Source organism: Theropithecus gelada, chromosome 1, assembly GCF_003255815.1.
Source record: "Theropithecus gelada isolate Dixy chromosome 1, Tgel_1.0, whole genome shotgun sequence".
NCBI lineage: Eukaryota > Metazoa > Chordata > Mammalia > Primates > Cercopithecidae > Theropithecus > Theropithecus gelada.
The window spans coordinates 126,162,639-126,306,817 of record NC_037668.1 but is presented as its reverse complement, the minus strand read 5'-3'; the positions used below and the strand labels follow the sequence as shown (position 1 = coordinate 126,306,817).

Here is a 144,179-nt window from a genome sequence, read left to right as displayed (position 1 = left end):
AAGGGCACATTTTACATTTGAGTTTAATTTATATTAAAAGCTGTTTCTTTTTTGATGTGTGTTGTATCCGTGTCTGTGTGCTTGTGTTTGCCAAAAATAATATTTAAGTGTAAAGGGGAAAAAACCATGGAATATCAGGGGTATGTTAGTTGACACCTGTGGTTATGAGATTGTTAATTTTTTTAAAATTCCATTTCACTTGAAACAATACAAACATACTACTTTTCTAAATTTTTATAATAAAAATGAAAGTCAAATGTGATTTCTCATTAGGTTTTCATTTAAAATTCTTCTTTAGTTGTAACCATTATGTTTTATCATATCTAAACAATAACATTTCTCTGCGTGGTCAATTTGGGGAGACTATGTTTTGGTTAACACTTTGTTAAAATAAATTTTTACTTATTCGTCATCTTAGCAGCACCACTTTCAGACATGTCACCTGGGCATTATCTGTAACCTTTGAAAACCTGACTTTCCTTCACTGTAAACTGGAGATTGTAATAATACCATTATTAAAATATTTTTGGGAATATAAAATCAGAAAATGCCAGTTTGATAAAAACTTTCATAATCTTTTAAAAATTACAATTCTACATTCAGATGTGTTTTGCTAAAAATATCAAATCTAACCCTGAAATGAAAAGTTACAAATAATACAGGTCCTACACATATCTGATTTCTGTATCTTCTCAAAAAGCTGCAGAGGTAAAATGTGTGTCTAGGAATTGGGATGATGAGCTTGGAAAAAAGGATTTTGTAAAAACAACTTTTTTCAGTTAAAAAAAAAACAAGTCTGGCCTGGGTTTAAGTCCTTGAATCAATCTCTCACTGAGCCTCATTTTCCTCAACTCCATATGGAAATAATACTACCTACTTCTTTGTATTTTTCCATGAGTAAATATAAAGTAGTCAACATATCCTATGATACAGAAGATTTGCCAATAAAAGTAGTTTACTTAATTCCCATCCTTCATTTTAAAACTTTATTGACTTGAGAGGGCTAAAGAGAAAGTGAGATGTTCAGATGAAATTGGTCTTTTAGCTGTATGCTCCGAACCAAAGATAGGCTGGAAGGAAATTTCTCTGGACAGACCATAGGAGACGGTGTTTGAGTCAAGACTCAGTGGGCTTTGAGAAGAATGGCTTCAATCTGAGCTTAAAGGGTAAAGCTGTATGCCAGATGGAAAGGACATGCTCATCCTGAGACAGAGGAAGGGACTCTAATCAAACCAGATGGTAAACAGTAAAAGCAAACCCAGTGATACCAAATTTTGGAGCTGGCAAGGTAAAGGAGAACCCAAAAAAGATGGAGAGAGTCTGTGATCCCAAAAAAGATGGAGAGAGTCTGTGAATCTTTAATTGTCCTCCTCTACCAATAGATTTAATATTATCTTGACCATTCAATGATAAGATTTCAGCCCCATTCAAGACACATCTATTTCCCCTTACTTTGTTTTATTCACAGCACTTATTACATTGAAATTTGATACATAATTCACTTACGTTATTTTGTGTCTGCCTCTACCTGCTAAGCTGTAAATTCCAAAGACCTGCATTTCTATCTTCACTGCTTTTTCCTCAGCAGCTACTTTTTATGTTGAAACAATAAAGATTCTGCGTGATGTTCGGCTTCTAGTAAGTACACAGTGAAGAATATTTGTTATTAATATTCTTTTTACTTTTTTCTCAGAGAATTTAAAATTAAAGTCTTCCTGAAGCTGCTGATAATGGAAATAATGATCTGCCTCATTGTCTTTGGGGAAAAGAAACTAATTTTGCCTAGATCGACCACTAGAAAGAGATCTAAACATCTAATCTTCCAAGTGACTATAATCTGTGGCCAACTGAATACAAATTAATCCAATAGATTATTTGGTGAACCAGTTTAGTTGCTAAATCAAACAAATAATTATCAATTAAGTGATAATTTGCTAAGATGAATCTAATTTTGCCATGTGATCCATATACATCTTTATCTCTGTAAGATCTATTCTTTATTCATAAAAATAAATAATTTGAAAAGTCTATCCCTTTGACAGTATAATAGCCCCAAGACTGAGTTGCTTACTTTAGAGTAGGTACATATTTTAACTGATTTGTTATCATTTAAAATTTTAAGAAGAAAAATAACAATGATGGTGTGATTAGGTCTAATTTATCTCAACCAATGCAGTAGATATAAATTCTCTCTAGTCAAAGTCAACATTTGTTAAGCTGACGTACCTTGTCTTATTTTGTGTGTGCATTTCAGAAGCATAGAAATAGGAGCCATTTTCTGAGCAATAACGTTGTTAGTGATACACTAAACAGGACTTACGAGCTTTCTAATGATAGGAGATACAAACAGTAAAAACAACAGGGAAGGAGTGTTGCCTTTGTCTTAGGAAGAACTGGAAAAGTAATGGGTTGGTCAGGTGTGCTACTAGCAGTCGGTGAGGCAATCTGGATCAGATTGCAAGATAAGTGAAATGAGAGGACCATAAACCAGTCAGCTGCATTTTAGGGGACTCCTTATAGGAAATTTAGAAAGAATATTTTTACTCTAGTTCTATATATCAAACAGAACAGGGACTATCTGGACGCTCACATAACTAGTCTTATTTCAGCCGTCTCAACAAAATTGTGCGTCAGTTAAAAAGCACATATCATGATGGCCAAAAAGGATCTTATTTAGTTAAACTGTATGATCAGCTGCGCTAATGAAAATATTTCAAATACATCATGTCCCCACTTGATGTTTATTCATTCATTCTAGAAAAAAAAAGTTGTTAAAGTTAAATTTAAAAATAATAGTATACATTGTAAATAATTAGAAGGTTCAAAAATAATATTAACCTATGAAAATCCAATTGCAAATGGCGTTAAAGACAAGGAGAAAAACTGATTTTTATTCCTTCTCATGCTGTGGTGAAGACTGTTCTACAAAATTTGCATCCCAGAAACAGAATTGTAACAAGGCCCAGCAACACTCCATTTTGTAACCTCCCTTTCCTTGCCTTTCAATGTGGCTTCATGATTTTCTCTCCAACAGAATGAGAGCAGAAGCTATTGTTATGCATAAGCTCTGTTACTTCCAAGGTTGGCCCATAAAGCTCCCTAAGCATTCCTTCAGGTTCTTCCCTCCTTAATATGAGTAACAATGATGTGTTTAAGATGGTATAGTTCTTGTCAACCCAGGTCCTCAAATTATATTCATTCATTCAACAAATATATATTGAGTGCATCACACATTGCTAGGCACTAGGTACCATATGGTTCTAATAATTTACAAAACTGGACTTATTTTATCAAAATCATTTAAATGTTATTTCAATAAATTCAATCATGCCATTCAAATACGTGATTTCATAACATATTTAACGATGTGAGAAATGAGTGTGATATTTAAACTGAAAAATGCCAAACATAACACTATCTATATAGTATAATTCTAACTTTGTTTGACGTTGTAAGAGTTGCATAGGCTTTTTCACACCCCATTCCACTCCCCTGCAGCGTCAGAGGCTCAGAAACTAAAAATGGCTTATTGTATATCCCCTTGTAGCTAGGGCTCCAGATGTGATTTGGATTCCCCTTTGATTTGGGTGGGAGTTATGCGGGGAAACAGGGAGAGAAGCAGGATGCAAGGCACCTATCCAGGTTGTTTGTGTGGATCAAGGCAGTAACAGTGAGGTGCTAGAGCCAGCAGTCATAAGGAGAGGCTTCTTAATTTTGCTGATTCCTGTGAGTGGCAGACACAGTAGTCCTCTTGCTTCTGCTGTGCTTTGGAGTCATTTCTGAAAGCTGAGAATAGATGCTGATTTTTCAGCCCTGCAAACAATTCTGTGATCTATCCATATTCTCTAGTAAAGTATTCTGTGCTTAAACTAGCTGAAACGGGGTGTGTGTGTGTGTGTGTGTGTGGGTACATTGTTATATCTGAATTATTGGATTAAAGATTTCTTAAATTAACTGAATCTAACCCATAAATCATTGGCAATTATTATTATTTTAATTGCATATAAAAGGCTTATTCTCCGTAAGTACTTTAACTCCAAATTTAATGTTCTAGTTGCTTCTGAAATTACTCTTTAACCATATTCTTTTCTTATGTCTCTATTGTGATAATATGGAATCATAGAAACTGTAACTTCTCTAAAAGTGATGTTACATAAGGCATTTATAGTCATAGCATTAACTATACTCCAAAACCATGTGACTAAAAGCATTTATGGTCCTTAACAAAAAACAATAGTGCAAATTGTAAGCTCTGAAGATTGGGACTGGCATTAGCCCCAATGGAGTCAAATCAGTTGAACATTCTAAACAATTTTATAGACACTTTTTGTAAAAGCAAAATAATCCAGAAACTTTTCAAACCATATATTTAGATATTATAAATGCATAGAGCTTTTGTAATAATATTTATTATTATTAAACAGACATTTGTTTTGCCCAGATGTATGGTGTCACTCTGAATTGAAAATGTACTGGCATTTCTAGCATAATCATATGCAGACCTCTTAATGAATTTTGCGTAATTATAATAGTACGCTCCATCGGTATTATAAAACGGAAAATACATGACCACATCTTGTTGGAAATTGATAGGCCCTCAATAAAGTAAAATAATAATAATAATTGGTATCAATGCCTTTTGGATTAAAAAACAAAACCTCTGCACTACCCCTATTTCCGTACTTTCAACCACAACTTCCAAGACCAGCAAATAAAGGTTGATATCACTTGGATTATGTTGCCTTTTTCATTTGTTTTCAATGCACTTCCATTGTGCTCTTGCCAGAAAACAATGTTATAATGCTTGTGACACAGATGTAGTAATTGATTATCCAAATATTTTAAACATCGCGTTGCACCAGTGTTTCACAATATATCACTATCTACCTTCAGCCCAGTTTTCATTTTCTTCCTTCCCAATTCCATGTCTTTACCTTGATCAGAACTACTGAAGAAAAGAAAAAGGCTGCAGATTACTTAGGAATGTTTGAGTACACCCATTATTGCTGAATCGGGACCTGGTCATACCCAGACCTGGTGACCATATTCTGCTAGGGAGTGCTGTCCCACAGGCTGTTCCCAGGCCAGCTACTCCTAGCTGGGGACTCACCCTCTGTGCCTCCTACCACTGCTTTTTGTCTCCCTCCTCAAGTGTGATGTGACTAATTTTTTACACAAATATTCCTGAATGTGTACATAAAGGTATGTGTATGTATGCATGAAGAGTTCATTTAATTATAATTATATTTCACTTAATTAACATATTCTAAATTCATTTAGAACATAATGCAGCATCTAGTGTGCTTTCTGTTATGGTAGAAATGTAAAACCTCTGTTGGATTTAACTGAATTGTGACAACTATTTTTTAATATTCTAAAGTAGAAATGTTTTTCTCTGTTTTTTGTGATTAAGTAATCTAAGGTTTATCATACAAAAGATTAAAAAATCACATATAATCCCCCATCCAGTTATAACTAGGGTGAATAAATTAATGTACTCAGGTTTCTCGACAATTTTTGATGTAAATATACACATTTTTAATAAAAAAGACTGTTTCTATTTATACCATTCTGTTGCTTTCTTTTACAACTTAAAAATATTGGCCTGGCAGGGTGGTTAATGCCTGTAATCTCAGCACTTTGGGAGGCAGAGGCGGGTGTATCACGAGGTCAGGAGTTCTAGACCAGCCTGGCCAAGATGGTGAAACCCCGTCTCTACTAAAAATACAAAAATTAGCCAGGCACGGTGGTGGGGAACCTGTTATCCCAGCTACTCAGGAAGCTGAGGCAGGAGAATCGCTTGAACCTGGGAGGTGGAGCTTGCAGTGAATCGAGATCACACCACTGCACTCCTGCCTGGGCCACAGAGCAAGACTCCGTCTAAAAAACAAAACAAAACAAAACAAAACAAAAAACACACGTTATTCAGGTGAGAGAGATGAGTCATGAGGATCTGTGTCAAGTTTTGCTCTATGTATCCAATATTATCTCTTCATCTCCTTTTCAAGAAAATTTCCAATAACAACCACTGATAGATTCCAAAACAAACAAACAAAAAAGAACAAATGTGTCACAAGAGGCATTCTCAGTTCCTGTAGTATAAAGTAGTTAAATCTTCGTTTCTCCACAGTATTTCCATATAGTATAACAGAGTAAGTAAAACCATTCATCTCCCTGCCTGCAGAATAACTAGGACAGAAGGACCACTACAAGTTTCCAATTCTGTGTAAACATGAAAATAAATACCCAAATCTAGCAGAGGAAGCTCCTGAGCCCACATCAAGCAGAGATTCTACACATGAAGACACAGAAGGAGCATTAGCTGACCAGTGTGGAACACAGTTAAAATGCCCATACCCCCATCCCCTGACCCAGAAAAAGAAAGTCCAACCTTGAGATGAGAAAATACAAAAACAAGTCTGAGATTGGATAGATCAAAGCACCATCGACTGGGAAATTAACAGGAAAGGGATAAAGTGCGTGAAACCAGGAGTAGGTCCCTGGGAAAGCACCACTTCTGGAAGGAAAATACCAACTTGCAGAAGGTGCTCTTGGAAGCTTGAGAATGCAGGAAAATATGGAAGCAAGAGATGAAACTTAAGGAACCTGCACAAACAAAAAAAGAGTCACAAAATCAAAACACGCAGGCCCCCACTATCCCCTTACCCAAGAGAAAAATAAACGCAATCAAAGAAAATCAATTTAACCATATTACAAGAAAGACTCTTGACCTAAGACACTTAATGAGCCATGCAAACATGTCTCCTTTGTCTATATAAAACATATTTCTAGTCTAAGAAAATTAAACATGTTTAAAACTTTTTAGAAAGATAACATCAACATTCATACAAAATTATTTTACAAGAAAAATGGAAAATGCAAATCAAAATAGTTCAGCATATATTCTCCTTAATAAAACTACAATAAAGCATAAGGAAACTGAATTAAATATCCTTAAACAATAACTTACAGAATTTCTTTAAGAAAAACTTAAATCGTAAGTTTATAAACTTCAAAACAGAAACAGACAAAAAAGCATGAAGATATGAAATAAGAATTGACAGTCAGAAACAAAAGGCTTTCTTAAAAAGACAAAAATCATCTTGGAAATAAAAACTAACTTACAAAACGCTCAAGTAAGAATAAATTCAACAGCAACAAAAATAGATTATAAGAAATACTGAGAAAATGCAAGTGTAGCATTATGCCAATATAAACAAAGAGAAAAAATCATAGAAATGTAGTTGACATAGAAAGTAAATATAGAACAGCTACTATAGAAATAATATAATCCCCTGAAAAATAAAAAAGCAAAACAATGAAATAGAATTAATATATACAATTACAATCAGAGAAGAACATCCTGGGAATAGAAAAAGACATGACTCCCATATTTTAAAAGGCCCATATGTACCGGAGAAATCACCTAGACAAACTCTAACAAAACTAGTATTTTTTTTTTTAGCCATTAGACTGTAAAGGTGAAGAAAAATCCTGTTGGTTTACTCAGAACACACACACACACACACACACACACACACACACACACACAGACCCCAGTTCTATCAATCTAAACAGAAAGAGAAACAGACAAGCAGATAAAGAAAATGTCTATAAAATGTAACATTGATAAATTAAGGTGAATGGTATCTGAGTGTCCACTGAATTGTTCTTTCAACTTCTTTGTAGGCTTAATTTTTAAAATAAAAACAGAAAAATTATCACAAGCAACACACACAAAAAAGATAACGAGCAATGTTTGTGTAAATTATTTCCTAATTTCCTATCATAATGTCATAATATTTTTGGCTGCATAATGTTCTTTGTAAAAATTTTATGCCATTTTTTAAACCAATAAACACTTCTTTGGCATTTAGGATTTGCTTTAATTATTAGAAACCTTCAAATTTTCAACATGGGTTAATTTTTTTTTTAATGAACCAAAATCAGAAGAAAAAGCAAACTGGCAACAAAATAATGAGACTGACTTTTGAAATGATTCCAGAAGACAATCTTAAAAAAAGTCTTAGCAATGTCAACATGAACAGAATAAATATAATCATTTTGAAAGGTGAAATGACATTTGCTGTGTAAATTTCATAGTTTGTTTCAAAAAAGAACCTTGAAGATAAGTAAAATTAAAAAGTAGACGAAAAAAGAGAAAATATATTACTTTATAGTCACACTAAAAAAAATAAGAAAAAAATGGTAGGGCTATGGATATACCTCAAAAGATAGCACCACTTTCCCTTGATCTTTCTTTCTCTTTCTTTTCTTTCTTTTCTTTCTTTCTTTCTTTCTTTCTTTCTTTCTTTCTTTCTTTCTTTCTTTCTTTCTTTCTTTCTTTCTTTCTCTTTCTTTCTTTCCTTTCTTTTCCTTTCCCTTCTTTTCTTTTCCTTTTTTTTTTTTCTTCTTTTCTTACCCAAGCAGTCTAGTGTGATTAATTGGTTGACTGATCCAACATTCATTGAAAATGTACCATGGAAAGCATAAATATGTGATCCTTTTTCTCGTACCGCTCACATGTTTTTAGGGTACAGATATGTACCTAAGTGCTATAATATGGTAACACAAGCATACACCTAGTACACATAATATAGGTAATACAGGCATACAAATAACAGTTATAAAACAGGTAAAGAGTAATTTGATATGTGCCATAGCAGAGGCAGAGAAAGTGCAGGGCACTATGATAGAAAGGAGATGGTGCTTGGTTCGCATTTTTCACAGGATGCCCAAGAATAGTAACAGAAAGTTTCACAGATGCATAGGCCATGACTCAAGTGAGAAAAGGCTTTCCCAGAGAATTATGGGAGAACTCGTATAGTCAGAAAAAAAATAACAAGATTTAGAGATCTTTCAGAATTCTTCGGTAAATGCAGGACACAATGTATGACAGCAAATATCCATGAGCTCATTCAAAAGATACTTATTGAGGCCACGCAGAGTGGCTCACACCTGTCATCCCAGCACTTTGGGAGGCCGAGTCCGGTGGATCACTCGAGGTTAGGAATTCAAGACCAGCCTGGTCAACATAGAGAAACCCCATCTCTAATAAAAATATATATATACAAAAATTAGCTGGGCACGGTGGCACGTGCACGTAATCCCAGCTTCTCAGGAGGCTGAGGCAGGAGAATCGCTTGAACCTGGGAGGCAGAAGTTGTAGTGAGTTGAGATCATGCCACTGCACTCTAGCCTGGGCAGCAGAGCGAGACTCTGTCTCAATAATAATAATAATAATAATAATAATAATAATAATACTTACTGAGCACTACCATGAGGAGACCTGACTGACATGCTCAGGATTTTGAAATTGGTCCTCAGAAAATACAAAGTTTTGAAGGCTTTGAAGCAGTGTAGAATGTGGTGATCATGCAAATGGTTAGTGGCATATGAGGGCCTGTCATGGTCCAACACTAGACATCATAGTCTGCCTTGACTTTGTGCAACTGACGTGCCCAATAAGTTTATCTATCACTCCTGTGGCAACACGGTTTCTGCCTTAAAAACACTTTATTTCCTGATCAAAATTACCAACTTTTCTATTACTTCACACAATTATCCTAATGAGCAACCCACGGTTCTCTAGAGAAGTCATATGGCTGACACACTATAAAAATAACAGAAGAATCATTCCTAAGCTATATCATACTATATATACACATGAATGCTGAATAAAGAAATAATTTTTCTTCTAAATAGCCAGATATGGGTATAGCATGAATTATTCATAGAGAAAGCTAAATGGCCCAATTATTCACTTTTTTCTTCTGAATATTTGGACATAAAATAGGTTCAGTCTAAAGGTTTCTACAAACTCCAGAAACATTCTCCATATGCCTGGCAGAGATATCTACTTTGTCTGATGCTTCTTTGTCCCTTTCAATCACAGGGATGAAGATAATGTACTACATCAAGAATTATGACTTGATTGGAAGTAAGTGTGATTTTCTAGGTCTTCTTGGTTGTTGTGTTTACATGGTTTCAGTTTGAAGTCAACCTTTGAATAAATCTCCTTTGGCTCAACTGCTGTTAGTTTCGGCCTCATTTGATTTAGGCAAAAAGAGTACAATCATGTGCTGAAAGATAGAGCCAAATTTCCTGCACGAGAAAGTAGAGATGTTGCCCCACTCCTCCTGAGGATTAGGTAACAAGATACAACAAACGCTGGATTGGGATAGAGGACACTTGGATGCTAGGACTCAATCTGTCACATTCATTCATTCATTCATTCATTCATTCATTCATTCATGCATTCATTCAACAACTAATTATTGAGCTTCTCATGCACCAAGCACTGAACTAGGCATTGAAAAGAAAAAGCTGGCATTGACTTAGTGAAATAATCTTATTCAGAATCAACTTTTTCAAAAACTTTCAATATTGGGCTATCTCCAACATAGTCATGAACTCAGGATGATTTTAATAACCAAGCGGAGAGTGTGTGAAACGAGGATGAGAATTGGTAAGGGTGGTGAGGGATCATGCTGTACTGGGTAATGTATGCCCCAGCTAAAGGCATTCAAATTCAAGTTTTTGAAATATAATATATTGATGGTGGGGAACCACATATGTGAGCTCAATTTGGATGGATTCCAATTTCCCATCCTTGAACTATGTAATTTATAGGACATTCTCTGTTCCTCACATCACTTTCATACTTTAAAATGAAGGAATGAGGCCGGGTCCAGTGGCTCACGCCTGTAACCCCAGCACTTTGGGAGGCTGAGGCGGGTGGATCACAAGGTCAAGAGATGGAGACCATTCTGGTCAACATAATGAAACCCCGTCTCCACTAAAAATAAAAAAATTAGCTGGGCATGGTGGTGCACACCTGTAGTCCCAGTTACTCGGGAGGCTGAGGCAGGAGAATTGCTTGAACCCAGGAAGCGAAGGTTGCAGTGAGCCAAGATCATGCCACTGCACTCCAGCCTGGTGACAGAGCAAGTCTCCATCTCAAAAAAATAAAATAAAATAAAATAAAATAAAATAATGAAAGAATGCACAAATGAATCTTGTTCTTTAGAGCTTGACTTCTGTTTAGTTTTTCAGAAATGTCTAGTCAAATACAAATTTGGTCAGGAATCACTTCTTCCATGAGTTAGTTCTATAGAAATGAGAAGCAAACTTGGGGAAAAGCATAGAAGTAGATAGGAAAAGAAGCTGATGGCACATTGGCCCACTTTGTTGTTTCATTTTAGGTTGAACCTACCTATACACCCTTCCACTTCTACACTTAGCTTAAGCTCAGAAGTGCCTTTTAGTCAAAGTCTTTGTTTCAGATCTATGATTTAGATTTGGTGCTAAACAAGATAGATTTTCAACCTGTGAAGTATTAAGTACAGTATCTGACACATGGTAAGCGTTCCATAAATGAGAATTGTGAAAAAGACACACCGCATTGTATATGAGAGCCTTGTCTCATAAATCAGAACTTGATTTGAAACCAGGCTCTACTTTTTACTAGACGGGAGACTTTGAACAAGGGATTTCAGTCTCCATAGACTTAGTTCCCTCAGAGTAATTTCAGGCGGCAAGATGCAATGGGATAAGATGTGTCCCATATTCAGCACAGTGACTGGCACTTAGCAAGAACTAAAGAGGCATCGGCCATTTTGTCAGCAATGATGAAAGTTCTGCTTATTTTTTAAAATATTCTCATTTATCTTTTGGAAATTGATATATAAAATATCTTAGGAGCACATTATTAAATGTATCATAAAAATTACTCTAAAAGAAGTCTTACATATCAGTTGTAAAAATTATACACATTGGATGGTTCTACAAAGAGTTTAATCATTGCTTTATCTTGTTTAAGCCTAGAGAAAACCAAGTGGCACAAGGATCAATATCAAACTTCAAATTTTTTTTTCAGAAGGAAAATCTTACATCTAGAGTTCAGGCACATCTTACACATCAGTGAAAATTCCAATCAATATTTCTGAAACTTGTTGGCTGGCATAGATTTTCTATATGGTTGGGAAATTGTATCCAGTTAAATTGTGAAATGTTTAAACAAGGCAACAGAAGTTATGCTGGTATAAATGCAAATAATATTTTAAAATTTAGTGACTAACCAAAGTCCCTAATCTTTGGTCTTATCTAAATCTAGGGAAACTAGTTTGATGATGCTAAGTCCTATTTGTGTATTCATCATCCACATTCTGTTCACTTCTTTGAAATCAAAAAGGGACATCCTATTTTTTTGCACAAAGCCTTATTTTAATCAACAAACAACCATCATCCCACCGAAAATAATTAAACACTTATTTAAAACATAAAACTCAGTATTTTCGAACAGTGTACTTTTATCATTTACTTCCATTTTTTAAAGCTTGGTTAGGATGAGGTTTTTTATTTTTATTTATTTATTTTTTTTTGTTGAGCAAAAGCTTTTTTCAGATGACACTGAAGGGCTGCCCTCCCTCTCGTCCACGCATGTCGATACCAATCATTTCTGCGCCTCAAAGCAATTTCTGACATGAGTAGCATCTCTTCAACATGCTAGCTGCCTGAACCTTAAAAGTAAACACTAACAGTGAAAATAATCCCTCAACTTTTAAAAGGAAAATCTCAGAGGTACCATAATGCTAAGGGAAGACTTCATTTCACCCTGGATTTTATTTAACTATTATTCTGAGTTGTCTCTTTTCAAAGCAGGAAACATTTCTCCTTTGGCAATGTTCTAAGCAAATGACTTTATTTCAATTATATAAACCATAAATAAACAGAAATAAAAGAGATTAATGAGCACCGGTGCAACTGAATGACAATCGTTAACGACAATTTTGCTTTATTGAAAAACCTCTCTCTGACTTTCGTTCCATTAAGACCATATCCTAATTATCTCAGTTTCATTCTGCCATTAATAACCTTATTTTCTTAGAATTAGTACTGATAGATGGGTTTTAAACTGTACTTTCATAAGTAAGACAGAGTACAATCAAGAAAGGGGTTCCCATGTATAGTTTGTGGGAATACGTTTGAAATGATCACACTTCCTAAATGGTCTTGCAAATCAGACTTGAGCTAAATGTAGTACTCCATTATAAGGGACAGGGGAAAAAATTGAATGTTGGAGTTCAAATTCATATAATAATTAGAAGGGACATTTATTTCAAAATGTGGAGGACTTGACAGTAAGAAAATGACAGAAATTCAGCTCCACCGTGAATTATAAATGTCAAATTACTGGTATGCATGTAAAAAAGTATGTAGCTATTAGAAACCATACTCCACATTCACGTGCAGTGCTTCTGCCTTTATCAGCTTCTTATATTCCTCTAAGGTGTTCTGTCATTCACTGTCAAATTTTCAGTGTAAGATTATAAGACGTATGTCAGATCAGTGTCCAAAGCTTTCCAGGTGCTGGACACACCAAGGCAGTCCCGTATTTTACACAATATTAAGTATATTAAATGGGAAAAGCTGCTCGGTTATTAGAAGTCAGTTACAGAGGGTACTCTAGCATGTGATATCATCTACTCTGAGGAATGCAAAGTGCAAGGGAGGGGGGAGCAGCATGACTCTATATTGTGTGTGGACTCATGATGCTGTCAGAGTGTCAGCAGGATGAACAATGAAAAGGATGTTAACTAAATTTTGATGTGCAAGAACATGTGTTTAATTTGCAAGATGCTTTGTTTAATTAAAAGGTAAATACCATTTACAATTCCTCTTGCAGACAAATTTAGAGCAGCAACAACACCTACAGAGTGTTCAAATTGCCAGCAGAATTTCTTGGATGCATTTGATCAATTAAAAGGGTACACATTTGGGGAAAAATAATTATTTTTTCCATTTGTTTTCAAATAGAAATGGCTTTATTTTCTATAAACAGATTATTCCTAGAATTTAATGCCTAGCTAAGTATGGATTTAAAGATCCAAAAACTATATTATTATGTACCTGGTACACAGCAAATATATCTGAAGGCTAAAAGCTTCTCTTGTCACTCAATCTCCATCTCAAATAGGATTTGTTTTCCCCTTTCTGTCTTTCTGCTTTTCTTTTTTTGGTAGGTTAGCTCCAAAAGGAATGTGGGTCACGAAGACCCTTTCACCCCTCCAGAAAGATAACCTCAATCACATTATTTGGGAGCTTCAACATAATTATTCCATAAACTCTGTCCAATCTTAAGGCAGATAAAAAAGATCTCAGATCTCAAGTTTTCCTTGACTTAAGATTTGCTACTTGTGACCACGGTGGGAGAGCATGCTATTACTTCTTCTGGCTTCGGGGCACAAAAAGTTGAAAAAGACCCAGACTTCCTTACTTACAACTTCTAATCTCCGTAATACAGGTAGTAGAGATAACAATTCGACCACATTTCTGCAATTCAACACTTCGTGTAGTTGTAGCTTGGTTTCGGATATGCTTGGAGGCAGGAAATATACCAGTGACTCTCCGGAGAATCCAACTTAATCATTTCCCTGGTTGACACCACCACATGACATCTGACAACATGAAAGTGAAATTCTGCAAAATTTCTTCAACAGTTCACATGCAGTGAATTGGACTTGGGTGGCCCCCACTATGGAACAAACATCTAATAGTTTCTTTCAACCAGTCCTGCTTACATGTTTTGTGTTACGTGACTAACATGTAAAAGACTAAAATATGAAATAGTCAAACTATTATATTATTAACATATTATATTATAAATTATATCTGTTATAGTACTATATCATCAGAACTCCGAAGAAAATAAAAACTAAACTGGCAGAAAACAGTACAAAAGAAACTTCAATGGAGTAAATGCACTTTTTCCCCTTGTAATATCAGACAAAACCCTCCTCTCCCCTGTCCCAAATTAACTAAAAGTTTCATTCTGTATATTTGCCAAGAGGGAGCTTCCTTTCATTGCCAAGTCAAATACAGTAAAACGCTAGGGGGAAAAAAGTGCTCCCCTCAAGTGGTAAATATGGATATAAGACAATTGGCCATTGGTCCAAACCTTGACAGGCAAAAATTCTTGTAAGGGAAGTAGCAGGGAAGGGATTTAAGGAAGTTACTGTATCCTAGTCATTTGATAATTTTTCATTTCAATGTCCAGTATATGTTCCCTTTGTAATGACCAGTTGTTTTCTTAAAAAACACCATTTTTAATGAATCTCACAATCACAAAACCCAAGATTTTACAAGATTGAATTATTAATACCTTTCCCTCCCCAATTATTCCATTGATGAGGGAAGACTACCATACACCATATTCTAAAAGGGAAAAGTTGAGTTAATCACAAAAACCAATTACAATAATCCCTGAAGCTTCTGCCTTAAACTCAAGATAGTGCTCTCTTGCCCTTTGGTTCATCTGCTAGGACAGTCTAATATACATTTGAAAATGTGTCAAACATCTTGTTGAATAATTTCCTCTTTGATCTCTTTTTTATTTCTTTATCCCAGCACCTGTACAAGTCTATGTTTTCTCACAGGCATTTAATTCCCCAATCACAGAAAGACCCTGTGATGACTCTGGGAAACAGTCCTCCTTGGTCCATGGATGGATCATCTGAGAGGGCCCTACTTACCCAGTTAGGGCTTGCTATGACCATTTACTACTAATTTCCAGTTGGTGATTTCATTATTTGGTGATTTCATTATTTAGTTGTTCATTACTTGGTCTCATCATAAGTTCCTCAAATTTCTTTAACAGGAAAAGCAGAAGAATATCAGCATATTTTTGTCTGCCTTGAATTTTATAATCTATTAGAGGTAATTTTTAAGAAAAATGTCTTTATGAAATGTCTTTATAGCCATTGTTAAGACTGCCATTTGATTCTGTCCCACTCCACCACCAGAATATGTTTCAACAAATGAAGGCCTTTTTTCAGGACTGTTTTATTTTTCCCTCTGTTGAATTCCTAATGCCTAGAACAGTTGCCAAGTTCATGACAATAACTAGTTGTTGAAAGAGTGACTGAATCTCTGACAATGAAAGAAGTAGGGACGTGATGCTGTGAGAATGCACGGGTCTTGGAGCTTGAATACAGAAAATCTGGGTTCCAGTTCCCATTCTCCCTCTGACTAGATGGGTGACCTTGAGAATTCTGTGTTACCTCTCAGGACATCAATTTATTCATCAGTAAAATAAAAGGGTTAAACTAGATCATTCCAAAAAGCCCTTCAGGTCTAAAAATCTGTGAACAATTTATGGTATAAATTCACACAGACAAGCAAGCTTCATTATATAACATAATAGTTCAAAACTGATATTGATACTAAGGGTTTTAACGAGAGGTGAGAGGGAAAAAAATCCCAACTTGACAATGACAATCATATTAAACTAAATTAAACCTTTGGAAAAATCACAGATCCCCAACATGACAGGAGGCCATGTGGCCAAATAATCTGCACAAAAATGCCTGAGAAACCTAAGACATGGGCTGCAGCCCAATCAGTGACTTAAGGCAGTTCATCTGGTTTTCTCTGATACTTTGAGCCTTACTGAAAATGGAGGAACCCTAAGATCGTTTTTTGAAACATATTCTGGACCTGAACTACCTTTAACGTAAAGGGTAAATCAGTTTCCACAATTTACTTCAGTACATCATAAGTGTGTCTTAAAATGTGGATGCCAGTCAAAAATCTTTGGCCAATTAATATAGTGTATATATTTTTTCTGTTAAAGTGTTCATTCCAGAGGTTTGTTTTGACATTTTTACTCTAACCATTCACAGTTGCAAAGAAGAAATATATGAATGGAGACGAAAGGCACCAAAATCTTGTTAGTGTTAAACTCCTTTGTGAACAAAAGCTAGCAGAAATAAATGTAATGTGGAATGGCTTTCCTGGAGTAGGGTAGGATGGGTCTTGGGGGTTGGAGAAGACTAAATTGGTACTGAGACCAGCCTTTCAGATATCTTTTTAACTGCTTTAACTGCTTTTCAAGCTAAGCTGATGTAGTTATTTTAGTCTTTTGCCATTTTTGTCATTTAATTCACCACTGAGAATAGCCCTATTTCCACATTTGCATCTTTTCAGTATAAAAAGGTATTCACAATTAAGGTGAAAGAAAGCTTCCTCACTGAGAAATATGGGATTTGGGTTGTTAATGATCTACTGCTTAGCATTTTCAGAAAAACCAAGGATCTTTTTGTGTTTCAGCAGTATGGTGAACTGAAATGGATATAGAACCTGGACCTGCAACTCTGGTTTTAAGGCCTGGCTATACACTTTGCTATGGTAGCTAAATGGATTCATTCTCTCAGTTTTCTCATCTGTGAAATGGGGATAGAGAGTTCATAACAAACATTTTAAAGAGCAAATATCTCCCTTTGATCAAATGCTTTCATTCCAGGAAAAGAAAATATTTTCTTCTTTTCTTTACGAAAAACAAGACAGACCTGAAATATTAGCTTAGTAACTACCAGTCTGAATTCAATACAATAAACCTGAGTTCTCAAGATATCTCTTTTACTGCCTGCTTTCAGATCCTTGCTCTTCTGCTTACCAACTGTTATAACCTTGGTCAAGTAAATAAATCTTCCCAATCCTTACTTTTCTTCTCTGTAAAATGTGAAACTATCATAGTAGCTAATCCATAGGATTGCAGTGGAAATTAAATGAGAAAATGACGGTAAAGGTTGCAACGCAGCACCTGGCAACGAGTAAGCACTCAACACATGTTAGTTTTTATTGTTATAATTGCGATTTTATCCTCAGGGGGAGCTGCAACTCTTTACGGCCTGTTCAGATCTCCTGGACTGATGAATATAGAGGAAAGATACCAGATCCCTCTTTACTTCAGCCCCATCCCCTTCCTTATTAGCAGGTCAAAGATTCTGTCATCCACCTGAAAATACCAAATAAGAAAACAGACGCCATTTTAATAGATTGTCTCGTGGATCTTTCCTAGATAGAACAAACTAATTCCAGGGACAGTAAAAAAACAAACAAACAAACAAACAAAAAAAGTCATTTGGTTTATTTCCCCAGAAGAATGTGTGAAGAAAGTAGAAGCCAATATTAATAGTGCTGATCCCTTACTGGACCTATCTATACTTATTTTTTGCCTAAGCTTATGATGTTTTTAAACTATCTTTCTCCAAAGACAGTAAACATCCAGAGGCAACAGACTTTACTAAAAGTCACAATAATCATAGCCTACTATGCCCATCTCTAACTCAAGGCTGCCTGAATAGAAAGAAACATTGTGATTTCTAACAACCTTTTCCTGAGAACAGAAAAGCATACAGCCTATTTCACCGTACCACTCAAAGCATATAGCCTATTTCAAGGTTAAACTAATTTCAAAACGCCATACAAAACTAAGTCATGAATTGTCTAGATAAACAAAACAATCACTTCCCCAGTTCCACAGTGAGGGGTGGGAGCACAGGAAACCTCCCAGAAATGGATGTCTCTCTCTCTCTCCCTCTCAGTATAAGAATGAAAACTTTTCGGCCCATGCTAGGACTTAGGACTGAAAGTAGGATTCACACTCAGATACGGGAGGAAGTGTTAAATTAAGAGGAATCTGTCTTCCTTTACCCTCCCCCTCCCCAATTCACAGAATAATTATTGGTGTCTACGACCTGAAATATTAGTAAACATTTCCTCCAATAGCTGAGGAAATGCTTCCAGAAACATGCACATCGGTATACTCTTCCAGACTGGCAAGTGTGGGTTTGAAGAGAGAGAGAGAGTGTGTGTGTATGAGAGAGAGAGAGAGAGAGAGAGAGAGAGAGAGAGAGAGAGAGAGAGAGAGATTTTGATGCTTGGAAAACATGTTTTACAAAGCGGCCATAATTTCTTTTTCGGGGGGCCCCTTTTGGCTCCTTCAGACCTCAGCCCAGAGAACCAGAAAAGGGTCAGAGACGCACGAGGGAGAGGCTGAACTCACACTTACCTTTGACCAGTAGACGGAGGTGAGAGTGGGTTTTGGCGCTTTGTTTGTTTTTGTTTTGTTTTCTGTTGCTTTTAGCACGCCCCCAGCGCCAGGGCGCTGGAGGGTGGAGGCGGGTCCGGGATGGGCAGCGCCCGCGGGGCGGAGGGGACCGAGCGGGCCGCCGCGCCTGCCGCGTCCGGCCAGCAGGGGGCTCCGGCGCTCTTCTCCGGGCGCGTGGGGCTCAGCCGGCGCGGCCCGAGACTCGGGCAGGGCAGGGGAGCTGGAGAAGGGAGGACCAGGGGAGGAAGACGAGAACTTGAGAGAGACAGACGGGTTGAGCCGCACAGCGGGGTTTCCCAAGAGCCAGCGGAGCCTTCTCGGAGCTGCTTAAGACATGACAAATCCTGGAGGCGCCAGGCGTTTTCGTGAACGGGGTCCGAGCCTCCCCCTTACCACGGCTCCAGAGTCCCGCGGGGCCGTCTCGCTCCGGCCTCTAGCCCAGGGCGCCCTTGGCCCGACGGGCAGCCGTCCTCGCGAGGGCGTTAGGGGGCGAGCCGTTATCCCTGGCCCAAACTCGGGAGGACGGCAGAGAGTGCGGCCAGGGCTGAGGGGAGAGCGGTGACTCCCACGCCCCCGCGCCCGCACCAACCTCGCCTCGCGCTTCTGGAGCCGCAAAGCGCAGGCCCACTTAGGAGAGACAACGGTTTGTCTATGGACGTCCTGTGTAAACCACACGTTTGCTTTGGCTTCCTTTCCTCGATCTGAAATCCAAGGTGGTGGTTGATTTTTTTCGCTCTCCCACTCTCCCAGAGGAGGCCCCCGTCCGAGCCAGCGTTGGCGGGCTGCGGCTGCTGAAACTAGAGTTCCTGTGGCCAGCATGGTGCCCCTTGCCCGCTCCAGGGCTTCAGAGGAGAGCGAGCCCGGCCCGGGGCCAGAGTGGCCGGTCTGCCCCGCGAAGGCGCTGTGGGCCTGGAGACTTTGCGCTCTTCACTTCGCCAGACAAGTTTAGCCCGGGGCCCGCCCGCGGCACCTGGCCTCCGGCGGTTTTCGAGACCCTCTCTCAAAACTGCGCGACTGAGATCGCTCTGGTATTAGCTTGCCTCCCTTTAGATGAGGAAGACATTGTATCTTTCTAAGGGGGTCTCTCAGACCTAAGTTATGTTGGTCTGCAGTGGTAGTGATGGCCTTGAATTTGTTTAAACTTACTGCCCACGACACCTTCTCCCCAAATTCCCCATACCCACACAGTACACTCCATCACGGCCACCACCACTCCCACTCCATTTGCATTTGAAAACCTCTGGAAACATAAGCGCTTTCAGGATGAACTCTCTCTCTCTCTCAGTTTCTCTCTCTCTCTCTCTCAGTTTCTCTCTCTTTCTCTCTCTCTCTCTCTCACACACACACACACACACACACACACAGCCCGCCAAGTGGAAACTGAGTTGAGTCATAGGATGCATAAGAATAGGATTGGATGGTCCTTTGCTTCTGCTGATAATCCTGTTTAATAACCCAGGATTCCAGCAATAACAGCATTACAGGGTTTCTAGAACTCTGTTCTGATCCTTTAGAAACTATTAGAACAATAGTAATGATAGTAGGAGGAGAAGTAGGATTATGTTTTTCAAGACACTTGCAAGCAATCTGCTACATCTTTTATGGGAGAACTTAAAAATATTCCCCTTGATTAAGACTCACAGGTCAAATATCATATCTCTTTTCTGGAGGCTAATTAAAAGCAACTCTGTTCTTAGGTATTTGACAGTCATTTGAATCAAGATACCTGAAAATTTCTGACTCAATAGCAATGTGCTTCAGTACACACAATCAGGTATAATCATATATATGTGAGATATGACTTTGAAGGGGAGATTACTTTAAAAAAAAAAAAAAAACACCTACTCGAAGACAACTAGAAATGGCTGCTGCAGGCAACCAGTCACTGTTCTGGCTACAACATATTTGTGCAATTAATAGTCTCACAGCCTAGTCCAAATGCCCTCTTTACACGGAGCAGGAGTGTTAATGAACTGTAGATGCAAAGCTCTTAATGTACAGATGTAGTGTCCTCTTGAAATTTAACAAGCTTTGAAAATGTAATAAAACAGAGATAAGTATTCAGGTTATTTTTGTTTTGTGTTGACTTGTGTTTTTAATATTGTTTAAAATATGACACAGTTATCCCCAGTTCCTATCCCATATGTCCATTCTGGAGGACCCAGAAAACGTATCAGTGGTTAGGGTAACAAAAAATCCTCCAAAAATGACTCAAGTTTTGCCACTAAACTTAAAGTCTTTTTTGAGCGTTTCATAACAGCTTTAAAATAGCAAAGTGCAGTTCATGTTTCTAGCTACTTTAATACAATGTTGAAATAATACTTCTATAATTTGACTAAGTAAGATTCTTATTGATGGCTAATTTGGTGTTAGAATTGATTATATTTCACATAATGATATCCCACTGCTCAATGAGATGAATATTTATATAATAGGGAAATACCATTGCTGGTTTCTTTACAACTCAGTGTGAATAGCCACATCATTGACTTCCAAAGAATAAAAGGATCTTTCCATAAACCTTCTGAAGTCATTTCTATAAACTTGCTCCACTTTGTAATATTGTGAAAGAGTTGATGTAATTTAATTTCTATTCTGTCAATTATAAATTTATTTCATCTGGGCAAGGTGTCCTATTTGGAAAAGTTGATTGTGGGAAAGGATGATGGTATAGCAGGAGTATGGAGGCTGAAATAATGTTTCATTTTATAACCAAGAGAAACGGTGTAATTGACCTCATCATATCAGGAGCAGGGAGAATCTGAAACGGTTTGATTTGCACGCACTTCATTGAGTCTACCAAGAGCATACCGACATCAAATTGCCCAGGGCTATATATTTATTACTGAGAATTCATAATTCCAGTTCTGTTATGTTTGGTTTTTTTTTTAATTTTGCTGGCTCTTGTGGAATAAGGATAAGGGAAGATGAAGAAAACCATACTAAGTGCATCAAAATGCTCCTTGTATCACAACAAAGTGGATGGTTTACTCCATGCAGCTAAATTCTCAGAAGAAAAACTGAAATCACGTCTTTAAAGAGCATTTTTTCTTAATGCACTACCTATCTGTAAATAAAAAGTTTAAACCATAATGAAAGCAAACTTAAAAAGTTGACTCTAGTTAAATATTGGAAGAGACTAAGTAACTCGACTACCATCAATTTCCTGAGGACTTGGCCAAATTCTGCCTGCACTTTCAGCCTAACCTGCAGGGGGCAATAGCTTGACACGAATGACAACAAAGGCTGCTGAACTATTAGACTTGAATATCTGACTATGACCCTGGAATGTTGTGTAGGTTGGAAAGAGTGCTTAATTAATGTATATTGAAACAAAAGATAGGAAAATTGTTTGATTTGTCTTCAAGCTATATTTTTAGACTAATTCATAACTGTTAGTTTTTTTTTCTTTCTTAAAGAGATTATCAAAGTTTTAGGAGACACATTCATCTTTAGAATTTTCCTGAACGAACACTAATTGTTTACTATGGAATTTGTGTAATGTATTTTACCAAAGAAAAGGCAGCAAAATCAAAATGACCATAGTTTTCAGTGTTCAAATGAATGACAAAATCAGAGGAAACATGGAATTTTCAGATATAGTTAATAAAAGATTGTCACATATCTAGATAATAAACTCTGTTTCAATATTTTTTAAAACCTATAACTATAAATGGGTGGGGGAAGTCATCTCATTGTTTGCAATAGGTCTTCTTTCCATATATCAAACCTTAATTTTTAAAACTGGTTTAAACTTAAAATCATGATCAATAATTAGTGAGTTATCTCTTTTATTGCTATATATTTTTCTATTACAAGTGGAATAGAATTTATTGGCTATTGATAATCCACACTCTCTTTCCCTCCCTCTTGGTATTTCCACTCCCTCCCCCATCCCTATATTTCCCCATCAACTGATCTGCGAAGACTGGAAACAAACCAAAAGGGGTTTTGGCTAGAGAGAGTAATTACAGAATTAGAAGGGAAAACTCTTCTCATCTCCTCACTGCAATCATATTTAATGTTCATTATGTCAATTTTAAATGATACAAAATGCCTTCCCCAAAAGGCATCCTGATTTCAAGAAGTCAAAAGTGTACCTGGCATTAAACAGCCTTGAGTCAATCCTGGTGGGATTAACTGGACTGAGTTTCTGTATACTGCACATGCTATGGATCTACTTTGATCACAGTAAGGAAAAAAATGATAATAGATTTTTTTTAAAAGAATTGCTGCACAGGAGTGTTCCGTTTCTTTTATATGTCAGAGTTTGATCTTGATAAAAACCTTTTAAAACATCCTTTTCCCCCCACTATGGTAAAGAGATCATATCTATTTTTGCTTTTCTTTAAGAAAAGAAAATGGGGATTGCTTACACGGGGAAAGAAAATTTTATTCTCCAACACCCCCTCCCATTCTACTAAACCATTTTAGTCGACATATGTTTGTTATCAGAGAGAGGTGCTGTGAACACACAGCCATTTTCTTAGCAGCTTTTTGACTGTATGTTACCATAGTCCCACAAGGCATTGGTCCTTTCCCATTGGGAAGTCATGAATAAGAGACTATGAAGCTTGCACGTCAGATCTTCCTCAATTAATCCACCATTAGCATGTTTGGGATCCACTACTGGATGGTTAACAGCAGCTTTTGTAACTGTACGCCGACCATATCCAATTATGCTCTGCTAAAAATGAACTCTTTGCAGACCAACCCTCTCGGCTGTCAGTGTTTTCCGTTTTCCTATTTTAACGTTTGTGTATAGTGGCAGGCGACAGATGGTGTAGATCAGATCGATTTGATTGCATTAGATGATTTTTTCCCTTCCCCACTCCTTTCTGGAAGCTCGCATCAGCTGAAGGCTATCGCCTGGGACTCCTCGGAAGCATGAGCAAGCCGCCACCACGCGAAGGCACTGGGGCACAGCCAGCGCTAGGCGCCGAGGTCCCTTCCTAGGGCTTGTTAACACTGTAACCCGGCACTCGGAGAGAAGAAGCAGCTCCCACTGCCCAGAGCCTACCTCACCGCACATCAGATGACTCCCTGGCTTCTACACACAGTTGGAGTTCCGCTTGAAACCTGGATTTAGAGGGTAAGCACTTCAATCGAGATGGATTTGTGACAGTTACTTTGCCATACAGCAAGACAAATCTCAGCAAACGTAAAGGATGTAGGATGTATGGGAGAGGGAGACTATGTTTACATCGAAAAATGTGTTTCTTTTTGTCTGAGAACGAGAGTATTATTCAGTAAAGATGTGTATACTCTTTTTCCATTGATTGTAAGAGTCGACTACCACCCTCCTCCCGATTTTTTCTCTCTCCTTGGTGTTTCCCCCTTTCTACTTGAGAGGGAAGGAGAGAGGGAGAGGGAGGGAGTCAAGGGGGAAGAGAGAGAGAGAGGGAGAGGAGGGGGAGAGGGGGGAGAGACAGAGAGAGGCATTTCAGCTTTAGCTTAATTGGCTTATTTCCTCAAACCGATTGCTTTGTCGCGTTTCTTTATGTATTTTTGGTTGCAAATTGCGAAGCGATTAACTGGAATGGGTGTTGGAGTGTGGGGGATAGCATACGAAAGTACTGGGAACCGTCAGTGAGTCGCGGTGGCCTTGAGAGATCAAAAGGTGCTGAAAGCCCCCTGCCCGCAAAACACACCTCTAGTTATTGGGGCGCGAGAGAAATGTAGATTCTAATAAACATGGCTTGCAGGAGTCGATGAACAAAGGTACTTAATGCGGACCTAAGCCTCCGCTGATATTGTTCCGCTAGCAGTATCTAAATATTCAAAAGCGAAGTGTAAGTTGATCAACAAACGCCCTAATGGTATTGGGCTTTTTCCCTTTTCTGTTTTTGTGTGGAGGGTGGAGAAGAGGGGGAGGGTGGATGGGTGGGGGAAATCCGACAGCTTAAGGAGGCTTGAATTGAATATGCACCCAGCGGCAGTGGTCTCGTAGGAAATGGTGTTCTCGTAAGTCAGGCTGCCCCGCTCAAGCACGAGAGAGCTTTGGTTAGAGCTCAGAGCGTCAGTTCTGCTGCGAGTGCTGCCGGCAGTCGGCCCGGGTTGAGCTGTCCACTCGTCCAGGTGCTGAAGCTGGTGGAACATTGGGTAGGTAGGGAAAAGGCTGGCACTGCTACTTGGGTAGAAAGAAAGCATATCAACTGCGTTGTTCTAGTTTCTTAAAGCTTGTGAGTCTGTGGGTCACTGTGTGTATATATTTCATTTTAATTGTGAGGAAGCAAAACTGAAGGAGACTACTTGGAAAGCATTGAAAAGCTGTGTGGGTATTTATGCTGTGATTCTGATGCCCTGTGTATTGGTGTGTGTCTGTGTGTGTGTGTGTCTGTGTGTGTGTGTGCCTCCCTTGACCATCCTTTTGAATTTAAAACGTTCCATTTAGTAAATCCAAGCCTATCTGTATAATGTGTTTCTTGTTTTCCTTTTAATATTAGTTGAGATTTAAATAGAAGAGTGCAGAAGCAAATGTACACTTTGCTCATAGACTATTGCATTACTTTCCCTAAGGGCTTTTGTTTCTAGGAGTTCAAGCTGAAGAGAACCTGTCAGCTTTCTGAATTTTTTTTTTCTTTTGGTTCTAGCCCCAGAGAAAAGCTCCACTTTATACCTATGTTAGGTAACAGCATAAAACAGTGCTTATTTATTTGTTTTATTGATATCTGTCTTTTTGTAAGTGGTGTACTTAAGAGTTATCTGAAAATAATGTAAAACAGGCTGGTAGTTGGGCTATACTGGTTTTCTTTCTAGTTATTTTAGGTTCAGACATTATATATTAAACATCTATTCATAAAACCTAGAATTCAAGTTGATTTTTCCATCTGTAAGTAACATGTCAAGAAAATGATGAGTTGGTGTGCCTGGATAAATATTATATTTTTTTAAAAAAAAATAAGAGCGAGCACAACCTAAGTGCCTTAAATTGCAACCAGGTCAGTTAAAGATGAGTTGTGGTAGTGGGAGAGATTCTGTTATATAATTACTCCTTGATGAAGAGCTATTTGCACTTACATAATTTGGGAAATCATAATGTCTATTGCCATGCTTCCATATTCCCCCCCATTCCCCTTACATGGATGTACTTTCATGTATTTGAGAGTAAAGGGGAAAGCAAATTGAGAACTTTCTAATGAAGCTACACCATGTCTTGGGTAGTGACGTTGCACTTGTCCATTTTATTTAGTGAACAATAAACCCCCATTATCAGAATATCCACTGCAGGATCTTAAGACAAAGCTTTTCCAGTAAGAGCCATATTGATCATCAAAGAATCACAGAGATTCTCTCTCTAAATGCCAAAATTACACTCACTTTGCAAATGAGTTTTTATTGGCTTTCTCTTCTTAAAATAATTTTTATGAACACAGAGCTTCAAAGGTTTTTCTGTAGAGGTGTCCACAACAGCTGTACAGCAATGCATTTATAGTATATATTTTAAAGGTGTGCTATGAAATTAAATATTGTGGTGATATAAAATGATGCTTAAATCATAGAAGCTCTACCAGCTTCTCAACTCAGTTAGTTTTGATACTATGGAAAATGGATTTAATTATTGTAAGCCTTGGAGCTTTTTTTTTTCTTTAAAAATCATTATGTTGTATAGCTCTAAGGCCTTCAAAGGAAAGATGCCTATTTTTGTAAATCTATAAGTATTTGATTTCAAGTAGGAAATTGAATGACTGTTTATTTTCTATGATCTTGGACTTGAGAAAAATGCATTTCCAAAACATACTATTGAAAATTTCACCCATGCATGACCCTATCTTTATTTAAGCCTCACTTCTTCCCAAAGCCGTCTAGGCAAATATATTTGTAATGTTTGTGTGGGTAACTATTCATGTCTCTTATAGGGTTCTCTGGCTGCCATGGCACTCAATCAAACCACCTGGAGTGGACTGGCCGAGACCAGACTGGGTACCAAGCAGAGAAGTGCAGAGGAAGGCACTGGGAGAGCACCAGGTAAACTGAAGGTTACTTGTCACTCCCACTTGTGCCCAAAGATCCTTGCCACATCTTTCCTCCTCACTGGAAAGACAGCACTCTTCTGTGTTAAGTATTTGGTTTTGTGATTTGTCTTTCAGAATTGGAAATAGAGCGGCCATTTGGATTTGGGCAGGAAGCAGCCGAGCACAGCTTTGGATCCTTCTTTAGGGAAATCGAGTTATGGATTTATGGTCCCGGTCAAGCTCAGCCCATCCCCAGCCAGGGGCGGGCTCAGCGAGCAGCAAGAGTTCTGGTGGCGGCAGCGGCGGCAGTAGCAGCGGCAGCGGTAGCAGCGGCAGCGGCAGCTTGGTCCTCTGACTCTCTTCGGTGACGGGTATTCTTGGGTGGATAATACGGATTACGTTGTTATTGCTTAAGAATACGCGTAGTCGAGGAGAGTACCAGCGGCAGGGGGGCAGCGGCCGCCCTCCCCAGCCCACCAGCTGGCCACTAAACGCCCGTGGTTGCCAAGGTAGCACTTTCTTGTTCTTTTCATTTCCTCGGGTGTTTTCGCACTGGTTCCACCGGAAAGGCTGTGCGCTGCGCCTCTGGTGACCAGGACTGGAAAATGGGTTCGCGCTGGGGGCGGGGGGCGAGGTGAAGGGGATGGGCGGGGAGAGGAAGGGGGTCCGTTCCCCCGAGCCTGTGGGGCGGTTCTGCGTCCCCTGCCCGCTCCTCTCCTCTCCACGGTAGGGTGCGGCTCGGGGGAGAGACGCGTTCTGGGCAATTTTCTAAAGTTGGGAACGACTGAAAGGCCTTGAGCAGTTTGGGAGCGTCGCGAGTGAGGTGCTGAAGCTGGGCAGAGGGTCGCTGGGGGCTGCCTCCGCAGAAAGGGCGTGTCCGTGGGCGAAGGTGCCCCCGCAAGCCTGCGGAAGTGCGTGACTTCGCGAATCCCGGGCCCGGGGCGGTGCCGGAGCCCCACCCCCGGCCGGCCGCGCCGCTCCGCAACCAGACTAGGCGGTCGAGCTGGGAAGGGGGCGGGGGTCCGGGGGCTGGGTCCCCGCGGAACTTCCAGATCGGAAGTGTGGCGGGTCTCTCAGGAACGCGTATTTTCTTTTCGGATTCTCCGAGAAGGGGTGGAGAAACAGGATGGGAACCGGATTGGTTGCAGTGTGGCACAGACCTGGAACCTTCCTGAAAGAGGTTGGGGCAGGCAGTGACTGTTCAGACGTCCAATCTCTTTGGGACACCTCTTCAGCGCTGTCTTCCCTGCCTCTGCCTTTAGGACGAGTCTCAAACACCAACAAACTCAAGGCACGTCCCCTCTCTCAGGTCAGCTGCGAAGGGACGGGAGCAAGAGAGAGCCTCTCCCTCCTTCTACTTCGAGTTTTTGTTTGTTTGTTTCAAAATATTAATGGACGATAAAACAACACGGATTTGTCACCTACTAGCGAAGAGGAAGCTACCGCCACCAACCCCCTCAAGCATGCCCGGGCACTTCTGGGGACAATCGGACGTGGCAGGAGTTGGCATGCCCAAGATGGAGCTGGGAAGGATGACCCAGAGTGGAAGGCGTGGGCCGGTGCTCCAGGTCTCAGCTTTCACCGGCGTCGAACCACACAACTTTGCCAGCTTTGCACTTTGCCTTTCCTTATTGTGAGGCATCTGGGACCGTCCTATCAAGGCGCTTCAAAAGTGTAAGGACAGAGTGCTGGGGACAAGAACGTACCAGGGGCCCAGAAGAATTCACTAGCGCGGCCAAACACTAAGACCAGGTTTCCTCCCTGCGTAGTGGTCGTTGGTTGTGCACGGGCTGCGCACGAAGACTGAATTTCTGAGAAATGGAAACTGCAGGAGAAAAATCAAATAAACTTAGAGGCCTGCGAAGCTCTCCCTCTCGTCGCTCTGGGATCCCTCTAAGCTGACCTGCAACTCATACACCTTCTCCCCCTGGAGGATGGGCCTTTCCCAGGCACGAAGTGCGTGTGCCCCACTGGGCTTTTGCTCACAAGAGTGGTCTGAATCCTGGAGAGGCTGACACCGAGGTGTCTTGAAGGAGGCAGGCACACTCTCATGCTTCCCCACCTAGGGTTTCGCCTTTCTTCTAATATGTAGGATTCCCAGTGAAGGGTACTCCACACACACCCTCTCCCTACCCCTAATCCCACCCCATTGTGTCTGATCCCACAATTACTCCCAGGGTATCTATACTCACAGTTTTTGCGCTCAAAAAACATTGCTGTCTGCAGGGAACGGGTGGAGCCCTTCTCAGAAGCTCCCGGGGGCGAGTCCATTTTAAGAATGAGTTGAAGTAGGAAAGAAAACACAGATGCTGTCTTTGCATTCGACATTCTATCACCAGCAAGAGAATATGTAACTCCTGTTCTTTCCTTCATTATTCCATGAATTACCTTCTTTCTCTAGGGATCCACCAGTTGGTGATTTAGGGCTTTTAAATAATGTGCTTGTTATGTATTTAACAAAATGCAATATGTCTACTGGTGGCATTGTTTCATTGGGAAATTAGAAAAGTAGAAGCTACATACTTTAGCTCCTAGGTGGTCTCTAGAAAGTTGGCCTCATGCTGGTTGGCTAAATAATAAGTGTTTAGGATTTGAAAGAAAGAAAGAGAGTTGAAGGCCTGGTGACAGAGTTTGTGAGAAACCAAAGATGTAACACTCTGGCATTTGTTGAGGGGATGTGGAAGAACTTTTGAAAAATAAGCTATTCTATTCAGTTTCGTGCAGATTTATTGCAGTTGCTTCATCGAAGAAGAGTAATGTTTAGAGTGGAATAATTGCAGATGCTAGTGATGAAATCTAAAGGAAACCTCTACTCATAGTTAACAAAGTATTTTGTTGTTGTTGTTTAAATACTTATCTCATTGCTTTCTTTCCTTTGCAGAATCATTTTCCTATAAAAGCTTCCATTAGGTGTCAGTCTGACTGAACTGGTTCTTATTTAAGTTTGGGGTGAAAATGTTCCATCATCAGACCTTTTAAGATAAGAAAGTGGGAAAAATTAAAACTTTATTAAGTTGAAATTACTGGAGGTAATTTTTATTGTTACAAGGCAGCTTTTTTCTTTCCAGAAAAATAATGTAAAAGTCTATCACCACGAGTCAATTACTGATTTTGCCCTGTCACTGTCCATAGCCAAGATTAAGGAAGTACAAAATGCTTGTTTGTGCTTTTCATGCTAGATGCAAGTAGTATTAAGTAGTCATAATTTTTGAATGGCCTTTCAATTGATGTCCTAATACTAGAAGGGTAAGCAGCCTTTTCTAATATTTGTTTTGCTTTACAAAGGTGATAGAAATTTTTCCTGAAAAAAGGAACATAGATTCAGCTTAAGCTGTTCATTTGACAATACTGAGGGCACAGTAAAGGAGAAGGGAGACAAATTGTGAAAATTACTTTTGTCCACTAGTTTTACTTTAATAAAGCCTGCCTAAATACTCAGAATTTATGAACACAATTTGTGATGTATAGGTGGGAGATTTTAGGTTGCCCAGTTAAATTTATATAATGTCTATAAATGATCAATTTTATACTATAATATTCATTAATAAGTGTAAGAAGAAGCATCAGCTTGATTGGTCGTTTGCTACTGGGTCCCAAGTAAGCAGATTGATAGAAACTGCGTTTTTCAGAAAATTTGCTTATTTTATTCTTTGTATTTGTGAATCCTGTTCTGATGTTGTTGCTTGAATAGAATTGTGGGGAGTGGTGATGGTATTCATGGTTAAAGATCCATAGAGCATCATGACAACCCCGTGAACTTTCCCCGAGGCCATTGTGAGCCCTAGAATGATGTGGCTGTTGGTGTCAGAGCAATGGCAATCTAGAACCAGAACAGAGGTCCCAGTGAAAGTCCAAGCAAAGGCAAGAAACGATGAAGTAGCATTTTGATGGAAGGAATATTCCATAAACCCTATTATCAATTTTTGCCTTATATTCCACATTAGTCATGAGAAATACTCAAATATAAAAATATACAACAAAGGTAGAGATGATGGGTATATTGGGAAACATTTTTGTGTTTTATGTAGGGCAGAGGAGAAGTACTAAGGACATAGAAGGAAAGACAGTATAAGGCCATCACAGTTGTTCACCATCTTGTCAATATATACAGGTGCAGCTACCATTGTATTACAGAAATGACAGAATGATGTTCTTACAGTGTTGGAAAGTAGTGTATTCTGCATAGGAGACTTACTATTTAAAAGTAAATTTCTTTTGGATGTATTTTCAGTAAGAAGAAAAAATGTAATAATGACATCAGAATATTTAAGGACTTTTAAATCATTTAGCTATTGAATTTAGTTATAGATAGCTGTACAACTATAAACACAAATGCTAAATAGATTTTAAGCAAATAGCTTTGTAGTACAATTTGTTTTTTAAATGTTTTCAGATTTTTATCTTAGTGCTTATACTTTAAATCATGACTTACAAGTCTTATGTTTAAGTCTAGAAAACATTTTGCATGAGTGTATAAAATAAACATTTTAGTTGAGGAAACAATGCAGTTCATCCAAAAAAAACATAAGCCAGAAAAGATATATTATAAAATTTAAAATTTCTTGAAATGTGTTTATTACCCAGTAATTAGTCGAGTTTGTGGAGTGCAGCCTAACAATAAAATCAGTATATCTGTATATTTGTATCATTGACCAGCTCAAAAATGTATTGCCAGCTATATCTTGTGAGTTCTGAGTTCTGTTATCCTGGCTAATAATAATGTGAGCTAAGCAAGGCAGTCTGATCTTCAACACAATTAAAATATTATAATGCATATGCAAAGGTAAAGACAACACTTCATTTGCTTTGTTTGTGGAAAAGGCCTTTGAGACTCCTAGTATTTGAAAATATATACATATATAGTAGATCAAGCTAGAACCAAATGTTAAAAACCTGAGTCCTAAAGCATGCAGTTCAAAGATATTAAATAAGGGTTATTGCCTTTATTAATTTTAAACCAATACTGAATCTCGTTCAGTTAAATTACAAACTAAAGAAGACATATTGCTGGAATCTGTTAATATTATGTTTTCAGTTCAAATGCAATTTATATCATAATATGCTTTTTAAAAAGTTGACAAACTATATTACAATAGTGACATAATTGCATAATTTGAAAGTAGTGTCTATTTGTAAACTTGAATGAAATGTGTGCTTTTTGGAAACACTTTTTCTGAAAAGATTATTTTTATAAAAATGATACATTTTAATTGGAAAATTGATATTTCTTGCAATTTTGTTTTTAAAATTTGTATTCAATACATGAGTGAGTATTAATTGTTTGAAGCCTATTTTTGTCTCTCTAAGCTAGTGTAGTCAATTTCAAGAACTGGTTCAAACAAGTCTCAAGATAAACTAAAAATTACTCATTTAAAATAGTTTTTTATATATCTGCCAAACAGTCCACTAGCTTTTGTACTCCAAGAAGAATGAATGAATGAATGAATGAATGAATGAATGTCATGCCTGCTATTCTGTCAGAAGCAGATATGAGAAAAAGATCTTTTCCTTTGTAATAGAAATATATCATGATAAGACTTCCAAATATCCTGGATTGTTTTACAGATAACTACACAGGAATTAAAGTTGTAGAATGATTACTTTATGGATCCAGTTTCATGTAGTTTTTTTTCATAACTGTTATTTATATAGGATTTGGTGTTTACTGAAACAAAGCAAATTAGAGAATTGAGGCCGTTACACCGAGAAATCTCAAATTTCATTTTGTCCCTCAATGACATGATACTTAAGGAGAGAGAATCTCTCCTGTGGTAGAAAGAACTTTGGAATAAGACTAGAAAATCTGATTTCGAGTACAGATTCTGTTGTGAACTATGACAATGGACCTGTCACACAGCTTGCCTTGTCTTCAGTTGTCTCATCCATAAGAAGGGCTAGATTTAGATTTGCTTAAAGCCTTTTTACCTCTTTAGGGTTCCATTTCAAAGAAAGTCTTTTTTTTTTTTTTTTTTTTTTTTTGTGGTCTGAATCTATTCTTCATTTCATGTAAAGATGGTGTGCCAATTGATATCACAACTAAGAAGCTTTTAAAAAGTATTCACCAACATTTCATCTTCGTATTAAATAATAAAATGGTCTTTAAGATTTTTACTTAAATTCTTAAAGCATGAAACACATGGAAATATTTGTTGCTTTTTCATACTTCATTTTTTATTTGAAGTTTTAGTAGGGAAAAAAAGCCCCCAAAGAATGCTTTACAGATTCATTCTAATGTGTTAGCATGGGAGTACATGCATATGTATATCTGTATAATAAATTTGAAGCTACTCAAACCGTAGATCTATCTTCATAAGCATTTTAGCCTAATGAGGCCAAATCACAAACAACTCTATTCAAAGTTGATTTATATGATTGTAGCGGATAAAGAATGAACATGAAGAGTTGGCCTCTAAAAATGTTTACTCCTTGTGTAAATGTTTATACTATTAAATTCAATTACAATATTTGGAAGAGCGTGAAAATTACTGTGTTTGTTTCCATTCTGTTAAAAGGACCAATAATTGTCTAGGATATTTAATTCTTCTAAAATGGTTAATCTTTTAAAATACCTAGTCCAGTGTTTGGCACATAGTAGGTGCTCAAAATATTTATGAATTTTGTGAAAGCAATGATATCCTTTTGGGGCATATGTTAATATAAATTTTACATTTTTTCATAATTATTTAAAGTCACTATTATATAAAATGATTGTTGTACTGCATATATTTAAGTTTAATTTAATGTTAGACATAAATTTTAATTCTCAGATTTGTGTACTAATAGTGCAGTTCTTCTTTGCCAGGAAGGAAAATACATTGTCTCTAGTTATTTGATATAACTTTTAAATAATGGAAAAATCCATGAGAACATTGCTTTCAAGCTGGTATTCTTTTTGAAACTCCAAGTAGCTGTTTAATCTACTACTGAAATAGAAAATTTTAGTCCATGTGAATGTTACCTAATGTATTTTATTTAATATTAAATGTATACATATTTGTAAGAATTTATAAAGTTTTAAGAAGTAATCAATAGAAACGTACTTTATGCAATATAATAATTACTGTGATAGGTATGTTTTCAAAGCTAAAGATCTGTATAACTTTTTTCTTAATTTTAAAAAATTATTTACTAGGAAAACAGACTAAGTTACAATTTTATTTGAAAGGTGTGACTCTCTGGGATGGTCAATGTATAGTAAATATAAGTTGACTTTTTAATCACAAAATAATACACTCATTGTCTAAAAATTAAAATAATATGCTTTATCAGCTATTGCTTTAATCAGATAGTTTACATGCTATCCATTCTCAGTTTAATTATGGGTATAAAATATTATGTCCATTGAAAACTTTGACTGATTTGTGTGCTACATGGAATCAAACACAAAAAGAATAGAGATTTAAAGAGAAAAAATTAATTAAAAAATACAAACTGAGAATAAGTTCAATAAAAATTCTATAAAGTTTTCAAAAGTAATTGCCTTCAAATATGTATCTGGGGGTAGGAGTATGCGGTTTGGAAGTCATTTATTCACACTTTTATTAAAATATCTCATGTTCCTTTTTGTTGTTGGATGTGGTTGTCCATAAAACAGCTTTGAGATTGTTTTAATATTATATATTAGAACAGAGTCAAAATAAGGAGATTCTTTACCACAAACAAGCAGGTTTCTGTTAGTTGTGAATGCTATGTTTATTAAAAATAGTGAGTGATGTTAAACTTTTGAGGCGGTTTCACATTTACATTTGGTGATTTGTGTAGTTAACAATTGGATTTGACAAGAGAAAAGGGACAATTATAGCAAGTAACAGTATTAATGATGTGGACTGGAGTGAAGAATGTACAGATTTTGGTGATGTATTAAGTAATAATAATGAAATTCCTGGTGTCTGGGACCAGTACACCTTGAAAAAATATCAATTTTAGAAAACGTTAGAAGAGGTCTTGTTTGTTATATGGTACCCTTTGCCCTGTTGTGATGCGTAGTGTTCAATATTGATTTTATATAGTTTATCTGTGTAGAAGGATTCTTTCATCGTAGAAGGATTCTTTCATAGTATGAGTGACAAGTGTATCCAAAAGTTCTTGCTTTCAAAGTCATGCTCTGATATAGAACTTTGAATCAATTAAAATAGAAATAATCTCTGAATAAAATAAGCCTAGCTTATCTGTAGAAAATTGAGAAAGGCAAGAAATCTGGATGTTTCTCAAGTAAAAGAAAGAATATCAGTCTGAAAAGACAAAGACTTCTGAAAATTGAGCCTGGGGGACATGGCTTAAAAGAGACAGCCTTTTTAACAGTTTTTCTATTAGAAAATACATGTATGATACTTGAATTTGTGCTCTAGAAGTAAAATAACCTGGGAGGATTTGTTAAGACAGTATTTCCTGATATAAAATATTGATACCAAGAGTTTAGTTTTTCCCATTCACTTAATTGATTTAGATTTTAGAGAGGAAATCTATTTGTTAGTTAACCATGATAAAGACAGAGAAGATTGATATGTTTGTCTTTGTCTAACTTGGCCCTTATTTCCAAATACATAACATTTCCCCCTGATCATTTGTTTGCTTTTAATATGATTATTTTCCATTCCTATATCCACATGGAATACAAAATTTCAATAGTCTTTGATAAGCTCAGAGTAAATTCATATGATATTTAGTTGTCATTATAAATTTCTATCTCAGATCTAGTTCTTTGGTATGTAATACAATTCCCATGTTTCCCACATGAAGTCCTCACAACACAGAGAATCCAAATAACTTCTCCATGGACACTCAGATAATATTAGTAACCCATTTTCTAAGTCCTTGTTTGGTGTTTTCTTTCTAATACACCACACTAAAACTTCACTAAATGTTGAAGTTTTTCTCACAACATTGCTCTTCCTATTGTCTGAGAATAATTCTTATATTTTTCATACTATTCAGTGATATTTTACCCAATTAATCTAAACTTTTCAAAAATTCTTATATTGTATAAGTAGATGTGAATGTATCAACATATTCCAAAGGTCTCTAGTGTGCTTATACTAATGATTTTTTAAATCTTGGAAAATTGTATAGGCTATCTTAATGTAGAAACAGAAAATGAATCATAATTAAAGGAATAACTTGATCTTTTACCCTAGTTGGAAATATTGCGGTAAAACAAGGGAAATGTTAATCACAAGTATATCAACTCAGTTTAATAAGCTTCCAAATGCAAATGTCAACTAAAAGATTGGATACAAAAATATTTGTCATGCAGTGTATTCAATGAAAAATTTAAAGTAACATTGTTAAATAACAGTGACCCCACGATGTTCTCATATCAAATAACAGAAATAAAATCACATTTTAATATACAATTTAAAATTATATTTACTTTTACTTCACTTTTTAAATGTTCAAAGCTATCTTGTTGAATAAAGAAGAACAGATCGGCTATTGGATTAGGGCAGAATCAAAGTAAAATTCTCAGTTTTGCAAAACCCTGTTCACTTCTTTTGTGCTATTTATGAAAATTGCATGGTGGTCTGCCACTGCCACATCTGGGTGACTTGTAATGCTAATCATTTAGGGGTGTGAGAAGGTGATTTTTTCACTGTGGGTTCAACCAACTTATCAATCATGAAGCATGCTCCTTATACATATGTTGCTTAATGACAAGGATACATTCTGAGAAACACATCCTTAGGCAATTTTGTCATTGTAGGAACAACATAGAATGTACTTACAGAAACTTACATGGTATAGCCTACTATACACCTAGGCTGTATGGCAGCCTACTGCTTCTAGACTAGAAACCTGTACAGCCACATGTTACTATACTGAATAATGTAGCCCATTGTAACACAATGGTAAGTATTTGTGTATCTAAACACAACTAAATATAGAAAAGGCATAGTAGGAATACAGTATTACAAGTTTATGGGACCACCATTGTATATCCAACCTGTCGCTGATAGATACATCATTATGTGCCATATGACTACCAAATCATTCCTCTATCATAGCAGTGAGGGTTCACTAGAAAAAGTGGTGTAACTATCTTTGTTTCAAATTCATCAAGATAGAAAGTGGATATTTCATCAAGATAGAAAGTGGATATCCGTTTGACCATTTAATCCCGTTTAATAGGTTTTCCTATTTTATTAATTATAAACAGTAACTGTAAATGACTATGTTCATTCTTTTTCTCAAGCTTTTTAAAAAGGTTGTAGATATAATCCAGAGATATGAAGGTAGATAAACAGACAGACAGACAGATTGGCTCTTTAAAATCTATTTTGGTGCTCAAATGAAAATAATCCAGTGGAAAAATTGGCACTGAGAAGTCGCACCTAAAATAATCAATATTTTGTCCAAAAAAAAATGTTTTATGGATTCACATAATTTGGCCAAGAACAAAATGTTTTAAATTGTGTAAAGGATAGATTTTAATCCTCATACCAGCTAATTAAGCTTCTTCTGTACAACATACAGTTTTAAGTTAACAGTAATTAATATAGCCAGCTTGGAACCTCAGGAAGCTAAAGCCAGCAAGTGCTTTTTGGTTCACTCGAGAGGATGCGGTTTGATTGCTGGCGCCAGTAAACAGGTTGAGAATTGTCAACATTGTAATTAGCAGCAAGTTTCTGGATTCTCTGCCTGCCAGACTAGTGGGTTGATGCTTGGAGCAGTTGCCCCAGTGGGGAGAGTGAAAAACAAAGGAAGGGAATTTGAGCAACCTTGGTAGGCTCTGCCAGCATATGCCACTGGACCAATGTTTTTCTTGGCAAAGGTCTATTTTAAGACATCTAGCTGTGGTTTCCATAAAATATGAAACTCACCATAGCAACCAAAATGGCAAGCGTCTCTAGGAACCTTTCCTTGATTGGGTATCAGGTCAAACTGTGTTCAGAGTGATATTGCCTTATGTGCAGTATGCTGTGTACCGTGTACAATGTGGTTATTAACAGTATGATTAAAAGGGTTAAAATCTGTTTTGGCAGCAATCCTTCAAAAGTCTGCCTCTGCCAAAAAGCCTTCAAAGAATAAGGTTATGCAAACCTTATTAACCCTTCGTGTAGTGCAAATAGAAAGGAAATGTCAACCTGAATACCACCCAGCATCCAATCTTCACTACTTACTTAAATGATGGTTTCAATCTAGTTTTCTTAATTCCAAACCATGTGATTGTTATGAACAAAGGTTGTCATAGATTTTAAATCCAAACCTTATTGCAGTGACTATAAGATGAGGACTACATTCGTACAGTTTATAGGTAATTTATAGCCCAACTGACAAAAATTAGACTATCTTTTGAAACCTACTTAATAAAAGTTCATGTTATATATGTATAGACACACACATATGTAAAATTTCACTCTCTTAGAATATTTTATCTTATCTAAAATAAACAACATGTATACTCTGAGTAGTCACAGGATAAATACTAACCCACCTACCTTGTGGCAAAAGCACGATAACAAATCCTTTGGCCTTTTCTTTCTTTTTTTTTTAAAAAAAAAAAAAAAAGCAGCTCTGTAGTACATTATTTTTTCTTTCCAGTCAAAAAAAGGTCAAGGTTGCTGGGCATTGCTAAAATACACATATTAATTTCTCCCAAATAAGTGGTTGGAGTCATATCACAGATATTCTTACTGTCACTCTCTATCTTTGCCAAAATGTGAGGAGGAGTTTCAAAAAGACAAACAGTATACAGAGAGACAAACCAAATAGCTTTCTTTACTCTTTAAGAAGTCCTCAAATGGATCAACGTGCTATATTAAGCAATTGCCACGTGGTAATTTCTGCAGGTGGATTATCAGAAGTGCACAAAAATGGCTGTGTAGATCTGGCACCCAGGTGTCTGGTGTAGCATTTAGCGGACTCTTTTGTGGGGAGAAGGATTACTCATTTGTTGGAGAGAGTTCAGTTCTCTAATCCTCCTCCACAACAGAATCCATGTTGGAGTGAACAAGCAACACGATTCTTATCCACTCTCTCTAGACTCTGAGGAATGCTCCACAATTATTTATTATTTTCACTGGAATTAGATGCCTACAGGTGGTCCCATAATGTGCCTCCAGGCATACAACCTGCTGTAAATTTTTAAGTTACATTAACTCAGCAGTATGTTGTCTTATAACGACAGTTCATTCAGTTTATGGGGAAAGGGAAGGAAGCAGAAAGGCAGTCTTTCGTGTTAAGCATCATTACAGCTCTTTCCCCGTTCTTTCTTTGAAGTTAGTAAAGGATATTTGGCAGAAGCAACACTCCTGGTGTTTTGGTGTGGGCTGTGTCTCCTGATAGATTCAGAAAGGAGGTCACAGGCTCCAGGCCTCTGTATCATATCCTAGGGACAGATTTGTTTATGGGGTGTCAGTATTTAAAACAGAGACAGGGCAGTAGGACTTTTTCTTTTCTCATTATTTTTTTTCTCTTACTATTTCCCCGTTTTTTGTCTCCCTTTCTCCCTTCGTCTCTCTCTTCTCTCTTTCTCTTTCTCTCTCTCTCTCTCTTTCTTTCTTTCTTTCTTTCTTTCTTTTTCTTTCTTTCTTTCTTTCTTTCTTTCTTTCTCTTTCTATCTTTCTTTCTTTTGTCTCTAAGTGACTTCTATTACTCAAGTGTTTTGTCATTAGTGGTCTTTCATATTATATTGAAAATAATTAGTTTTATCAAGACATTTGGGCTTATGATGCTATTGCAATTTCACCCCGTCACATATCCTATATTCTGCAATTGTTTTTTCCTGGGTGTTTGGGTTACCGATCAGTGAGAGAAGGAGGGAACTTCTTCGTAAGTTTTTGGTCACTGAGTTTTATGCCCATCCTTTCCTTGTAATGGTGCAGTCGTCACTGAATGGATGCAGTTAATTCCCTTGTATATTTTGGGGTACAATTCTCAGAGCTGATGAAAAACAACGATAATATCTAAATTAATATACTTCAGGAGTAGAAATTAGTAAAAACATTTTTAGGGGAAATACACAAGTCGATTTAAGCCTCGGAAGTCCTAGTACTGGGTTATAAAGCTCCTTCCTGCGGCCATAACAGAGTAAAATTTGTCTCCCACCATCCTATTCTCACTAAACCTATAGCTTATATTACAAGTATCAATGATGATGTGCATATTTTAAACATATATTTTATGTGAACAAAGTCATATTTAAATTATTAAAAAGTACACAATAAAACTTGCTTTAGTATTAAAACCTTTTTACTAAAATTCCTGTATCATAGACGTGGGTAAACTTAGTAGCCTAAGGCCAATTGGACACTTGCCGAGTTATCTGCCTTAATATACAAACACCTATACTAGGCCCATCTTTTATTTTACAGCAAGGGATGAACTTGCTGAGAAAAAGCAACTTGTATATTCAAAAGAACTAGGATGTCTTTCAGAATAAATCATTAAATATCCATTAGGCATGTACTATTCATGAGGTTTGTGTCCAGGTCTGTCAACATTTCTTAAGTACCTACTATGCAACTGGTATTCTTCTAACTGTTGAGGCTACTGAGGAATAATGAACAGACCTTGCCCTTGAAGCATCCATGATGTATGGGACCTCTTACAATTCAGGCTGTTGGAGATTTGGTGGGGAAGTCAAAGGAATGTAAAGCAACAGCATCCTTTCAAGGAGCGGACTAGGATGTGGTTAATATTAAATATTAAACTGTATGAAAGTGGTTATTTCTACAAGCCCTTGCTGTTGTCTCTTCACCAGAAAATACTTACATGTCACAGATGTAGTAGTAAGTTCTTTCTAGAAGTGGATTTACCTTCTCTTTTTTCCTTTAAAGTATGGAAAGTCTTTCAGAACTGAGTAGACTAAGGAAGCACCAGTTAGGAAAAGGAAAACATACATACTTTTTCACATCAAAGCAATAGTTACTGTATAACCAATTATAAGTTATATAACACCATTTATAATGACACATAATTATATTATCCCAGGACAAGTTATTTGTGTATCCATAGTTATCAGACAATATGTTTTAGTGATTATAAAATGATAGTGCTTATATATAATTCCCAAATTCATTAATATTTGATTCCAGAGTCAATAAATGTCTTTTGAGACTGTGATGACAGGCTTTATAAAAGAAAATGCTGAACACGCCATGCTGTACTTCAGAAAGTGGTTCTCAAAATGGGGCCTTCTTAGCAGTAGCCTGAGTGTCACCTGGGAACTTGTTAAAAATGCCTGTTCTCAGAACACATAACAGGCCCATTGTATAAAAACTCTGAACCCTAATCTGAGTTTTAACAAGCCCAATTCTGATGCTTGCTAGAATTTGAGAACCACTGCTTTCTGTTGATTTTTTTTAAATCACAATTAAAGTCAGGTTCTATGCAACACTGACCCAATGCTGACCCAACTTAGGCTCTCTTTTAGATTTAAAGTTACAAGTTGTTATTATTAATTAAACCAGATATTTTGAATTAAAAATTATCACTTTACTTTCCTGGTAAATTCTACATTTGGGGAATATTTTAAGCCCCCATTTTGAGTTCTATTTATGTAAAACTTACATAGTACTCTTATTAGTGTTATATAATGCTCACATTGCTATCTTTATAATTGTAACATTAGATTGAATTTTTCCAGGACTTACTTAAACCATGCTTTTATTTAATTTATTATTATTTTTGTAATTCCAGTAGCTGCTCAGATTTTTCACTCTGGCATTTAATTATATCCCAATTTACAATCTAGGAGAATCAGCCTAATTTTATAAAAGGCGTGCAATGTTGAATAAGACCTTTAGATCTCGTGTGTGTCTGTGTGTGTTATTGTCTCATGGATTATTATTAAAATTTTCTCATTCATTTATGACACAAATAATTTTTAAATTCCCATGGAAGGGAATTGCCCTGACAAAATTATTTGAGCACTTACAAAATGTTCTAGCATTACAGTAGTATAAAGTAAGTTTCCTAATATCTTTATTGGAACTGTATTTAATAAAAATTTACTTAGAACATAGGTGATTATATAATAGTAAAAGTGAATGTTATTGGTTAAGCAATTAGATTATATGGGTTCTCATTACGCCAACTTGAAATTGTTTTACAAAACTATAATATGTTCTTACTTCAAACCACAGCTTTTTATTGAAGCTTTCATAAAAACATTAGAAATTCAAAGGCTGGATTGTTTAAAATGCAGCTCTAAACCTTAGTGAATAATTTCTTGTTTAATGCTTTAAATTAAAATAGAAAAAAACAACTGTTGAGACCATATAACTCTGGATTGTAAGACCTAGACTAGTCCTGTGACTTTTACATATTGGCTTTTGTGTTAAACACACAAAACATATATCAAACCACCTTGAATTTAACACTGAAGTAACTGGCTGACAATGTCAGTGGGCTTTTTCTCAGTCCAAAGTCTTCTTTTCATTAATGAAACATTGCGTTTGCTTATGTCAATGCATGAATTTAGTCATACACATTATAGGATGCCAGGATACATGACAAAGAGTTAATGATAATATTTTTTATTAAAAGTGCAGCTTTGGGGGGTTTTCTCTTTGTTCGAATTCCCCCTCCCTCTGTCTCTGTATGAGGGAGCTGTTTTCTTCTTTCTTTCTTCTTTCTTGCCTATTAAACTTTTTGCTCAAAAAAAAAAAAAAAAAGTGCAGCTTTTACCAATATGTGAACACAAAAGTAATGGCCTGAGTAGCAAAAAAATCACCTAAGGAAGAAGTATGTGTAACACTGATTCATAATTCTGTGGTATTTTACTTGTATCCCTAACACATAGATGTATTCCATAATATTCTGTTTTCTCAAACAGTTATCTTTACAGTTGTTCATTATTTGACTGTGTAACAGATCTTCCCCTCACTAAAAATATATTCTGACTATAAGCATAGAAATGTAAATCCATTTCAGAATGTGATCTTATTTCCTTTTCATGGTAGAAGTGAGTAACATTGTCCAAACATACAAACTTAAGTTAAGAGAGAGTCACAGTGGTGGAACAATTTATGCACGCCCAGTTTAGATAGAATGATTGACAGGAAATATGTAAGAAATTCAAGTTATTCTTATGGAGGGAAAAAAGGTCTATTATTTTGACAGTTAACATTTTAAGATTAAGCACTTTAGATTAACCAGAAAGGAAAATGAAATCGTTTTAGTAGGCCTATAGTTTGATGGATTTAGTTATTAAATAGACACTAATTTAAAGGTTACTACTTCAATCCTTAAACAAAGAGAGTTTTAACTGTATAAAAAGATGCAAATAAAGCACCAAGTAGCTTATATTTGGGCAGAGAAGATACTTAAAATTCAGAAATGTCAAAAATAGCTTATTCTTCTCTTGCATTTTAATTAAACGTTTCAGTTTATTTATCTTTAGTTTATCTTAAGTTGTATGATGGATTAATTGTGCTCAATAATTGTTTTGCTGTTAATGGTTTACATTTCTTTTTTATAGTAACAAGTGTTATTTTAAACATTTTATAAAGGAAAGTTTGAAAAGAGTTGTTTAATATCACAAAACCCATTGTGATCTTTCTCAAATGAGTTTATAGATTTGCTTTTTTGGCTACATCTTCTTTTGTCTAGTTGTGGGTCTATATCACTGATAATCCTATAATATAAGTCATTATATTAAGAGGTAGAAAACTTATCAGATGTGAGCTTATTAATTATTCACAATAAAACATTAACAGTTTAACATTTCTAGAAAGCTCGTTTTACAAAATTGATTTATTCATATTTCTTAACCATTTTATTTGCAGAGTGCTACCTTATGCTATTTAGATTTTTTAATATGCCTATAAAAGTAGATTTATGATAGAAAAGAATTCTAAATTGCTCAGTTAAAAATATATTCTTTTATACTTATTAAACTCTAACTTTTACATAAAGTTTTGCAGTTTGTAGTATGTGAAATCTTACACTTATAAAAGATAATATTTAGTCTATTTTTAATAAATTACCATTAAAAATGCATGATGGATTGCATTAGGTTAAGAAGTATTACCAGAATTCCTATTTATAATAGAAAACTGTTGCGATTATAATTATATGCTAAATCTATATATTTATAAAATAATTAAGTTTAAATTTAAAATTATTTTAATTTTTAGATACTTGACATAGGAATTCATAGTTCTCCTGAATTCTGAATTATATTTCATCTTCTAAAACTCTCAAATAGGATTTATATGATATAAATTTTCATTAAAAAAAAAACTTAGAATGTTTGACCATACAGGAAAAGATAATTGAAAAAAGACTTACTAAGGAAATAAAAGTGAAAGTACACTTTGGTCAGGTATTAAGTCCAGGTATTAAAATTAGCATACTAAAATAGAAAATTTATAATCTGTTTATTAAATCAAAGTATTTCTAATGCCTTTCTTTTCTGTTCTTTCATTTTGATCCATATCGACTTTAATGCCACGACTGGCTCACTAGTAAGTATCAGGCAAGATCATAATTTAGCACTTACCTCAAATTACATGAAAATCGAATCCAAAAATGGCATACTGCAACCAGGTCTACTTTCATGTATCAAAATGGATGGCTGTACATTATAAATGATACTCCCTGATGTTTTTGTAATGATTCATGAAACTATGGGGCTGACATTTTAGTGCAAAGAATTCCATAAATGTTAATAGAGCAGGAAAACGAATCGCAAAGCACTTCTAGATCATGATAAAGCCAGGTATTCAAATAACTTTAATCTCTTTCCACTACTAATGCTATTTGTAATGCTTTAAAAATATCAAAATACAATACAAAATATTTTTATAGCTAAATGAATGGAAATTAAATGCTACAAATCAAAACTGAGCTCTGATAAAAGATCATCACATGATAATTAAGCTTTTGCTTTTACATCTCTTGGTATAACATAACCACTTACAAAATATCCAGTCTTTAGGATGATTTAGCATCTTAGCCTGATGTAGAAACAATTACAAAATATAAAGAATTATCATTTATGTCATTTTGAAGTTATGTGATACATTTCTTAAAAGAAACTTTGAATCAAGTTTTAAATTCTGTACTGATTCATTAGCTTTTACCCTTGTTGGTCTGGGTTTCTTAACCTTTAAAATGGAATCCCTCATCTGTCACACCCATGCCATTTCTTTAGTTATATGTATTTAGATACATTTAAAAATGTAAAGTAATGCTTTTAAAATCTTTCACTTGTTAATTATATTAAATAAGTTATTTGAAAAACTAGGCCAATTATGTCAAGGATACCACTATTTATTTTTAATCAAGAGTTAAAAATTTAGTTTGACTTAATTCTAATATGATTTCCCAAAATGATATTTGGTACATAATGATTACTGTTTTCATTTTTCTCTGTTTAACTTTATATGTTTATCAGTAGAAAGTACACTTATGGTAAAAAAAAAAAAATCTATTATTTTGTTTATATAAAATTTTTCTAAAAGAATTAGCTTCATTTTGATTTCTCTCCATTTTTTAATAGGAGGGACATTTATGTGAATGTTTTATTTTACCTTTATTATAATATAAAATTACACTAATTTAAGGATTAAAGTTCATATAAAGGGCATTTATTTTATTTTATATTTATTTTGCTGTATACATAATAATTTGCTTTCTGTGTCCAGACCCAATGGATATAGAAATTATTTTGAAATAAAAACATTAATTTTTAATATTTAAATTCCTTTAGTTATATATTTTACAGAATTTATGCATTATTAAATGCTATACATACATATATGTATTTGATTTACATTGATTTATGATGATTATTATATTTCCAATCGTTCTTTACTATGAATATTTTTTTTTCCCAGAGTGTCTAGTTTTAAACAAAAAGTAATCTGTCAATGCAAATCTCTTGGTGTAGCATATTTGAAATTTGATCTACAAATAGATGTAAATGGAAGTGTACTTACTTAGTATTTATTATGGTCTCAATTTCCAGGAATTTCATGCTCACTTTTCCCCTTTATTTCTTTTTGCAAATGGCCACTTTGTCATATGTTTTAACTGTAGGAAGATGAAAAACTCTAAAAGTGCTCACCATCAGCATAAAGTGAGGCATTTTGAGCTCAACTGTGCAAAATGAAAGCATAATAGTCACTGCAAAGAAGACTTAAAGTTCTATTATCCTGTCATTTATACTTAGAGGCACTTCAGTTTCTGGAATAGGTTAAACAAAGGAAATTTGGAATGGGTGTCTCTTCAAAATTTTGAAAAACTGGAATCCTGAGGCTGGAAGACTACTGAATACTTTCGACCACCTTCCAGATAATATCTGGATGGAGGATACTTTGTGATGTAATAAGTTATAAGTGTCAAGATATGTGAGCATTAAAAAAGGAAGCTGATTTTGTGATGCCACTTATATCACCTCTGCTAAAGGAATAGGTCAGCACACTGCAACTGATTTCCCATTTCTGCAAAACAGTGCAGTTCTGCTTCAGGCTATGAATTTGGGATTTCCTGTTGAAGTCAAAACTAGGTCTATGCTGTCCTGGGGGGTCAGGAACAAAATAGGTTGTGATTATGGAAGCAGTATCTCTAGGCTCACTGCCAAATCCTCCAATACTCCTGGGTGTTGATTTGACCTATTATGATAGAACTTCACAGGGTGGAACATCTCCCGTGAATCCTCAGTTCTGATGGATTCTGGGTCCATATGTATGAAGGCTCTATCTTTAAATGGATATCTTTGAATCAGCGATAGAATTGTTTTGAGAGTTTAGCTCTGGAAGAGACTTAAGTGATCGTTTGGTAAAATCCAACTTATTTTAAAGATGACAAACTGAGCTTAGAGATATTACAGTTTTCTTTTTCTAGTAAAAGTCCTGCTGATAGTAGTAACTCTAAAGTCATGGGTCAGTTGAGCACACATGTGGTTTGATTTATCAAGCATTTGTCACTACCATCATGATTGTTACTACAAAAGTGATATTATGATGAAAATATTTCTTCCTCACCGATAGTTGATCACTAATTTTCGTATTATTTACTTGATCACTGGATATCTTATGGAATTTATTTAATTTATAAGGTATTTTAATGTCTTTATTTGAAGTAAATATATTGTTCAAATGTAACATGACAAATACTGAATTCTTTTTCCCTTTATGAAACACAGAGGCTAGAGGAACAACTCTATGTCCAGTTATTAATGCTAATATGTACACTAACATTAAAAATAACTGATTTTCACATTCAGTGCATCTACTTGTTGGCATTCAGATGATGTTACAATCCCCTTCTTTTCTGTGTAAATCTGATTAAGGGACTTCTGCCATTATTTTACATGCAAAACTTCCGTTCCATTTTGACAACAATCCTCTTTACACAAGGACCTTAGGGTTGTACACTGAAAGTACCTAACCATTACTGTATATTGAATCATGTCTTTTCATATAAAATTGCAAATATGGTTTGAGAGCCGATTTCCAGATTACTTTGGTTGAGTAGGACTAATTACTTTTAAACTGGGTGCAGCCAGGGTCTGCCAAAACAGTGCTGAATTCTTTCAATGTTAGGCGAGCTCTACCCATCCTGAGATTGTCTCATCCTGAAGTGCTATAAGATTATTCATGCTTGTAGTAATGATTAACTATAAAAATAATGCCAATTGCAAATGATCATAATAGCAGCAGCTATAGTTTATTGAATGCCTACCATGGGACAGACATGGTATATAGTATCTATTATCTGGTTTCATTTCCTCCTGAAAACAGTCTTATGTGAGGTATTATTATTATTATTTTCTAAATTTTGTTTAAAAACTGAGTTTCCAGAGATGAGTCTGAGAAAAACATCAATTTGCGAAGTAGTAGACCTGAGTTCTCTTCCTGCTTTTACCACTAGCTGAAATGTGACTAGAGGTTCAACACTTAGTGCCTCATTTCCCTTCTCTGCAGAATTAGGTCATAGAACTAGCTTTAACTTTCTGTGATTTTTAAAAAGTTCAAAGCACTTTATTTTTTTTTTGAGAAAGAAAAAAATTTTAAAGCATTCATAGTAACAGTATCACTGAACAGTATTTCTCTGGTATTTCCCACATTCTCATCTGATTTCATGGCTTCAAACACAGAACAAAATCCTCATTAATATAAAAGGAAGTCCATATTCTGACCAGATCAGTGAAGCACAGAGAAAGATATGAAATTCACTTACAACAGGTCAGACTCTTACAAAGTTTGAATTTAGCAACATGCATTTATTATGCTGCGAATATAAAAAATTAAATGGATGCTGTGAAGCAAGGTGGAAATCTAGTACAAGCATAAAGAATATTTACAGTATGTGTGATGAAGCATAAAAATACATTTTTCTCCTTCAAAAAGCAAAATGTTGGATATATTCATATAAAACACCTTAGGCTATATCAAGAACACTATACTTAAATACTTAAGTACATTTACATACTATTTATGTAAATGTATTGACTTAATCATAGCAGCTCTAGGGATTCATGATAAGCTGTGAAAATTGTCTATAAAAGATAAGTGAATGACCCTTTAAAATAGAATAAAAATTAATTATAGCACACCAGCAATTTTAAGCACATATATGTACCATTTTGAAAATCTGTGCTTTTGCAATGTTAGCAGTTCCTTATATAGTTCTCATAGTGATGCATCCACATCACATATACAGTCTCCTAAACATATTGTATTTTTCTTAGAACATCAAACACCATTATGTCCCATGTCAATTTTGTAATATTTTGAAAGAACAAAATATGGTATAGTAAGCTGACATATTTTCCTTCATTGAAATATTCTTTTGTGTGTAAACTCTTTACAGATTTTTCTCACCATTTCCTCCTTTTCTAAAGTTGACAAAAATGTAAATGATGGCAAAGTGGAAAGAATTATCACTTCTTTCCAAAGTTACTACTCGGTGCTCTCGTACTGCTATTGTGTAAATATTGACAAAATCTCACAATTGTTGTATCTGAAATAATAATAAATAATTACTCCCACTTGGAAAATAGGATGTTTTTCACACACATATACAAATACGTCCTTTCCCCATAGTGAGCAAGTAAGCAATAAAAAGTATGATTAAGTTTTATTTCACTCATTTATTTATTTAACTTGTATTTACTGAGCTCTACTATTTGCCAGGCACTATGCAAGGCACTGAATGGCATTGCTAAAAAATAAAGACAAAGTTGATACCTACATGAAGCTTACAGGATGATGAGAGAGATGAAAAAAAAAAAAAACCAATAAAGAGAATCAGTGATTACAAATAGTGAAAACTTTCATAGAGGAAGTTAACACCCAAGGAGATAGAGATAAATTAGGGAGGCCAATTTAGATAAGGTGGAATGAGGATCTTTCTGAGATACTAAAAGATAAAAATAAAACTAATGCTTGATGAAGAGTGTTCTAAGCCAAGGCAATTCCAAGTACAGAGACATTGAAACATATCAAAATATTTTATGAATACATTCTCTACTTTGTCCTTCAGTTTCATTAATTAGCATGATTCTCAGGAAAATTCAAACTCTTTGCGCAAAGATTTGCCAAAGAGATATCAGGCATTTTTGAAAAGCTGTAGTAATTTGGAAAAATAAAGAAATTACTCTGTAAAAATAGCTTTCAGAGTGGGAAAATACTTAATACTTAAAATATTATTCTTCACTGGATACAATGTTTTTAAGAAACTTCAATCTCTTACAGCAATGATCTCTGGATTTCCTGTGTTTGTAGGAGTATGTGAGAAAGATCAAGGTGTTTTCATACAATGTGAATCTTATTCTGATAATTTTCTGTCCTTAGCATCGTAACTGTTTCTTATTTATTTCTTCTTATTCTCAATAAATGTGTTGGATTTCCAAAATATATACTATATTTGAGGAAGTCAGAAAAAATAGAAGTTATTTGTCAAAAACATCTAAAAGCATTTTTATGTGAACTCATCGTTTTAGAAAAAAAATACATGGACCAACTCAAAGACAAGAAGTGTCCTATTTTTGGGTTATACATAGGTGCTAGGTAGACAGTGCTATATTTTGTCTTGAAATATTTACATTGCAAAAATAAATTAAATAATATTTTCTAAAGCTATTATAGCTGTTTTTATGAAAATACATTTTGATCAATTGACACAAAAATTCATGATAATAGCATCATATATCTACATAGCTCCATAACAAATAAATAAAAAATAAAAGAAATTTTATGTGATTTTGTGTACATAATGTAAGGATTTGTCTTTTTTGAACATTCTGAAATTTCATTTGATTCAAATATTCTTAATTGACTAGTACTGAGTGACAAGAATTAAATAAAAATTGAATTAGTTTAATAACTTTGCATTTCCCTATTAAACGAGAATGCTACCAGATTCAAACTAAAATTGGTATATTCTATGAATCTTTAGCTTAGTACTTGGAGGCAGTACCACTCAATCTTCAGAATAACTCTTACAGGTAAAATTCTCATTTATTTATTGAGACAGGGTCTCACTCTGTCATCCAGGCTGGAGTGCAGTGGTGTGATCATAGTTCACTGCAGCCTCCAACTCTTGAGAATGAGTAATCCTCCTGACTTGGCCTCTAACAATGCTAGGTTTTCAGGCGTGAGCCATCATGCCTGGCCTTTAATTCTCATTCAAATACTACTCTACAGCACAAATATCAGTTAAATATCATTTTCAATCAGTTTTGAAATAAATTTAAAGCTTAACAGGAAGCCAAACTATGTCTTCTGAGACAGATGTAACACAATCCAAATCCACTTTGAAGAAGATACATTCTAGAGCATAGATTTTGTAAAAGTTGGAGATATAAAGAATTTCTCAGGAAGCTTGTGAAATAAGACATACCATAATAATTTAACTTAAAGACTAAAGCTTGAAAGACATAGCTAAAGTCTCATCATATGCTAGAGGTTGTAAAATAAAGCTTTGCCCAAAGAATGAATAGATGCCAGATTACAGTCATGAATATCTCTTCCATTTTTACATAGTATTTAGAAAGAGGGAACAATTCATTCAGATACACTTTATACAGGCATTACACAAATAAGGTAAGTTGACAATTATGTTTCAGTTTCAGTTAAGGTTTACTGTGAAGGTTTTGAGCCAGCTAGAAGTATTTCTACTTATACAATAAATGATGTCATCGAACATACCTTAGTAATTCTTGTGTGAAAGACCAAATGAAGCAGATTTTTATATGCAGATAGTAATTGAGGAAAATATGAAGGTATCATTGACATGGATCCCACCTGGCAGAGTAGGGGTCTTTCCATGATTTCATATTTCCTTATGAATACCTTATGGTACCTATGACATTAAATGTAATTATTGATTCCAAGACCTATGGCTTCTTCATGAAGAATTCCGTGCATACATAATTTTGAATAACTAACGCTGTAAAGGGTCTCTTCTAAATCTCTGGTAGATACTCAGTAACTGTGAAATCAAAGGATAAATGAGTCAATGAGAAGAGAAAATGAGGAAATGTAATTAAGATAAAATTAAAGTCAGCTACACATAAAACAGGAACTGGGTAGAGAGGGAGAAGCAAGCATTTTCTTTCATCCTATTTACCAAAACATGGAGAAATGGAGGCTGCTAAATGATACATTAGGAAGCTATAAATTTTTGGTGCTCCAAAATTCATTAAAGTTTGGCATGCTTTGGTAGGGAGGCAAAAAAAAAGAGAGTGATAAACCATGATTTCCTTTAGGCATGTTTTATATATTCACATAAGGTTATACATCACCATTGTCTCACATCTATACACTGTTGCCTCAGATCACATCTATCTTGTGGTGTCATTATGATCTTATTCAATTTATACTAATTGATCCTTATAGCCATGTTGGTCTGCCTCATTTTTCTGCAGAAATTTAGTCTCATATGCTTTTTAATTTCAACAGTTGTCCTTCAAGGAACAAAGATGGTCTGTATGTAAGGATGCTGTTTCCGCTAAAATGTCATCTTAGCCAATATAGAAGGGTAAAAATAGAAACAATTTTGGATAACTAACACTGTAAGAGTAGCCATCTGCTTCTTAGAAAGATATAAATGTGTTTTCTTATTTCTTTTCTCAAACTAATCCAAAAGATTTCATTCCTGAAATCTGAGATTATGTTATTTCCCCAATTGAAATTTCTGATATTTTATGACCAAATAATGAACTTGCAAATACCTTGGATGAACTTTAAATAACCCATCAAATGTTGTTGATGGATACTACATAGAATGATCCAGCAGCCATCTGGAGACCCGTTGGACGATCAAGCTACCATTTTCCAGATTGAGAAAGCAATCAAAATGAGGAAAATGGGAAGAGTACCACACCAGATGGTATTCCAGCTGAACTATACAAGTGTGGGTACACAGCAAATAGTGAATACTTTCACCACTTGTTCAAAACCATATGGACACAGATAAATGCAGATATTTGAGGGACACCTATTTCTTAAGAGAACAAAAGAGGGGATATCTTAGGGTACTAAGAGCTACTATGTTAACTGACAGGAGGTAGCTGACTTAAATTTTTTTAAGTTCTCGGTTTTCTAAAATAATTTACTTTGGAATATTATAATCATCACAATGTCCTAAAACTTCAAAAAGTATAATTCATGAAATAGTAAAATAAGAGTAATTTAGAGAATATTTGAAACATACTGAGTAAATTTCAACTGAATTTATTTTTCTTAAGTCAAAGTTAATAAAAATGCAAACACTCTAAATTGTAATGTCAATCTCACATTAGAATATTTGAAATCATGGTTACTTTTAAATTTTTCAATGGAATAAAGCAAACTAAAACACAAAATTTGTTGAAAGGCCTAGTATTTAGAATTATTTGGACTATAATATTATGTAACACTCACTTATTTCTATCACTAAGAAACATTCTAATCTCATAGAAGCTTATAGGCAAGATTTTGTTTTGTTTTGTTTTTCATGGGTTTTTTTGGCAGAATGGGGTCTCTGTAAAATATAGCAAATTATTTAATTGCTACTTATTACAGAAAGTCTTGGGCAGGCTCCAGCAAAGCAGGGAACTCTATAAAGATATATTCTTGCATGGTTTTAACCTCTGAAGCATGTATCAGTACCAACTTTACTAATTGTGCACCCCATGCAAATATTAGAAAGCTCAGCTAAGACAACAGACCTCTGAAGTAGATATGAAATAAATGTATGCATAAAGAGAAGATACAGGCAGGGTGCAATGGCTCAAGCCTTTAATCCCAGCACTTTGGGAGGCCAAGGCAGGCAGATCACCTGAGGTCATGAGTTTGAGACCAGCCCGGCCAACATGGTGAAACTTCTGTCTCCACTAAAAATACTAAAAATTAGCCAGGCATGGTGATGGGCACCTGTGGTTCCAGTTACTCAGGAGGCTGAGGCAGGAGAATCGCTTGAATCCGGGAGGCGGAGGTTGCAGTGAGCTGAGATGGTGCCACTACGCTCCAGCCTGGGCAACAGAGCAGGACTCTGTCTCAAAAAAAAAAAAAAAAAAAAAAGCATTTGATTGATTTTTCCTTATCTATGTTAGTTACTTCTTCCTACTAAGAATTTTATGATGAAGCTGCTTGGAATGCTTACTATAAATGATATGTGGAGATAACTCCAATAATAATTGAGTCAATGAAACTTTTTAAACCCATGCTGTCTTTTGCAGAATATGTTATCATGCAATACTACACTTTTCTCATGTACACTGCTGTAGACTACAAGCTACAGGAAACAGGAAGCTCTTAGAGATAATTTTCAGAGATAGTATCTCAGAAACATGTATAGTTCAAATGCTATGCAAACAACTGAAATCCCACATTTAACTTTACAGGAAAGAAATAAGTCAGAAATATGCTCTTCCACACACATACCGTTAACGTTTCTTAAAGCAAACACCCGAAACCAATTGTAAGTAAAAATTTGAAACCCTACAGTCATAAAATCTAATTTATTTTTATATTGAGACTGCCTAGATTTTAATGGTGTTATTATTCTAATATCAAAAATGTATGGAGCATTTTCCATGTGCCAGGCACAATGCTTAGCTTAAATGGAATGTTTAATTCTCAATCCACTCTGTGAGATTGGCATTATTATTTTTTTCCATTTGATATATAGAAAACAGTCTCAGTCTCAAGAGAAAACATTAGAATTGTCAGAGCATGGCTTTGCAAAAAGCAATCTGACTGAAGAGCACTTTTTGAACTTTATCACCATGCTATACTGCTTCCTTTGGAATAATCCACCTAAAATATTCTAGTGCTAATTATTTTTCAAAATGAAGAAAGCACATTTAAAAGGAGTCATGTCTGTTTTTTGGTAACTAACATTAAGATTTGGTTACTACTGTATGAAAATTTGTGCAACTGATTTCTCCTAAGAGTTTGGTAAAAAATTAATGCGCCTAGAGTTCCTGGCATATGTAAATCATATTGCTCTTTCAAGAAAGTTAGCTTTAGTGTTACTTTAACTCATAAATTGATTGATACATTCCTAAGGTGTTTTATTATTGTTTTGTTTTTGTTTTTGTTTATTTGTTTTTTGATTCTTTTTTTTTTTTTTTTTTTTTTTTTTTTTTTTTTTTTTTTTTTTTTTTGAGACAGTCTCGCTCTGTCGACCAGGCTGAAGGGCAGTGGCGTGATCTCGGTTCACTGCAACCTCCCTCTCCTGTGTTCAAGCAATTCTCCTGCCTCAGCCTCCCGAGTAGCTGGGACCACAGGCTCCCACCACGATGCCCAGCCAATTTTTTGTATTTTTAGTAGAGACGGGATTTCATCATGTTGGCCAGGATGGTCTCAAACTCCTGACCTCAGGTGATCTGCCTGTCTTGGCCTCCCAAAATGCTGGGATTACGGGCATGAGCCACCGCACCCAGTCACATTCGTAAGGTATTTTAACATTCACATGAAGTATTTCTTCATCGGAGATATACTGATAGTTTCTAGGTCTACATGAATAACTTATATTACAGATCTGGAGAATCTATCAAGCATCAGAGTCAATAGAAGCCATAAAAATTAGTCAAAATATTGGCAACCATGAAAATGTAGAGATTAAGACAACTTCTTCATATTTAAATGGGTGGAATCACTTATTCAAATATTAACTCTTCCTTTCCACCTGGAGAGCTGAATTCCAGCTATGAATGAGAAAAGCATGTATGAATTAGATTGAATAAAATTAGTATTTTATGATAGGGAGATATTATTACACTGATGAACAAAAAAAAAATCTACTATAACCATGAAGGGATGTGCTTTTTAATTTACAAAATCTACCTTTACTAGCTGAAAAACTGAGAAAGAAACCACTTTTGTGTCATATCTAACTATTTTTCAGGCAGATGCTGAGGTCTGGGGTACTCCACTTCTCAACTTGTGACTGTGTGTATGTTGACAATTGTCATTCCTCAATGCAGTTAGGGCAGAGATCTTAGGTCTGATTCTTGCCTCATAAACAAACCCACAGTCAGTTTGTTCTTAGCATGTAAAGCTAGATAACAGGTGTGTTTAGGGACTTTTCTCTTTCTTTTTCTAAGCTTCTATTATTCATGGAAACAATATTTTCCAAGATCACATAGGGGAGAAAATTCTTATATGTTCTATGTTAATTGTAAGTAACAGTCAAATTTCCCTAACTTAGGAAAGCCTAAAGACTGCTTCTCCGAGCAGCCTTTTCCCTCCCACTTCTCTATTGCAAGGTTTTATAGAACTAGGCTTTTGGTGACATAAATAATATACTCTAAGTTATCCTTGACATCTAATTCCTTTAATAATTGAATGAATGACTTTATGGTGCTTGACTGCTCTGTAAGGTGCTATTTAAATGCGAAGTATTTATTTGTAAAGTATATAAACACAAACACACACAGCCAACATCTGCTGGTGTTATGTAGATATGGTTTGCAAAACTGTGAAATATATATTCAAATTTTGAAACATTTCCCAAATTGTTACAATCACATATTTGGCCAGAATAATTCAAGTTCAATAACTCTTTCATATTTCTAGTATAAAAAAATTTTCCCCCCTTTTGCTATAGTGTTAACTTAAACTAAATGACCAATTACTTCTAATAATGAAATTTTTTTTTCAAAACCAAAAGAAAATAGCTTTGGGGTATTTTTAAAAAACAAGCCACATTGTATACATACATAAATACACACATATATATCTATTATGTATACATACATAAATACACACATATATATCTATCATCTTTTATTTTGTTATGGTACAAACACAATATAAGATATAACTCTTAGCAAATTTTTCAGTGTATAATACAGCATTGTTAGCTATAGGCACAATGTTGTGCAATAGGTCTCCAGAATGGATTCATCTTGCATAACTGAAACTTTAGCCTATTGAGTAGCAACTTTATCCACTTTATATTGTTATTCACTTTATATCCTCGAAGTTCATCCATGATGTCACATATGTCATGATTTCCTTCTTTTTAAGGCTAATATTCTCCTTGAACCTATATACTACATATTCTTTATCTATTCATCTATTGATGGACACTTGAGTTGTTTCCATATCTTGGATTTTTGAATAAAGCTGTGATGAACATGGAAGTGCTCATATCTCTTCAAGAACCCGATTTCAACTGTTTTTGATAAATTTCCAGAAGTGGAATTGCTGGCTCATATGTTAGTTCTATTTTTAATTTTTTTCGAGGAACACCTTCATACTGTTTTCCATGGCAGCTGCACCATTTTTCATTCCTACCAACAGTATACAAGAGTTCCAGTTTCTCCACACTTTTGCAAACATTTGTTATTGTTGTTGTTGTTTTGCTTGTTTGATTTTATTTTTGAGACAGGGTCTCCCTTTGTCACCTAGGCTGAAGTGCAGTGGTATGGTCACGGCTCACTGCAGCCTCCACCTCCCTGACCCAAGCTATCCTTCTGTCTCTTGCCCCCAAGTAGTTGGAACTACAGGCATGCACGACTATGCCCAGCTAATTTTTGTATTTTCGGTAGAGACAAAGTTTCACCATGTTGCCCAGGCTGGTCTCAAGCTCCTGAGCTCAAGTGATCCTCCTGCCTTGGCCTCCCCAAAGTGCTGGGATTACAGGGATGCTCCAATGGTGCCAGCCTTGTTTTTTCAAAAAAAATAATAGTAACCCTAAAAAGTGTGGGGTGAAAAGACTCTAGTCAGACAATCATATATATGATCAGATACAGAGATCTTTAAATCAAGAGGGAGCAGAGTATCTCTGGAAGGAAACTTATTTGTAATAATGCTTTGTTTTAATCTCTGTAATCCCATGACATGCATAAATAAGCACTCAATGAATACTTTTTGTTTGACTAAGTGAAGATTAAATTTGCCTTTTAGCAAGCTCAATGATTTCCATTGTTGAAATATAAGAGAACAAGTATTAAATCTACTACCTCTAAAGGATAGTAGACTCTTAAAATTTTCAGTTTTTGAAATTTTCAATTTCCAACTTTACAAACATAGAAATGCTAGTGCAACATTGGTTTGTTTGAATCAAGAAATTCTTTCACTGAAATTTAATCGCTTTTGCCTCTCTCTTTTGAAGATATTTTCTTTCCGCAAAGAAACAGTTTTCTCGTTTCTTTTAAACAGTTCTAAGAGAAACGTTTTGTATGGGCAGAGATGGTTGGAGAACAACAAGCAGCATTGAGCATGATGCTCAGTAACTCACAATACTCACTAGCTAAGTGACTTCTTCACACTACCAGAGTTAAAAGAAAATAATTCAGATTTGGAGTTTTGAAAAAAATGACCATAGTTTTAAAATATCATAAACTTTTCGGAAAGCTCATGAATAGTCAGATTTCAAATGGTAAATCCAAAAACGGCAAAGATCTAATATAAATGACAACTCTCATATTTCTGGAGTCTTCCTAGATAGTATTTCTCCTGTCACTGCTTACCAGAGTTATTAAATCTTTCAGCAGTCCTTAAGGACTGCCGAACCAGAAAGAAAAGTCTTGAATCAGTCGCCCTTCTATCTGAGCTACCCTTGTTCATACTTCCATTAGGCTAAATATCCTAAAATTGACTTAATTGCAATACCTAAAGGCAACTTTCCAGTATGTGAAAGTACTTTGGAAAAAAATGAAGTGCTGTAATATTAGCAGGGCTACTGAAAGATGAGTGACACATCAAAGAAATGTGAGCGGTTTTTCCATAATAATTTAAGGACTCAGAGTCCTCCTAAATCAGATCAGTTCTCCAGTATAGAGTTTAGTTTAAGATTCAAGCAAGCACCATGAATAAAAATTTTGTGTTATGTTGATTAGTCACTATAAACAATTAAACTGTGATATAGTTATTTTTTTCTCAAGTGAATTCCTTCAAAACCTTGTAGAATTATAAGAATTAGAATAACTGGAAATACTGTAACCACTAGACCATTTTAATGACGCCATGTTCATCATCACCAGATAGAAACCAGAAAAGATAGAATTATAAAATGTTTTCCCATTTGCTTTGCTTGCTTATATTATAGTTTCCTATTACACAGTGGTAACACAAATGAAATAATACCAATATGAAGAGAAGAGGAAGAAATTTTAACCCCACCTCAACCTCATCCTCTGTCTTTCTTGTAGTGTAATACTAAACGTTACAACTAATTGTAATTTAATTCACCAAAAGAATACTGTGCTTCTGGATTTGATTTCACACACATCATAGAGTACCTGACTTCCATGCTGTTTCACTACTGCCTGCAGAACTGATTTGCGTTTGACTGATAGGCTAAAATGCAAGCCTTTTGTTTCTCCATAGTAAAACGGGTATGAATCCAAATAAATAGAGGAGAAAATTTTCTATTTTCTCATTTCTTGGGATCATAACAGTCTCAGTGGCTACCTAGAAGTATATTTTTCCAGCCTACACTCCAGAAGAGGTGTTTTTTGTTTGTTTATAGTTTTTCTTTTTTCTTTTTTTTTCTTTTTTGGCATTGCAGCACATGATGCATTATTTAAAATAGCAGTTTCCTATAAACTCTTCAAATTTTTAGGCCAGTCTTCTAGGGCTACAACTGCCCAACAGGGGACAGGCAGGTACAGTATATGTGTGACATGGGTCTACTGGGAGCTGTACTATACTAGAAAGTACATGTCTTTTGTAGAGAGAACAGCTGCTTTCAGTTCTAGCCAATTGTCACCATGTGAGAATGTGGGCCCAGTATTGTCAGAGTTTCCAAATTTTCAAGAGAAAGCTGGAAACTCAGGGATTGTAAAAAACAAATATCCTGACGTTTAAATACTGGCTTAAATTTTTAAAAAATATTATGCTGGCCAAGCAACACATTTGTAGGCCAAATTGAGTCTGCTGGCAGGCAATTTGCAACCTCTGCTACCCACATATAATCACAACTTTGTTCATTTTATTTACTGATTAACTCGTAATTCACATGCTTGAGCACTGATGCAAATATGTCCAGGGGTGGTCTTAATAATCTAGATCAGCATATCTTCATTCGTGTCAGCTATTTGCCAAAGTTTCTCAGTTTTCATTACAAAAAGTAATTTGCCCTGCCTACATCAGTTGTGGAGATATATCTTACTCCACTTTTATATCCCAACCTCATTTGAATATTCAGATAACAGCTTGATTGTGTAAATCATCCTTTAAAAAGGAGTTTATGGAATACGGTGATAAGTCAGGCATGGTTCATGATGCTGTCCAACCTGGAGAGAAGTAAACATTTCTGGGGGACTGAACATGTCACTACCTTAGCCTGGTGGTTTTCAAGCTTTGCTCCATAGAACCTGAAGAGTTAGAAGTTCCTTATGGGCCACTTTATGGGGATAACTGAAGGTTGGCATTTGAAATGTGGATGTTTTAGTTGACATGTAATAATTGTACATATTTGTGGAATACAGAGTGATATTTTGATATATGTATGCAATATATAATGATCAAATCAGAGCAATTAGTCCATCCATCACCTCAAACATGCACCATTTCTTTCTGTTGTGAACATTCAGAGTTTTCTCTTCTAGCTTTTTGAAAATATGCAATTAGTTATTAACCATAAATGTTATTTTCAAATAGAAAAGCTTGAGCATACTTTTTCATCAGAATACAGAATTAAAAATTTTGTCTGTAAAGAAGAGTGTCCTATCTTTAGATCAATGGAATTCTAAGTGTCTATAAAAGTGTTTTAGAGGATCCATGATATATACTGGATATACTGGATCCATAATATATACCAAGTATATACCTGATATATACTAAATTCTGTATGGATCTGAAACTTGCATTTTCTTTTACTTTTATTAAATTCTCAAAGGGGTTTGTGCACCAACACACAATATTGGAATCTATGATTATATATGTTTATGATTATATGTGATTATATGTGAACTGTGAAGTGAGATCTGTGTAAGTTATTCATCCGAGACTAATTGCAAACTTAAAATTTTTTGATGATACATAATAGATGTAATTTGTATTGATTGCAAACTTTTAAGTTTCATTTTACTTATCTTCAAAATAGGAATAAAATAGCATCTACTTCACTGTGTTGTAGTGAAGACCAAATGAGATGAGCAAGATAAATTTATTCCTTGAGGTCATACATATAGTAAGCATTCTATAAATGCTAATTATTACTATTGTTGTTTAGCAAACTGAAATTCATATAGGGAAAGTCACAAGAAAGTAGTATACTATTATGTTTGCAAAGAAAGTGACACAGAAACACAAGTGGAAGGATAACTATTCCTTCTTGTATGATTCAGGGAAGACTTCCAAACGATGTGCCATTTGAGCTGGTTCTAGGAGATGAGTAGGAGTTTTACCGAGAGAAGTGGGAGAAGACCTTTCCAGGAAGTGAGTAGGAACAGTGTGAGTAAGGTGTAGAGTGTTCACAGGGATTAGAGAGCTTTGAGTGATGAGAAGTTTGGTGTAACTGAATCAAATCATGCGTGGAGTGGAGGGGTAGAAAGTTAAGTCAGAGAAGTAAATTGGCGTTAGAATATCCAGGTGAATTGTGATTTGTAGGCAATGTGAAATCATTGAAGGTTTTAAATAGAAAAATAAGTTTTTACGGGAAGATAATTTTTGCAATGTTGTCCAGGGTAAATTGCACTGAAAAAGTAACAAATGTGTGTGTGTGTGTGTGTTTAATATGTGCCAGGAATTGTGCTAATCACTTTCTAGCAAGATATTACCTAATTTTCTCAACGAATTTGAAATGCACAGATTATTACTTCATTTAATGGGTGAGAAAACTGAAGCTTAGAACGATCAGCCATCCAAAATCACATGACCAAATCATGTACATTTAATCATTTTTGAAAGGTTCCAAAGCCCCTTATACTTCCACTACTAAACATGGTAGGAAAATAAGATATGAAACTTTTGACATTTATCCAGGTGAGAGGTGATGTAGGACCAAGATAAAAGGTGGTGATGAGGATTGATATTCAGAAACTATTTTTGAGGAAAATCAGCAAAGTGGGGTAACGAATTCAATATAAAAGAGGAAATAGGAGGCACTAATCAAGGATAAATTCGAGGGTATGAGGTTGGGAAAGTGTGAAAACATGTGGCAGTGTTGAAGACTGAGAATTCAGTAGATGAACCAGGATTTTGGGGGGGGAGTGGTGAAGGAGCACTGGTAGAGGGAAAATTTAATGTGTAACACAATGAGTTTTAAGTGCCTAGAAGACAAGCAGGAAGAGATGTACACTAAGGAGCTGAAAGCACAGCTCTAGATAGAAGTGTTAGGGATGGTCACTATATACTGTGGTTGAAGTCTTGAGGATAGTGAGATTCCCCAGACAGAACTGAAGTATAGAGAAGACAAGCATTGATATCTAGTTGGAATGATTTACACGTTAAATGTCAAAATCCTCAGGACATTATCCTTGTTGTATACAGTTTTGAATCCCTCAGAGTTTTTTATACAACTAACTTTCTTTCTTTCTTTCTGTGTTTTTTTTTTTTTCTTTTTTTTTTGTTTTTTTTTTTGAGACGGAGTCTCGCTCTGTCGCCCAGACTGGAGTGCAGTGGCATGATCTTGGATCACTGCAAGCTCCGCCTCCCAGATTCACGCCATTCTCCTGCCTCAGCCTCCCGAGTAGCTGGGACTACAGCCATGCGCCACCACGCCCAGCTAATTTTTCTATTTTTAGTAGAGACAGGGTTGCGCCATGTTGGTTGGGCTGGTCTCGAACTACTGACCTCATGATCCGCCTGCCTCTGCCTCCGAACGTGCTGGGATTACAGGCATGAGTCACCATGCTCAGCCAATTTTCTGTATAGTAAATACTTCATAAATGTTCTATGGGTGGATAAATGAGAAGAGTACCAAAAATAGAACCTAAGAAATGGGAAATGGGAAGGGGCCCAAAAAGGAAGTTCAGAAGGATTGTTTAACAGATGGCATGAGATGAGAACAAGAAGAATGGAAGCCAAAGGAGAAGAGTATTTCAAGATGTAGGAAATGGTCTTATAGATTGAAATGCTTCAGAGAGATAAGTTGGGACAAGAGCTTAAAATCAGCCATTGGGTTTGTCCATAGGAAAGTGCTAGAAAATGTGATTCTCAACTAATCACTGGAACAAATCACTGGGATTTTATAATATGTCCTTTGATGAGCTGGGAGTCAGTCTATATAAGGCAAGTGCCCGAACCCAAAACTTAGCAACATATCTGGAAGTATAAATCTAGCATGAGAGACTAACAGGCAATTAATTGTGCTGAGTTTCATTACAGGTTTCCTAATTGAAAGTGCTTCCTGCTGATAGGGCAGGCTTAATATATATTAAAGGGAAAAAATGAAAATAAGGTATTTCCATTGTGATTCTTTACCAATTAAAAATTCCAGACACAGATGCATTTGAGAATGCATTGATTCACTTAAAGATTAACATCTTCTCTCACTGAAAATGTTAATATAAAAAAGATAAAAATTGTTTCAGATAAAAGCATGTGTCTTTGATATTTCTGTTTCAATATTTGATTGCTTCAAATGCTTGTATTTTTCTATGACAAGCAAATAACCATTTAAAAACTCAGTCTAATCAAAAATCTGAGTATTGTTCTTGAAAAATTAAAAACTCATAAATATACTATAACTTTCTATAAATTAAATATCCTCATTATTTTTCCTACTTAGGTGAACTTTTTGGATAAAAAATATTCAGATAAATTCAATTTTGTGTGATACAGTGCTGTTATAATATTTCATTGTAATGTTTTGAGAAAAAGCACTACAATCCAATAAACAAATGTATTTGAATAGTATAGTTTTATTTCTTAGATAAATAATGATAGAAAAGTGTAGTTTCTTTTAAAAAATCAAGATGGTTGTCCTCTAGATATCAGATTCAGTGTGTTAAAATTTTATTTAGATATTGTCTTATAAAATCTAGAAAGAGCCAACATTTTTTTTAACCCACAAGAGAATGTGACACCTCTGAATTACCGAACAATCATTGATCAGCATCTAGCATGCACTCTTAAAGCTCATAATAGCTAACAGGAAGTACTGCTATAGGCTATAGAGTTAGGAATTTAAAAATGTCAGGCAACACTAATAATTCATGCATCCTGGGACCATAAAGCCAGTAGCATGTCAATAATAATGGCATGCTCTTTGGAAAACAGGTAAAATTAAGATGCTAATGTTTTACCTTAAGAGAATACCATAGAACTTTGGTAAAAGAAATCATTTTTCTCTGGCATAGGAGGTTCTGATTTGTATTCTATGGATTTCTACTACTTATTATGCCTCCTGGATATGTATCCAAATACAATTGTCAATATACTGTCAATTGACAAAGTGCCTGACATGGCATAATAGCAAAATGTGTAGGCAATAAAAAGAAATGCACAAAATAAATATCGATAACTGAAGAAATCAAGCATGCCAGAGGATACAAGATATTTCACATTTAGGAAACATTTAAGAAAAGAGGTGACAGACAATGAAGGATACCTTTAGGGAGACCACTTTTTTGTTAAATTTTGATTAGACTTTTTATTTTTTATTTTTATTATTGCAGGATTGCCTATTTTAGAAATAATGCTTACAAGCAAGACTTCAGTTCAAGGCTTAAAAAGCTACTGGGGTCTTCAGAAACTGTTTTGTTTTGCTTTGTTTCATTTTTCTCATGGTCTTCATATTTGAAAGAAGCTTTAAGAAAACAGCTGCATTTGAAGAGAAATGGAATACCGGAAACAGAGAAAAGGGAAATTGTGTTTTATTGAGCGATTTCTTTATTACCACTCTGGGAACCCAAAAGTGACTATGGCTATCAAATAAGTCTACCTCAAGAAAATCTTCAGATCAATCTTTAATGAGAAAGAAAGAAAGAAATAAAGATTGTACACCCAGGTCTTGCTTTATCCACACAATTCTGTCTTTTCCTAACTCATCAATATGCTTGTGGTTCTTAAATTTAGTATTTGAATTAAATGCTCAAGAGCCTTGAATGACATTCACCCTCCCATTAAAAGATATATAGGTCAATTATATGGCATTGATAAAATCCTTGATATGATTTGTGTCCCTTTAACTAATGACATTTCCTCTAACGTGACAAAATCACAACAAAACATAAGAAAAGAGCACCTCATTACAAAGGAACCCACCATACATTATTTAAATCTTTCCCTCTGAGATAGCAAGAGCTAGAATGCATACCGAGTAACTGCTTCTCAACAGGAAATTATTCTTTTTCGTGCAGTTCAGACAACTGATTTCTGACTGGTCATTACAAGAAAAACAAATACCATCTGCAAATAGTAATTAGAATGTAATACTATTTAAGCTTCTGAAAAGAATATAAAATATGTATATAGAAGCTCTGAAGCTAATAAAAATATAATGCAGATTACTTCAAAGCATTTCACGTTTATGTTGCTCAACCACTAATAAAATGAAACAATGTTAAATCAATTTTCTTAAGTCCTATTTAAAAAAAAAATATCTCAGTTGCATCAAGAATAGTTCAGCTCACTTGAAGTTACAGCCTGGTTTAGGAAAATTGCATTTTACTGCTCTTCTATTGATTTTTAGCAAATTTAAAACTGTCACTATCTGCTGATTCTGCTTATCTTTGAATTTAAAATGTCCACAGTATTTACATAGCATTGAAAAATTACTGTTTCAATGTATTGTATTTTTAATGCAGCTCTCTTTTTGTGGTTTATATAGCTAGCTTGCTACCAAGAGGACACTTTGATGTCATCCTCCTTTGTAGCATACAATGAAATCACATTTTTCTTTAATCGGCAATGGCATACTGATTGAAAAGTAAAATCATTTCTCATTTCCTTCCTCTTTTTAAAAAAATGATCATTATCTCACTTGTTTTACATTTTTAGTTTTCAATAAAGCCTATCTGTAGTATTAGTGGGTACTTCATTACTTTAAAAATTATTTTCAAACAAACACAACATCATCTTCAAATTAGCCCAAGCAGAGATATCAATTTCTAGTTTCTTAGCGTACTGATGACTGTTCTACCCCAAGATAAATATATTATTCAGTTTCTGTTACCCATAAAACCACATGACTCAAATGCACATAAAACTCAAATTATAAGCATTTGTTGAACTTCAGTCCCTTCAGTTATGCTTTGTATCCCTATGATTTAGCAAATTATTTATTCAAAAGATGGTCTTGGGAAATGTTTAAATATCTTGGTAAACAATTAATGTGCATCAATCAATATAAAAACAAGCATTTTTCTTAGTTCCGGTTGAATATGCTTCTTTTCCTAAATAGACATTACCAAACAAACGCTATAGATTCAGTTACTAAGCATCTATTAAAACTATAACAACCACGTGTGATGAAAGTCATATCACTCTGGCAAAAATGAAATTTGTATTCTTTGTGCAAATTCATCGTGATTGCAGCTCTCAGTAGTGTAACTGTAGGGGCCTGTAAGTAATTTTATTGTAATCATGAAAATATATATTATAGGGTTATTATCTAGGCACACGTAAGAATTTCCACTTCCCCTGAAACTTGAATTCAACAAACCAGCATTGTGCCTACTAACTGAATTTGTTTTACTCTGAAAGTTTTAAAATTATGTTAAACAAAATAAATATATTTTGTTTGTTTTGTAATATTTTAAACATGAAATCTTCCAGGTCACAGTGCAGATTTGAATTTTTGACTTAGCTATCAATTAAGGAATCAACAGAGATGAAAAGCAAGGAAACTGGAGTTCATTAAAGGCCTTTCATTTACTCATTCATTCCACATTCTTTTCAACTTGTTCATATTATGTGCAGAACACTGTACTACCTTGTGTCTGGTGTTGAGCAAACTTCATACATATTAAGTCAATACAATTAATTAATAAACATTTTCCATACCTATATTTACTCAATTAAAAAGCATTGAAATGAATATCTTAGATGTGGTGTTTACCATCATGAACATAATCACCCCATAGAAACCATTTACCTTCCACAAATCTTAGTTATTTGGACAAAATTGAGCAGTTAGGCCTGCTTCCAAGTTATGCTTATCCTAAGACCGTTCTTCCATTTTCATAGTTACCAGCTTGGTGACAATATAAAAAAAACATAGTAATTGGTAGGATGAAAGCAAAGATCTTTTAACAACTCCAAGACTTTGTTTGAAAGACTCTAAGCGAAACTAATAAACTCCTATTTAGTTTCCAAACATTACAGATTCAAGTTTTCCAAAGTCAATATTGTTTGTAAGAAGGCACGTAAAATGTACATTGAAAAAAATTCACAGAAAAAAATCGTTTTTACTATATTTGATGAATTATAAAGGTCTACTTCTGCATGATTTTATAATTATTTCTTAATTATAATTTTCATACCTTCTTTGAGATTTTTTTAAACTCTCAACTTACCCACATCATTTTACATTTGATAAAAATGAAATATTGGAAATGTTATTATACATTAATCTAAGTGCCTCAATTATTGATAATACTTATATGAATCAAGTTATCAAATGTATCAAAATTTGTCACCCAGGAGTAAGAGATGGCATGTTCTAGTATATGGGAGCAGTTTGATAGTGTTTTTTTTGTGCATTTCAGATGGGATACATTTGTTAATGAAGGATACTCCTTTTTCCACTACCAAGGGCTGAGTTTATTTTTTCATAATAAGATTCTTGTAATTATAAATATAATATAATATAATTTTATGCAATTTTGAAAAATTTTAGAAGTGTAAAGAAATTTACAAGAACAGACTGGTCATAGTCTCTCCTTGATAGCTGTTATACATTTTAAATACAGTTAGATAGAAAAATAGAAATAGCTACAAATACAGATATGCACACATACAGAGATACAATTCTTCCTAAAATTATGTGATTCTTTTTTAAAGATTATTTTCAATGTTCAGTTTTCATTGATTTAATTTCCCACATTATGAATTTCCCATGATTTCCCATGTTATGAATAATCTTATAATTTTTAATTATTTGTAATATCTTTTCCTCATATGGGTATACTACAAATTATTTACCCAATTCCATTTTGTTAGTTATTCCCATATTTTAATATTACAGATGTCACTGTCATCAACACCTTGCAATACACTTTTAGTCAGTATTCTAGTTTTTCGTTATGATATATTCCCACAAATGAAATGTATTGTCTCAGATGATACAAACATTTTAAGCTTTTCAAGATGCTTTTTAGAGAGTTTATCAATTAATTGCCACTATTCATATTTTAAAATGTTGATTGTATGGTATTTATATCAACTGTGTGTTCCAATTTCAGCAAAATATTGCTAACTTGATAGCTGGGAAATGGCATCACGTGTTGTTTAAATGTGCAACGCCTATCAGCTAGGGAGGAAATCAGAGCTGCATTAAAGATAGGGACTCATAGCAGATGGTGGGGTCTTGCAGGTGACCTGGCCTGGCTATAATTTGTCACTTATAAATGTATAACTAGACTTCCAGAGGGAGCTCAGGGCAACTCTGGGAATTTTACAGAGCACATGCTTTGGACTTGACCTCCAAAACCCATGAACTCTCTTGGGATAGAAAAAAGAGCTTCCCACGTGCATAGACCAGGACAGAATTCCTTTCTGTCCACATCTTTAAAATATAGACATCATATTAAAATATACTCATAAATTTATAGACGAAGAAGATTCCTCAGTAGACAACTAGAGACATAAAGTAATCTATTCATATTGTAGAAATCATTTTTAGATGTAATAGTGATAATTATCTTTGCAACATGACATTCAGTCAAACTAGTAGTTTTCTGAGTAATTGCTGAATTATTTGGAAGGAATTTCAGGCAATAGTTTAAAAGAAAAAGCCTTATCTTAATATGACTTTGCTTTATGTCACTTTCTGTGTAGAAACTAGTAAACGCTTATAGCAATATTACTAACCATTAGATCAGAAAATTATTTTGACTTTTCTACTTTTTATTGAACAATAATTTGGTTATTATTCCATATGTTGAGGTATTAGCAGAAGTTAATTGATGAATGGATCTACATTCCTGACATTAAATTTTGTGATTTAAACGGATATCACCTTAATGAAAGATCATTTACACTAATTCCATATGATGCCAAAATAAATTAATTCAAATTGGTTATCAAGTTACAGAGAAAACCTTGGACCTACAAAGTTCATGGGAAATGTAGTGTTGTAATTAGCTGATATTTGAAATCAAGAATCTAGAAAAAATTAGCAAGTTCTAATTGAAAAAATAAATAGACTGTAATTCAGAAAATGTATGTAATTACTACTTGGTAAGAGACTGTTGCATAAAGAATCATAAATCACAAACAATGTAAATAATGTAATTTATTTCAACTCAAAATTATAAAATGGCTTGGTAATAAACATTATTTGCAAATGTTATATAAAAACTATTTTATAAATTTATTCATAGGTAAAATTTTTTGTGCATGTGTGGCATCTGGAAATTTATTCTCTAGACAGACTTTCAGGGATTGCACATAAACAGAAAGGCTTTTCTCCCAAATCTTCTACTGCTCAGGATTTATTTAATGATTAATTTGGACAGATCTGTGGGTCCTGGTGGCTTACACCTGTATTTCCAGCTCTCTGGGAGGCTGAGGTCAGAGGATTGCTTGAGGCCAGGAGTTCAAGGCTACAGTGAGCTATGATCGTATCTTTGTTCTCCAGCCTAGGTGACAGAGCCAGACCCTGTCTCTAAAATTAAACAACAACAACAACTAAAACATAAAAATCTGAGAATAATTTCCAGTTAATAAGTGACATAGCAACAATGTGCCTTATTTATTTTCCCCAAAACTTGGAATAATAATAGTGTATATTTCCTATGTTTTTAATAATTTCTAGACATTTTACTATGCTTGAATCAATTCAATGTTTGTAATAAAAGTCTCATAATAGTGAATACGTTGATATATTTAAAATATTCTCTGTACAATTATTGAGGATCATTAGAAATGTCATGTGAGAGACAACACATTCTTGGAACCAACAGTTTCTCTAAAACTTCCTAGGACTTTTAAGAGAATGATAAACTTCAAATGTACTTCAATAAGTTCCTCAGAAAAGATTTGATGTTGAACAGTCTTCTCTAACTCATTTCAAGTACAAGAGCTACCATTAAGAAATCTGAGACAAATAGTTACACACTGGTTATTTTTCTGTAATTGTGATCCAATTTCACATTGCTTTTAAGGCCACAAAAACTCAAAGCGTATTCCTGATACATGATCTCAATCTCCAACAGATGAGACTGGCCCTCATGAGTACATACTGTAATGAGACTATCTTCAAAATTGAAGTGATTGTGAAAGTATGAACAGGATCATGTGTCAGAAAATATACAAAGGATTATTAATAAAGCAAAATGAAAATAGGAATCAATTGCTTAAGTGTCACAGGTTACTGACATCACAATGATGACATAAAACTTCTTTTAGGCTTCATTTTTGTTTCTAAAATATTTTGAAAGAAATACAATTGATCTAATCTATCATGGCGAGACAGACTCATGATCCTTTTCCTCTGGAAAACAAGGCAGGCTTTTTTTTCCCCTTTTTTAAAATTTTCCACTATTGGACACTATTTCCAAAGTTTAAGGGTGATAGAACAAGTGGAATAGCTTTCATTTTATAGTCATGTCAACACTACCCAATCGTGGTTGTAGAGCTGGTTATTCTTTATCTTCTCTTACACTCTTGGGGCCCTCTGCCTTCCAAGACATAAAAAGAGAAAATGAAGTCTCATTGTAGTAGAAAGATTAAAGCTACATATAACAATTTCTAGACAGGAAGAATTGTTAAATTTTGAACACACTAAGGGAGACTAAGAAATCAATCTCTTTTTCTCCTTCTTGCCTTTCTAATTCCTTTAAAGACATTCCTTTCTAAAGTTAAATTGCTTGACATGCTGCATTCTGTTTTAGTGATTGTCATTATGCCCAAGTTAGATGAGAAACATTAAGCATTGTATTTTAAACTCTAAAAGAAAACATGCTTAAGACAAAATTTATCAGTTACATAGGTATACAATCTTATTTCTTTCCCTCAAACCATGAATAATTAGCTTACATAGGTAAAATTGCTCAGGAATTTAATTTACTACTTGCAACCCCAAATTTTTCATCGACAATTTCAGGTAAAAGGAAAAACCCAACTCAGTACAAACAGGTTCACATTTGCTAGTTGCTTTTACTTGAGACTTAAAGCACAAATACTTGCCTGACATCAACATAGACATTGAAAACAATCTATTTCAATAGAAAGCTAAGATACAATACAAACTACGGAAATACTTTCTGCTAAACTTTAAGGCTCAAGAAAACTTCAAAAAAAAAAAAAAAAAACCAAACACACAGCATTGTGTGTGTGTGCGCATGTGTGTGCAAATATATCACAATTTATTTGTCCATTTTCCTGTCAATGAGCATTAGGGTTGGCATTATTTTGCTATTACAAGTAGTACTGCTAAAAATATTATTGTACATATCTTCTGGTGCATGTCTTCTTATACACGCACATGCATACACATAGATATGCACATATCTTGAGGAGGAATTTCTGGATTGTAGAATGTGTGAAAATTTGGCTTTACAAGACAATATTGAATTATTTTTGAAAACACTTGTGTCAATTTACACTACCACTAACAATTTGTAGTAGAATGATTTATCCACATTGTCTCTAACACTTGCTATTGTCAGCCTTCTTTTTGGGATGGGAGGAAGGGTATTATTCTCTCTTTATTACTAATATGCGTTATTTGAAATCAAACACAGAGCTTTCCAATTGGCATGCTAATATATCCCAATGTTTCCAAACAGGCTGCAGGTTTGCCAACAACAGTGATTCCTGCAGTCCTCAGAGCTTAGGCGTGGGGCCCTGCCTTTTGCTTTCAATGTCTGCTGGGCAAACCCTTCTCTTTTACCCCAGTGTGTACACAAATACTATTTTCAATGACTGCCATAATATGGAAATATTTAAGAAAACCTACTGTACAATATACATGTTGGATGGTAGTGTTGATGGTAGTGTTGGAAATTATCCAAATTACAGTGATAAATACGTAAATGTGGGGCTTATAAAACCCCTGGAAGCAAAAGAGATAACTTCTCTTTTTAATCTACCAGTTTAAAAAATATGTTTGTGTTTGATGAAGTCATTTTCCAAGGATATCAGGGAAATGTGACCAATAAAAGAAACTGTAAGATGCTCTAAGTCTCTTAAATTTATAACATGGTGATTAGTGAAAATATCCCTCTCTCCAATAAATAAGAGACAAAGGATATTTATTTTGATATCCCAGCTTTCTATTTTTAAAAGTCAATTGCACCACCCCAGGGACATTTAAACCACTGTTAATAAAGACCATTTTTCTCTGTTTTATTTTGCAACTATAGGTATGGGTGAAATTTTGGACCCAAAATTAAGATAGTTTTTTCTTTTGCTTTTCTTTAGGGCTGTTGTGTATGTAAGAGTTCATGTTTCCTAATTTACATTTAGCGACCAGTGCGTTTCTTGTAGTCCTTGGAAACAATCTCACAGAAATCACCATGGCATTCTTGGCTCTTGAAAATTCTTCAGTTTTCTAACGCATACACACTTATAAAACTTTTTTCCTGAAAAGAAAAAACAGAATAAAAAACAAAACAAATAAAAAACCTCACACACATGCTTATTATTTTGTTTTCAGTTTGCATGTGCAAAGTTCTATTTTTAAATGTAGCTTATTTCAATATGGTCTTGTCCTGTCCTTGGATTTAATTTAGTAGACTTTGTCTTTGAATGAATTTTCTTATGAAAATGTAGCAATTTTACTGTATGTATGCACAAAATCTGTTCTTTAAAATGGGAATAGTTTTATAGAGAAATGAAATGTCAAGAAATCTAATTCTTGACCTTATGATGAAGGAGTTTTTATAAAAAGTAGTAGTAGAAAACGTTGCCTTTCTCGGGGTCATCATTATCACTCACCACATTTCATAAAAATATTAGGTGTTCTAAAAAGTTGACAAAGTTTAAAAAAATTCTCTGTTACCATAAGTGCATATTTATAAGTTATCTTACTTATCTCAGAACTCTCTCTCTTAGTGTGCTGTTTGATGCAGATAAATTGCACAGTAATTTTAATGTGTAAGTATTAAATGCCAGGCACCATAATATATAACACTGTCTTATATGTCATTTTTTCACAACCTGTGGGATAGGGACTATTATCCCAATTTTACAGCTGATAAAATTGAGTCTCAGGTAGGTTAAGTAATTTATTCATGGTTCAATAGTTAATAAGTGGAGCTAAAATTTAGTTACTCTGATTTCCAAAGCCCACAATTATCCCCACTTGACCATCTTACCTCCAGAGCTTGAAATATGTGTGGGTTTCTCAAAATGAGCACAAAAATGCCCAGTTCAAAAGATAAATATAAGAAATGCAATGTCATTGTACTTAAAACGATGCGGACATTTACGTCAGAGGCTCAAGGCTAGATCTAGAATGAACCTTGGCCAATGACATATATGGATCTCACAAGGTGAGAAGTAGTGTCTGATAATCTGAACTCACCTGTTACACCTTCAGAGGACATAGGATACTTTTGGAGTTTCCAGCCAGACTGAAAAACTCAGACACTTTTTTTTTCTTTTGAGACAGGGTCTTGCTCTGTTTCCCAGGCTGAAGTGCAGTGGCGCAATCATAGCTCACTGTAACCTCTAACTCCTGGGCTCAAGTGATCTTCCTGCCTCAGCCCCCTGAGTAGCAGGGACTACAGGCGTGTGCCAGCACATGTCCAGCTAAAATTTTTATTTTTTTGTAGAGATGAGGTCTTCCTAAGTTGCCCAGGTTGACACTTATTTTTTAACAAGGATAATGATGGGACTTTGAGGATGATCATTTTTAGTTTGCATAAGAGTCAAGTGGCTATGAAAATAACTCTTAACCACCGGTGAGTCCTAGAGACAAGTGTGGTGAGTATAGACAAACCAATTGAACAAAAGCAGAGACTATGTGTGTTTAGCCATTGCTATATCCCCAACACCTAGAACTGTACCTGGCACATAGTAGGTATTTAATAAATAGTTGTTAAAAGATTAAACTCGGGGATTAGAGCAAGATTCTCATTAGAATCCTTAAAAATTGGTCATAACTCTCTAGATCTGATGACACTTGGACTCAGTCATTTACCCCCAAATCCCTCCTATCTGCACTAGTTAAATCTCAAATCACTCACCTGCTTCTACACATTTATAAACTATGACCTCCACTGGAATCATAGCACCCAAAACTTCATGGACGGGAATTGAGGGTCACATAGTCCAGCCTCCCACATTGAGTAGCCATCTAGCCCCCAAATATTAACTACTACTCTAAGAGCTCTTTCCCAAATCTCCCTGAACAAATTATAGCAATTATTTTAGAAAAGAAAGATTCTCAGGTCTTCCTTTGGAAATTCTGACTCCAAAAATCTTTTATTTTAAAAACGCATCTCAGGTAATTTTTATGCACAGGCATCTGTGAGAAATGCTTTTCTACACTACCCATCTCCATTTTCAGAGAGCTCCAATAGAAATTTCTATGAACAAATTCCCCTGCATATACTTTGGTACAAGTGGGCTACTGGAGTCACCTTCATTTGTTCAATCAAACAGCATTTATTCAGCTTATTTAATGAACACTATCCAAGATACTTGGGGGACAGAAATGAAAAGATGGGGAGACCTGTCATACATATGGTACTATGTCTATGCAAAATGACATTGGAATATAGATTCACGGTGGAATGCAGGGCAGGCATGGGAGAATTCTGAGAATGAGTGTGACATAAGCAGATTTTAGTCTGGAAAGATCACTGAGGAGTGATGTCGGCATAGTGAGGTGGTGATTTTTATGTCAAGTAGCTAGTACGAAGGCTATTTCTGTTGTCCAACCAAGAAAGAATGAAAACATGCACCAGGACAAAGGCAAGTGAGATAGAGAGAAGAATTACTCAAGATCCTTTTCATCTGGTTTCAACAAATGAGGATATTCAACTAAGACAATTCGATTGAAAAATATATTTACCAGAAAATAAGTAGATGTCAGCGAGTATGAAACATTGGTCAGTCATCCCATTCACTCCTTCAAAAATATTAATCAAGCACATGTATTTGTTTGGTGCTGAGTTAGAGATACAAAAATGTACACAATGAATAAGATACAATTCCTGCTTGTTAAGGGTCCACTTTTAGCAAGAGAATTAGAATTATGCAGGGACAATTATTATAATATAGTATTTAAAAGAAAGGCTGTAATATTGCTATTAAAATGCACCATCAAATTAGAGAGGGGGTGCACTTAATGTTTTAGAGAACATTTATGTAGGGACATAATGAATAAGTAATTTTTAGAAATAACAGTGATTTATTGAAGTCTCATGCAAATTATGGGATGTTTTCATATACTGATTTATAGTTTCTTTTTGGAAAGGAGTTACGGGTGGCAGGGAGATATTATTGGTCACAAAAGACAGGACAACGGATGCAACTTCAACAGTAAGATTAAAATTAAATTCATAAAAAACACAGAAGACCTCCCAGAATATTATTTATAAAAATCATCATGTTGTGAACCAAACTTCTATTTAAATTGCTTTTCCATATTACCCTGGTGAGACTTCCTACTTAATGAAATATCTGGCAAGGAAGATTTGGGGAACATTTATCCAAAATGCCAGAACTGCTTTCCACTTTGCTCAAATGTTAGCAAGAATCTTTGAAAGTGGCAACACATTTTCCAGACATCATTGTCAAATTTCCCCTAAAGGAGAAGTGTGAGTAGATAGTAAGAGAACCATGAATCAGATTGTCAATGCCAGGCTTATGCTACTAAGTTTCCAGGAACATGGTTCTAACTTTGCAGTCACTTTTCCATTTTAGGATTGAATTCTATTTTTCAAATTAATTTTTTACAAATGTTAATCTTATGTGACCCTTTCATTCATCAAAGTGTATCATTCATTCTACCTCTTAATTGTATGTATATGAGGAATTAAAGTAATTTAAATATTAGCCAATTTAACACAAAAGTTAATAAAACAAAATTACTTGTCAACAATCAGAATGCATTCCAAATCAAAACAGAAATAACATACATTGTCTGCCAGATTGTATTATTCATTAGGCTAGATGGTCTCTCAGTGACTCTATATACCTCTATAATAGATCTGACCACATTGTATTGTTGATATTCTTTTCCACATTTACATAGCACCTTTCTTGCTATAATAAGTGTTTTTGGAGGGGATGTACTATGACTTATTCATCTTTGTATCTAAAGAAATTCCTGGCACAAAGTAGGCTTTCAATAATTGTATGATAGATGACTAATCGACTGCCTAACTAAATTAACAAATTATCTCTGTCTTACTGTTTTGTGTTGTGCCTATAATCTTTTGTTTATATCAGTTATTCATTTTTTGGACTGGCATAAGATTTGATTTGAAATTCTCTTTTGAAGCTGTATATTAACTAAAAGCTATAAATATAAAAATAAATACTGTATTAGATATTTTTCATTTTAAATGAATGAGCAAATTTATTAATAGGTTTTTAAATTAATGAGTTTGCTAATAGATATTTTTCTGAGCACTTGCACACTCCCAGAATATTTTTTTATACAGAGAAAATGACCAACTATAAGCTTGAAAACCTGTCAGGAAAAAAATAGTAACCTAGAAGAAAAATATGTGAAGGTAAAAAGAGAATAAATCAATCACTGAGGCTTCCAGAAAGACAGAATTATCCAGTAATCCCTTTCTAGTATTTATCCATTTGTTCAACGGTATTGTCTTCCAGTGTTCTCTGAAGGATAATTAGGTAAATACTTAGCATTCTCAAAATAATGATAAAAAGGTATTCTGCCCCTCAGAAAAAATTAACAATTTAACAAGGGAAAGAATATTAAAGAAAAGAATAGACGTGCCAGATCTAAGGGGAGAATGAACATAAAAGAAACAAGTAACTTAATTAACTAAGATGTCAGAAGGTAAATCAGTGAAAAACATAATTGTACTTTAATCTATAAATAAGACAATGGCCCAAGATAATTTGTACTCTCTCCTCATGATCTCTGCTATCATTTACGCTGAAAATAGTGCCATACGAAATGTTGTTATTTGTATATGAAGATGGTGCTATGACTCATCAGTAACAAATCTACAGAATTGCTTTGTTTTAGGAGTAGGAAAGGGCTGGCAATAAATTCATTCACACTCTCAGCTGGTCCTCTTGTGAGCAATGGTGTACATTGGCAAGTTGAAGTTACAGCTGCAGTCAGTCAGTGAGCCTAAAACAAAACAAAACAAAAAACCCAGTGAGTGAAAAATCAATTAGATTGTAATTGGTGAATGGGGGAAAGTGAATCTCAGACCTGATATATCAACACCAATCTCTGACCAACTAAGCTAAGCTATCCATGTGATATCAAACAATGAATCTATATTTAATCCATTTTTTTAACATCAGATACTTTCATATTTTAATGAATTTGAGAAAACGTCCCCAGTTCCTGCTTAATGTACTGACTCCAGCGTGTGCATTACAAATAGAATGTGAGACATCACTCAATTCTATAACTATGAGAAAATATGCAAAAATGCGTGGTCAGTCTCAACTTTTCATGGAAAAACCCAATCCATGTAATATTTTGAGTGGTCTCTTCACATGGACCAGCCCAATGGCTGGCAGGTGACTTTGATATCTCCACAAATTAAGTAAGCCGAATAGGAATCATTAAGCTTTTTGACTCAATGCCTCTGGTGGAATGTCGTGAAAAGATTTTTTTTAATGTTTAATGCTTTTATGAAAGCATGATCTAGCATAGGGTTTGTAGTCAATCATGAAGAGGAACTATCATTGATGTTGAAGTTATGCTGTGTTAGGTACTATACCAGCTCCTCATGTTGGACTCAATTCTAACAGTAGAACTATGTGGAAGTATTATCTTTATTTTCCAGACAACAAATTAAATCTTGGAGTAAAAATTTGTCCAGGGTCAAAGATGACAAAGATTGAATTTAGTTACAAAGACTTACTCTGAAGTCCACAATCTTTTTTATTTAAAATAAAGATAACAAAAATATAACCAAACAGCTTGGCTAGAATTTATATAATTTGTATTATGTATGTTAATCAATGGGTATAAATACTTGACCTAAAAACTCAAGGGGCAGAACATGGATTTTTATATGACCATAGTTTTTGACCAAGAGCTTTATACCTTCAGAACATATTGTCAGAAATACTGTTTTCTCAGTTATTTTAGCCTTATCTTAAAGACTTTACTAAACTGGCAAAATTCATGGGTAGTTACAGCCTTCCAGTTACGCTAATGTTTTAAGAGATGGTTATAACCCAGAAAGTAAACATCTGTTGGGTTACAAATTAAAGTGTTTCTTTCATTAATTTATCTAAGAATTTTTAAACGCGATTCTCAGCATGGCTTATCATGAGCCCTATATTAAAGATAGTCCAATATCTATTAAGTTAAACTACATACTCCAAGACCAATCAAAGCACTTCTAATTTACCATTCTTTATGGGGATTCTCTGTTTAAACAAATTGGGAATGTTATTTTAAAAAGTGTGTGGCAACCAAGAAAGATTACAGCTGCATACATACATAGATACTTTCAATCACTAATATGCATGCATGTAAATGAATCACGGTGAAACAATCATTTCAAAAGATAACTGAAAGGTTGCCTTAAAGTATCTTCTTCCACATTCCCATGGCCTACTAAAAATTCTGTTTTATTGACCATGTTGTATTGTCAATGCTTTCTTGCCTAACCAGAGTATGAGCAAAGACTATATTTTTTTCTCAATGACGTCAGTGCATAACACAGTTCTGGCACTCACAGATTACTTATTGAAGAAATAATTGAATGAGGTAAAGTAAAATATCAAATTACATAATGGCATCATAGGTTACAATCCACGTTTGTATCCATGAGTGGATCTGATTTCTTCCTACATACTCTTGAATGCTTGAAAATGCATCTTTGGTTCATCCAGGCACAAATTTTATAGAAGAGAAGTTCTATTTAATCATGTATAGATGAAATAGAATTATTACTCAAAAGCAACAGGAGCCACCTATAGTGCCCATGACAGAAGCTGAAAGGAGTTGACTTTCCTTGAATTCTAAGCAATTGTTGCATGCTGGTCCCCGGACAATAATAAAAAGCTGGTAAAGTTTGTATTTGAGATGACCTTCCACCTCCATTTTTTGAACTTGCTTGACCTTTTGCCTCTGTTCCCAGGCATCCAAAGCCTCTGGGATATGTTCTGACTGTAAAAACTCTGATGTTGTGAAAAAAGCTGACGCTTTGCCTCCACTCAAACCAGGTAACTGGCTTGGATGTGAGTTAATTTCTCTACACTTAGTCCTCTCGGTGTAAGTTTAGAATAATAGTGATCTTCCTCTGAAAGGAATGGTGTAGGCCTATATGAAAGGTTGCAAGTCAGAATACTCAATAAACTGTGCAACTTTAAACAGATATTTGATGTCACTCAAAAGAGCCCTAAAATGAGGGAACTTCTAAGGCCCTCTCTCCCCTGATGTATTTATGACCCAAATAACTCCATTTTCTCCCTTCTATAAATTCCCATCTCTTGTTGCAATTGTTGGGACAGAAAATAATCTGACTGTTCCCTAAATTTATTCACCTTAAGAAAAAATGCCTGATAAGGCCAGGTGCATTGGCTCATGCCTGTAATCCCAGCAAAGGCGGGCTGATGGCCTGAGCTCAGGAGTTTGAGTCCAGCCTGGGCAATGTGGTGAAACCCTGACTCTACAAAAAACTACAAAAATTAGCAGGGCATGGTGTTGCACGCCCGTAGTCCCAGCTACTTGCTACTTGGAATGCTGAGGTGGGAGGATCGCTTGAGCCTGGGAGGCAGAGGTTGCAGTGAATGGAGATCAAGCCACTGTTCTCCAGCTCAGGCAACAGAGAGAGACCTCATCTCAAAAAAAAAAAAAAAAAGAGAAAGAAAGAAAAGAAAAGAAAATGCCTTATAAACATAAAACCACCTTAGTTGGGGACAAGTCCTTCTTTTGTCTAATCTGTTCATCTCTACCCTAAGAAACACAAGAGTCAGAAAGGTGGCATCCCAGAAACAAAAGCCTATTCATCTCAATGTTAAGGCTCTGATATATAAAGGATGGTAATTTAGCTTCCTGAAATTTGTTAGTCTGAAAGTATAATTAAGAGAAACCAAGACACTAAAATAGTTTTGCATCAAATATGTCAAATATGTAGAATGGTGGGACTTAACTACTAGATGACTTATGTTTCCATACTGATTGTTAAAATGATATTTGTGAAAGAAACCAAGCATAACCATTTTAACAATTCTAGGCATACTCTAAGAGGTAAAATTAAAATTAGGGAAAATGAGACCATTTATAATGGGCCATTATGACTCTGAATAACGATGATTATTGGTTCTGCTTAATAAAACTGTCATCTAACACAAAATAGATATTAAGCTAAATTACATTACATTATCATTCTATTATCCCACAGAATTAAATGCAAATCTTAAAAAATAGATCCACAAGGAAACAGACCCAATATTAACCTTTTCTACCTATTTCCAATTAGCTTTAATTAGTAAAAGAACCCATGTGAAGAAGTTAAAAAAAAGTATATGTTGCAAAATGCATACAATTTACTAGAGCAAATGACTAAATATTTATTACTTATGTATTTTTAAAACAAGGTAGCTTTGTTTTAGAACAGCAGGATTCCAAGACAGCATCAGAACTTCTCAAACTTCCTCCTAATATTTAACTTTTGCTCCTTCATTCCAAAGCTTTTCCTTCCTGGCAGTCTCTTCCTGTCCCATCTGCTGACCAAGTCATGTAGAAGAATCTTTGCTTTACCTTTCTATCATTGCCATTTCCAAATCTGGTTGCACTCAGACAGTGTTTCTTTCAAGGTACTTCTTTAGTTCTCAGAATAAAAATTTATAGTTTATGTGACTTCACATGTTGTGAAAATACAGATTTTTAGATCTCAGGCCTGATTAATCAGAAACTCTATGGTGGGACCTATGGATCTACACTTCAATGTTCTCCAGAGGTGATTTTTAATATCCCTGGTTTGAGAATTACTGTACTTGAACAACTGGCAATTATTAAAGGCAACATATTAATATTAAGGTATATTGTTGTGAAGTTTAACATTTACTTGGTTTATGTTTAATCTATTACTGAAAACATTTATTGAGAACATACTATTTGCCAGGCTGTTTACCGGGTAGTAGGGCTACCTAGATAATGAAACATCCTTTCTCTCATGCATCTTACAGTCTTATCAGAGGCATTTGCTCTTTTGAATCACTTACAGCATTATCTCTTCAGAACACTATAGAATACTGTGTTCCCTGCTCCCACTAGTGTAAGCCAAAAGGAGATTTCAATCAAATAAAATCATAAATAATTGAAATAAAACAATAATAGAGAGTATGTAGACTAGATGTAGATGAAGAGAAAAATAAGTGAATAGGTAGATCGAAGCATACAAAAATACAACAGAGAGAGAGAAAGAAAAGAAAAATATTAAAGGAAATTGAAAAGGCAAGGAAAAAAATATCAAGAAGCCCTGGCATATGTCTAATAAGAATTCCAGTAACAAATGTGGTGATTCCTCAAAGATCTAGAAGAAGAAATATCATTTGACCCAGCCATCCCATTACTGGGTATATACCCAAAGAATTATTAATCATGCTGCTATAAAGACACATGCACACATATGTTTATTGTGGCACTATTCACAATAGCAAAGACTTGGAACCAACACAAATGTCCATCAATGATAGACTGGATTAAGAAAATGTGGCACATATACACCATGGAATACTATGCAGCCTTAAAAAAGGATGAGTTCATGTCCTTTGTAGGGACATTGATGAAGCTGGAAACCATCCTTCTCAGCAAACTACTGCAAGGACAAAAAACCAAACACCGCATGTTGTCACTCATAGGTGGGAATTGAATAATGAGAACATTTGGACACAGGAAGGGGAACATCATACACCGGGGCCTGTCGTGGGGTTGGGGGAGTGGGAGTGGGGAGGGATAGCATTAGGAGACATACCTCATGTAAATAATGAGTTAATGAGTTAGTGGGTGCAGCACACCAACATGGCACATGAATACATATGTAACAAACCTGAACGTTGTGCACATGTACCCTAGAACTTAAAGTATAATAAAATAATAATAATAGTAATAGTATTGATAGGGAAGAGGAAATCTTTGAAATGATGGCTGAAACATTTATTGAAAACTGAGGAAAGCAATGAGTAATAATATTGAAAATTTAAATAGACAAAAAAAAATTATACCTAGTAGTCACTTTGTAGTGGAATGGCAGAACATGAAGGACAAAGAGAGAATTTTGAAATTAAACAGAGATAAAAGGTAATTTACAAAGGAACAATCAGGCTGACAGAAGTCCTCATCAGCACTAGGAAAGACCAAAAGAGAATGAAAGAGTAACTTCAATGTGCTGACAAGATAAATGTCAGTGAAAAGTTAAACATTTAAGAGAGAAGGTTGAATAAAGAAGTTTAAAGATACACAATGACACAGAATTTCCTACCTTCACTTGAAAAAAACACTAAAGGACATATTTCATTAAGAAATAAATAAATCCAGAAAGAAGGAATATGATTCAGGAAGAAACAGTGAGCAAATAAATCAGTAAAGAATATTTTTAAATCTAAGTAAGTTTTGGATATAAATGACATTTATACTACAAACACTATTTGTTATGGCTTAAGTAAAAACTACAGTTAAATTATAGATAACCTAAATGTTTATAAAAATAGATTGTCAACAGGCAATTTTATTTTTAACAAACTAATTTGGGGAGATATCAAGAGGCACTTGAATTAACACTAAATATGTAATCAAAATCAGTTTATTTTCCCTCTATTATTATCACGTTAATGGCAATTTAAACTTAGTTAACATGAAAATGGATCTTATTTCCCCTAGAAGAGGTTTACCAATTTCCCCTAAAAGGATGTTTTGTATTGTTTTAAGCAACAGTCAATTTCGTTGTCTAGTTTTAGCTTGTCAAACTTGTCAAACATTTAATTGTTGAATGATTAGCTCTTCACAAACAATGAAGGCCCCACCTTAAAAACTTTTTTGTTTTTCAGAGACATCCTAACCTTGTATGCCTCGTTTCTCAAGTTATAGATATTAGTAGTATTACAATGGTTTTAACAAAGAGAGGAGGCTATATGTGACAGAAAACGAGCAATCTCTTTGTTATGTAATTTAGGATTTGGATTGGTGTGCTGCAGATTAATAACTCTCATTTATATTGTAGCAATACTTAAAAAACATCATGCAGTCTTTTAATTTTTTCACTGTTTAGATTGGTGGGTTTTCCCCTGAAAACAAAACAAAACAAAAACAAAAACAACTTTTGAATAACACAGCATCTGGTAAAGTCGAAGTAAATTTGTTTTTTCTTCCTCTTCAAGAGAGAGTTGGCGTAGTTTGTAAGAATATTTTCAAGAAACAACAAGGAAATAAGTATGCACTTTCATATTTAATGAAAAATTGAAAGGTGAGTTCATAATAATATCAGTTCAACGTTTTATCAAAAGTGTTGGCATTAGTAATATCAATATATTGCCAACATCTGCAAAAGTGATCAAACACCTGGTCAGTTTATGCAATCAGGAAAAAAAAAAAGCTGTTTGATTCACTAAAAGAAAAAATGAAATCATTTAAGTGTAGATAATGCTTTTTGAATCTTTTGGGGATGTGTGAAAATAAACTGATGAATGGTTTAAAAACTGTCATGTTAAGTGTTACAGAAATATAAATCTTAGTCATTTTTAAAATTTTTTTTTCTTACTACATTTCCATGCAATTAAGAAAATGATCTTATTATTTCTTTTTTTTAAACTTTTATTTTAAGTTTAAGGGTACAAGTACAGGTTTGTTGCATAGGTAAACTTGTTTCATGAGGGATTGTTGTACAGCTTATTTCATCACCCAGGTATTAAGTCTAGTACCCATTAGTTATTTTTTCTGATCCTCAGCCTCCTCCCACCCTCCACCCTCTTAAAGGCCCCAGTGTGTGTTCCCCTCTATGTGTCCATGTGTTCTCAGCGTTTAGCTCCCACTTATAAGAGAGAACATGTGGCTTTCGGTTTTCTGTTCCTGAATTTGTTTGCTAAGGATAATGGCCTCCAGCTCCATCCATGTCCCTGCAAAGGACATGATCATGTTCTTTTCTATGCTGACCCACAATTAACCAGAGCATTCTTCCCTTGGATTCCCTAAGCTTGTGTGCCTGATAAGCTGCTCTCCAGTTATGCCACCATGATTTCCATTCCTGAGGGGAGGCTGTGACGAAGAGGCTGTGACGAAGAACCAGGAAAATAGGAGCACCCCTCCTACTCTTTTTTTTTTTTTTTTTTTTTTTTTTGAGACGGAGTCTCCGTCGCCCAGGCTGGAGTGCAGTGGACGGATCTCAGCTCCAACTCCCGGGTTTACGCCATTCTCCTGCCTCAGCCTTCGGAGTAGCTGGGAGTACAGGCGCCCGCCACCTCGCCCGGCTAGTTTTTTGTATTTTTTAGTAGGGACGGGGTTTCACCGTGCTAGCCAGGATGGTCTCGATCTCCTGACCTCGTGATCCGCCCATCTCGGCCTCCCAAAGTGCTGGGGTTACAGGCTTGAGCCACCGCGCCCGGCCACCCCTCCTACTCTTATACTGCAGTGGTTAAGGATCCTTTTATTTTTATACAATTTTAAAACTGGAAATACACAAAATGCGCCAACATAATTAAAGGTAAAACTACCATGAAATAGCACAAATATTCTGCACATGAAATGTTAAGAACTAAAACAAAAAAAATCTGCTTTTAATAGGACTACATAAAACTGAAGATAACCAGTCAATACAGAATTGGGCCTATGCACAATTATTCTTGTAGTAATCCAAACACATTAAGTACTCTAATATATCTAAAATAATCTATGACAAAGGAAATAATCTGAAGGAAAGAAAGAAAAGATAATTGTGGGAAATTCTTATGTGTTCTATTTTTATGTGGAGATAAGCTGAATGGAAAAAGACATTGTAAAATATTGAGAAAAGATTAGAAAATATGACATAATTAAGAAAAAGAAAATAGGTAAAAGGAGCCCATGGTGGTGAAAAGGTACTGCTCATTTTCTTTTTAAAAAATTTCCTCAAATTATTAAATCTAGGCATTCCCAACTTTTTTTTTGAGATGGTGTTTCACTCTTATTGCCCACGCTGGAGTGTAATGACATGATCTTAGTTCACCACAGCATCCGCGTCCAGGGTTCAAGCTATTCCCCTGCCTCCGCCTCCCAAAATGCTGGGATTACAGGCATGAGCCACCGCATCCAGCCGGCATTCCCAATTTTTAAAAATGAATGATTGGCACAAATCTTAGAAGGCCATTTTCTGTAGATTTGAAAGTAATACTATTTACAATGTTAATACCTTCTTGCTAAATCTTGCATGTCTGCAGGTTGTGTTGTAATAGAAACCTAAGATCATGGTCTGCCATATACATATTTTAAAAAGAAAATTTCAGACTGTATAATCAACTAGTTGATTATTAATATTTGCTTGTACAAAGTTAATAGTGTAACTTGTCAGAAAAGAAGGAAGCCTGAAAAGTATTTTAAATACATTAATAAGAAGGGTTCTACATGAATTAATTTTTGTTTTACCATCTACAGAGTTCCTGCTGCATTCTAGGCACTTCATATTTACTGCAACATTCATTCTGACACTGACAGAACAAGAGAAAAGAAGTTAAATTTTAAGTACCATGGATTTAAGTTAAATACAAGGAGGATATTTTATAGGATCAATTGTTAATCTGTATTTAACAAGATATTCATTTATTTTGGGTGACTTAAGGATGGTCCATTCTGGAAATAGGATTACCAACATGTGGACCTATTTAGGTCAATTTCAACCTTGTGATTTTGAATCTGACAGGTTCTCAGCTGCTTTTATTAAATAACGGATTTTCTTAATAATTATAGTACTCAAACTCAGCAAAAAGTTATCACTTTTTATAGCCCAGTTTTTTAGTCACACAGTATTGTGTCTTGTCAAATTGAAATCATATACTACACTCTTTATTTATTAAGATGGTCTTTTCTTTGTACTAATTTTGGAGTAAATAGTTTACTTATCTAAACATCTGATTTCTGATTTAATAGATTTTTGAAGCATCTATTTTCTTTATAATACATAAAAATTGTCAGTTGAGGACAAGGAAGGAATAACCTGGACTACGGCAAATAATTGTGTAGGTTGCTTACTGTGTAACTCCAGAGGAGCTGGAGACTTTGCTCCTGGAGACTTTGCACATGGTAGACTTTGCAGATTTAGGGATTACTACAACAATTTTCTGGCAGATAGCAGTGGAACACCTTGTTCTATTAAAATTAGTTTATTATGACAAATTGCCTACAGATGGACATAAAGTGTCTTAAGGAAGGCACCTGCTTTGAACTGAATTATGTCCCCCAAAAATCATATGTTGAAACCTAATCTCCAATGTGATGGTATTTGGGGATGGGGCCTTTGGGAGATAACTAGGTTTAGATGAGGTCGTGACTGTGGGGACTTCCTGATTAGTACCCGGAAAGGAGAAGACACCAGAGAGCTGGCCCTCTCTCTCTCTCTTACCCCACAGGCACACAAAGAGTTCATGTGCATATGCAGTGAGATAACAACCATCTGTGAGAAAACAGAAGAGGCTTCAGAATGAAATCTACTTTGCTGGTACTGTAGTCTTGGACATTATCCTCTAGAACTGTGAGATAATGAAATTTATCTTATTTAAGCCACCCAGTCTAAGGTATTTTGTTATGGCACCCTGAACTAAGACAAATTTTGGTACCAAGAAATGGGAGTGCTACTGTAACTAATACCTAAACATGGGGAAATGGCTTTGGAATTGGGTAGTGAGTAGAGGCTGGAAGAATTTTCAGGTGCATCCTAAACATATAAACAGCAAAGGTGATTCTGGTGAGGGCGTAGATGGAATTGAGGAATATGTTATTGGAAACTGGAAGAAAGGTGATCCTTGTTACAAAATGGCAAAGAACTTAGCTGAACTGTATTCTAGTGTTTTGGGGAGGGTAGAACTTGTGAGTGATGAAATTAAATGTTTGACATTTCTAAGCAATCTGACTAAGGAGCAGCTGGTTTGGTCCTGACTTTTTCTGTTGAAATGAAAAAAAAAAAAAAAAAAAGATAAGTTGAAGAAGAAATTGTTCAGCAAAAAGGAACCAGAACTTGAAGATTTGGGAAATTCTCAGCTTATCCATATTATTAAAAAATGAAAAAATCTTGTTCTGAAGAGAACACTAAGAGTGTGACTGGACAACCATTTGATAATAATTTATGAGATTATGTGAGCAGAAATTCTGCCAGTTTGAACTGAAGGGGATGAAGATGGGACAAAAAGAATGAAGGCTTCGAGACTTCTTGGGTTAGACATGATGGGCTGGTTTGCTTATTTGACTGAGAACCTGCACTATTTTTCAAGGAGAGGAAAAAATGGTCCCTAAGGCAATTCAGAGATAGCCAGAGCCACAGCCTCAGTTTCTACAGGTTGGACAGTCTCCACTCAGCTCTTTGGAGGCAGAACCACTCAGAGGACTCAAGCCTGGCAGAGCTAGGGGGTGGGGCCGGTAACCCCACAGGGTGGAAAGGGTGAGGCTATCCTGCAAATCCATGTCGGTGATGGTTTGGGTGGAATGCTCTGTACTGAACTGTCCTCACATCCCCTGCTCAGATTCTGTGTTGAAGCCCTTTCCTCCAGTGTTATGGTATTTGGAGATGGGGCCTCTGTAAGATAACTGGGTTTAGATGAGATCACGAGAGCGAGGCCCTCAGCATTAGTGCCTTTATAAGAAACCTCAGAAAGTTCGCAAGTTCTCTCTTTCTCTCTCTTTCTTTCTTTTTCTTTCTCTCTCTCTCTCCGTGTGTGTGCGTGTGTGTGTGTCTGTGTGTATGTGTGCGTGATGTGGAAACACAGCACAAAGGCAGCCTCTGCAAGCCAGGAAGAGGGCTTGCCAGAACCCAATCAAACTGGCACCCTGATCCCAAACTTCCACCCTCCAAAACTGTGAGAAAATAAATTTCTGTTGTTTATGCTACCTAGTCTATGATATTTTGTGCTGAGCTGACTAACACAGCTCCTTTCCAGAGTATATAAAGATGACACATGAATGAGAGCTCACCAGCTCTGGTAGGTATGATTTTTCAGTGTTCAGCATGTAGGAAACACTGGGCAAAGGCTCATATGTTCAATGAAGAAAATATGCATGACAAGTGATTTAACAATAATGTAATAATTCATTGGATTACTCTAAGAAATATGAGTTTTTTTATGGCAAACTCTCCACAACACACTTGATAATAGATTGAGAGGGAAATGGCTGTGTAAATCATTAAGCTGAAAAAATAAGTTACATTTGCTGTCACAGATCAGTGGTCAAAGAGAGACAAAATGTTGAGGGTGGGGTGGGGTGAACAGGACACTGAGGATCAAAAGCACTTGGAATCAGCTTCAAACTGAAGGTAATAACTGGAATCTTACACATGGGTTTCTCCAGAAAAACAAAATGAGAGAAGTTAGATCAAGCAGAGGAAGTTGTATGAACAATCACTAAACTTCCTGACTTATTCTCCAAGTTTCTTATTCCTAAACTACAAATATCTTGATGGCATTCTGAGAACACGCTGTGCCTCCCTCTATCTTAGCATTCACTACTTTATATTAAAATGTATTTTGATGCTTTCCTTTCCCATAGAGTCTCCAAGTCATAAAGAATATCCCCAGCACCTACCACGAGCCGGGTACCGTGTTGTTTGTCAAATTAGACTGAGCTCTGATATTGCCTTCTTCACCTCTATAATCTCTTCTACCTTCCCTTAACACATTCGCCTATGTTTTGTAAGCCCTCGCCACATTGTATTCAATTGTTTGTTAATGTTTTTGTCTTCCTAATTAGACTGTGAAATTCTTGAAGGCGGAGATTAGGTCCTGTTCATCTTTGCACCATCAGTGTCTTGCCTAGCATATAGTAGGGTTCCCTTAGGGTTCCTTTTTTTTTTTTTTTTTTTCAATGAAATGAACTAACATTAAGTATTTCAAAATTACTGGAAATGAGTGTGCTTTAGGTAAGGGTGAGAGGAAGGAAGATGGATAAGGTATAAGGCTGGGAAAATATGGGGAAAATCCATCTTTGAGGTTAATTGATTAAAAAGGAGGAGCTTTGAGTGACTTCAGTGCTTGGCGTGATGGTGATATTCACCAAGGTAAGTTATACTAGAATAATAAGTTAGGGAGATAATAGTAAGTTGAGACATTTGTAAAATATGCAGGCATCTAGTAGAGTTGGATAAATAGGCCTGGAATTTGAGAAATTTGGAACAAAGATAGTGATTTGGACATCATGAGAGGCAGTACACAGTAGTAATAATACTAATAACTAGGCTGGACGTGGTGGCTCACGCCTGTAATACCAGCACTTTGAGACGCCAAGGCAGGCCGATTGCCTGAGCTCAGGAGTTCAAGACAAGCCTAGGCAACATTGCAAAACCCCTTCTCTACAAAAAATACAAAAAATTAGCCGGGCATGGTGGCACGTGCCTGTGGTCCCAGCTACTTGGGAGGCTGAGGTGGAAGGATTGCTTGAGCCTGGGAAGTTGAGGCTTCAGTGAGCTCAGATCATGCCACTGCACTCTAGCCTGGGTGACAGAGGGAGATCCTGTCTCAAAAAAGAAAAGAAAAGAAAATAATAATAATAATAATAATAACTAGCTATTAGAGCACTTTCTAAGTGCTGGGTACTAATTGCTTAGCACATGCTAGTACCCTTAATACTCACTTAAACAAACTTTTGGAGATGCATAATTGTCCCCATTTTACAAACTAGAAACCAAGTCACAGACCTGCTGAATAGTTTACCTTAGGTCATGCAGATCCCAAACCAAGCAGGATTCCCATCCAGACAGTGACTCTGCTTCTAAAATTCGTACTCAGTATACACCCAGCATAGGGACTGGGACTGTCAGTCTTTCCTTTGCTTTGTGACTTGATTATGTTACCCGCCACTTCTGTAAGGAAAATAATATTGTCTGTCTCAAAACAGTGCTTGGTATATGGTAGCACTCAATCAACCTTAAATCATTATTTCCATTAGCCTATCTATGAATGTTGAAATCATGGAGAAAAAGGAGATTGGGTGAATATGGGGAATAAGAGAACCAGAGGGTCTTTGATCCTTTAAGCAGTGCTCGACTAGAAAGAAATCTAGTATGGAGGCTGGTTGATCATCCCAAGAGGAAAGTGAGGCTTCCAGACGTGGGGCCTGGAATCTGAGATGCCCGGGCGCAGAGGGCTGAGTAGCAGCCATCCACAGCAAGCACTGCAGTGCTAGAATGATAAACTGAGAAGAAATATGCCGAATCAAAAGCCTGGTGGGCCATCCAAGTCTAAGGTTCATCTAAAGGGACTGCGCAAAGAAACATTAAAAAAAAAAAAAATCAGCATAGACAGTAGGAGACAAAGCTTGAGGTTTCTTAAGCAGGTGGTAGGGACTTCATAGGATGCCATGACATTGAGAGTTGTCCAAAAGACAGCTCTTAAAAACAGTGGTCTTGCACAAGCTGAGTTTGAAGAATGATCAAAGTGGTAGTAGGGAATAAGGATGAGGCAGCATCCTAGAAGCCCAGGTAGGAAAAAAATGTGAAGGATGTAGGGAGACGGGAGATTTGGTAAGATTCCATTTCTTTCCAGCACCCACAACTTAGTTAATCCATACAACAGTTTAATGAGGTGGGCAGTCCATTTATTGCCATTTTTATAGTTTAGGCTACAAAGACAATAATAACTCACTTTGGGTTATGCATCTGGCGAGTGTCAGAGCTGGGATTTTAACCCAGGCTGCCTGGCTCCCATGCCCAAGTCTTCTGCACTGGACCAGGCATCCCAGATTCTGCCCAGGCCCCAGGTCTGGAAGCCTCAATTTTCCCCTTGAGATGATCACACAGTCTCCATACTAGATTTCCTTCTAGCCAACCACTGCCAGGCTGCCTGGCTTCTACGTCCATGCTTGCAACCATCTATTGCATAGTTCTTATTCCTGGCTGATTTCCTCTTTGTCGTGGCTCACTTTACTCCATCCTTTGTATGTTTCTAAAGAGAGAGAACTTGTTTATAGCATTTTCCATTTACCTACTACACACTCAGCAAGCCTGGGCGGTGGTTGGGGAGTGGTACACGGTTAGATTTTAAGGAATTGCCCTCTCAAATATTTAAGTATAGTCTGAGTCCTCTCCATTCCCAAAAGGCTTCAGATTTTTTTAGACAGATTTTAGGAAAAAAAACCTAAATATTTTCTTGTTTCACTTCAGGAACCTATGAAGGAAAAAAATCAGTTAATATTTCAAAATGAATTAATGGATTGCTGAGTCAGCAATGTGTTATTAAAAACATTCAATTGTTTTCTAAAACAAGAAGGATTAGTTAATATTCATTGACTGCTTGGTGAGATGTAAAATGTAAAAAGTGGTTCGAAATACGTGTTATATCTGTGTTTAAAGAGAGAGCAAGACAAAATACTAAGAACGTTAAAAAGTTAGAAAAGTCTACTTCAATTGGATCCGCTCCCTCAGTAAGTGCAGTGTAATGGTCTTTAAAGCATAGTTCGAGGATTCAAAATCCATAATGACCTTGAAGGTCTTACCAGGGTTCCAGATAATCAATACTGTTAATAATCACATAATGTGTATTAAGGACCAATACATTCTAAAATTTAAAATAGCCTGATTTGGAATCATGTTGGTACTAATTAAAATTCCAATTTTAACCAATAAAAACATAATTGATATAAATGTTGGTTAAATGAATAGATAACTGCATGAATAGAATAAAAAATCCAAGCATATATTGTGATGGTTTGCTTTCTGGTCCTGTAACATATTCTTTTTGAATATTCTAATCTCAGATAATTACATACAGATTTTGAAAGTCAAGTTTTCTATTAAGATCAGTTCTTTCTTCTATGTACATTATCTATTAGGTATTAAATTCCATTGCACAGCGACAGTGAGAAGATTAATTTGGGTGGATTTGATTGTTGGGGTAAATATAGTATATGAAAATTAATCTTAAACTAAATTAAAAATTCAAGTTTCCCCAGCCTACACTTACTCTGTAGCTCAAAAGTTTTTAACTTTGGGTGTACTTCAAATTGTCTGGGGGAACGTTTAAAAATACCGTTTAGTGAATCCCACCCAGGGCAATTAAATCAGAATCTCTGTAGGTGGAGCATTAGTGTTTCTCAAAATCCTCCCAGTGATTCCAGTGTGCATCCAGGGCTGAGAACCAACATTCTAGTCTTTTTATTAGCTTTATTAGCATTGATCTTAAGATCCCCTACTCTGGGATGTCAGAATTTCAGGGATAAAGAGATGTCAGTAAAAGCTACCTTAGTCATTTGTTCATTCACCCTGACAACATATATATTGAGATGATAGAATAAAGTGCTATATGAAGATCTCGGGAACACCAACCAATAACACAAAGTCCTAGTTCTCCAGTGACTAAGAGTCTAGTATAAGGGGGAAAAGACAGGTGAAATGCTATCTTAAAAGATATACAAGAAAAATATAAGACCAATCTGATATCCCACCATCACCTCAAAAGCAACACATCCAAAAGCTTCTGTCTTCTCTGCACACTTTTTCCTAGTCCTTGGATATTAGGACCACAATCCTAGAAAACCAGGCTTGGATATTAGCCTGGCTCTGACTCCTTCCCACATGTCTTGAGTTGACAAATTGTGTGGGTTTTCCCTCAACAGTATTCCTTACGTCCTCATCCTCCTCTGGATTCTCACTTTGTGCCTATAGTCTCTTACTTAATGTTGGTCTAGAATATAAATACAGTGATATAACTTGACTCTCTATACATACTTCCTTCTTGCAAAACATAACTCTGGTCATGTCCAAAAGCCTCCAGTGACTTTTTTATTTATAAGAATTTTAAATTACTGATTTTTCAAATTCTAATAACCTACATTATTTGTCCAAACCATGTAAGTATTTATTCTTGTAGTTTATATGAATATTATTAAGAAGCAATGAAAAAAAGCTAACTAAATATTTCACAGGAACAGAAAACCAAACACTGCATGTTCTCACTTACAAGTGGGAGTTGAACAAGGAGAACACATGAACACAGGGAGGGGAACATCACACACAGGGGCCTGTTGGAGGGTGAGGGGCTAGGGGAGGGATAGCATTAGGAGAAATACCTAACGTAGATGATGGGTTGGAGGGTACAGCAAACCACCATGGCGTGTGTGTACCTATGTAACAAACCTGCACCTTCTGCACAGGTATCCCAGAACTTAAAGTATAATAAAAAATAAAAATAAATAAATACTTCATGCATGTCAAATGCAAACGTTTACGAATACATTACAAGGAGGAATGCAAAAAGCAAAAATGTAAATTTATAGTACATAGTATGGGAATATTAAATGTCATTCCAGTATAAATTATTCATAGATTCAATTAAAGTATTATTAAAATAGCAAACCAAATACTAGATTAAGTGGAAAAAACAAGATAATTGAAAGCAAAATAATGTTCTTTGGTTTTATAGATTTGTGATGTAAAGAAGCAAAGCTTCATTTGATCCAAATTTTGTTGTAATTTTTCTAACTGCTCCAAAAATTCTTTTCACATCTACACTGCTCAGAGAAATGATGTAGAGCACACTGTAAACTATTTCTGCATGTTTTCTTTTGATTCCTTCGTCTTCAGATAATCCTACTTTTTTCATAAATGCAAGATCTTTGTTACTACCTTTTTTCTTTTCAAGAAGTGCAATATTTTAAATTCAGTTAGACCTATAATTTTTATTTCTATTTTTTTAAACATTTCCAGTTTGTACTTAACATCTTTTGTTATGTATACTTAGAGATACCTATGCAGAGTTACCGCTTTCCCTACCAACACTGCCTTACACATGTGCCATCAGAGTAGGATTATTCCTGCAAAACAAGTTTGCAGCACCACAGTATGTTTGCTTATTATGTGTGGACCATTTGTCTGCTTGTCTTTTTTGTATAAATTGAACAATTAAATCATTGATTTTACTTGTATGTTGTAATAAATGTCAGAATAATAAAACAATATACTAACAAAATTACCAGTACTTTGGTACTTCAAATTAATATGACATGATTGAATGCTGAAATACTGAAAGCCTGTCTTGAAATCACTAGATTGCATTATTAATATCACAGTACTTCTTAAAATAATGGTATTTTTACTAGGTGGACTTTTCTAAGTGAGGCACTGTAGGTACAGAGGTCCAAATTTACATAAACTTCTGAAATATTCTGTAATTTAATTATTGTGACTCTATTGTAAAGTAATAAAATTGCTAAAGTTATATAGTTGCCCATCAGAAGAAGCAATTCCTGTTATTTAGTTAGTGTTTTTGCATTAGGCTGCAATGTCGAAGGTCACTGGAAAGTTTGCTAATATTTTTTAAATTGTGTTTTTATTCTTTGCATTGTTTATGAGATTTAAAAAAATCATGTAGCATAATGTACTGTATTTGGAGAAAATTCTTTACTACATTACTTTTCATTTGTAACATTTACATTTCACATATATGACAGCAAATTATACATATATGCAAAGGGAATTTTATTTCAAGGAGCCCAGTTTTAATAACTTACTATCACACCATTGGTGGCAAAAAATTAAAAAAAATAAATTTGCATTTTACAATTTGATTTTTAGGATTTTAAAATTTATTTATATTTCTAATTTCATATATTTTCTGACATTTCTCTGTCAGAACACACACTGACATATTCAAACATATGTTTACATACATGTTCTGACTTTTGCCTGAAAGTTTTGTTCTACCCAGAATAACCCCATTCATCCTTTCCATCCTTCTAAACCTTATCCATTCTTCAAAACACTGTATAAATCCTGCCTGAGCTTCTCTGGCCACAGTAGCATTAAATCCTCTCTCCTTCCTCTGGGTATCTTTGGTCTTTAATATTTGTATCATTAATTTATTAAATATGTTAATTCTCTTAATAGCTATTAGAGTTATGTTGCTTAATATTTTTTATTTAACTTTTATATGCAATCATCTAAACTGTAAACTTTTTGAGAACAGAGTGCTAAGTTCATCTTTATCAATTTGCTCTCTAATTGCCTTCTGTAAAAACTAGTAAATACAACAGAAACAAGCAACAAAATCCACACTGCGCATATCTTACATTTTATATGGGAAAGCGATAAGATTTAAAGTAAATATATTTATTACGATAATGTTGAGTATGGATGTTAATTCTCCCATGTGACATGCATATGGATGTATATGTATGCTTGTATTTATAAAGAAACTTTATGATAACTTAATTCTGATTAGCCTCTTACAGCTTTTCAAAATTCATTCTACTGTGTCTTCTCATGACTGATAACTTGGAAAGGTGAGTGACTACCATTATAGTCCTTGTTTATTTAGGAGGAAACTGGTGTTCAGAGAATTATATTTTGATAATAAAGATTTGATCATTATTAATTGGTTAAGAAGGCGCCATAATTAGAGTCTAGGAGTCTTCTAATCCGGTTTCTCTCAAAATACCTGCAGTGAAAGACCAGCTTCCCACCCACCCCCAATATGCTGCCAACCATTATTTTTTTGTAATATAATTGAATTACTAGAAAAATAAAAAATAAGTTAAACAAAACACAAGTCCAAATATTTTGTTACTAGATTAAACCTCTATTTAATTACTTTAACAAATAGCTCTAAGAGTTCCTAAATTGTTAATCTCAATGTGCTTATTGTTTTGGATGGATAACAAATAGCACATGGAACAGCTCCAGTCTCTGGATCACACTTTGAGTATTATTTGTGTCAATCATGACATATCCCTTCTAAAAGAATCATCCTTATCCAGAACATCTGCCATCTAAATTGCTATGTTTACTCACACAGGATCTAACCCTAACGCTAACCCAACCCAAACACTAACTCTTTAAATTTACAGCTGAATGGAGTGGGGCCAAAAAATAGATTGGCCAGCAATTTATGAACTGTGTGGTCAGGCTGCAAAAGATGAGCTGGGTTCATCAATATTTTTGTCTCTGGACTTAGATATAATATGTGAAGAAAAAAAAATTTGTATGAAATTCCAAGGTTTGGACATAGTTAAAATGGGAATGAGCAGAAGCTTTGAGTAATCCATGAAAGCTGGATTGGGGCAGGGCAGAAAGAGGAATATGTGCAATGCAGCTGAGTCATATTAATAGTAGATCACTTAAGATTAAAGAACTGCTGGGCCAGGCTCACTGGCTCACGCCTGTAATCCCAGCACTTTGGGAGGCCAAGGCGGGTAGGTCACGAGGTCAGGAGTTCGAGACCAACCTGGCCAACATGGTGAAACCCCATCTCTACTAAAAATACAAAGATTAACTGGGCCTGGAGGCCCATGCCTGTAATCCCAGCTACTCGGAGGGCTGAGGCAGGAGAATCACTTGAATCCCGGAGGCGGAGTTTGCAGTGAGCTGAGATCATGCCATTGCACTCCAGCCTGGGCAACAGGGAGAGACTCCATCTAAAATGACAACAACAAAAAGATTAAAGAACTGTGCTAAGGCTGAAATACATAAAGTTGCTAGAATTCTAGAATTAGCCCCAGTACCCTTTAGCCCAAGACATGAAACATCATTTTCTTTGAATGTCCTAAGATACAGATCCCACACTTCTTACAACGTACATCTATATCCTAGGTGGCACAAATATGTCTCTGAATTATTCAAGAAGCTTAACTTAACCAGGACATTAGTCCCAGGCTTTTCCTGTTATACCAAACAAGCTTATTTCAGAACCAATAGAAGCCGTATTTGAAAGACAAGTTATTGGCATCCACATCTCTGCAATGAGATTGTAAACCAAACTGTGTTGATCTGGTGGAACTATCTGTTTACTACTAGAATCTATCCCCTACATACCTACTTTTCTATTTCTTTGTTTCTAACTTAGTCACAAAAAATAATAATTACAACATTTTTCATAGTTAATTATAGTCTGATTTTGCTCAAGTAGGAAATATCTTGAAATTTATACCAAATTATCTCAATAATGGATGAGCTCCCACAATTCATCTGCCCTCTGTATGTTCTCTGATTTGCAGAGCTTTTTAGAACCAAACCCCACTCTTTAATGGGCCAGACATGTGCTTTTAGTTGTACTAACCCAGACACATATCATATATTAATGGCTTCTGGAATCACACCAGAAATCAAAGGTGTAGGTATGAGATTGAGTGCACAGTGATTTTCAAAACATGTTTTATTGCCTTGATGCTTTTTATTTAAAAGGAAAATGTTCAGATAGATTTTAACTCCTTAGCTATATTAAAATAGCATATTTGCTTCACAGTCAAAAAGTTTCTTTTAGTACAAAAATGAAATCATAGCTTCTTTTTTTATTCTTCAGTAAATTCTAAATTTTAAATTACTGCTAAATTAAATGGTTTGTGTCAGATGTTAACAATATGTGGCTTTAGATTAAAACAAGCTCCATGTAATCTTACTGAGCCAGTAGGTCATAGAAATAAAAGAAAATGTGCTTGAATCACAGGAGAGAAGGGGTGTTGGATAGATCTGTGAAATCTTTATGTTGTAGTATCAGCTGATGGATAGCAGTGATTCTCAGAAGGGTTCCAATATTATGCCTTTTAAAAGCTGGAGATTAGTGCAACCATGGTGAACACAGTGACATTCTGGCAAAGAAAAAAGGGTCAGGGCTGGCAAAATGTGGCAGGTGTCAAAATAAAAGGTTAGGCTCTATGCCTGGGGACCCATCTGTCAGATAAAAGTATGATAAGGCAATTAATGTGTTTATTTATGTTGCTTATGACAAACCATGCATTCCCTAAAAATGATCAATTTAAACACTATCAACTGTTTTCTGGAAATTGAAATTAATATAAAAATAAAATGCTTAAAATAAAAAGCATGGTCTAATATTAAAATGGGTTGTTCATATGAACAAATAAAGTTAACTTTGGGGAATTATAGTAGTCTTCATTGAAGGATTAAAACTATCAAATATAACATCTTGACAATATAGAGGTTATATTAAGGACCTACAAAACCGATGTTTATGTTGCAAGATCATCTTGGTATCACTCCTCATAAGTTCAGTATGTTTTATATTCATTGAACTAAATTTGATAATTTCATAATAAAATGAAGCCAAGAAAATTATGAAGAAATAGAATTTAGATATCCAAGCTATGTGTCTTGCATTTTCTTTAAATGTTTTGTTCACAACCTTGTCATTATTAGAGCTTTCATTTTCACTTTGTGACTAATCCTGACTTCTCTTTAATTTATTTATTATTTATTTAGCTTTCTCACTACTTCTGTTTTACCATCTGTTTAAACTAGAATATGTTTAGATTTAATACTCATCGGTGATACATTTTCCTACAGATAAAATAAATTACTACAAGCTCCTAAAATGTCATGTGTTTTACAGGTCAATAAAATCTAACCCAGAATTATGAGAGAAACAGGATTTACTACAGCCTAAAGTTTTATGCAAAAACTGATCATTCCCATACTTTCCTTGAATAAAGAAAAAAAGCTGTCGATTACCATGTATTAATAAGTGAGGCTCACACCTTATAGTAACAACAAAATTTTAAGAGAAATAACATGTATGTCTAGTGTAATGTGATATGCAGAAGAAACATTTAAATTCTTTAATTGTAAAGGAAAAAAGCCAATATGATGATGTTATTGCCAAGGTGCACTTTCTGTCTGCTGAGCGATGAAATTAACAAGTAAAGCCATTTGAATAGTAAATAAAATCACTTAGCTTTGGAAAGAACAGAGATATTTTGTTCAATAGCTTTATTTTCTTTAGGTTGAGGCAGCAATTATGCCATCATCATCACTTTCCATCTTTTAGAAGGATACTGGTTAAATTTTGAGTTAATGATTTTTTTTCTCCCCAAGATTCCTTTCTAGCCCCTAACATTACTATAGTCTTAAACTATCTTCTGTTTGTCATACGAAAGGGCCTCTCATAGGACAACACCAATGTCAGGATGGGAGCTGAGGAAGAAAAAGTAAATAAAAAGACACAAAATCCAAACTTTGTTATATATTCCATTCGGTGGCCTTATACATGATTCACAAATTTTGTTTGAAGTTTAATTATAATTAACCACTATTTAAATTGAATTCACTCCTGGCTGTATTTCCTGATTCAGAGTTCCATATTGCTTCTATTGCTGGTTTTAATATATTCGAACCTCAATCTTCTAAATTGTCTCTATTTTTTATCCATTTTTTTTTTCATTTGCCTAGAGATACTTGCAAATGCATCAGGCAAAAAAAATTCTTACCCACCATTTTTTAAAACTCTTCAAAACTCTAGGATACGCTACATAATCTACATAATAAAAGTAGTAATTTCAACAGAAAATCAAGATGCCACTCGATTTTGCCATGGATTTATAAAAATAACACATCAGACAACAGGTAAGTTTTTTTTTTTAACTTATTTACCGTGATAATAATCCGTTATCAACTAGCTATTTCACAGGATATATTCTGTCTTTACACTGGAAAAAAACATACAATGAAACTCATTTTATAAAAAAAGAACCCACTTAATTCATACCTTTATATTTTCACAGAAGCATATGAGAAAAATTTGCTCGGTATCTACTCACTTCAGTTCAAACATTTGAAGAAATTATGAAAATTCCGATGAGTTTTAAAACTCTTGGCTTGCTCTGGTGTAGTGTAACCATGCATTGATCTATCATCACAGGTATGCTTTCATCAATTTCCCCTCAACCAATCAGATAGAAATTCATTCCAATTTGCAAAATTGTTTTTCTTACTTTTTAAAGCTTAACACATATAAGATAATTTGGGAAAAATAGATTTTCTCATTTATCATTCTTTCAATCCATGATAATGTCAAATAGTATTTTTGAGTACCTTTATTACTCTAACAAAGGATAAAAATTTTTGGTGTAAAATCGGTTAAATGAAGAAAGTATCCAAGTACAATTTTATTTATGTTGTGAAAAAATGCTATCAATTTGAAAAGTTCAATTATTTCCAAATTGTTAAAATGAGTCCCTATCAATCATCAAATAATTTTTTTTGTATCTGGATCAAATAATTTTGGATCTCATTCATTCTCAAGGCATCATCCCTATCTCAGGGTTTCCATATTTGTTTCTTGTATAGTCTATTGTTTTGTTTTATTTTAGTTGATCAACCACTCATACAGTACAAGGTAAGTATTATGTCATCCCCATTTGCAGATGAAAAATCTCTGATACAGAGTGGGTAAACAATTTTTAAAATGTAAGCCCACCTTATTTTAGTAAGAGGACTTCCTATCCATCTTCTTACTTGCTCAAACCAGAATGTTGAAGAATCAACAAGTCAAAGTGTGAAAGTTGTGCCATAAGGTAAGAAAAAAATAAATAAATATGTGATGAAAATGAAAAAGGAAAGAAACAGCAGCAGCCAACAGTCTAAAACAGCAAAGAAATTTGTTGGGGGCCAAACATAAGAATTTTAAGATGAAATGTGGCAATAAAATGCAAATAAGAAATAACACAAATAAATTGTGAAAGCTTAAGGAAAAAAGAGGATAATGGAATGAAGGAAGCATAAAACTTTTCCTTGACCTCTATCATATAACTTGTATAATTCTGAAAAACCATTTCCTGTATTAATTTCCAAAATAGTGTAAAAAGATATCTGTGTTTCTGAAATTAAAAATGCTATTGATATTCATAATTTTTATGATTTGTCAGGTGAGTAGTTTATTATGTTGGGAAGGCATCACTGTATGATGATTTAGAGGATGGGCTTTGTAGACTACTGGTAGCTCAAATCCTGGCTCTCCTATTTCCTATTATATCTGTGATCTTGGCAGTCGTGTGTTAGAGCCACCTCCTACTGGTTTATGATAGCTGATTGTGTGCATCTCTTCCCAGCATTGTGCTCAGTGACATAATTGGTAGTTTGAAATCAGCCAAGATGAGATTATTTACACCTCTAAAATTGGCACCCTAAATCAGACAATCATGGTTTTATTCCCTATGTGCCAGCTTACCAGAACACCGCTGGACCTTGGACAAGTTTCCTAACCTTTATGAATCTAAAGGGTTTTTTTTTTTTTCTTTTTTCATCTGAAACGGAAAATTAAATATGACAAGTTCACTTAAGATTCTGAAAACCTTTCATTGGATGATATATTTCATATGATTCCTGGTACATAGTAAACATCAATAATGGTAGCACTGTAGTATTATAACTCAATCTATTGTATATAGAACATAGAACAGTTTCACATTTCTAACATCCTAGAAAGCAATTCAAATAGTTCATCAAAATTCCAGGAGAGGAGGACTTGTAAAAATTAGTTTACTGACTTTATAGATGAAATGGTTTCTCCTAAATATTGTTAGATTTTTGTATAGAAGATAAACAGTTACTAATACTTGAATAGTAAATTTCTTCTGTATGATTAGTTTAGAAAAAACTCCGTTTCCTACAGTGATATATATAAGCTTCTCTCTCTGTCTCTCTCTCTCTCTATATATATATGTATAATATAATATATATATTATATATAGAGAGAAGCTCTCTCTCTGTCTCTCTCTCTCTATATATATATACACACACACACACACACACACACACACACATATATATAGAGAGAAGCTTAAGGGCACTTCTTGAAGTTTTAACCCACTCCCCTGAATTAGATTAAATTCATGGCTTCAGTTCTTCAAAATTTCTTGATAAGTTAATATGAGGACTGATGCTAGCTGTACGCCCCACTGTTCAGAAAGCTCTCACAGAAAATTCTGAGCCGGAGGCCACTGTGTCTATCATGATGACAGATAGTATGTGTAACTTGAAACTTTAAAGATAGGCACTGCAGGAAATAAATTTAAGGAAAGATTAAACAGTCTAGAGATAACCCTGCTTAGTTGCCTACTTAAAAACTCTCATCTAGGTAGTCTTCAATCTGAATTATTCTTAAGATTGTTTTTTCATTTCTGGCCTTGGAATTTAATTATTTGTAATATTTTAAAATGTCATACATATGCATTTTCTGATACAGCTTATAAATTGTAAAGATCATGTTATTGTTAAAAATATTTTAGGAATCTAAGTAATTTTCTAGTAGAGAAAAAGAACTACTGAAGCTGAATTGAAATGTAAGTCCTTCATTACTTCAAAGACTTTATGGTAGGTTGTTTACAAAGATAATTGAAACAATTTCTTCTATCCCTATATGAACACATCTTTGCAATATGACTTTGCTGTTCCTCTCATCAAGAGCTAAACTTTATTTCCCTCCCCCTTCAATCTGGCTTTGCCAGCTGACTTGCTTTGGCCAATATGACACTAGCAAACCCGATGAGAGCAGAGGTTTGACAAACACGTGCACATTAGGGCTTGCTGTCCTTGCTGCCCTGAGACCGCCATGTGAAAAAGCTTGAGCTAGCTGCTGGGAGGAGTGACCACATTGGGTGTAGATGAACCATACCAGCTGAGGCTCCCTGGACCAAACACCAGACATATGAGCGAGGTCACTGTAGACCATTCAGCCCTAGATGACCTGTCTGCTAACTGGAGTACCAATTTATCACCCACAGACTCATGAGCAAAAATAAAATAAAAATTTTGTTTGGAACTGCGGATTGGCCGCCCATGGACAAAATCCAGTCCACTAAATGATCTTGCGTATTGTCTAAGATTTCTTTCACACTACAGTGGCAGAGTTGACTAGTTACAACAGAGACCATATGGCCTGGAAAGACTAAAATATTTACTTTCTTCCCCTTTACAGAAAATGTTTGCTGATCTCTGTTTTAAGTCACTAAGATTTGAGGTGATTTGTTAAGCAGCAATAGATAAATGGCACAGAACTATTTTACAGAAGGGAATATGTCCCATTTTTTATTAAATGAATTAATTTCTATGCTTATAAAAAAATACAAGCCGCACCCCCTCTACCCCTCGCAGGGCCAGTAATCCCCTCTATGGCGAAAGCATAACGATTCAGTTTGCATCCCTAAAGCACAGTTATGGAGATTGCTAGTTTTATACCACTATCTGTTTCTTCCCTTTTTCCACAATTGGAGCTGGTCATCCAACCAACCAGTCAGGGATTACATTTCTGAGCTTCTATGTCAATTATGTATGACCATAAGACTAGGTTTTCACTTCTAGATTATGAATGGAAATCATGCATGGATTTATTGGGCTTTCTCCATGCTCTTCTTCTCCTCCCCACTAACTGGAATCTATAGCAACCTGACTTACAATTCAGAGAATTAAAATGTCCCAGAGGAAGGAGGAGCACCAACGAGAGGAAGCTTGATCACTTAAAAACTATGTAGAGCAGGGACTCTCCCCAACTTAAAACACTGTAATGTTGAATCTTCCTTCAGTCACTGAATTATCAATGGATGCCATTTTCATAGCAGGCTACTCTTATCCTAACTAAAGTAATGGTTTTATACAATATACTTTGGCATCATAATGATTTAGTTGGTAAACTATTGGATCTTGGATCAAAAACTCTAGGGTACTTTGATAAACTTTGCCCCAGTTTTCTGAGTTGGCCGGAGGCTTGTTACTTAGTGTAACTGTGATTTTATTTTCCTAGATAAAAATATACAACTCCAGGTAGGCGAAACAGGAATTTCGAACACTGATCTTTCTAGTTGCTACTTCTCCCAAGTAGGAGGGCTGCAATAACCGGTGATCGCCCTAGGCATGTGTCATTTTAGTCCCAAGAAATGCTTATATACCAACATAGTGCCTTAGGGTAATGCAATGGGAAAATAATCAAGGTGAGTTTTTTGGCATTTGGACAGCCAGACATAGCTTTCCCATGAAAGGGCAAATATACTCCATTTTGAGACAATTAGAAGAAAATTGGGGAAGAAGAGTTTAGTTACATTCTGTATATATATTCAATGATGGCAGCCAATAAGTCTTAAACTTCAGTGTGTATGAATGGAATTTGTTAATCATGCAAATTTGAGGGCTCTCCCACGTCCCCCAGAGATTATACTTCAGTGGAACTAGAGTGGACCCTATAATCTCAAAGTTAAATACTACTTTAAGTGATTCTTTTTCTTTTTCTTTGAGACGGAGTGTCTGTCGCCCAGGCCGGAGTGCAGCGGCGCGATCTCAGCTCACTGCAATCTCCGCCTCCCGGGTTCAAGCGATTCTCCTGCCTCAACCTCCTGAGTAGCTGGGACTACAGGTGCGTGCCACCACGCCAGGCTAATTTTTTGTATTTTCAGTAGAGGCAGGGTTTCACTGTGTTAATCAGAATGGTGTTGATCTCCTGACCTCGTGATCCGCCCGCCTCGGCCTCCCAAAGTGTTGGGATTACAGGCCTGAGCCACCGTGCCTGGCCTAAGTGATTCTTAGTGATCCTTCTTTGAGAAACCACAGCCACAGCAGAAATTGAATTCAGATATTCAGATTCAGTTCTAGGAAATGCAGAAATCAAGATGTGGCAGCAAAATCCTGGTGCAAAAGACTTAACAGAGTTTCCAAATGAAAAGCTTCTAGATTTTAAAATATTAGTTTAGGAATGATTTTATTGAAAAATAAAGAAGTTCAAAACAAAATTGTGAAAATGAAATTGGCCCGTTTTGCCTGTGAACTCCCTGCTCAGCATTCAGTATCCAATTTAAAAGTAACTTCCTCTGGAAGTTGTATTAGGTGTCACTGTTATGTGCTCTCATCATATTCCATAATTTCTGGTTCAGAGCAAATAGCACGTTGAGCTTAGTTATCTAATTGCCTGCCTTCCCTGTTGAACTAAATACTCTGTAAGGAAAGAAAATATGTCTTTCTTGCTCACCAAAATATCCCCAGAGCTTATTAGGTTGCCAGGAATACACCAGGTGTTCAACAAATATTTGTTGAAGGAATGAATCACTGAATGGGAAATAGCTAGTTGATTTTACCAGCATAGGAAATGGACATGAACAGTAATGAGACAAAGTGGAAACTGCCTAAAGGATGTGCTCATATCAAGCAGATGACTTAAGCAATGTAGACCCAGAGGTGTATTCAGAAGATAATGTTGGGCCATGTCCCCTTGTGGGCATTTTACTTTGAAGGAAAGAGAAGTGGTAGATTTTAGTGCAGGGACAAGGATTGGAAGGTAAGGTCTTTATTCAGACCAATCTTCCTGCAGGGACTATACACAGCTTTTGGGAAAGGGACTTTGAAACACTTTGATTTTCTTTTCAGTAATATAATTACGGTACTCATTCTTTTATGATGTTAAATATTCCTTTGGATAACACTGAGGAAGGGGTGCTTGTGAGAAACAGCACTGTTGTTTAGATTTCCCAGCTATGGGGGAAATACTCTTCACAGGTATTAGAGCACAAGTGAAACATAATAACTAAAACAAAATTCATCTCTCCATGGTTATGTTTCCACAAGAAGTTGTTTAAATTTAAGTAAAATATTAATATATGCTATTTGTCTAACATAGAAAGAGAAAAAAAAATCAAGAATAACACATTAGAGAAGAAAATAGAAAAATCCTGTGAAAAAGGTCCAAATGCAGGCTGCAAAGAGAGGAAGCCAGTCCTAGCAAGCAGCTAACCAGCTAAATGACCTGAAAAAAAGTCTCTCAACCTCTATCTACCTGGATCTCATTAGTAAAATTAGGAGGCAGGATGAAATAATTTATAAGGTTGCTATTAGCTTTAAAATTTTTATGAGTTCAGAGCCTTTAAAAAACATGGTGTCTTCAGCAGAAAACACCACTGTGAATTTTTTTTCAATATTCCTTTTAACTATAATGGAAACAAGTTAAAAATAATAGGTCTAATGTTCACAAATCCATTAAATATTTACCGGTCACTCTCTTGATGACTATTTTGATTTAATACATGGTATATATAAATCATCAATATTTTCAAGTTCAAAAATGCATAGGCAGGAATTTTATGGCTTCTGTGATGGCTTTGAACTAAAGTGTAATTTGCCTCCTTGTTTGCGTAAGTGTTTGTATACTTATCATTTGTCAGTAAGCCTAAGAATGCAAGCACAATATTATATATGCATGCTAAGTGCTTAGTTTATCATTATGATTTTCCTCTTGAATTTCAAATTGTGTAATGCAGATAATTTAACTTTTCTAGGGTTCCCATTTATTTTAAAAATGTTAGTGTCCAGGTAGCAACCAGAAAAAACAAACAAACAAACAAACAAACAAAAGCCTCTAAGCCATGTGGTATGCTAATACTGAAAATAAAATGAGTGTTGTTTCCCTTGAGGGAAATGTAATTAAAGATAAAGGGGAGATATGCATAGAATAATGACATTCACTATACCTAACTAATAAGATAATATTGTTTTAAAATTCTGTAAATTTTTCTTATTTTACTTAATTCTATGTCCCTGCTGGTATTTTTGCTTTTTTCATAAAAATTATCGTTTATTTTTCTTAACTGCATATTGCCATCTTCATTTTTTAATTTTCTCAAATATTCATAGAACTGTTTTCTGTAGTAGATGCTGTACAGTAATTATTTGTTAATCGATTAACCTTTCCAATGCTACTTCCAACACCTACTTCTCATCCTCCGTGTAACAGATACTGTCAGTTACCTACTCTTAACAGCCTTTCCACTCCCAACTTCTGTGAATGGACAAGAGATGCAGTTGTGATCACTGAACATGAGGCAACATCTTCTAGGAAGACATTCCCATAGTCTTCAGACATAAGGAAGAGATATCTTTTCAGCCAATCTTTGAACAATCTTATATGAAGCTTACCTGAAGTTGCTGTAGCCATTTGGCAAGTCTGGGGAGACTAACAAACACATTGAGGATAGCAGAAAATAAAGATAGAAACAGCCTAGGCTTTTGGTGAAATTCATGAGCTTCTGAATAATGAACCCGTACCACCCTACCTCTATAAAAGAATTCTTAATATGTGAAATAATAAAATTTCTTTATTATTTAAGGCACTTTTAGTTGGGTCTTCTGTTTCTTGTAGCTGAGACTCATATACTCATCATTCTTTTATTTATAATCTCTCTGTGTATGAACTCTATATTCTTGTAGAGTCTGGCTAGTCCAAAGTCGTAGGAAAAATAACATACCAACACTGTTTCTTTTGAGCTAGAAGCTAGTCACGGATGTGAGCACTAACCCAAGCTTGTAATGATGATGACAACAGCTTACTATTATTGAGTGCTCACAATGAATGGAGAGGACATTGTGCTATGAATTTTACATATATTACTTTATTTGATCTTCACTACAGACCTCTAAATTGGGGAGTCACAATATCACTGTTGTTAAAATGCAGAAAATATGTCAGAGCAATAATAAAACTGCCATGGTCCCACAGATAGTAAGTGAATAAATTCAAGTCTGTTGGGAACAAACTAGTAATCACTATAGGTCTCTATAGTGGATAATTGAGCTATAGACTATATACGGACATTTCGCTGTATGTAGCATTAAAATGAACAGAGTAGCAATTCATGTTCTCTAGGGTTATCACTTATATTGTCACTCTGTGTGCTGACTATACTAATGGTTTGCAGGTTGGGGACTGGGGTATGTAACAGTATACAGTATATATACATAGCATATGGTAATTCAAGGAAGAATATTTAAATGACATCAAGTAATGCTGGCATTCCTCTACACTGATACATTTTTAGCACATTTTCACTGGTAGTTTCAAAATTATAGTTACATTTCTGAACACAATTAAATAAAACATGCCGAATTTCCCTGGACATTACCATACAGCCCTTCCATATTGAAAAAAATCATGTAGTAAAATTGGAAAGCAGTTCATTAAATTGAATCAATGTTTATGCTTTTTAAAATTATGGTTCTTTTGATGGAGAATCTAAGAGACTCAGTGTAGTATGATCTCTAGACCAAATTCAAGATCTGTAGTAAGTAAAGCTTGGTAGCAAAATTGGTAAAACTCATTTTTTTGTGAATAACTTTTTCAGTAGTTAATGGTATGCCTTGCTCTACTTACTAGACATATACTTTAAAATCAATTTTTAAATTTTACATATTATTTTATTTTATAATGTTTGATACATAAAAATAATATATGCAACTTACATAAAAGTGAAGAAGCATGAAAATAAAATAGTCACTAACCCTCCAACCAGCTTATGAGGTAGATATTACCAATATCACTGAGGCTGTATCTATACTTTTCTCCCAATCCCATCCCTCTGCCAACTCCAAAACAAAATTAGTATCCTAGACGTTAGGTTTATTGTTCCTTTGCTTTTGGAAATAGTTTCTATTACAAATGTATTTATCTCTAGATTTTGCACTTCTTAGTTTGGTATCATAGTCAACGTGTTCTGCAACATGCTTTTCTCACTCAAGGTTGTGTTTCTTAGGTTCATCATGTTGTTGCACACAGCTGTAATGTGTTCATTTACATGGCTACATAATATTTCTCTGAGTGACTATACAACTTCTTTTCAGGTCATCAGTCAAATGATATTTTGGTTCATTCTAGGTTTTCGAAAATTGCTATTAGAAATATGTCGACAATGCGTTTAAATTATCTATATTTCCCAATTCCTTTCTGGTTAACATATCAACAATTAAAAGAAGTAAATTGAAGTCTCTTCCCGTGATTGAGAATTTGTTACTTTGTTACTGCTGTTTCAGTCATTTTTGCTGTATACATTTTGATGATGTTTTATCAGTTGCACACAAAATAATTATTAACTCTTTCTGGTAAATTTGTTTTATATAATTGGGTATTTATCCATCTTATTACTTACAGATTTTTATTCATTAAAATGTATTTTATTTCTATGTAATAGAACTACAGTAGTTTTAAAAAAATTACTATTTGCCTGCTATATATATTTTCGTACTTCTTTCAAATTTTCCATAACCTTAGGTTTTAGTTGTCATCATTTAGACTAGCCAATGTAAAATATCTTTTCCCTGATAGTTAGCCTATCTTGCATAAGCTTCCCTGGAAAACAGACCTTGAGGCAAAAGTTCATGTGTTACAACTGTCTTGAGGATAGAATTTTAGAAAAGCAAGAGGAAAGGAAAGACTAAGTCTAAGGAGTATGTTCCTGATTTTTTTTTTCCACAGCCTTGCATCACAGTTGATTGTTAATTGTTGCAGGAAGTCTCCAGAGAGGTTATATGAAACTATTATAAAAATAATAATCACAGGAAGGGATGGCAAACATTTATTTGCTGGTCCCCTCCATTTTCTCCCTTTTATTGGTTAAAGTCTATTCATTTAGCATTAATGTCACCATATTCTGGGTTGTATTAGCTCGCCCCTTCAGATACATTTTGGAGAAGTCAAAGCCTCCATGTGACCAATACAGCTAACGGGGTAGATTCTATATCCCTATGTCAGTAGATGCAGTGTGTGGAGGCTCCTAAATGTGTGGTGATGAAGGTGGCAGTACCAGTGGCAGTATCCAGGACATCGCAATTGTGGAAGGTGTGAGCCTCCGCTAGTGCCTCTCTAGCTCTACCAGAGAGGAAAGTGGCTGAGGTCTCGTGATGTAGGTGGTTTCAGGCAGAACTCAGGTAGCACGTAAACTGAGCCTAGTACAATCCATCTCTGCTTGCACTCACTTTCAACTGAGTACAAGTGCTCTCACTTTTTATCTGAGAGCTGAGGTGCAAGTCCAATCTTTTTTAGGAGGTAGCCAGTTGCAGCAAACCAAGAAACTTAAGAGTGTTAGCAAATCATAGTTACAGTCCGCACTACTGCAGCTGGTCTAGGGCTATAATTAAAGGATTTAAGGAAGAAAAAGTGCAGAGAGAGAGAGAAATTCAGAGAGAAGAGAAGATGGCATTATGTTAGGTTTCGAATATTTAAAACTTGTAAGGATTCAGAAGTTATATCATCTCTAGTTTTTTTCTTATTTTCATCCCCCCTCCCACTAACCAGATGTCAAACATTTTCTACTTATTATGGAATTGATCTTTTTAACATTTATCCCTTCATGAATACTTTTAGAATGAAAAATATATTTTTTAACCTCGCCTAAATGCAGTGAGAATGGATTTGTTGTGTAATTTCTAAAACTGATTCTCTTATGGGCGGTACATCATGCAGCAAAATGCCAATTAGGTAATGAAGTTTCTCACAGTTCTACTCTGAAGAGGGTGTGAAGTGAAGCTACTGTAAAAAAATGTAAAAAATAAAGGAAAGGAAAAAGAAAAACAACCAGAAAGCTAATTGTTCCCGATTTCATATTTAATACAAGAATCACTTTGAAATGTTAATCAAAAAAAAGTTTTATGGACACAGCTTGATGAAATGGAATTCACTAGTAGAAGAGAGAATAGAAGCGTTTTAAATATATTTAAAAACAAGCTTAGTGGAAGGGGGTTGAGAATAGTATTGTATGTTATAAAGTTATGGGCATAAGTGGAAATTCTTGAACTTTGGGAAGGAATAAAGGGAATAGAGAAGCAAGGGAAAGGGACAAAGGAAGTGAAACCATTGGAGGACTTTGTGAAGAGTTCAGATGACACTATTCTGATAAACATTACAAGACTACCACAAAGACAAGGCATAGTGTTAAACAGGAACTTTAACAATCAGAACTTTCTTCCTTGGCAGAGTATCTGAAAATATGTTAATTATTTTGATAATAGATGTATGCCCAGAAGAATGCCAGGAGAGCAATATCTAGGATGCCAGGAGAGTATATCTAGGATCAGTTTTTACCAATGTGGGATAAATGATTGGTGATACAAAAGTGACAGGACAATTAGGACAATTAGAAAAGCAGTGGCCATTTAACCAGTGGGGTTCTTCTCTGATTGCAGATTTTCTGCCTGCTTCACGGGCACCTTAGTTTTTCTTTTCTTCCAAGCAAAGGAGGGGCTCTGAGGGCAATTTCTGGGCTGGTGTTCTGGAAGAAAGCCCTAGTTATAGGGATAGAGTGAAAGTTACTCAGAGATGTTAGAATATAGAGTAGAGAAAGATTGGAAAGTCAAGAATGCAAAGGTAAGCTTGGAATCAAGTAAAAACAATATCAACACATCCATTTGACAGCTAAGATGCTGAAACTGGGACCAAGGCAACAGACCAGGAACCTGGACCCTAGCTGCAGAGGTTTTTGAGAGCATTCCTGCCCACTTCGCCTTGGAGGAAGTTCCCCTTAATGCTACAAGTAGCAGCCAGTTAAGATACTAACCAGCTCTTAAATTTGATTTTTTGTATGTGTCTTTTTTTCTTCCCTTATTGCAAAAAAGTAATTTTATTGGTTTTTCTTATCCATACATGCTGATAGCTCTCAAATCTAAAATAAGAGAAGAATTTAGGCAGGGCTTGGTGGCACACGCCTGAAATCCCAGCACAGTGAGAAGCTGAGGTGGGTGGATTGCTTGAGCCCAGGAGTTCAAGACCATCCTGGACAACATGGCAAAACCCCGTCTCTACAAAAAGTACAAAAAATTAGCTGGGTGTGGTGGTGCGTGTCTGTGGTCCCAGCAACTTGCAAGGCTGAGGTGAGAGGATCACCTGAGCCCAGGGAGTTTCAGGCTGCAGTGAGCTGAGTTCACGCTACTGCTCCAGCCTGGGTGACAAAGCAAGACACTTAAAAAAAAAAAAAAAAAAAAATGACCTGGAGGAGATGATGCTTTGCTTTTTTTTTTTTTTCGAGATAGAGTCTCACTCTGTCACCCAGGCTGGAGTGCAGTGGCACGATCTTGGCTCACTGAAACCTCTGCCTCCCAGGTTCAAGTGATTCTCCTGCCTCAGCCTCCCAAGTAGCTGGGGCTACAGGTGTGTGCCACCATGCCTGGCTAATTTTTGTCTTTTTTAGTAGAAGCGGGGTTTCACCATGTTTGCTAGGCTGGTCTTGAACTCCCGACCTCAGGTGATCAGCCCACCTTGGCCTCCCAAAGTGTGGGATTACAGGTGTGAGACACCATGCCCGACCAGGTCATATTTTCATTTGGGCATCTGACAAGCAATTCAGAGGTAAATGCTACAAGGTTAGGGTCATTATCTTATAGCCCAAATCTCTCTCCTTCCATTGAAAATCTAGAACTTTTAATATCAACATCTGCCAAATACTTCAAGGTGGAATTATCCTTAATTCCTCCTTCTCTCATGTTCTTCATATTTATTTGATCACCGATTATACTTCATGAACTTCTCTCGAGTGTTTTACCACTCTTTCTTCCTGCCACTCTTGGGTTCCTCTCATGTGCTAGTCACATATTGTCTTCAGTGTTAAAATTTGCTTCCGTACTTAGTCTTTCTACCTCCAGTTCTTATTCATATCAATGTATTCATTTTATGGCACTAATACGATTGGGTCAAATCCTGCATGAAAAGTTTTGATGATTTATCCTTTTATTTATATAACTGAAGGAAAATAATTATTTCAATAGTATGGATAAAACTCATGTGGAAAAATAAACACATGAGAATATAAGCAAATCATGAAGACTGATGAAGGAGTACTCTGAAAATTAAGTCTATTTTAAAATCAACCAAAAATAAAACAACAAGATATTGAAAAAAACTGGAAATATGCAAATACAGAACATAATAGAAAGCCCTTTTATAAAAAATGATTAAAATATGTAAAGTATATGTTTAAACAGTAGAAAAGATTTATGGTAAGTGCTGTACGGATAGTTACTTAGCAGTTATATAACATCAGTTTAAATTCACATAGTACACAAAGAAAATTATGTAACAATTGAAGTTGAATGCAGTACGTTATCAAGACTTTGGTGGGATATGTTTCTGAGGAATTCTTTTTTTTTTCAATTATTTAGTAATCTTTTGATGTATGTAACACATAAAACAAAAGTGTAGTCATAAGTATCCTTCTTGATGAATTTCTACAAACTAAACATGCTTGTGTACCCAGCTTCCAGGTCAACAACTAGAACATTACCAGCACCCCAGAATTACCCTTCATGTTCTCTTCAAGGATTTAATAACCCCAAGGGTACTATCTCACATTCTAAAATCATAGATAAGTTTGGCCTGCTTTTGGTTTTTATATAATATAGTCATGCAGTCTTTATTAGTCTGGTTTCTTTTACTCAACATTGTATCTTTGGGTATTACCCATGTTGGTGTAAGTAGCAATAGTTTGTTTATCTTCATAACTTTATGGTATTAAATTATGTGAATATACCACAGTTGATTGACTCATTTTACTGGTGATGAATATTTGGGTTGTTCCCAGGTTTTTGCGAAAATGAATAATCATAAGTATATGTTGTGATCATTAGAATGTTTGTTTTTGGGGAAGGGTGAATATATTACTCATTTCTGTTGGATATACCAAGGAGTGGAATTGTTGGTAATGCATATATGCAGCTTCAGAAGATACTGTTTAACAATTGTCTATAGTACTTGTACCAGTTCATATTCTCACTAGCACTACATGAGGTTTTGGTTGCACCACATCCTTACCAACGCTAGAATTATCTGTATTTTTCATTTTATATCGGTGGGTTAGTGGGTTAGTAGGCATGTCAATTGGGTTTTAATTTTCACTAACTTGATGATCACTGAAAAGAGCATCTTGTATCACATCCATTGGTCATTTGGATATAATATTTTGTGAATTGTCTATTCAAGTCCTTTGCTAATCTTTCTACTGGATTATATGCTTTAAAAAAATTGATTTGAAGATGTTCTTAGTTTATTCTATATAAGTCTTTTGTTTTGTGTGTGTGTGTGTAAATATTTTTTACCATTGTGTCTTGGTTTTGATTCTATGTTTTTGATTATTGAACATCCTTAAGCCTATTGTAATAACACTTATACACTTAACTCTATTATCAATTTTATCATTTTTTTCTTTATGTAAAATTAATGTGGTCTGTGTACTGATTAATAAATCATTTATTCTTCCAACAAAAATCCATTATGTATCTTGTTAATCTGTTTTAATTTTAAAATTTTGACCTACAATTCTTCTGAGATTTACTTTTCTGTATGGCATGAGGTAGTTTTCAAAAACTGCAATTTTTCAATATGAATATTTAATGGAATCAGTAATATTTATTACATTTATTTCCCCTGGCCCTGCAATGTCATCTTTGTCATGTGGCCACACGAGTGTGGGTCTCTTTTTGGACTCTCATTTGTTTCTTTTTCTATTTGTCTTTTTTTTTTTTTTTTTGCCAATATCACACTGTCATATTTACTGCAGTTTGACAATAAGACATGATAACTGGTAATGAAAGTCCTTCCGTTTTATTCTCCTACAAGACCGCTTTGGCTATTCTTAGATCTTGGCATTTCTATAAAAATTTTAGAATCAGATCATCAATTTCCACCGGAATAAAAACTTGTCTGGGATTTTGATTGGGAATGCATTGAATCCCTAGATCATTTTGTGGAGAATGACCTTCTTATATACTTATTTCTTGCAACTCTTGAGCATGCTTTATTCTATTATTTATTTACCCCTTCTATAATTTCTGTCAACAAAGTTTTGTAGTTTCCAGGACACAGAGTTTGTACATATTTTGTTGAATTATTTCTGAATAGCTTCTGTTTTACTCTGTTATAAAAGTTACATTTTAAATTTTTATGTTATCTTTTATCTTGCTAGGATATAGATATGCAACTGATTTTGGTGTATTGGCCTTGTATTTTGTGACCTTGTTTTAGTCACTTATGAATCTCAATAATTTGTCCAGATATTCTTCTGGATTTGCTACATATGTAATCATACATTTCATAAATGATGGTTTTATGTCTGCCTATAACATCCTTCTCTTTCATTTCTTTTGTCATGCCTTTTTGCACTAGTTGAGACCTCCAGACACTTTTGTCTCATTTTCAATTTCTGAAAATGCTTTCAACAATTTACACTTAACTATGTATGGTATTTGTAGACACTTTATCTGAAGCTCTTATGTAGAACAGAAGATCTCATCTGTTCCTACGTTACTAATAGGATTTTTTAAATAAATGATATTTAACTTTGTAATATATTGATGTAATTTTATGTATTATTCATCTTTTCTGTTCGTGTCGATTATATTTATCTATTTTTTATTGGTAAAACACCATTACAATTCATGTAATAAAACCATCTTTTTAATGTATTGTTCTATTTGATTTGCTAATATTTTGTTCAGAAACTTTTTTCACCTGTATTCCTGAAACAGGTTGATTTAATGTGTGATTTTTTTTTTGTAATATTTTCCCAGATTTTGATACCAAGGTTATATTGGCCTCATAAAAAGAATGGAAAGTGTTTCCCCTGTTTTTTAACCCTCTGGATGGGTTTATGCTGGATTGGCATTATTTCTTCTTAAATATTTGGAAGAATTCACTGGTGAAGTCAACTTGAAAGAATGTTTCTTTGTGCAACAGACAGGACCTATAGACCTATTTTGTTCCTGATATTGGCAAGTGGCTTTTCTCTTATTTTACTTGATCAGCCTTGTAAGTGATTAAAATTTTTAATCTTCAAAAGCAGAAAGCAATTTTGTATTTTGTTCAATTTCTCTGTAGTGTGTTTGCTTTCTACTGTAATTCATTGGTTTCTGCTCTTATCTTTATTACTTCATTCAGTCTACTTTTTGGGTTTAATGTGCTGTTTATTTCTTTTGCTTCTTGAGATAGAATCTTGATATTGATTATCAGCTCTTTTTGTTTTTTAATGCAAGAATTTAAACTGTAAACAAGTCTCTAAGAAACAATATTTGGTATTTCAAAAGTTTTGAATACTGTATCACACTCTATTTAGCACATAAGGTTTTCTATATCCATTGTGACTTATTTCACCCATGCATTATTGAAAAGTATAATGCTTAATTTCCAAAAGTTACAGATTTTATAGTTATTTATGCTATTATTTTACAATTTAATTCAGTAGTGGCCAGGAGCATATTCTCTGTATTATTCAGTTAACATTTGCTAATAATAGTTTTTAGTATATATTGAGTATGCATTTAAAAATAATATACATTTTATGATATTTGTATGCACTGGTCAATTTATGCCAATAAGTTATTTGTTGTGTTGTTTAGATATTCTTTATTCTTACATGTTTGTTTTTTTTAATCGGCTAGGAAGATTGGTGAGTTAAATTCTTTACAATGATTTTGGAATTCTTTATTTCTCTTTTTTCTTCTGCGAACTTTTCTCTATCTGTGTGTCAATCTGTCTATCATCTATCTATCTATCTATCTATCTATCTATCTATCTATCTATCTAATCTATCATCCATCTATAGTAACATGTTAAAATACTGGGTATATACAAATTTATAATTTTATATGCTTCTGTTAGACCTTTTATCAGCATTTCTCTAGAAATTTAACTAGTCTTAAAAATCTAGTTTGCCTCACATTAATGTAACACCTAGCTTCTTTTTGAGTAGTGTTTTTATAGTATATCTTTTTCACATCTTTTTACTATTTGGCTTTCTGTTTTCTTATATATATATTTTTAAATTAATTTATTATTATTATACTTTAAGTTCTAGGGTACATGTGCATAACGTGCAGGTTTGTTACATATGTATACTTGTGCCATGTTGCTGTGCTGCACCCATCAACTCGTCAGCACCCAACAACTCGTCATTTACATCAGGTATAACTCCCAATGCAATCCCTCCCCCCTCCCCCCTCCCCATGATAGGCCCCGGTGTGTGATGTTCCCCTTCCCGAGTCCAAGTGATCTCATTGTTCAGTTCCCACCTATGAGTGAGAACATGCGGTGTTTGGTTTTCTGTTCTTGTGATTGCTAAGAATGATGGTTTCCAGCTGCATCCATGTCCCTACAAAGGACACAAACTCATCCTTTTTTATGGCTGCATAGTATTCCATGGTGTATATGTGCCACATTTTCTTTTTTTTTTTTTTTTTTTTTGGGACGGAGTCTCGCTCTGCCGCCCAGGCTGGAGTGCAGTGGCCGGATCTCAGCTCACTGCAAGCTCCGCCTCCCGGGTTCACGCCATTCTCCTGCCTCAGCCTCCCGAGTAGCTGGGACTACAGGCGCCCGCCACCTCGCCCGGCTAGTTTTTTTTCTGTATTTTTTAGTAGAGACGGGGTTTCACCGTGTCGGCCAGGATGGTCTCGATCTCCTGACCTCGTGATCCGCCCGTCTCGGCCTCCCAAAGTGCTGGGATTACAGGCTTGAGCCACCGCGCCCGGCCAGTGCCACATTTTCTTAATCCAGTCTGTCACTGATGGACATGTGGGTTGATTCCAAGTCTTTGCTATTGTGAATAGTGCCGCAATAAACATACGTGTGCATAAATGGTGCTGGGAAAATTGGCTAGCCATAAGTAGAAAGCTGAAACTGGATCCTTTCCTTACTCCTTATACGAAAATTAATTCAAGATGGATTAGAGACTTAAATGTTAGACCTAATACCATAAAAACCCTAGAGGAAAACCTAGGTAGTACCATTCAGGACATAGGCATGGGCAAAGACTTCATGTCTAAAACACCAAAAGCAACGGCAGCAAAAGCCAAAATTGACAAATGGGATCTCATTAAACTAAAGAGCTTCTGCGCAGCAAAAGAAACTACCATCAGAGTGAACAGGCAGCCTACAGAATGGGAGAAAATTTTTGCAATCTACTCATCTGACAAAGGGCTAATATCCAGAACCTACAAAGAACTCAAACAAATTTACAAGAAAAAAACAACCCCATCAAAAAGTGGGCAAAGGATATGAACAGACATTTCTCAAAAGAAGACATTCATACAGCCAACAGACACATGAAAAAATGCTCATCATCACTGGCCATCAGAGAAATGCAAATCAAAACTACAATGAGATACCATCTCACACCAGTTAGAATGGCCATCATTAAAAAGTCAGGAAACAACAGGTGCTGGAGAGGATGTGGAGAAATAGGAACACTTTTACACTGTTGGTGGGATTGTAAACTAGTTCAACCATTATGGAAAACAGTATGGCGATTCCTCAAGGATCTAGAACTAGATGTACCATACGACCCAGCCATCCCATTACTGGGTATATACTCAAAGGATTATAAATCTGTTTTCTTATATTTAAAATATGTTTCCAATAAACAGCATAGTTAGGTTTTATGGTTTAATCTTTTACTCAATACTTTATCCTTTTTAATTTAATTACTGATGGGGGTTTGATAGGTATTAGCATACTATTTGTTTTCTATATAATCTATCTGTTTTATATTTTTTGTGTTTTTTCTTACCTTCATTAGAATTAAACAATTATTTTTCACAATTCGATTTTCCCTCTACTACTTTATTAGTTATTCGTTTCTTTTTTTGTCTTATTGTGGATAACCGTTAAAATATGCATATTTGAACGTAAGTTATTACTTTCTCAATGCCCAGACGATGTAAGGGTCTTGGAATGGTTTGACTCAATTTATTCCACTTCTGCCTTTTGTGTTATATGATACATTTTAATTCTGTATACATTGTAAAGCCCCCAAGCCATAAGTATGATTGCTATCTAACATCAATATTCATTTATATTTACTTGTATACTTATCCTTCTTTTATTCATTTTCTTCTTCATTTTTTTCCTTTGAGATAATTTTTCTTCTATCAGATTTTTTTTAGTTTAGTACAGCTAGGAACAAATTATCTCAGCATTTGTTTATGTGAAAATTTTTATTTCATCTTAATTTTCAAAGGATATTTTCTCTGGGAATAGGATTTTCTTTGATCAGGTGGATATTGTTTCATTGTCTTTTGGTTTTATTGTTTCTTTTATGAATGTATTGATGCTCTTTTAAGGCAATGTTTCTATTATTGTGACTATTTATATGATTGTATTTTTGTTTTTATGTGAAGCAGCTTTACTATTGCATCTATCCTTCTCAGGTCTACCAGAACTTCTGAACTCAATGGTTGATGTGTTCCATCATTTTTTAAACATTTGTGGCCATTGTGTATTCAAATACTGCTCTTATCCCATTCTCTCGGTGTTTTTCTTATGAGATCCAATTATATGCTTATTAGATCTTTACACTGTCCTACATTCTCTTCTGCTTTTCTGTATTTTCATTTTTTCTGTACCTGTTTGCCTGATTTCATTAACTCATTTTCCAGTTCATTATCCTCTGTTCTACTGTTTAGCTTTCTTTTAGACACATCTTTGAAGTTTTTCATTTCAATTATTATATTTCTCAGTTCTAAAATTATTATTCATTTATGTTTACATATTCTAATTTGCCGGTGAAATTCTCAATTTTTTTCATCTGTTTTCTCTTTTTCTCTAATTCTTTTAATATATTAATTATATTTACTTAGATGTTCTTGTTTGTTAATTTCTAATGTATTTATCATATATTATTCTTTTTTTCAGTATTTAATCTTACTTGAAAAATTCATATATTCTTGTTTTTACCTGTCTGGTAATTTATAATTGAATGTTTGTCATTCATAAATTTTTGTCACTCTAGCATCTCCGTATGATATTAATATTATCTTCTTGCAGAGAGGGTTCAACTTTACCTTATTTTTTGGCCAGGAAGACAGAGTGAGTAAAGTGAGGGCTTGATTTAATCAGGGGCTGAGCTAAGTCAAAATCAGTTACAGCTTTGACATGATTTTTTTTTTTCTATTTCTGGCTTGTTCTCATTCAGTGTATCCATCTACAACTTTTGTAGTAGAACTTAGTTTATTTGCTTACATTTTTCTCTCTGGTAGGCTGTGAAATGATTTGTTGTTGTTGTTTACTCAATTTGGCAAGAGTGCAGAAATCTCCCATCTGTTTTTCAGAAGCTGTTCAGTTTCTTGGCTCTCACCTGTGTAGCTTCAGAAAATGGCAAATATCCAGTGAGGAAAATTTGTCAAGTGTCAGGGTCATTCTACCCCTCCCTTCTTGCCAGGATCTTATCCTCATAGGTCTCAAATTTCATCTTTAAGCCTTGGAGTCTACCAAAGCTCTGCTCTTTCCTCTGTCCCTGGAGTTTGTCCTGCTGCAGGAGGAAAGCCTGGATTATCAGATGCTTCTCCCCAAACCAGAATTGGCAAATATCCTCAGGAAAAAACTATGATCAGTCTAAGAGCTTACCACTCTTAACTTTGACTCCATCCAAAATCTTGAGTCTCCCTAGTCCTGTTAATGCTTGCAGTTCACCAGTGCCTCGAGGCTGCTATAACAAAATACCATAGACTGAGTAGTTTATAAACAACAAAACCTTAGTTTTCACAATCCTGGAGTCTGGGAAGTCCATGACCAAGGAAAAAGGTGTCTGGCTTATAGACACTGTCTTTTCACTATGTCTTCACATGGTAGAAAGAAAGATGGAGCTCCCGTGGCTCTATTTGATAAAGGTACTAATCTCATTCATGAGAGCTCTGCCCTCATGACCCTATCACCTCACAAAAGACCTCACCTCCTAACACCATCATCTTTTGGGTAAGGATCTCAACATATAAATTTTGAGGAGGAAACAAACATTCAGACCATAGAACACTTGTATATTTTTAATTAATAAACTTTATTTTAGAGCAATTTTAGATTTTTTAAAAAAATTGAGCAGAAAATGCAGAGTTCATATGCACTTAAAAAAATCACCATTTATTGTTTTCAACAGGAATGTTGGTCGATTGCAAGGCATTCCACCATGCCAATAACTGGAATTACATCTGAAGCAGTATCTCTCAAGGTGATCAATATATTCAAAAGGAAACACTTAAAATCTGACCACAAGTTCTCCAAGTTGTAAATATACACATATATTTAAACAAAAAACCAGGAAAATATTTTCAGCAAAAATAAAAAAGGTGAATATCTATAGATAGATATTGTATATATCTATACAAAGAGGTCATAGAAGCTAATAATTAAAATATTAATATCTCAATAGCTAGCTGGATAGTTTATTAAAAGTTTTAATGAGGAGGTAAGTGTAATAACTAAATGTTTAAGAACCTGCTAGGCTGATGAGCTTATCAAAAATGAGAATTAAAATAAGTATATTTTTTCCCATCAAATCAGCTCTGATGACTGCTAGACTCTGGACTAGGCACCGGAGTCTGATCTGTACTGCTAGCAATTAGCTGAATTTTGCTTTAAACTGAAAAACAGTGCCTTGAAATCTTGATGGTACCACCTACCTTGCCACAGGTATTACTATCATCTTGAAATTGCTGCTGACTCTGTTCCAGTGTACTAGCTTATACTTTGATACTCCCAGAACAAATCAAGTCTGAGTTTGCCATATCGCTTTCGATCATGATTTGATTTGCTCACCACCATTCTTAGTGTTCACTCTGTGATCAAATGAATTATTTATCCTTTGCCTTCCCATTCCTGACTTTCTTCTCTTTCTATAATAAAATCATATTATTACTAATATTAAAGTAAATATGGGTTATGATAATTTCCACCAAATGTGTCAGTGGTAAAACTGGCAATTTCAAACATTGCTAGTGCCAAAGCAAACTAGTAAACTATGTTAGAAAAGCAGAAAAGTATAATGAAAGCAACTAAATATTCAAAAATAAGAGAGTGATTAGGAAAATTGTTTATCAGTTTTATATATTTTTATACACACAACCCCTAGTACACATTCACTTTTAAATGACTTACAAAATTATTCAAAATATCATGGATAAAATAAAGATGCAAAAAGTCAAATAAAAAATGTAGGGGGAAAATAAAATCAGAGGTAATATTAGCACAAAAAACACACATGGGATATTGTGTTACAGGGTTTTAGAGATAAACTGGCCTCTGCATTTTTTATCTTCCCACCAGCCAAGAGGAAAGAAAAGCACAGTTAGTTATAATGCCCACAAATGTCTGAAAGATAAAACAGACCAGTTGATTAGAAACAATATGGTTTGTCCTGAATCATGAGAGAAATTTCTGCATAGATAAGGTCCCTTCCACACAGATGCAATCATTTTAAAAAATATTTTGTAAGTATCAAACTCCTTTTTCAAAAAAAGTCTCACAGAAATTCCCATTATTTAAACCAGTAAAATAGATAAAAGGGACCTGCTCATATATAAGCAACTTGGTAGGATTTTCTTGGGAAAGAAAAGTCTAAAAAATAATGAAAAAATGCAGAGGAAAGAACACCAACATCCAGATTAGGCAGACTAGTACCGACACCAATTCAATCATTTACTGTCTGAGACTGAACTTTTTTAAATCATAGCTTTCTAAGCTTTGAAATGTAGTATTCCTTCTTTACAGGGTTACAAAGCTTAAATAAAAGACAAAAATTATGTAAAACACCTGGTACATATAATGTGCCAGAAAAAGATTGATTTCCTTTCTTATTCTCTGCTTTGGTGATTCGTATCTCAAGATTTTCTTAAGCTGATTTTGTCATTGTAATAGACTTCTATATTACTTCCCTTATAGGCAAGAATTTTGTAGGCCAGAGTTTATTCAGTAATTAAGTAATAATTAAGGTCCTAGGACTTATGTCAGGTACTCTGCCAGGCACTGTACTAGGTGCTGGCATAATTATTGATCTTATGGTTATTAATTTTCTTTTATAGCTGTGGTTATATTCTATTTTTAATACATAATGTTAAAGATATGCATCTTCTTGTTTATTGATTTGTATTTTCTGCAGTTTGTCTCTTTTAATGGCCTTTTGAAGAGCCCGTGTTTCAAGTTTAATCATTCAACTTGTTTTTCATTTATAAATTATTAAACTACATTTGTAACTTTATTAATTCTTCCTTGCTTTTCTTATACTCAGAAGAATTATTTCTAGCTTCTAACTTGAATGATAAACTCATTCATTTTCATTCTTTCATGTTTAATATACCTTCATTAAAGTATTCAATTTTCTTTGGAGTATAGGTTTGGCAATATTTTACTAGTTTTAATCCTTCTGTAATTATACTTTTGATTTCATCTTTTATCTGAGTTAAGAGAACCTTTCTGTTCAGCAGAAGCTACTAGTTGTTCCAGCACCTCAGTATCAGTTAATCTCTTCTTATATGATGACATATTTTTTAGCTGAGACCACCACCACCAGCCTTAAGAGTACTACTTCCCAGGTTCTCTTGTAGCTGGGTTTGCCATGTAACTAAATTCCATGAGGAGATATGAGTGAAAGTGATGGAATGATAAAATGGTGCAAACTCTTACTCTGAAAGGAAAAGTGTGTCTTCCTCACCTTAATGCCTGAAATGTAGACGTGAAGGAGACAGGAGCTGGAGCAGCTACTTTGGACCCCAGGGTGGAGATGGCTGGTCGAAGTGTGTGGAGTAAGCAAGTATTAATAGAAGAAGCCTGGGTGATTGACACCAAGGAGCTGCTCTATGTTTATAAAATAATTGTTCGTGAGAAAGAAATAAATTTCTATCTCGTTTAAAACCCTTTATTTGGAACCCCTACATCAGCAACTGTAATTATAACTAATACAGTTAGTAATTTTTAGTTTCATTGCAGTTATCAAATAATATATAATGTAAGAAATCTGCCTGGAATATATTGAGATATCTTAGGTTACCTCATAGATGATCAAGTTTTGTAAATAGTTTCTGTATTGTTAGTTAATTTTAAAAGTTATTTAACTGTGTGTGTACATGTAAGTTTCGTAAGTATTTATATGTGGTTCAATCTATCTAATCAATCAACTTACTACATTCCATACTATGCTCTATAAAGCACTGCTTCTATGGAATATTGATAGGGTCACCTCAAAATAAAAAGTTTAATGGTCCCTGTGTGCTCTGCTTCCTGTTTTTATTGTAGTGGTAAATGACAGACTCTGGACCATACTGTCAAATCCTAGCTTCCTCAATGTACAGGCTGCATGGACCAGACAAGTTATTTAATCTCACTTTTCCTCAGTTTCCATGCATAATACAGAATATAATAGTACTTATCTGATAGGATTGTTAGTGAAACACTTAGAACGCCTGGCAGAGAGTAAGCACATTTTGAAACAGCTATATATTGAGACTTTGCCTATAAGAGGTTCTGAAAAGTAATGAAGTAATGGAATCTGCTTAATATTACTTACCCTAGCATTTCCAAAACTTATCTGAGTGGTCATAACCAGTCGGGGGAAAATGATGTGTTCACGGGAATACTGGTTTTGGAAATGTTAAACTAGATTATTCAGCTCCGCTGCATATTCGGAATTTTTCACCTAACATGGATATAAGAATGCCATTTAGAAGTGCTTTATATCCCTGGAAATTGATGAATTCTATGTGTATACGCTTGTGTATCTGTACATATTTTCTGAAGACCCATGGACTATATCTGACTCTCATATTTCTACATACGTGTTTTTATACTTAACTGAAATATCAGAGACAAAAAATAGTGTAAATCTTCTACTGTTTTAATATCATTTTCTTCTGTTTCTGGTTGATCTCCAAGTTCGGTCTGTACAATATTAAGCTTTTTGGATTTTTATCCTTTGAATATAATTTAAAATTTCATCACTATCCTTTAATATTTCAAGTTACTCTCTTGCCATTTCATAGGAACATTGTCTCTTAACATAGCTTTCTCCTGCTTTTTAAAAAAATAATGCTTTCTTGTGTACTTTTGTGAGTGCGAATTGTTTTCTAATAGAATTTTTTTTTTTTCTGGTTCCTGCAGCAAATCATTTGAGAAACAAAATTCTTCTACTGGGTTATCCAGAAGCAGTTTCTTTTCTATTATTTTGTATTGTTATTTCACTTATTCAAGTTTGGCCTTTATTTTATTTATTTTCCTAATTCTTAAAGAAGACAATAACTAATTACATTTAAAGTGTGTCAGTTAAGATGGGGAGCAAACCATTTTGTCCCAGCACATTTTCCAACAGTGATTTTGAAAAACCTTTTCAGATGTAAATTTGATGGGGAGGATAATACATGTATATTTCCCATACATTTCAGTTTCTATCAGGTTTTGCCTATTCGCTTCCTCCTTTGAGAGGACATCTTTTTATACCCTTGATTGATAATTTGATACTCCATAATAATGTAAATATCTTTGTATAACATGTAATTGACTAGGATGTATAGTGACCAGAGTTTTTCTGGGTTCTACAACTTTCTGCTAGGACATACTCATAGATTTTATACATCTGAGAACCACTGTGCCATCTCCAGGATCCTATTTCCAATTTTTTGCTTCTTTAGAACTGAAGTCTCTACCTGAATATGGAAAGCTGTAGGTGGGAGGTAAATGAAACAATATTTAGTCCAATTCAATTAACGGTAGCTAAGAAATAGAAAATGGCAAGTGACTTTCTTCTGGATGAAATAGTCTCTAGGGGCAGATTTCATGATGTTTCAAGGTATGAGCATTTAACAAGACAGCCCATTTATTTCTCACATCAATAGCTCCAGCTCACCATAGGATAAAACAACTAACTTCCTCTCCAAAAAAAAAAAAAAAAAAAAAGAATTGTTTCTCTCTCTGTATTCAAAACTTTGGCTGACATACTCAACTTTCTTCAAGTCTTCCACAGTTGAGAACTTGTAAAGTAGCCCACGAAGCCATGTGGTATAGTGTGAAGAGCAAGATGCTTTGAAGCAGATTATCTGGTTTGAAAACCCAGATCTGAGTATTTGATTTGCCTGAATCTTCATTTCTAGAATGTTGTAATCTATATAATAATTATATCTTCCCTACCAAGGCCAAATAATTTTCATAGTGATCAAATGGGAACCTACACTATTTTGAAATTACAAACTTTAGAAAAAAATTTATCAAACATTTCAGGGTGCAGCTAACACAGTGGTTAAAAGGAAATTAAAGCATCAAATGTTTTTATTAAAAAAGAATGGTCTCAAATTACTGTTATAAATTTCCACCTTAACAATATATAAAAAGAAGTATAATTTGAATTCAAAGAAAGCAAAAGAAAGGAAATAATATAGATAAAATCAGAAATCATTGAAATAGGAAACAGAAAACCAATAGAGGAAAATCAGTGAAATCGAAAGCTAATTATTTGAAGAGATCCACAAAATCAATAAACTTCTTGCCAAACTGTTCAAGAAAAAATAGAACAAACACACAAATCACCAATGCCATGAAAGTAAAGGAAGAAGAAAAAATATTATGAACCACTGTTGCCAATAATTTTGATAAATCAATGAAATGGGCAAATTCCTTGAAAGACAGAAACCTTCAAAGCTCACTCAGGAAGAAGCAGTTCTATATCTATTAAATAATTGAATTCTATTACTGAATTCTACTGAATATTCAGGGAAGAAATAGTAACAATTCTCACAAACCCTTGCAGGAAACAGATGAGATAGAAAGACATTTAGACTCGGTATAAGGCTGGCATTATCCCGCACCCATACCAGACGAGACATTAAAATAAATAAAATTTCAGACAATATTACTCATGAATATAGATGTAAAAACCTGTAACAAATACTAGTTACTAAGATCTTTGTCAATTTTATCTGTCCAAACTTCTATTTGTGTGTGCAGTATTGTTTCAATCTCTGCAACATCGTCTACTTCTTGCTTTCCATTCATTCTGTTCTTGTTGTATTTCACAGTCTTACAATGATCATCTGGATTATTAAAACTTTCCAACTTGTCTCCCACACCTTCACTCCATTCTTTTCATTGCCCTCTATCAGAGTTTCTTTCCTAAAACTCAAGATCTCTTTTGATAGTTTTATAGGATTATTTAATAGAATTAGTATCCTTCAGTCCAATATTTGAAACTGTATCACTATACTGTTGTATGCTCAGTCAGGGCAACTCCTTCATCTTACTTCATCTTTCTAATATTAGTGCCTTTACTTCATTATATCCTTTACATCAAATCTCAGACTGTTAAAATCTGACTTCTTCCCCAATTTTAATTTCTCCACCTTTAGGTTCCAAAGCTATTTGGTTTGAACAATTATCATATTTCAACTTATATAGTAGCTGAAAATAGCATTTTTGTTGTTGTTTACACATATTTGGAACATAGCAGATGATACCAGAGTTTACTGTCTATGGGTGATGCCTGGCTTTGTAATAATATTATACAACTTAAGATTGTTGTACAGTATACTTAATGATTCTCTGTCTTCTTGTCATTTAACATAGTATTGTGCGCACATAAATGTTAGATTATTAATAAATACTTTTTGATGATGAGATCAGACAGATATAGTGGTAGATTAGAATAAAGCTTGACATATCTGCCTCTTCTTCCAGATGCAAGCATCATTTGGGAATATTTGAGCTTGTTTCTGTCTCTATTTAGCAGCACCTTTTAAACTGAAACTACACGTCAGTATGTGAAGATTTTCCAAATGCCTGGTTCTGTAATTTTCTTGTCCAATGAATAATAAAAGTATTTTCATACTTGTGGTTAGTTAGTTCATGTCTACCCTTACTTATATCCTTAGTCATCCTTGATCCTATTTTTCCCTTCCCGACTCCAGGCTTGCATAAGCATGCTTCTTCCACACATTGGAAGAATGTCCTTAATACATATAATACTGAGGTTGAATATTTAAAATATTCTTTTGTCTAATACATACACAACTTGGGACAATGAAGTTTCCACTCAATTACAAGAAATATTTAGTTTTCCCATTTATTATAAAAGATATATATCACTAATGTAAATATATACCTGCTCACATGCACAGAGGGAACTCATTTTAGCATAATTTCTTATGCTGCCTAGACCATTCTTACCTTCAATTTGAGAGGATATAGCTTAAGAAATACTCTTCTAAATATTTCATTTAATAAGTAGGCACTTTCATTCTTTCTTCTATTGTTAAGGTTTATATTCAAAAACTGCATGTTTAAGAGGTATTATAAAAAAGATAAAACATTTGATATACAACAAATTACCCTTAATACTTCCCAGGAATCAGACATAATTTGTACACTAGAAATAGAAATGTTGAGTCAAAATATCATAAATCACAAATTTAGAATTTAAATTTTAAATTTCATTATCATCTATTTTTATTTCAATACAAAATCACCAAAAATGGCATCAACATTCATACCTTCTGTGTCTAATCCATAAAATAGAAAAAATAGAATCCATAATTTTCACCAAGTTCCAATAAGCAGCATTCCCAATAGACTTAAAATTAATGGACATATTGCACTTAGAATTAATTTAAAAATATTTATCGAGCACCTACTATGTGACAACCATTATGAAGGAGGAGATGAACATTTTCTTAGTAAAAGATATAAGCAAATTTAGTTTTCATTTTAAAAAGAACCCTTTACTGAGAAAATGTAATCAGCAATTTGTCTCTCAACCTCAGAACAATTAAGTTGTCCCTGTTTCCAAATATCCAATTGGAGAGTTTCCAACTCTCCTACATCTCTATTATATTATGAATAATGTTTCTACCCCACTAATTTTGCTGCTAATCAAACACTAAAAAGAGATTCTTTATACTTTCAGATATGCTTCGAAAAAGGTCCCCCCCAACATATGCACCAAGGAATTATAAGTTCATTAGCACACTGTTTTTCAAATCTTAGATTCACAGTTCATTATGCTACCTTAGAGATAAAAATACAATTTTACACTTATATGACACTAAAAATAATTAGAATTAATATCTGATTATTAGTTTTAATTTTGAAATTAATCTACAGACATCTCTAATTTAAATATTTCAAATCAAAAACTACCTTTAATATTTTATCACAAACAATACTTTAAACCTAAATTATACCATTTCGAGTAGTGCTTTTCAAAAACATGCAGCATTTCTGGATTTTAAAAGAATTTACATATTTTATAATATAGATTCTAATGTGCACAAACCTAAAAATAAATACAGACTTCACATTTTAGAAACATTCACCATGCTTCTTATTTGACTCATTCTTTACTCAGTTGAAGTTTGTGGCTACGTATTTTCTTTTTTTCGTTTTCTTTCTTTTTTTTTTTTTCAAACAGAGTCTTACGCTGTCACCTAGGCTGGAGTGCAGTGGCACGATCTAGGCTCATTGCAGTCGTGCCTCCCAGGATCAAGTGATTCTTGCGCCTCAGCCTCCGGTGTAGCCGGGACCACAGGCATGTGCCACCATGCCCGGCTAATTTTTTTTTTTTGACTTTTTAGTAGAGATATGGTTTCGCCATGTTGGCCAGGCTGGTTTCATACTCCTGAGCTCAAGCAATCTGCTGTCTTCAGCCTTCCAAAGAGCTGGCATTACACGCATGAGCCACTGAGGCCCGTCATGGCTACATATTTCAATGGGAAATCAATTGCCTGTAATTCAGTGATATGACATAACAGTACAAATCACAGAAGCACATATAACATCAATTCTGGCCATAGAAAATGCCTGAAGTAGTTATCAAATGCCACTAAAACCCAGATCTGCACTGAGACCAATTCATGAAATTTAAGCACTAAGCCCTCTAAAACACTTTACCTAATTTGGAAAGACTTCCCCCAATTTCAGTAAAGTTTTATAGAACAATATACCCAAGTTACACGTTAGAAGGAATCCAAACCCAGCTCATCCTCCTAGAAATATAAATTGAACAGACCTTATGGATCTGTTTTTCTCGCATTAACTCTGGCCGTAACAGTTTACTAGGCACAGTGTCAGGTCATTGGATAATATATTTGTGTATAAACAAATTATTTGTTTACAAAGACTACAGTGGCAGTAAAGCCCAACAAGATATTTTTCTCTTAGTTCTTGTGATACAGTCTATGCAACTGCAAATAACAATGTAAAGTACATTGACATAAGATACTCTAAAAGAAATTTAGGGCTAAAATAAGAATTGGAGAGGATTTTTTCATTTCTTTTTCATCCTGACTCAATTGCTTCTTTAGTATCCAACTGATTTTTTTCTTAAAAATCTTTTCTCCTCACAGGGAAATATACCTAAATACATAAGATAGTGCTCTGCTATTTACTGTCTTGGCAAAATATTAAAAATAATGTTCAGAATAAAAAATTGAAAAGAGAAAAATATATACATATATATTCACAAAAACATTGCTAAGGAAAGTCATTATAAAATGTTTCTCAGGATATCAAAGGTCATGCATGTAAAAAAACTATACATCTCTTTATTTAATATATCATGGATAAGCTCAGGGGATCATCAAAATTATTTGATGAAATAATTTGATTTTTAGTCAAGAAAATTCAATATTATGACATCATATGAAAGTATTTGACTAAACTGCAAAATAAGTATACTTACTGCCATTTATTTAATTATTTTACATTTGAAAATATAAAATGTGAACTAAAATAGTATCTTTTGAATACTGGAGAAAGCTACTGAAAATACTGGACGTCAGTAAGTCTTTTAAAGAGTTTGTCAAATCTTTCCCTCTTCTACTATGAATTGCTGCCAAATTCATAATTCTAAAACATGACCTAACCATGCAATTTCCTTGTTATCTTTGAGTATTTTCAAAAAATCCTTTTCACCATCCAGTGTGATTATAAACCAAATCCTATCTACCCTTCTAACATGGCGGCTTCCTCCACTAGAACGTTTGTGTTGTTCTTTCGTGCCTGGCTCATTCCGACCCTTTCCTTCCTATCATTTCCTGAAACTGAGTGTGTTGCATCTTTTTTATATTCACAGGTAAGTCCAAATTTCTCCCTTGCTTGAATTATTGTACTAATTGTAAATTGTTCCTTGAAAGATTGCATGTCATGATACCAGTAACACCCAGTAAATTAATATGTTCCCAAAGTTCATTGATAAGTTACTTGTTGGAAGTTGAAGAATTCATTTGCCTAAAAAATGCTAAATATAATTAATATTCAAGCCATATTTTGGATAATCTGAAATGTAGCTGAAACATATTACCGATAAAAACATAATTTCCAAAATTCTTATGAAAAGATGTATACCTGTAATCCCAGCACTTTGGGAGGCTGAGGCAGGCAGATCATCATGTCAAGAGATAAAGAACATCCTAGCCAACATGGTGAACCACCCACCGTCTCTACTAAAAAAAAAAAAAAACCCACAAAAATTAGCTGGGTGTGGTGGCGCGCATCTGTAGTCCCAGTTACTTGGGAGGCTGAGGCAGGAGAATTGCTTGAACCCAGGAGGCAGAGGTTGCAGTGAGCTGAGATCATGCCACTGCACTGCAGCTTGGCGACAGAGAGAGACTTCATCAAAAAAAAAAAAAAAAAAAAAAGGAAAGTAAAAAAGAAAAGATGTATACCACAAACCACAATTCAGCTCAACAACTGGAAGTTAAATGTGCATCACTCCTTCATTTTCTATTTTTTTTACTTCCTTGGCAAATTATGTAGTGCTGGATATACAGTAGGTGCCTTGGTTTTTTCATTGCCTCAAAATGAAATTCTCAAACTTACTGGCTTGAAACAACAACTATTTAATTTGTTTACAATTTTGCAGTCTGTGCTAGACTCAGCAACTGATTCTTCTGCTTGTCTTGCTGCTGGTCACTTTTGTGGGTGAATTCAACTGGCAACTCTGCTGTGGGCAGGTCAGGAAGTTGAGAGAGCTAGGCATCTTTCTTTTTCCATGTAGTCACAGTTCCTCTCATTCTCCTTGGTGCTTCTCACATGCCCTTTCCAGAAGCATAGCTATATTTCTGCCTGGAGGCTCAGGGCTCCTATGAGTGCAAAAGTGAAAACTTCCAGACTTTTTAAAGCTTGGACCTGGAACTGGCAGTCTGACATGTTCTTTTGATTAAGCACGTCATTGGTCCAGCCCAGATTTGACGGGAAAGAATTATACAAGGGGATGAATACCAGGAAACTTGTTCACTGGGGTCCATGAATGGAACAGACTGCCAGAAGGCTTAATCACTGCTTATTGAGTTGGCTGTGAGAAATATAGAACAATGTATTCTATTCTTTAATTGTTGGGGGAAAATGAATTTAGCATTTTGGAAACATGCAAAAATCAACTAAATGGAAATTAAACACTTTGGTATGTACAGAGTGTGACTTTTTTTTTTTTTAATTTTATTTATTTATTTATTTATTTATTTATTTTGACAAAGTTTCACTTCACCACAATATCCTACCAATGGGAATTAAATTAAGATTTTCTGTGTTAATTCCTGGTTTATAATGCTGAATAATACTTTAGAATAATATTCCACATACTTGGAATAAGCATGCAAAGCATTTGCTTCTTTCTCCTACCCAAATGTTTGATTTTATGTTAGCTTCAATTTCATAATTTCATGTGCCCTCAGAAAGCAATTCATTAGCATCACAAAGAAAAGTAATTAATCAAAGCATCCCAAATAATGAGCTTGCCAGGTTAATGTTTAAAGATACCACAATTACTTGTCATTTTTTAACCACAATGCAAATATTAGTCTTAACAGCTTATAATGAATAACTTCAGAGTAAAGTGGGAACTTTAACACCTCCTTCAAATTCCACCCTGTCCATATCTTTTTAGAAAAGAAAAAAAAAGGTGTGCTGGTTAGCATCTTTTGATTGCAAAGGCCACTCAGTAAGGTAATCTAAATAATGTTACATAGGATGAAGATGCAAAATATAAGTAAGAAAAACATCAACTTCAAAGACTGTGATATATATAGGTCCTAGAGATGACTTAAGTTTCAAAATATTTCAGGAAGGAGATCTTATCAGTCCCAGAAAGTTGTCAGTTAACCACTATTTCCTTTCCATACTTTTTTCACTTACAAATTTTGAACTCTACCCTTTATGTTTTCTGTCTTTCAGTTTCTGTTGACTCCTACATTTGTCTACTAATTTCACCTGGGATGTTCAGTGACATTAGGAATAGAACATTTCTTAATTGTGCAAGACTCTTTCACACACTGCACAATATCGATCCATCCTCAGACACTAAATGCTTATGGCACACATGCTCATTGTGACTCCTGAGAGTACCCCAGCACGTTGTCATCTCCCCTAGAAGGTGGTGTCTCTCCTACCCACACTCAGGGAAGAATAACATAGAGCAACATGAGTTTTCTATCTCCTCTCTGGCTAACAACTAGCTAGCTATCATTGTAACAGATAAGAGTTCATGAATATTGGTTGTTTTAGATGATTACATGTATTCCATTGACTAAAAATGAAGAGAACATCATCTTCACATAATCCAACAATAGTGCTTCTAGGTACTTACCAAACCGATTTTAAAACTTATGAACATACAGAAACCTGCATGTGAAGCACACGATCATTAGTCATTAGAAAAATACAAATCAAAATCTTAATGAGATATCAAATCACACCCATTACATGGCTATCATAAAAAAGATGGACAACAACAAGTGTTAGTGAGGAGGTGGCAAAATTGAAACTCTCAAACATTGCTGGAGGGAATGTAAAATATTACTGCTGCTTTCAAAAATAGTTTGGAAACTCCTCAAAGAGTTAATCATAAAGTTACCATATGACCCAGCAATTACAGTCATAGATACATATCCATGAGAAATGAAAACATGTGTTTATGCAAAAATGTGTACATAAATGATTATAGCAGCATTATTCTTAATAGCCAAAAGTGGAAACAATTCAAATGTCCAACAACTGATGAAAAGATGAAGTGTGGTATATCCATGTAATGGAATAATATGCAGACATAAACTGGAATGGCTGACATATATTTACAACATGGATGAACCTTGACAATACTATGTTAAGTTAAAGAAGCCAGACACAAAAGGTAATGTATCATATGATTCCATTTGTAGGAAATGTTCAGATAGGCAAAGCTATAGAGACAGAAAGTAGATTAGTGGGTCAGATGCAAGGGAGAATGGGAGATAATTGTTGGGTTCACGGTTTTGGGGTGCTGAAAATATTCTTGAATTAGATGGTGGTGATGGCTGCACAATATTGTGAATGTACTAAGAAACACTGAAATATACGTTTTAAAAAGATGAATCTTATGGTATGTATATTATACCTAAATTTTTAAAAATTAAATGATAAAGCTGCAAATCAAATCTGTGCATGAGTTTTTAGAAGTCTTATATATAATAGCCAAAAACTGAAAGCAACCAAGACATCTCTCGGCAGGTGAAAGGTTAAACAAACTGTTGTTTATCCAAACAATAGAATACTATTTAGTGATAAGAAGGAAGGAACAATCAAGTTATGCAAAAATATGCTTGAACCTTACATGCATGTTAGTAAGTGAAAGAAGTTAGTTTGAAAGGCTACATAACTTATAGTTCAATATATACGACATTTGGAAAGGGCAAAACTATAGATTCAGTGATCAGACCAGTGGTTGCAAAGGGTTCCAGGAGACGGCAGGTTTAAATAGATAAAATACAGGGGATATTTTGGGCAAGAAATTTTTCTGTATGCTATTATAATGGTGGATACCTGACAATTAAATTGTCACGACCCATAGAACTTTATAGTACCAACAGTAAAGCTCAACACATGTAAATTAAAACAAAATCATTTAGGAGATCAAGAAATCCCATGATGGAAGGTAACGTGTGACAAAAGAATCTAACTCTTACTACAAGTGGATAAAACAACCTCACTGAAGAAAGTAGGGAAAAAGGTACTGACGGAAGCAACTTCAGAAGTTCGTGGAGTCCACAAAACTAGAGACAAAAGACACTGTACCTAAGCAATGTAGTGTAGTTGTCAAAGTTGCTTCCCACAGGGTTATGGGTTAACAATTCTGATACTATCATACATGTACACTGGAACTGAAGAATTAAGTAAATGGATGGTGGGAGTCAGGTTTCTCACTGTTGGAGTGGAAAGTTACAAACACACTAGGAGTGATTAGAATGATCGATGTGGCAGTGGGTTAAAGTTGGAGACATTAGTATGAACTCATGTTTAATTTAGCATATTATTTAATTTCATTTATATATTACAGGTGGATTATGGAAATATTTACAGATAGGTGTACATACAAGGGTTAGTATACACAGATTTTTTTTTGCTCTGTCAGGTTAGAAGACCTAGAAAAATGAACTCCAGTAGCAATAAGCACACCTAGTGCCCAGATCTTGGTTTCTAATGTACTTTCCCCAATTGAAGGAAACAAGTGACGGTGGGAAAATGGTTGATTCCAAAACTGAGGCTGGGAATATACCAGATAAGCTTGGGGCATATTGTAGTGCCAAAAAGTAAGGAAGTGTTAAAACACACATACACACACAGAGACACAAACACAGACACAAAATGATGGGTGAAGGGGGCATATCACAGGGACACTGGAGCCAAATGAAAAAGCTCAATGTCAAATGCTGGAAAAATTTGAGCAACAACTAAAAAAAAGTAGTGTGGATTATAACTCAAAGTATAAAACAAATATCCATCAGTCCATATTAATATAAATAAATCACTGAATAAGTAAATAAATAGGGGAGAATAAACAGAGCTTTCATGCGGAATTCCAAATAATCTATGTAGGTACTTGGCTATAAGGAGGGGGAGCATAACACCCCCTCCTCTGTCCCTTCTATCTATCCAAACCCTACCTTTTTTTCAAAGCATAAATCAAACTCTATTTTATATTATTCTCCAATCTGGTCACTCCTCCCTACCACCACTGATCTTTCTTATTTTATTTTTTTCTTTTTTTGAGACAGTCTCGCTCTGTCGCCCAAGTTGGACTGCAATGGCACGATCTTGGCTCACTGCAACCTCCACCTACTGGGTTCAAGTGATTCTCCTGCCTCAGCCTCCAGAGTAGCTGGGATTACAGGCATACACCACCACGCCCGGCTAATGTATTTTTAGTGAAGACACGGTTTCGCCATGTTGCCCAGGCTGGTCTCGAACTCCTGAGTTCAGGCAATCCACCCGTCTCGACTTCTCTAAGTGCTAGGATTACAGGCGTGAGCCACTGCGCCCTGACGATCTTTCTTATTTATGATAATTATATGTGGTCTTCTCATAAGGGACTTCATTCTAAAAAATACACTATGAAAAGAAAGAGAAGAAAAGAGTAATTTTACAGTGGAGAAACCTGACAAACAATATCTCAGCCAGGTGAACAAATTTAATATCAACAGTGATAAGTCATATTGCTAGCACACACTTGAATTATGATGGGATAAAAATGGAACTTTCCTTCTGAAATCTTCCTCCTAAAAATCTTTAGCCAATCTAATCATTAAGAAACACCAGACAAATCTAATTAAGGGATTCTACAAAATACCTGACCAGTACTACTCAAAGGTCATCAAAAACAAAGACAATCTGAGAAACTGCCCCAGCGAAAAGGAACCGAAAGAGACATGTCCGGTAAATGTAGTGTGGTACGCTGGTGGGATCCTGCAAGGGTGAAAACTAAGGAAACCTGAGTAAAGTAGGAACTTAGTTAATGATAATGGACTAACATTGGTTCATGAATGTAACGTTTGTGCCATACTAGTGTAAGAAGATATAATAATGGAAACTGGGTACGAGATGAATAGGACCTCTCTGTACTATCTTCGAAACTTTTCTCTATATGTAAAACTATTCTAAAAATAAAAGTCTATTAAAAATAAAGAGATCATCTAGGGATTATACACTGTCACTATTAAACTTTACTTATCCACTGCATTTTCCACTCTTTCAATGCTCATTCCACTCTAACATTTTATGATGGCTGTGGCTCCTGTGGAAGATGAACATCCTCTCTGCCTGGCTTAGTTGTGTGGGAGACACTCACCAAGATCCTCAAAACAGTGAAACTGAGTGCTAAGTCTTTACAGGGACCCACTGAGTCTTTTCTTTCCACGAATCTACATATTCAGGGGGCCTCTACTCTGTGGAACCTGTACTTCTTTTCTCCTTTCCACTCCTTCCCATTTCTGAATCAGGAAACTCTCTCATTATCTCCCACCCACTGCAACCGCCTCCCAAAACATAAGCCCTCCACTATGCTGGTCCTGTTCTCTCTCATAAAGTGGATTAATGTCTCAAGAAGAAGTGCTTATTGGGTTGAAAAACTATCCACAAAAATGAAAAAATAATCTATTCATCTATCTTTGCTTGATGGGTAGCATGATTAAAAAATAACTCATTAGACACACACTGGCAAGGCTTCCTTCTTGGAAACTGGATATAGAAAGGGAGGGAATTACAGTCACAACCAGTGAGTCACCTTCCTCCAGTGGCAGACAAAATGGCTCTTCTAAAGCCACAGCTAACCAACAAATGACCATATAAATAATAATCCCCTATCCCATCACCACTACCTCTAAAATACATTTTAAAAATGTATTTCTGGGAACACCTAAGTCTCCAGGTAAAATACTAAGTTAAGAATATGATTGGGATGCATATTATTAAAGAAGAATTTTGGCTCTGGGATTGCAAATAAACACTAGATAGTCAGGTTTTATTAGATAATATAGTTGCATAGTGCAGAATATGACCACCATACACACAGGAAACCTGAGTAATTGGTCTGTAGGTTTGGCAATTTCTCCAAGAAGGGACTTATTAGTTTGGTAGGTAGAATTATCTATTTCAGTGTAAACAACAATAACAAATACACATGCACACACAAACACATATTTACATACACACACATATATATGTATCTCTTTCACAGAATGATATTTTGATGAAAGGTATGTATTTTTCAACTTTTTTCCTCATTTTGCCTCTACTCAGTCAGTGGGATTATAGCTTCAGCTGGCAGTTATTAAAACAGAAGACAAGTTTTAATAAAGTCAAATTCTAGCCTCTTGATTTCAAAACCTGAAGTTGGGGTACATCGTAAGATTTGGGAGAGTATGCAATCAGCCAATTTCTACACTTCCTATCCTCCCTATCAAGGGAGAAAAACTAGTCACTATTGGGACTCTGAGAAAAGAATCAGCCCTAATGTTTTACATCCCCTTGCCTGCACCCCATATTTGACATATTCAGAGCAGAATATGAGGCCCACACTGGCACAGCAGTAACTGAGAGAGAACATAATGCTTTGAGAGTCTTGTCTTCAGGAAATAGAAGCTTCTTGTACTCACGCAAATGGACCAGCAAATAGAATGGGTGATGCTCATCTCATCAGTCACCACACAGGAACATGCAAAGGACTGGGCCCAGGTGCCTAAATTTAGAAGAAACTCTAGGTGAATGGGAGAAGTAGTATTAGATTGGCTGAGATTTTGTTTTGCCGCTTGGCTGATTAAGAATTCAAAATAGATATTAACTTTTATTATAACAGGTAAGTTATTTTTTGAGTGAAACTAAGTCTGAAGTCTAAAGGCTAGTAACTATTACAGATTTATCAATAGCTGAAAAAAGGAAGGATGCCTTTCTTTATACCCTGAACTTTGAGAAAACACTGCTAAATATAAAATGGAGGGACATCTATTTAAGAAAGAAATTGAGGAGGGCTAATTACATAAAATATCCCATGTGTTCCTTTACAGTCTGCAGACCCCTTACAATTAGGCACAGTAATGTAACTTGTTCTGGCCACAAGTGACAAATGTCATTTCTTATTTAAGTATTTTACTTTGAGTTGAGAAATTTCTGCATCTTTATGGACTGAGGAGGCCATATATTCCTGAAGGTGTAATCAAAAGAAATTGCAACCTCTGGCAGCTCAATCCCTGTGTATCTGTACAGAGCAGAAGCTTTTTACCAACCCACAAGGGATGTGTAACATGAGCAAGACATACATCTTTGTGGCATTAAGCCTCTGAAATTTCTGGAGTAATTTGTTATTGTAGCATAACCTAGCCTATACATACTAACATGTTAGGGAACATCCTACATTTAGAATAATATGAATCTACTAAAAATCACATTTCACATTAAGTAAAAAAGACAAAATTTCCGTAAATTGATATAAATTAAAATGTTGATAGTACAATTATGAGTATTTTGTATTTTTCCCTTTTAATGTTTTGTGTTTTATGATTTTCTTATCACATATTCAGAAAAAAAAACATGTGAATGAAAGTGATCACATATCTCTTAAAACTTCATTACTAGAAAACCAGGATGTGTACTGTATACAGTCTTCGGTACTGCAATAGGGGTAGGAAAAATTTTTCTTTCAATTTTAAACCAAGGGGTTCAAACCTCACCTCCCTGAAAGCTACTGCACTATGTCCTTATTAGCCCTTCGATTCTTCTTTAGGGCTGCAACACTGTGGCAACTGAAAATAAAAGGAATAACAGGATCCCACAATTTTATCAGAACATCAACTCAAAGCTACATGTATTTATTCGTTGAATATTTATTCAGTGCATAATGAGGTGTCATGCAATGTCAAGGACAAACAGGAAGTGCATATATCAATTACTGGAATATTACACTCAAAATCTGACCTAGTAACAAAAGACTTAAACAAGCAAGAATTGGTGTACAATAGCATATAAACAGCCTTCCTTTCTTCCACTATATATGATAAAGTACTGAGTTAAATGCACAAATATAATACTTTCTTGCAGCAAATTTGATAAATTGTGGCAGAATCTCAGGCTAGGTCTTTATGTGCCTAACTACGTAGTGTCTTGGGTCAAGGAACTTAAACTCCTAGAGGCCCATTCTCCTGAACTGTAAAATAAGCATAATAATATCTTCTGGATTGACAATTAAGTATTGTATGAGTATGTATAATGTATGCATAATGTACATCATGCACTTAAAGCAGTGTGTGGCATAACATAATCTCTCAATAAATGGTGGCTAGGTGGCTATTTTTATTACTCAGTCCCATCACATAGTTTTGCTCATGGGAAAAAAAAACATGCAAGTTCAAGGTTGGAAATTACACAAAGTCATAAGGCTAAATGAGCTCACAGTGTACTTGAAAAATAGTATCAGATGTACCAAGTACCCCAATAAACATATGAAAGTAATATATGTGGGCAATTGGTGTGAAAGGTAATTGCTATTTAATTTTCCAACCAGAATTCACACTTAACACCTGGGTGTTTTGTTTTGTTTTGAGACAGGGTCTTTCTCTGTCACCCAGGCTGAAGTGCAGTGGCGATCATAGCTCACTGAAGCCTGGAACTCCTGAGGTTAAACAATTCTTCTGGCTCAGTCTCTCCAGAAGCTAGGAATACAGGCATGCACCACCACACCTGGCTTATTTATTTACTTTTTAAAATTTTTAGTAGAGACAGGTCTCACTATGTTGCCCCAGCTGGTCTTGAATTCCTGGACAATCCTCCCATCTCAGCCTCTCAAAGTGCTGGGATTACAGATGTGAGCTACCGTGCCCAGCTGCACTTAACACGTTTTGATCTCAACTCATGCCTGGCACTTTCTATGCACTTTCTCATCCATCCATTTTATTGTCTCATGTGGGTAGGACTTACTTCCCCATAAATTTGTTGTACCCTTCTTGACTTAGGGTGCTAGTCCAGCGAGTTAGGATAGGTGGTGGCCAAAGATGGACAACAGCACTGCAGGTTGTTAGCAGGTGGTGTTTCTAGGGTGCGAAGCCAGAGATTTCAGGGTGAGAAGCAGGATACGGTTTCACATGATGTGGTTAATTAAATGAGGTGAAAGTGGAAAAAGAAAAAATGAAGAGATAATAAGGACTGAGGAGTTTCAGAAGAGTTATGGGGACACTGATATTTATTCTTCTGGCTACCATAGTGTCCTTCTACCTACCATTCCTTCTAGCACTATTGACCTTATCACTTACTTGCAGTGGTATTAGATCCAATTTCAAGTTGTTGGTACCAACCAAGTTCAGGAATGAGAGAAATCTACCAGTAACAGGAATAACTGGGAGTAGTTTCATGGAGAGGGAGAAGGAATGCATTAGACAATTTAAAGGACTAGATTAGGTATAGAGAAAAAAAATGGAGACAATCTGGATGAGGGCAACAGGATGAGAAAATGAAGATTGGGAGAAAGGAGACGGCCTGTGCTTGGGGTAATGAAGATACTGCACTAACTTTGTTCTTATTAGTCTTTCTATTCTCCTCTAGGATTGTCAACACTGTGGCAATTGAAAATAACAGGAATAACTGTTTTATGACAAATGGACCTGAACCCTACAAAATGAATTTGAGAGCACTGGCACAGTTCACATCTGCTACAAACAACCATCTTCAGACAGTGTAGCCAACCAACTGTGCCAGACTTAAACTGATGACCCTGAGGTGAAACGTTCTATTGTCACAACATTTCTGATCCTCAAGGCTCTCCATGTTCCTAAACTCTTTTCTTTAATATTCTACAGTGTGTTTATTTTCATGGCTGTATAAAGTCATACTCAGATTTGCAATGATATTTACTACCATATTTCAGAGTATTTTAACTGATGTTAGTTCCAATCAATTCTGGAGAAACTTTCCAGCCAAGGGAATTGCAAGCTAGCTGGTTGACACTGGAGGTCAAATACTCCAGGGTATGGGTCTCAAATCACTTAATTCTTCACAGCAAATTAGAAACGGGACTCCAGCTGGTGCTAAAGAATAAGACAGACTTGCTGTATAAGGACAAGCTGCTGCTTGGATTTCGAGTCTTTATATTCCTAAAATAAAAAATGTGAGACCCAATTCCCACCCCCCAATCTCATTCTTTCAGAGTAAAAGATTTCTTAACAACAGCAAAAATCTGGCCACCTGATTTCAATACATAAATCTTGCCAAGGTATAAAAATAAAATACGATTTAAACAGCAACCTGTAATCTCCTGTTGACGACCAGCTGTGCCTCCTATTAGTATTAATGGAAGTTACACAGGCATAATAAGAAGGAGGGGAAAATGCCACCTTATGCTTTTTGCACACCTTAACATTTTTATAGCAAGTCTGATTACAAGGGTTTACTTGAGCGGCAATTAAACAATGATTGATTACTCAGTACAATTTGTATTCCAGGCAACATGCAAATGGCAATGAAATTCTCAAAGAAGGAATGGAATACATTCTCCTCACATCAGAGTGAGAATCACATCTTTTTAACAGAAATGTTTTCTTATATGGAGATAAGAACTTCAGTACAAGTTTTTAAAATAATACGTCTTTACCCAAAGACAACAAGCCTTGATTTAGATTTAGAAAGGAATGGTAATGATTTCTGCGAATTGTACTTCCCACTTCACCTTTAGACTACAACTCTCTTTCCAGGATGACAAACCATATGGATGGAAAGTATAATATGCACTCACAAATATATAGACTTCGGCTATAGTCACAACTATAAACAATATTTTTCATCATATTTTGACATTGCAGAAATAATATCTACTTTTAAATTGAAAGTGAAGTGAAAGGTTTATTTATTAAGTGCCTATCATGTGCCAGGCACCATTCTAGGTGTAGGCAATACAGCAAAGAACACACAATACTCATGGTAGAGAACAAGAAGTTGACAATAAACAAGTATACAGATATAGATACAGTGTATATAAAATAAATAAAATGATTGGGAGAAACTGATGGGCATTGATGTGTATATGTACCTATGCATATTCAGGGGAAAATGATGGAAAGGGAAGTCAATGACTTTGCACTTGCTTTTTCCTACTTATGTAATATCCTGATCCAACATCATTGAACAGTTGCCTGCTCTATACCATTTTCATATTCATCCCAGTACAAAGAATAGAAAGAGCTTAGAATTAATATGCTGGATAAATAGTAAAGCCACAGTGGCTGATGTGGTATAAGCTGGAGTAAAATGGAGATGACATGAGATCACAGATACACAGAGGTATAGTCATTGTAGACCAATCTAAGTAATGTGTGCTTTACTTTAATTTTAATGAGAATCCATTGATACGTTAACAGGGGAAAGTTATGATGTAAATATGTTTTTCAACCATCAATCTAGTTGCTGTATGTATGTTATGGGAGATAATAGAAATGTGACCTACCTTGAAATCTGCATTTTTCCAGAAGAACTGGCTAATATATTACCATTTTCACTTATTGAAAATTTAATGTAAAAGAGAAACTGCAGTTAATATCTTATAGTCAGATACGTTTAAAACTAAAAAATCAGAAATCGCTCCTGCTTTAAGGTACTATTATAATAAAAGGCAGGGATATGTGAAAGGAAAGCAAAGAAAAAGTTATGATGTCTATAAAAACAAAATATTAGAAAAGACTATTAAGGATCACATTGTCCATCAGCTTGCTTTTTGCGGCTGGGATAAATGGCTGTTTACGTTCTTGGTTCAGATTTCCAGGATAAAGACTTCGTATCATCCCTGGTGCTCCCTGCTAATATTTTATCTTTGACATAAAGAAGCTATTTTTTATATCCAGTTAAATTATCTCAATTTATTAAACCTATTTCATGACCTGATGTCAAAATAGAAAACAATTGCTCACAAATCTGATAAAAACTATTTAAATACAACAATTTATTCAAACGTAGCCAGCTTTGTCTTCTCTAAGCTAAAGGGTCTGAAACTCTTTAATCATTCCCTATTTTTATCACTTTAGTCAAATTTTTCTTATGCCCAGAATTATCTACTTTAAAGTATGAATTGCTTCTTGTATCAAAGCACATATGAGTTGATCAGAAATTTATGTTCTATGTTTAGCAATTTAGCTTAGTTAAAATGATGGGAGGAAGATGACAAAGTATTTAACACATTATATTTGTGAGCTGTGATACAACTCATCGCCTAGGCATGGATTTACTACACGTATCAACTACAACAATACATATTTTTTAGGATGTGGGTGATAAATGTAATATATTTAGTCATATGTAATATGTATATACATATGTTTGTTTCTTATTGTAACACGGAAAAACCATGAAATAGATATTTTCATTCTTTAATCAGGATTCTCATAGGTCACAGATTAGACTAGAATAGAACAGCAAAATAGAAAAATTCTGTAAGGGAACATATTACTCTATTTCAATGCAGAAATGTAAAATAGAAGGTATTGAGTGAAGGAGTCCTGGGCAAGAATCCAATATCTGCCACCCATTAGTCTTGTGAAGATACAGCGTTAACGTCGTGAAGCCTCAATTTTCTTAACTATATGATAATTAATATACAAAGTCTAATAAATTGCTTAGCAAAATAGGAACTCTAAAAGTTAGTTCCATGAATAAAACCAAATAAAATCTATTTGGACATCTATAAAACCAAAAAATGCTCTTTATAAAGCACACTGCATTTAAAATAAATAAATAAAATTCACAATATTGTGGTGGTGTTTCAATAACTCCTACCTACCCCCTCCAAGAAAGAAATTAGGTATCAGAAATGCCAATAAAATACATAAGTGTCAGTTTCTATATTTTAAATTCAGATTATTGTGATAATTAAATCAAAGATTATGTGTAATATCTTGGGCATACAGTAGATGATCAATAAAGTCAGCTATTTTTATTAGCTCTAAGTAAAATTAATGATTAAGCATGCATGGTTCAACAGAGGATGCAACAAGCAATCGATGGTAGTTAAAGCTAGTACAGATGGGAAGGTGGCTCTGTCCATATACTTTAGTCATTCATTATCCAGGAACAACAAGTGTGGGCCAGGAAAATCTTTCCCTAGAACAATAGTGGATGCCAAGATCCTAACCGCTCAATACAATCTCTCAGAAAGAAACATTTGGTGGCCTTTAAATAGAAAGTATCATGCCAAAAGAATGTTTTTGGTTCTATACTTTTTAATCTCCAAATTGAAAATAGTTAAGATGAAAAATGTTTCTCAATGGAAAGATATATTCTTCAGGGGGCCAAAGTCAATCCTGAAATATGTTAATGCTGTTATATCCTAAGGTGGTGCTGGTTTGGAAGACAGGCAAAAAATAAAAAAAAATAAAAATAAAAAATAAAATAAAGGCTTTAAGAAACAAACGTGTGTGTGTGACACAGATGGCTGGAATAAATTATGGGACTCAAAAAGCAGTTCAATTTGCTTAGTTTTAAAATCCATTTGGACATTTATCAAAGTTCACA

At 35.0% G+C, this 144,179-nt stretch overlaps 1 long non-coding RNA gene and 1 pseudogene across 2 annotated transcripts; both read left to right on the top strand.

Annotated features, from left to right (window-relative positions):
* Positions 1-23,498: 23,498 nt before the first annotated feature.
* On the top strand, positions 23,499-86,160 carry LOC112636258. Its single transcript, XR_003122154.1, has 5 exons — positions 23,499-23,984; positions 26,752-26,860; positions 26,983-27,356; positions 78,554-78,638; positions 84,561-86,160. It is a non-coding gene; the product is annotated as an uncharacterized LOC112636258 (long non-coding RNA).
* On the top strand, positions 27,974-28,484 carry LOC112636252 (annotated as a pseudogene). The gene has a single exon (XR_003122152.1). The product of XR_003122152.1 is annotated as an uncharacterized LOC112636252 (transcript).
* Positions 86,161-144,179: the final 58,019 nt, after the last annotated feature.